Source organism: Heptranchias perlo, chromosome 8 (assembly GCF_035084215.1).
Source record: "Heptranchias perlo isolate sHepPer1 chromosome 8, sHepPer1.hap1, whole genome shotgun sequence".
Classification (NCBI taxonomy): domain Eukaryota; kingdom Metazoa; phylum Chordata; class Chondrichthyes; order Hexanchiformes; family Hexanchidae; genus Heptranchias; species Heptranchias perlo.
In genome coordinates this window covers 43,151,665-43,295,843 of record NC_090332.1, presented here as the reverse complement: position 1 = coordinate 43,295,843, position 144,179 = coordinate 43,151,665, and positions in this window count along the sequence as shown.

Genomic DNA, 144,179 nt, shown 5'->3' with positions numbered 1-144,179 from the left:
AAAAAGCATATACAGGATTACAGCCTACACATGAAGATGAACAGAAAAATTTAGCCTGCCAATTTAAGCATACGGGTCAAGTTATGGCCCATGGTTGTTGATGTCTTGAGGATCAGAGACCTATTTAACCACTGCAGTAACAGTAAAACAAGACGCAGAATCTTTAAAAGAATGTGTTCATTTCTTCCAGTGCATAATTGCAGGAAAAGTAATAACCTGCTGAGTTTTAAAGCTACAGTCTAAATTTGGTCAGCTCAGCATATGACATGGTCAGAATAGCTTCATTCATAAAACTTGTCTGCCAAGTAAGTAGCAACAAGCTTAATCAAAGGGCTGTGGATATTGTGGGGATGATTTTCAACTTGTCGTCTGGGTGTAAAACTGACGTTGTGGATCAGCCACCGATTACAGAAACTGCCCGATTTTATTTCCATTGAAATCAATGGAAAAGAGCATCAAGCAGTTTCTATAACTGCTGCTCGATCTGTAACAACAACTTTATGCTCAAGTGACAAGTTAAAAATGTATCCCCTCATCTTTCACTTTTTGTTTGAGAAGTTTATCCAATGAGTGGCTGAGCCATAAAAATGAAAAAAAGCCCCAGGCTTTCTGTGCTGAATTAGCTGAACCCTGCCGTGGTGATTGTACAAATGGTCTCAGTGCTCCTGAGAGACAGGAGGGGAAATCGGTCAGGTTCTTGCACTCGATCACTATCTATAAAATTCCTACTGGAAGTGTGCATGTGTGGGCATTAAGTGAGGACACGATCAGTCTAAGATGTGATGCCCACCAAGGCTGCATAGCTTGCTGATACTATCAAGACTCAGATAAGAGTAATGGCCATTTGAGTGAAATACTAGATGGTGACTAGTGCCTGTGAAACTGTACCCCAGCAAGTTAATCAATGCCTTCAGCTGGGGAGGAAAAATGGCTCACAAAAGAAAGGGAAAAAAGTCTTTTTCTTAAATAGTGCAGGTAAAAATGCTATTTCATGACAAAAAACCTGCAGAGATCAATGTTATGTTCATGGGTGGGAAAGCAACAATAGGATTCAGGCAAGTATTTGCTTGTTCTCCTTATTGTAACAACTTAATGCTCAGATAGAGAAATGGAACTCAAACATCAAAGTTACTCAGACGAAAATTGAAAGCCATAAAAAGAGAAGTGAAAGATTAATCAAAGCACAAAAGATTTTTAAAAAGATGTGTCCTGCACATAAGGGTTACCTTTAAAATAACTATGTTCCCAAAATACATAGTAGACTCTGCATGTTGATGCACTGTTACCATAGATAACAATAAACTAATAACTGCTGTTGGACGTACCTCACAATGATACATTTCTTGTCACATGTCCTCCAGATCAACTGTCACAAATCAGTTGTCCTAATTAGCATCTCAATAACTCAACCACATTCATTGCATCTACTTATCTCTGAATAGTTAGAAAATTAACACAAATTTTAAAAATTGGTGTTTTATGTTTATTTTAAATGAATGGTTGAGAACTGAGAGCCGTAATCCAATATTGGGGTTCACATGGTGCTTACAACTTGGTGGGATTTCACTCTTGCTCTTTATTGTATGGTTTAAACCCCTTGATTAAGTTAGACTTCTAACTCCCTCCTTATACATGTATTATAAGAAGCCAAATATAGTGTTGTACTAGTAATATACTGTAAAGTACTTTCTCTAAACCAAAAATTATGTTTGTAACAAAAATGAATGATAAATTGAAATGAAAAAGCAATGTAGATCTAGTTGAAAATGCTGAGTGCAGTCACCCAGATCTGTCTGAAAAAGACCAATAGTGGCATCTACTGGCTGTATTCCCTCTTCACAACATAAAATATCTTCTTGGAAAATACCCAACTCTGTAGGAATTCACAGATAATAATCAGTTTCTCTGGGCTTGCGAAACTGGCTCATTAAGCATCCTTTTTAACAGAAAATATTGGAAGTGATTAAGCCTGCTTTACTGAGCGGGCATGAAATGGCTAACCTCCGGCCACCCACAGCTCTTCTGTGGCTGGCACCGATTATGCCTGCGGGATACTACCGTCACTGAAAAGGTGTTTATCCATCACCTGCATATTTATTTCCTTGTATTTGGCAGCAATATCAATCAATGTTCAAACGCCACCTGAGGTTATTTGTCTTTTCCTAACATTCAGGACCTTTTCAGCACTGCCCACCCTAGAGCCACAAATGGGCTTGACAGATTTCATGCCTTGGCATTGAGCCAGACAACCTTTCTCCACACAAACGGCTTTCTTCTTACAGTCCGGCAGATAGTAGCATGTCAGATCTTTTTAGTGTTGAATTTCAAAGCAGACCTCAGCATTAATTCCTTCCTCTTGATCTTAGTTCTGGCTTTCAGCTCGTCAGGTAGGCTACATCTGAATAAATGCTTCTGTAAGTGTGCTGGTGCTTAATGAAGCTTCACATTTTATTTTGTAATAAAAAACAAAATCATTTCAATTTTAAAGATGTGTTTTTTTTCGCAAAGGATTAGAGTGCCTGTATTCAAAGTTTTTATGCTGAAGGATGTGTTTTTGGATGCCATTATCTTGCATAAGAGGATATTATCTGTTTCATGAAAAATTCAGGAGTTCAGCTTGCCTTGGTCAAGGGGAGAAGAGAGGAAAAAAAAACAAAGATCAGCCTCAGAATCCCTGAGGGGGTCACGTTGCATCATTTAGCAGGAGAATGAGCAGTGTGGAAAGAGCTGGGGTGGTGGAGGTTACAGCCTGCTTTCCTTATGGTGTTTTTGGCTCCCAGTCCAACCTAAGCTCTGCAGCTGTAGGTGGGCAGTACTCAGGGCAGCTAAAGCATCACACCATGACATTTTTATCAGTGTTCTAAGAGATGAAAATAAATTCAGCAGCAAAGTAAGCTGGCAGCCTAATACTATCTTGTCACATTCCAGGAATGCAAGAATCAGCTTGAGCCAGACAATGTTAGAACAGCCAAAGGTGAATTATAAACTGCATTAACCCATTCTTGAGGTCCAATTTCATCAGATAAATGCAAACTTTCTCATTAATCTAAAGGGGCCTGGTATTTGCTGACATGATAAGCCAATACTTTTAGAAATTAAAAAGAAACAGAAAATAGCTGCGTGAGCTTGTTCATAGAGACAAGGAAGGTGCATGGTTTGATCCCTGTACTGAGTCAATTGATCCTGTTAGATGCCTACAGTTGGCCTCAGTGCCCCTTGGGTAGAGAGGGGAAAATCAACAGGATACCCACTCCTTATTGCTATCTAGTGACCCCTGTTGGAAGTGTGTTGTGTGGACATTGAGTTGGAAAATGATTAGGCTCGGCAAAGATGCCCCGTAGTTGAATAGCATGCTGACAATCACTGTTAAGGTACACAGATGAACGGTGATTACCAGGGCAAGGTGTTGGAGGGTGACCCGTGCCTAAAGAATCATTCCCCAGCAAGGACTCAACGCCTTCAAAGGAGATGGGGAGATGAGAAAAGAAGACACTTTTTTACAGGTTAAAAATCCGAGCATGCTAGAAATGCACAGCTTCTGAGAAAGAAAGATAGATTAATGTTTCTGGTGGAACATTTCTAATGAAAGGTCACACCTGAAACAATTTGTTTCCTTTTTAGATACTGCCTTGACTTCTGTACATTTCTAACATTTTTGTTTTTATTTCAGATTTCCAGTAATCATAGTTTCTCTTTTTATTGCCACGCTCTGATAAACAATCTTATTTTGAATTTTCTTTTTCTTTGCCCACCACGTTTTTAAGCTGCCCCATTTCATCCGCAATTTCTCAGTTAAGTAGGTAGGCAGGAAACTCATTCCAAGGTCTTTGGTCAGTCTGTATGAGATGATAGGAGACATACGGAGCTGTGTGAGATGAATCCCCTTATAGTTTTCTCACTCTCTCCCCATATTTGATAGCTACTCCCCTCAGTTCATCACTTCCATCTGACAGCACAAACCTCATGTGATGGATGGTGAATATAAATCTGTGTCCTACCACTCCATGACAGAGCACTTTGGTAACCAACATGCTAATCCACTGTATGGTTTTATTATGCTTACAAATGACAATGGATTGTTGTAGTCACACATACCTGCGCTGGTCAAGCCATCTCTTCAGGGTCTCTATTATTATTCAAACAAATGTAACCATGTACTTGCACATTAATGCAAAGAAAGAAAAACATTAATGTTTTGTATTATAAGTAGTTTTCTTGTTGCTTGCAGCTAGAATTTCCTGTTCACAAACATTCAGGGATCAATCAGATAGCAATCAAATTTAAGTCCACAGGTTTGAGAGTTTCAAGAATGCAGTCTTCAGAGTAAGAAAATTGCAGTTATGAAACTTTAAAAAAACCTTATAAATTCATGGCGACCTTGCAATTCCCCTGTAAATTGAACCATTTATTTTGTTTCTTCTGAGCCACTACAATCATTGTACTGTCTCCTAACCTTTTCTAAAGGACAACAGAGTACACTGTAAGTTCACAGCAATATCCCAACTGGTTTTATTTTGGAATTGGTGCAGAAAATTTGCCCAAGGAAATTATGGGCAAAGTGATTCGCACCATTTACGTTAATGCAAACAGAAATGCAAAGCACAGGTCCAATAGTGTTGACCCTTGTCACCAAGGAGGCAAATTCATATTTATTCCCACTGTGGTTTTGTCCCAGTGAAATGAAATTGTGACTGAATGCTATTTATGGCCATTACCAGGTGAGACCAATTTATCCCATATTATGCGATACGAAGATTCCAACTGAAAGGCATTGTGCGATAGTGTGAATTGGGTGATAGCAAGTCGGCAGCCCGTTTTACATCTCTCTCATGATTTTTATTTCCATGTAAGCCGACAGAAATAAAAATCGAGAGCGATGTAAAACAGGCTGCCAGTTCACTATCACCTGTTTCATACCATCGCACAAAGTCAAGAGCTAACCTATTGCGTCAACAATACACTGCTTTCTCCACTGCAATGTGCTACAAAAAGTGCAACATCACTGATGGGAGAAGGAAGAATTAAAGTGTGAACTGCATATGTTCTGCAACATTTCAAGTTTTATTCCAAATAATTAAGGACTTTACAAACATTTCCTGTGCCATCTGCAAGCTAGCCACACAAGCATGCTGCAAACAATACCTGTACAAGCTTTATGCAAAGTTGCTTCATACATAATGCACCCTGTTCAAATCTGATTTAAGCATGATATTATCTTGTAAAAGAGTTGCTATGGTCTGTGCACGCCTGATTCAGGGACTTTTCAAACATTTAGTGCACCTTATGGAAGTTTGCTTCAAGGCAATGTTACCTCGCAGGAGCATTGCCAATCCATCAGTCCCTAAAACGTAAATCATTTGGTAGATCATCCTCAGTTTGTGGTCAGCTAACACTTAACTTTTGTTTTCTGGAAGGATAACTGCAAGGCTGAAGGTTGCAAAGATTCAGTTTTTATTTATATTAACATTTAGATGTACATGATTGTAAAATTTGCTACAGAGATCACAGCTCAATCACCTCTGTGGAATTGTTGGGGAAACCTTTCCAGCTCTCTTTGTAAACGTGAACGTTGACTGTATAGTTTGCACTGTGAAAATGTCATCACATGCTTTGTGCACATTTTGGCATTCAACAAAAATGATCCTCAGCTCTTCCAAGTTGAAGTGATTTGACGGCAATGATTCCTTTTAATTAGTCCCCATTTTCCCTGGCAGTGGTGCGGTTTCTGGTGCTAACCCTTTCCACTGTCACCAGAGTGGAATATTCTTTGCTTCCACTGCTAGTGATGCATCTATTTAAATAAAGAATCATTTGTAGTTTAAGTGTAACTTTAGTGCACTTCACCTGCCTTAAAGGACGAGTCCGGCCCATGCTTGCGGCTGCTGCGTCAACATGACATGGCTGAGAGGTATTCCTCATTCTATCTTATTTTTGTTTTGTTAATTTTGTTGATTTTCCATAAACAGACCATAATCCTGCCAGATTTGCTGTGCTATATTTGACTATAACCGTGGATGCCTTTCTCGTAATCCTAATATATGCTTCAGGCTGGAGTTAAATTTAGCTTCTATTTGAACGTATTTCAACTCTGTTTATTTGCAAGGAATCTTACAACACCAGGTTATAGTCCAACAGTTTTATTTGAAAATCACAAGCTTTCGGAGCTTACCTCCTTCGTCACCTGACGAAGGAGGTAAGCTCCGAAAGCTTGTGATTTTTAAATAAAACTGTTGGACTATAACCTGGTGTTGTAAGATTCCTTACATTTGTCCACCCCAGTCCATCACCAGCATCTCCACATCCTGTTTATTTGCATTAGCATAACAGAAAAAATGTATTTCCCAATCTAGCAATTTGCCCCAGACACATTCCCTCTTCTGAGCCCTGCTAGAAACGGGAAGAGGGAATTGATCTCCTAGTCTCGACAATCTCTTCATCCTGTTGCAGGGCCATGCTGGAGCGATTAGATTTATCAAGATATTACCGTGATAATGTAGCATCAAAAAAGCAATTTAATGAATTTAGCAATATGTGTGGGGAGATGGGAGCTATATTCCCCCTTTCATATTTTTAAACTTGCTGCCTCCCTGTGGTCCTCCTTGAGCTGGGAAACTGGGAAGATCTGAATATCTCCTCAGCTGTTGTCAGTGCTGCTCCAATAGAGGCCTTGGAAAGAATTCCTCTAATTTTTTTTCTCAGGATAACTGAGTTTACATGACAATTGAGGCTCAGGGGTGAACTTGAGCTCTATGATAGGGACTGCAGCGTTTTGTCACTCGAATTACCTGGCTACCTTCCTGCCCACTTCAGCAGCTCTTCCCCCAACCCCTCCCCCCCCCCCACCACCCGCCCCTGCCCAAATACACAGATTCACGCGATCGCACATTTTGTCCAAAATAAAGGTAAGGCGAATATATTGTTACAGGCTCTGGCAACTTTCAGGAGAGACTTTCCAGTGCCCAATTCTATTTAAAATAAACTGATAAAAATAAGAAAATACAAGGCATTGAACCTTTACATAGTGATATTGGATTCTGACATATTCTTTATAGCATCAGACATCATCTGGCACTATTACATGTTAATGTCAGTTTGACCATTTCAGAAAAATCAAACTAAATGGAGGCAAAGAGAGGGACTGAAAAGTTTGCCTGTAGATACTGATCTTTAGATAATGTTTTACTTGGTTGGTTTTATCGAGTGAATACACTGTCTTCATTCAGCCACTGCCCTTTTCTTGTTAACAGGTAAAAAAAAAATCAGCTGTTCGGATTCCATGTAGATCATTTCAGCTTTAATCTAGAAACTAAGGGAATGAACTGTCATCGCCAATGCATTATTCTGCAAAGCATAAAAAGGAAGGTTTTCTGGGTGACACCTCTTTCTTCTCCCCTTTGTCCTGTCGACTCAATCCTTGATATCTTCATACACTGACATGCCCAGATGTGCCGTGAATGCTGATGTGAGCAAGTCCCCCTCCCCCTTCACTGCTCGTGTCATTAAAACAGGAAGGTGGCTGTTCCCCTGGCATCGTTGGCAAGGCTCATTGTATACTGCGGAGTAAATTATTAATGAAGAGCACTTCTGTCGCAGAATGTTTTACCGGTAGTTAAATGATACAGTGAGGATAGAGCTGTCAATGCTTCCTCACTCCCTGCAACTTCTACATGACATTTATGATGTGGTTCAGACTGCACACAAGCAATTAATTTCCATTGGGGTCCACACTTTGAATAAGGATCCCTGACAATTACTGAGGAGTGTTTGTCAGTGAGCACAACAGAGTCATCGGAAACTTGTACAAAGCAGCAAGCACAGTTATTTGATTTAGGTACTAGGTGATGCATGTTTATAGATGTCGTTACCTATATCCCAGCCGATTACAGTACAGCACAAGGCAGTGTCTTGTGGAAGAGTACCTTGTGGTTCTTTATTTCAGAGACACTCTGGATGATACACTCTGCATCATCTGGGAAATGGGTAAGGAACAGTGTCCATAAACAGATTTGGAATCTGCAATTACTCTCCCTCTTCTCCCCCTGAGAAAAATGTGTTTTTCTTTTTTCTCACCAGTTTTATTCCCTCATCTTCTCTGAAGCCAGTTCATATCTCCTTGCTGGGGTAAAGTTCTACGGGCATTGGTTCACTCTGGTACCTCACCCAAGTAGCTATTATTCATGTGTCAAGCCTTGACAGCGAGTGCCAGCAGGCTATTTGACCACGGTGGACATCACAATTGAGCCTGATCCTGTTCTCACTCCACGTTCACACATACAAAGTCCTTGTAGGGGTTGATGGACAGGACCGAGACATTTGCCCAATTTTCCCATCTCTTACATGGAGTGCTGAGGCCAATCATAGTGGCTGTACTGCAACCCTGTCTGAGACCAATTAATTCAGCACAGGCCCATGGTCAAACCTGGCACCTTTTAGCCCATGTGGTTAAACTGTTCACTGGATAAACTCGTTGAGCTATTTAGATCTACTGAAGTAGAAAAGTAGAATTAATTTGCTGACCTTTCACTGGCTCAGTCAACAGCTGCACTGCCCAATGTGAAACTGAACCATACGAACCAAGAATACCCCAGGTTTAATTCCTCATTTGTGCTCAATGGACTTGAAGCCCTGGAATAGAGTAAGAAAAGATTAGCCAGGCTTCCTTGTCCTGACTGCCGTCCAGTGACTCCTGTTGGAAAATCCATCTGTGTGGACATGGGGCGATGAAAGGGTTGTAATGCCCCCATTCTAAAATAGCTTGCCAACACTATGTAGGTTCACACATGAAGAATGGCCACTTGGGTGACATCCTAGAGGGCAGCTGTTCAACCATATCTGATCGTGATTCAGCATTCTCGGGAGAGAAACAGAGAAATTGGAGGGGAGAAAATAATCATCTGTTGATTAATTAATAATAAGAATTTAAATTGTGCCCTTAGCATAATGTCAATGCAATTGATTGAAGTACAACAACAACTTGCATTTAGATAGCACCTTTAACGTAGTAAAACGACCAAAGGCCCTTCACAGGAGTGTTACCAGACAAAATTTGACACCGAGTCACATAAGGAGATTTTGTGACAGGCGACTAAAAGCTTCGTCAAAGAGGTAGATTTTAAATAGCATCTTAAAGGAGGACAGAGAGGTAGAGCGGTGGAGAGGTTTAGGGAGGGATTTCCAGAGCTTAGACTGCTAAAGGCACAGCTGTCAATGATGGGGTGAAGGAGAGGATGCACAAGAGGCCAGAATTGGAGGAACGTTGAGTTCTCAGAGGGTTGTAGGCCTGAAGGAGGTTACAGAGATAGGGAGGGGCAAGGCCACGGAGGGATTTGAAAACAAGGATGAGAATTTTAAATTTGAGGCGTTGTTGTTGTTGATTAATGTACCACTAGAGGGCATCATTTTAATAGTCAGTGGGCTAGAAATTCGGTCGTGTAGCACCCATTGTACAGGCTCTACGCGCCTCCTGAAGTTCCAAAATGGCATCTGGAATGCGCGTGCATGCTTGCACTGGTGCCATCTTGGTAAAGGGGTTCACGCAGATAAAGAACGCCGGTACCATGTAAAGTAAGGAGAATATGTGTCAGATCAGTGTGCAACGCTGATTTAAAGGGATAGACACCATTTTGTCACTTAATGCTGCAGCCAACACAATGTCTTAACCATGACAATCTGAACATGTCTTAGTCAGCCTGGAGGACCTCCCCACTAGCGCTATTTAAAGGGACCATGCAGGATTTACAGGTTAGTTGCTGGACTATTACTTCTGGCTGCTGATGCATTTGTACCTGTTTTTGGAGGTCTCTTATACTTGAACACTAGGACTAGGAGACATAGCCTAAAATTTAGAGCAAGGACATACAGGAGTGAAGTTAGGAAACACTTCTACATGCAAAGGGTGGGAGAAGTTTGGAACTCTCTTCCTCTAACGGCAATTGATGTGAGCTCAATTGTTAATTTTAAGTCTGAGATTGATAGATTTTCATTAACCAAGGGTATTAAGGGAAATGGGGCTAAGGCGGGTACATGAGGCTAGGTCACAGATCAGCCATGATCTCATTGAATGGCGGAACAGGCTCGAGGGGCTAAATGCCACTGCCATTTGCTGCCTCCTGTTATGCACCACCTTCTCCTGCTAGAAAGCAGGATGTGTGTCGGTGAGTGTCTTGCAGGATGTTTGGGTGATGTGCCTGTCATAGTTGAATAGCTGTCAGTGTGCGTGACCTGTGAGTTGTGGGTGTGCAGCTTCAAATAGTGGCAATGTGTGAGGGTGAGAGGAAGCATCTGATTGGAAGAGTTGAGTACTGATTGAAAGAGTTTGTTGGTATGTGGGTGATGGGGGGTGTAGTGCGTGGAGCAGTGGATGCGGCTAGTGGTGCAGTTGGTAGGAGACGCCACTTGACAGTTGACCTCACTCACCTTGACCACTCGTGTCAAAGCATTGAACTTCTTCCTGCACTGCATCCATGCTCGTGGTGCTATGCTCCTGGTATTGACTTCATCCTCTACTGCCTCCCACTGCCTCTTGAGCATATGTCTGGAAGGCCACTTGCCTCCCTGCGGATATAGGATGCCACTTCTTGTGTCTACCTCTTGCACTAAGGTCTCCAGTTCATCAGCAGAGAACCTTGGTGCACGCTCTCTCGCAGGCCTGGTACAAACTTAGATCGGCAGATTGGTGAGATCTGGCCTGCAGATTGGAGGATGTGAGATTTAGTAGTGCGCAACCTTTATTCAATGTTTTAACATAACTCATCAGTTTTAAACGTAGGGACGGGTCCTGCATCTGTGTTTTGCACGTGTGACGTCTGATCTCCGTTCAGACTCTATGCAGACCCATATCTTATATTTTGCACTTATATATGTGGTGCAGGCTGCCTTTAAGAGATGCAGTCTGCCTTTAGGAGGTGTGAGCAACTCACGCGAGATTTGGGCCCCCTACTGGTGAGAAGTGCCAAAGCTGGAGACAACGTCACAGCTGGGCCTCAATGCTGTGCTATAATCAGGCAAATGAGGAGGCAGCACAAATCTAATGTGCTGCCTGCATCGGAGCCACCAGGTGTGGGCTAATCACGCACCGCGATGCCCGCGCCCGGATTTGGGCCTTATCCAATTTAACCCCAGTGTTTCACTACCCTATGGAAATTAAAAGTTATTCCTAGTAAGGAACAGAGCATTCAAACTGGCTGACACTGAGATTTTTAAAATTGCATCTTGTAGCTGTGTGTATAAATGCTCTTTACCTTTTTCCCCATTCCACTGCTTACAAAAGGAAGTTCTCTGTACAGGGTGTCTTCAAAAGCTGCTTCCAGATTTAATTCTATTTATGCCACTGAAATGGTACAACACCATGGGCAAACCACAATGACTAGTACAATCTTATTATATGCTTCCTGAGTGAACACACTACCCAACTTTCCTCCTATACAGTATCAGGATAGCTATCAACATTCTTCAGTGCCATATCTCCCATGACAACAAATTTAAAATATTTAATTCTAATGTTGAACTTCTTAAGTGTTTACCAGTGTACCAAAGATAGTCTGATGGCACTTACAAGTCGAGGGTGGAATTTGTTTTGAAATCCTTTTTTATTGACTACGTTTTTGTCCAATGTTCTCCCATTTCTTTCCCTCTCATGAAGATGCTGAATATTGCTCAGGAACAATCCTACAAGCACCAATAGCTCTCAGGTATACTTGTCCAAGTGGTCATTCGTCACATGAGCTTAGGCTATTCAACCATGGAGGGCAACAGAGCTGAGCTCAATACTGTGCTTACCTGGCGTCCCCATAAGTGTGGTTTCCAGCAGCGATCAGGAGAAGGGAATTGTGGCTTATCTTGCTGTTCCCCAGCCCATGTGTGCTGGGTCCAATTGTTGTACCCTTACTGCCATGCTGGCTGAGATCAGTTAAATTAGCTAAATTTGATAGACTATATTTTTGCCTTTGGATAAAAAGAAACAGACATATTACCATACACTCTGGACTCTAAGGGCCCACCTTCCACGGGCACGGTGTCCTTCCTCTCCCCTTTTTACATGTGTTAATGAAGCTCCTGCCTGTTTCAGATGGTAGCCCCATGAGGTTTAACATTGTTGGGTCCGTTTTATGGGCCTTACCTCTGGGCTTCGGCACAGGCCAAAATTCTTAAAGCCCCGATAGGCGAGCTGCGTCGGGGTGCCTGATTGGCCCACTCCGTTCTGAGCTTTCACTAGCATGGAGAGAGCGGTCTTTGGCTGCTGCTGAAGGCACTCCATTGGGCTCAATGAGAGGAAAACCCAGCATTGCCTGGCCCCTAATGGCAGTTGAAATTTTAAAGGGCCAGGTCAAATGGAAATCCCACAGGAAACCCAGAAAAGTTTTATTTCTCCAGTGTTAGCTTTTGATGAATTGTGGTGAGTTTGTAATTCAATGTATGCATGCCAGAAATTGTACTTTATATGTCGATGGCCTTGATGTGTATTTAAAGGTCCCGTTCCCCGTGAATATGTTCATGCCGCTGTGTCATAGCTGGGATAGCATCAGAGCCCCGAGTAATAGTTTTGGCACATCTGCAATCTGCTTTGGAGGAAGCTGGAAAGAGGGTGGCATTGTTCTGCCAAGCAGTAGGTGGAGGAACAGGAAAAACTAGTGTGGGTATGAAGAATGCCACGTACAGGAATATGGGGAGGGTGTTGGTTTGACTGTGATGCTTCTTGTTTTATTCCAGGTGGCACGGAACAGGTATAAGGTCAGGGGTCAGAGGGATTCCTGCTCTGTGATAGGGAAACAGTTGTCAGTTGCTCAGAAGATGCCCAGGAGAATGATTTCAGCAGCTGACAAGGAACTTGTGATTATTGCCACGTAACGTGGTTCACTGCTCCTGGCATTGACTTCCTGGGCCACAGCCTCCCAATGCCTGCGGAGCGGGAGTCTGGAGTGTCTCCTGCCACCCTGCGGCTACATGTTGGCCCTCCTAACGTCCACTCTCTCCACCAGAGCCTCCAGTGCATCATCGGAGAAGTGTGGGGCCTGCACTCGCGCCGGTCCTGCCATCCTTCCGGCCATCTTTCCCTCTTTTAAGAGATGCAGGCTGCCGATGACGTGCGCTGAGCACGGCCCATTTCAGGCTTCCTCATTCTCCCGCGCTGCTGAGAGGCTGCACGCAGCTATCATGGTAAGTAGCAGGCAGCTTGAAATTCATACGGTGCCTGCGTAGGGGCCATCAGGTGTGGGTTAATAGCTGATCGTGGTACCCACGCCCGATAATAGGCCTTAGCAATTTTTTTCCCCCCGAAAGTGTTTCTATTAGTTCTAGAATTAAATTACTACTAACAAATAAATAAATAAATAAATAAATAACTAGAAATGGCAGTGCAGGCTATGTATTGGGATTGTGATATGTGGGAGTTTGTGGACAGTGAGACTGTCCCTGATTGCCACAGAGCCCTTGAGCTGGAGTACGAGTTGGAAACGCTGCAACACATAACGGAGGAATTTTTGGATAGTTTTCTCCAGAGTACAGTCACACCTCAAAGGAAAGCACAGGTACAGGAAGGGGAGCGTGTGACTGTTAGTTAGCAGGGTAAGGGGAACCAAGGGAAGGTAGAGAAGGAGGCCCCACAGACAGGAGGTCCTATCCAGCAGATATGATGTACTTGCTACCTGTGAGGATAAGGATGCAAGCTGCGGAGTGTGGATAGCCAGAATGCTAACCATGTCACCGTGCAGCAGGAGGCACCCAAGGCGGGGAGGAACACAATAGAAAGGTTGTAGTCATAGAGGATTTGATAATTAGGGCATAGATAGCGTCCTCTGTAGTTGTGACTGAGAGTCATAGGAGGGTGTGTTGCCTACCTGGTGCAAGGGTAAAGGATATCTCAGAGCAACTTGTGTGGAACTTGGAAAGGGAGGGGAAGATCCAGTTGTCGTAGTCCATGTTGGGGCCAATGACATAGGGAAGGAAAGGGAAGAGGTCCTGCTAAGAGATTATCAGAAGTTAGAAACTAAATTAAAAAACAGGACCTCACAGATGGTAATCTTGGGATTACTACCCGAGCCACATGCTAATTGGCACAGTGATAAACAAAACAGGAAGGTGAGTGCTTGGCTGAAAGACTGGTGTGGGAAGGAGGAGTTCCATTTCATGGGACACTGGCATCACTACTGGGACAGGAGGGAGCTGTAGCATTGGGACGGGCTCCACCTGAACCGGAATGGGACCAGTATCCCGACAGAAAGGATAAATAGGGCTCTGGATAGAACTTTAAACTAGGGATGGGCAGAGGGATCTGCTGAAAATAATATAAGTCTGAAGATAAAAGAAATAGGAGATGAGAGTAAAGGTCAGACCAAGGTAAACGATTAGGGAACAAATACAGTTACAGAACATAAGTACAAAATGGCTGTTAAAAATAAAGTGAGGGAACAGTTATTAAAAACAAATTAAATTGCCTGTACAGCAATGTGGACAGTATCTGAAAGAAAATGCAGGAACAATTTGTAGCAAGGAGCCAGATGTAGTAGGGATAACTGAAACATGGCTACATAAAGAACAGGACTGGCAGTTAAATATTGCAGGGTACAACGTATTTAGAAAGGATAGAGAAGGAAGGGGGGTGCAGTAGCTGTACTAATTAGAGACAACAAAGTGGCAGTAGAAAAAAGGGATGTAGGTAATATTAAGGTAGAAACAGAATCCTAGGTGGATTGAGACAAAGGATAAGAAGGGATCAATCATATTAATAGGTACATTCTACAGACCACTTGATAGTGGAAAGTAAGTGGATGGTGAAATATGTAGGCAAATCTATGAAATGAGTAAAAAACATTGAATAATAATCATGGGAGAGTTCAACTACCCCCAAATAAACTGGCAAGAAGAGGCAGGGAAAGGGGAAAGGTGAATAGAGTTTTTACAGTGTGTACACCTGTTCCTTTCTTACCTAGTATGTGAGAAGCCCAACAAGAGAGGAATCATGGCTAGATCTAATAATGAGAAATGAACCAGAGCAGATAAGATAAGAAAGCGTAGAGGAACATCTAGGTAATAGTGATCATAACATAATAAGGTTTAAAATAACGATTGAGAAAGACATAAGTAAGACAAATACCAAAGTAATAGATTTGGAGAAAACCTAATTTTGAGGGGATGAGAATGGAACTCAGGAAGGTAAACTGGAAAAAATTGTTGACAGACAAAGAAATAGAACAGCAGTGGGAAATATTTAAAACAGTGATCTATAGATTTGAGGAGAAATATATTCCTCTAAAAAACAAGAACAAACTAACCAATAGTGAAACACCATGAACGAATAAGGGTAAAATTGAAACTAAAGAAAAAGGCGTATTCTAAGTACATAGGCAATAAAGGAGAGGATGATAAAAGGGAATATAAAGAAGTTAGGAAAGAAGTCAAAAAACAATTAGGATGCAATGAGGAATTACGAAGTTAAATTATCAAGGAATATAAAAAGAAATAATAAAGTATTCTACAGACACATAAATAACAAAAGAAAAAGCAGAATAGGGATAGGGCTACCAACAACAACAACTTGCATTTATATAGCTCCTTTAACATATTAAAACGTCCCAAGGTGCGTCACAGGAGTATTATCAAACAAAATTTGACACCGAGCCACATAAGGAGATATTAGGACAGTTGGTCAAAAGCTTGGTCAAAGAGGTAAGTTTTAAGGAGCATCTTAGAGGAGAAGGGAGAGGTGGAGAGGTTTAGAGAGGGAATTCTAGCACTTAGGGTCTAGGCAGCTGAAGGCAGAACCGCCAATGGTGGAACAATTAAAATCAGGGATGTGCAAGAGGCAAGAATTGGAGGAGCGCCGAGATCTCAGAGGTTTGTAGGGCTGAAGAAGGTTACAGAGATAGGGATGAGCGAGGCCATGGAGGGATTTGAAAACAAGGATGAGAATTTTAAAATCAAGACATTCCCGGACTGGGAGCCAGTGTAGGTCAGCGAGCATGGGGGGGTTGGGTGAACAGGACTAGGTGTGAGTTAGGACATGGGCAACAGAGTTTTGGATGAGCTCAAGTTTATGGATGGTTGAAGATGGGAGGCCAGCCAGGAGAGCAGTGGAATAATCAAGTCTAGAGGTAACAAGATAAACTCACAGGTAATGACAGCAGAATGGCAGAAATACTGAATAGTTACTTTCCCTCAGTATTTACCAGGGAGACTAACCTGGTGGGCATGACATTAGAAGAAGAGATCAAAAAAGATATAAAGACATTTATTATAGAAAGGGGGAGATAATTGATAAACTAATCACACTTAGTGAGGATAAAACTCCTGGTCCGGCTGCATTGCATCTGCACATATTAAAAAACGTTAGGGAAGAGATTACATTATTACATATAATGTACTATTACATATATATAAAACTTCATTAAAAAAGGTAATAGTGCCAGAGGACTGGCAGACAGCTGATGTGATTCCTATATTTAAAAAGGGAGATGGAACAAGTCCAGGTGACTCTCGACCAATTAGCTTAACATCGGTGGTAGGAAAGATAATGGAATCTTTACTCAAAGATGTAATAGAAAAACGAAAATATAATTATGAGTGGTCAGCATGGATTCAGAAGGGAAAGTCATGCTTGACCAACCTCATTGAATTCTTTGAAGAAGTAACAGAAAAAGTAGACAAGGATAATGTAGTAGATGTAATATATTTGGATTTTCAAAAGGCCTTCGATAAGATATCGCATTATGGACTCATGACTAAGGTCAGAGCATGTGGAGTCAGGGGACAGGTAGCAGAATGGATAGCAAGTTGACTACAAAACAAACTGGCAAAAGATGGGAAGTGGCGTTCCACAGGGATCAGTGCTGGAACCACTGTTGTTCACAATTTACATTAACGATTTGGACTCGGGAGTCGGAAGTACAATTTCAAAATTTGCAGACAACACCAATTTGGGGGGTGTAATTGATACAAAGGAAGAATGCATCAAAATGCAAGAAGACGTTAATAAACTTGGAGAATGGGCGTGTAATTGGCAAATGGATTTCAGTATAAATAAGTGTGAGGTTGTGCATTTTGGTAGAAAATCTAAGGAAGCCACATACTGCTTGGATAATAAGAGTCTAAATGGGGTAGAGGAGCAAAGGGATCTGGAGGTACTGATACACAAATCATTAAAAGAAGGGACACAGGTTAATAAGGCCATAAAAAGGCAAATCAAGCACAGGGGTTTATTTCTGGAGGGATAGAATTGAAAAGCAGAGAAGTTATATTAAACTTGTACAGAACAAGCCATGCAGAACATTTGGAAAATAGAGAAATAATAGATCATATACAAAAATGTCCAGTCCACTTTTCTCTGTACTGTATATGTACATATGCTTATATATATATGTGTATTTATATACCTATATATTCTATACTGTCAACTATCTATTTAATGCTTTATAACATTTGAATGATTGCAGCTCACCCTTTAACTTAACAAGGCAATGTCATACATTCTCCAATATTTTTAAACATTATTCCCTCTGAAATAGTGCAAAAATGAAGTGTAACTGTTTGTTAGTTTTCTGAAAGAAATTTAGCAACACCTAAAAGAAACTGTTAATTAAAACATCTGTAAATATTGCTAAATTGATAATATTTCACAGTCTGTGCCATTTTGGTTTTATTTACGTACAGTTTTTTTGTGCTTACTGCTTTTGTTTATAGCACCCTCTAATTACATTAGTTAATGTAATCAAAATATTTCAGCACTAAATGGGTAACTAATAAGAAGCTCTGTTTTTTCATAAACTACAGAGGGGGAAGATTTCATTAATGCGTTATGTATAACAAAATCTTCCTCCCAAATAGTGAGCTTTACAATACAGAGAAATATTTTAACAGGACTTGAAACTTTCAAAGCAACCTAGGATACTTAATTACCATAGTTGATATTTCTTTAAAGGAGTGCTATCTTCACGGGAGTGCGCTTGATAAACCTCGTATGTATATTTTCAAATAGATGACATAAAGATGTAAAATTCATTGAATGGTACCGTCATTTCACAGGACTGAGGTACAGAACTGAGTCCTGATCCTGCTGCCTTTTCTCAACCACCCATCCAAGTTCCAGTCCTGGTCCTTTCCCTGCCTTCCTGCCCACCTGACCATGGATGAAGTTACCAGCCGGTACAGTGACCAACTGCCATCGACAGATGATCTGCTCACTGACACTTTAACCATGTTCTGTGTAAAGGTAGACTCTGAATCCTTCAAGTGCTTGTGATCATACGTTGATTGTAACACCAGCTGCTAACTTCAAAAAGGGTCGATGAGGCAGAGTGTTGGAACATGGCTGGGCGGGTGGGAGAGGCAGAGCATAGAATAGGTCCAGGGTAACACACCAATGACTCACCTTTGTACATCTCAGTTCCTATTTCAGATTTTATTGTGTGCCACTGAGTTTACCTGCTTGAATTTGGCAAGACTGGTGTTTTGGAAAGGTCTGTTCTCAGCTCTTCTCCCTCATTAGTCTTTATAAAACCTAAATCTGCTAATAAGGGAGTAATTCTGTGAGAGCAGTCCTTTCCAAACTCCCAGTCTCACCAAGTTCAAACAGGCAATCCCAGCAATCCTGCTGATTACATTTAAATCGAATGAGCTTCCTTACGGGCATATGATCTTCCCCTCTGGATTTTCCTCTTGGTACTGCACCCAAAAGATCCAATAGATGTACTCCCCTTCCCCTCCACCACCAATGTCCACATATCTATCCTGCATGAACTGCATGTAGCCTATGCTTCTCTGTAGCAGTTCTGCATTTGCACTGCATCTGTAGTCCAGTGGAGTTAATCAATCAATGTCTTTGTCTCCACAGCTCAGACATCTTCACCTAGAGGTAACCCTGCCAATCTTAACCAATAAACAATATCTTGGAAAATAGTGATGGGGCACAGGAAGATGTTCAATCCTTTGGCAAGAAGGAACAGATGTCTAAAAAACGTCAAACTGGCCAGATCTTTCAAAGACTTTCTCTGGGGTGTATTGTGCCATCTTGTGGGGTTGTAATGCAGTTGTGTGGATGTTAAAGAGCCAGCATCGGCCTTGTTAGAAAAGTTCATACCAATGTGTAGGCTGGTAACACCCGGTGCACACTGACACAGGTAGCATAATATAATGAAATTTGCTCATCATACTGGTAGAACATCAACAGTCCCCTTCCACTCTGCTCCAGGATGTCGCTATTCAGAGTCCCCTTGAGTCATTTGAAGGCCATACACAGAATTCCAGGACCAGCATCTAATTTCTCATGGCTTAGGGCAATCTGATCTAAAGTATTATCCTTTGGAAGGTCTTCCCAGGCCTTCCCAAGGATTGGCAGGGTGCATTTTGTAGATCTAGATGAACATAGTGGAAAAGAAGAAAGTAGCATCTTTTAATTTTTTCTAATTAAAAATGCTACATAATGCAGTGCATGTAATTATTTTGCTATGTGTATTAGTTTTAAAGTATAAATTAAAGCTTACATTACCTTATTGATTTCATGCTGGATGGACTTTATTTTTCTCCTTTCTGTCTTTTTTCTTTGTTCCCCTCCTGGCTAGTTTTTTAATCCAATTTCATACATTAAGTGGATGCCTTCAGCACATCACCTGTTTTAACTGCAACTATTTCTGGAATGTTCAGTCACAGATGGTGCAATTTGTCCTGTGGCTCCTGCTATCCTTGATATGTTCATGTAGATGGCAGCTTGACTTGCATGAATTGTAATAGAGAAATTATTATCTGTACGTAAATAATCTTAAAATTAGAGCGAGGCCATTCAGGAGTGAAATCAGGAAATACTTTTTCACACAAAGGGTAGTGGAAATCTGAAACTCTCACCCTCAAAAGGCTGTGGATGCTGGGTCAATTGAAATTTTCAAGACTGAGATTGATAGATTTTTGTTAGGGAAAGGCATCAAGGGATATGGATCAAAGATGGATAAATGGAGTTGAGGTACAGATCAGCCATGGTCTAATTGAATGGTAGAACAGGCTCAAGGGGCTGAATGACCTACTCCTGTTCCTGTGTTCCTAAATGTTGCACTTGCATCTATTTCCAACATGTATTCAGAATAATGGAAAGAGGCTCTGTTGCACATATTGCATCACACAATAATGTGGGAGAACATCTTCATCGTGCTAACTCTGCAGACCTCATGCACGCTTATTTTCTATTGTTCCATTCTGTCAGATGTTTAAAAAATTGTCTTGATTTGTATTGGTTTTAGTCTGTCAGTGCTGTTAAGGCCTGATTTCTGTGTGATTTATAGTGTTGGTTTAGTACATTTTATAACTAATCGGAATACGTAGCATGACTGAAGATAATTGGATCTGCTGCTCTCCACCCTATTCATTGGCTCAATTGGTCCAACAAGCATAAAACGATTACCACCATGCTAAATCTATATCTGAATTTGTGAACTGGTAATAATATCACCCAGACTAACTTTAACACCTGGACTGAAGCTTTTTGACTCACAGTAAGTGGGTGCAAAATTTATTGACCCTCCAAATATAGGCAATGTAGGCCCAGAATTTCCTCGTAATTTTCAGCATAACTACAGCGTGAGAGCAGTGTAGTGCCAATTTTTAGCGAGGAAATTCACGTGTCACTGATTTATGGCGAAACATTGTGCCACGCATGTTTCCTCGATTGTTGGCGGCGCTACTGTGATAATTCCACCGAAACCCTCTGCCGCTCATTAACATAGCTCCCTCCCCATGTAAAAGTGCAGCTCGTGCGGGTTTCCTGCATTGACATCAGTAATGCGCTGGTGTGAATTTACGCCCATATATTCAGGCGCATCACGGCCCGAAGTCACCTGATATCGACATTAACTGAGGTGTTTCAACCTTGGAAGAGTCCCCAAACTTATCAGCTTTATTTCTGGAGTTTGATAGTGATTTAAAAAATAATCTTAGTGACATCTGGACTATACCTAACCAAAGTACTGTCAGTCTCAGTGCACCCAAAATTTTTTGCACCTTCGGCCCCCCCGTCCCCATCATGTGTTCAGAAGGACTAAGCAGCTGGAATGGCCTTCCCAATAGGCACATCCCTATTTTGTATCATAACCAAAGAGAATGAGGAGCAACAGAGGCAAGAGGTTCTGAGAGTGCAGCGCCATGGCAGAAGCCAACAGCCCACCCACTATTGCCCGCACCTCCCCAGAGAACGTACAGGCAGTTTTACACCCGTTTTTTACGTTCTGTAGTGGATAAATGTGTTCGTCAGGTAATTTGGGTGTAAGTTCCTGCCAGCAAAATAGGCATAGAAACCAGTGTAAATTTTGGTGTAATTTTATTGTAAATGGGATCAAGGAAATTCCAGGCCATGGTTCCTATGTAAACCATTAAGTAATTAAACTTTTGCCATGGGGAGGGCAAGAGAGTTTTGTATCACAACTAAAAATCCTCACATATTACTTACCCACAATCCTGAGCAGGAAAAAGATACCATGACAATCATGATGGGCTTAATAAGTGAACAAGGAATGCAGGGACCAAAGATTTAACTAACAGATGAGAAATATTCACAGTAATTAAAGAGAGGATCTGGAATAATAGCATGGAAGGAATTACTTCATCTCAGGGATTTAGTTTCCCCCTTAAGAAATGATTGGTGATCCTTTACATTTCTGTGGTTTACTTTATTTTATTGAGTATTAGAAATTTACAGACATGGACTGTATAATGCAGAGGTGGGAGGTTTGAATGTAGTCCTTTCACCTCTGGGAATTGGGAATGGGATGAAAGTCTTTTCTCTTTGACAGCTGTTAAGGGTACTAAAGGAAATTAGTTTGGTCAGTCTGAATAGAATTCCCATTGGACAGAGATCCACTGAACAAAAACCCTACCCTCAGCAATTCATAATTGGCACAAGAACCACAATACACAAAAATTAAATAAATTTTATTTCCAGCTGCTATTTGACTGGAGAATGTGTAAACATCTTAAGAACTACAAATGACATTGGCACTAAAAGGGTTAAAGAAACACATGCATAGATTTTTAAGCAGCATATATACATTAAAATGAATTCAAACAGTGCAGCATGATGTCTGTTTGTGGTGGGAAATTATAATTTCAAAACAGCTGAGGGAATATTCTGACTCATATTGTCCAAATTAGTATATTTAAAGCAATTAAGCCTAAACTGTCCTAACAGACTGTAATCATTGTACCTCAGTAAAGCAGAGGATGAGACACGTGTAAAATATTACCTGAGTGGGAAGCTGTGTGCTGGAGTGGACCTGTACTGTCTCCAGAAGTGATATCACAAGGGAAAAGCAGGGGTCAAGTGGCAAATATGCAGAACTCATTTCACTGCACTGAAGTAATAGAAGATTTATTACTTGCAGAGTATTCAGGTATTCCACGATTCTTGGCAAAGCTCTGCACTCGGCTTTAGGTTAAATCTAAAAGGAGACACAGGAAAACGGCAATTATAAATGTGTATGATTTGTGCTTACTGACTGTAACAATGGCAACCTTTGTTATTCTGCAAAGCATTTGATATTGAGGAGAAACGCAACATTAAACCTTCAGCTACTTGGTCTAATCCCACAGCAATTAAACTACCAACATCCTGGGGTTATCCACCAGATCACCCTTCCCTGTTGTTCACCGCTATTGGTGAAACCATTGAATAATTTCAGTCCAAAAACTGGCAGGGAGGATTGTAGAAAGTCAGTAAATTTTAACAACAAAAACTTGCATTTATGTAGCGTCTTTAACGTAGTAAAACATCCCAAGACGTTTCACAGGAGGGTAATCAGACAAAAATTGACAAGGTAAATTCCTAACCTGAATTGCAGCAGTATTTTAGGCAGGTAAAAGGTTTTCTGCTTGAATTAGCTGATATTGGGCAATTATGCATTGCAGTACACTTATTGCATTATGATGACTTCTGTAAATGGAATACAGACTAAAGTTTGAGGGAAAATGTTGAAGAGCACACTTGCATCTCCCTCTTCCATCCTTCCTCCCCAATTTACTGCACTATGTCCCTGTTGATCTAATACCTCATGCATCGCTATTTCACCGATGAACTATCTTGCCATCCTATTGCATTTGTAGCCTTCCTCTCCTCTAACATGGGCATCCTCCACTATCCCAGCACAAGACATATCACTGGCTCTTTCTGAGAAGCCGTGTGAGCTGCTTCATTCCCATCTCTCAGAACTCAGCTCATCTGCTGTGCTCTTTGGGGACCAACTTTTCCAACCTTCACTCCGCTGACAGAGATCATTCCCTCGCTATGAAGCTTCCCCACCCAGCTACATATTCTACCACCTGGCCTAAACTGCCACGGCAGCAGTGTGGCATTCATTTCCAGGTCTCAGCTTGGCTATCCAAAATGCAGCTGGTGAGCAACTCACAGATTGGGCCTCGTTGACAGGTGACTTGTGACTAGTCAATGCCGAGTGGCAGGCAGCGGTTAAGTAACCTGGCCACCTCCAGAAAGTGCAAACAGCTTCAGACAGATGAGCCATTGTTTTGTTTGGTGGCAGAGTGCCAACTCCACCTTTTGCCCTTTTTTTTCTCCCTGCTAATTGTGCGTCATCTTCAACACTGATAGAATTTAAATGCAATTGATAATTTTTTACACTCTTTAGTATCCTTGATGACATAGGATAATCTTTGGCAATTGGAACTCAGGTATCTCCATAGCCTGATGAAGTTGGGAATTGATGAAGACCCTGTAATATTTTCCTAGTGGTTGTCATATACTTATTAACATGTTTATTTGATCCTGAGATGAGCTTCCAACCACATATCAACTCCATCACCAAGAGCTCACTGACCTACATTGGTTTCCGATCTGGTAACGCCTCGATTTTAAAATTCTTATCCTTGTTTTCCAATCCCTCCATGGCCTCGCTCCTCCCTATCTCTGTAATCTCCTCTAGCCCTACAACCCTCAGAGATCTCTGTGCTCCTCCAATTCCGGCCTCTTGCTCATTCCTGATTTTAATCGTTCCAGTATTGGCGGCTGTGCCTTCAGCTGTCTAGGCCCTAAGCTCTGGAATTCCTTCCCTAAACCTCTCCGCCTCTCTACCTCTTTCTCCTCCTTTATGATACTCATTAAAACCTACCTCACTTGTCCTAATATCTTCTTGGCTCGGCGTAAAATTTTCTTTGATAATGCTCCTGTGAAGTGCTTTGGGATGTTTACTACGTTAAAGGTGCTATATAAATGCAAGTTGTTGTTGTTTTTGTTCAGCATGCCAATTTTTCCCTTTTAATTGCCAGTAAAAAAATTCATGCTTGTTAACAATGGTCAATTGGTTGATTTCCAGTAAATAAGCATATCTTTATTTAATCTACTAAATTACCATGATGGTAAATTACTATGTGGAACTGCAGATAATTCCATGCTCAGATCAATGATAATTATCAGGTATTTTTGATTATTTATCACCAAAAGTACATTAATGTGCTCCCCATCTGCCAAAATAACTAACAGTTACTGAAATCAAGCAGAACCGTTAGTCATGAAAAAAAGGAATAAAGAATACTATTTAATTTATACCGTCACTAAAAACTGTTAGCAATACACATGGTAACACAATCTTTCTAAGAACATAGGAACAGAAGTAGGCCATTCAGCCCCTCAAGCCTGTTTTGGCATTCAATTAGATCATGGCTGATCTGCATCTTAACTCCATCTACATACCTTGGTTCCATAACTGTTAATATCCTTACCTAACAAAAATCTATCAATCTCAGTTTTGAAATTTTCAATTGACCTAGTCTCAACAGCTTTTTGGGGGACAGTTTTCCAGATTTCCACTCCCCTTTGTGTGAAGGAGTGCTTCCTGATATCACTCCTGAATGGCCTAGATCTAATTTTAAGGTTATGCTTCCTTGTTCTGGACTCCCCCACCAGAGGAAATAGTTTCTCTCTACCCTATCAAGTCCTTTAATCATCTTAACACCTCAATTAGATCACCCATTAATCTTCCATACTCAAGGGAATACAATCCTAGTCTATGCAATCTGGCCTCATAATTTAACCCTTATAGCCCCGGTATCATTCTGGTGAATCTGCGCTGCATCCCCTCCAAGGCCAATATATCCTTCCTGCCCAGAACTGAACACAATACTCCAAATGGGGTCTAAACAGAGCTTTATATAACTGTAACATAAGTTCCACCCCTTTGTATTCCAGCTTCCTGAAGATAAAGGCTAACATTACCCTTTTAAATTATTTTTTGTACCTGTGAAAGCACTAGCTTTTAGTGATTTCTGTACTTAGACCCTAAATCTCTACGCTCCTCTACAGTTCCTAGCTTCTCACCATTTTGAAAATACTCTGATCCATCTTTCTTAGGTCCAAAGTGGATGACCTCCCACTTCCCCATGTTGAATTCCATCTGCTACAGTTTTGCCCACTCACTTGATCTATCAATGTCCCTTTGCAACTTTCTGCTCCCATCTACATTATATACTGTGCCATCTAACAGTGTTGCAGCAAACTTGGATATACGGCTCTCTATTCCTTCATCTAATTCATTTATAAATATAGCGAAAAGCTGAGGCCCTAGTACAGATCCCCAGGGGACACCACTAAGCACACCCTACCAATTTGAGTACATACCCATTATCCCTACGCTCTGTCTCCTACCTCCTAACCAATTCCCTACCCATGCCAATAGGTTGCCTCCAATTCTATGTGCTTTCATTTTTGCTAACGATCTGTTATGTGGAACCTTATTGAATGCCTTCTGGAAGTCCACATAAATAACACCCGTAGACAATCCCTTATCTACCACGTTAGTTACCTCCTCAAAAAATTCAACTAGGTTCATTAGACATGATGGTCTAGAAATTGGGCCATGTAGCGCCTGTTGTTTCAGTGCTACACGGCCTCCTGAAGTTCCAAAATGGCGTCCGGAATGCACGCATACGCTTCTAGCGTGACATGCACCAGACACCATCTTGGTAAAGGGCTTCGCGCACGCACAGATCAGAAACGCCGGCAGCATGTAAAGTAGGGAGAATATGCGTTAGATCAGTGTGCAACGCTGATTTAAAGTGATAGACACCATTTTGGCACTTAATGCTCCACTTAATGCATTGTCTTAACCACAAACACCTGAACATGTCTTAGAGTGCCTGGAGGAATCCCCACCAGTGCTATTTAAAGGGATCATGCAGGTGTTGCAGGTTAGTTGCTGGATTATTGGTTCTGGCTGCTGGTAGACTAGGATGTATTTGTTGAATCTTCCTATACTTACAGAGAGTTGCTATAGTATATTTGAGAGTGGTTTGGCAGGTACTGCCTTATGGTTGGTGTAATTTACAACAGTGTTTGAACAAGAAACCTGTCAACCATGGCTGGTCTACTAGGGCTCCCGCTGGGCATAGAACATGACTGGGAGCGTGGAAAGAGGCCATGCAGAGCAGGTCAAGCTGCTAGGAGAGGGACGAGGACGAGGAGGAGGAAGAGGTGCAGGGAACTGAGCAGGAGGCCATATCCCATGAGGGCCTTCGGGGAACACCACTCTTACCTTCAGCTGAGCGAGGATCAGTGCATCCGATGGCTGAGGTTCACGAAAGAGGTCATGATGGAGATCTGTCACCTGCTGCAGCCACAACTGCAGCTTCAGAGCAGGGCAAGGACAGCATTGGCTCTGGCTCCATATGATTACACATTGCTTCCTCCCACAGCTCATCGCAGAAATAAAAAACACCACCGAATGCAAATTCAAATTCACATTTATGAATTAACAAATGAAATGATGCAAACAAAATGAGTCTATTCACCCTTGTGCATTGCCTTCATGCCTGTCGTTCGTGTGCCTTTATCTTTCCTAGTGCTCCTATGAGGTACATCCCTAGTGGCTGGAGCATAGGTGGTGGAAGGCTGCTGACCTTCAATGGAGGAGTGTGGAGATGGCCTTGGAGGACGACCTCGAGCAGCTCTGGGCCGGGAGGGCCCGGCTTCAGACTGCACCATCTCGGCATAGGCTGCAGCAGTCTGGCCTGGCTGGCTGATAAGCAACAGCAAGGGCACTGACGGAGTGGCAGGGGTGGGAGCTGGAATGCTGTCGTCCAGAGAGAGGACAGCAGGTTCGACTGCCATGGCGCCACTGCCATTCACATAAGGCGGCGCCTCAGCACTCCTGGTGATCAGCTGGAGAACGGATTGCTGGACTGCTGTGACACCCTGGGAGCCCTGTTCCACAGTGGTACCCAGAGCCACAATGGCAGCAATCTGCGCTTCCATTGCTGTAGTCTGAGCTGCCATTGCAGTTGTCTGGGATGCCAATCAGTCTGAGCTGCTATAGCAGCTGTCTGAGCTTCAACTGAAGCTTGCAGACCTTTGATAACATCGGTTCGTGCTGCAATGGAGGCCACGACATCGGCCATCAGACGTTGCATCATGGTGGATTCCTCAGGTGTGCTGATGGAGCTGACTACTCGTTCCATGTGGGTTCAAGTTCTGCGCAAAGCCCTGTGCCAAGTTCGAGGTGGACTCCTCCATGTCCCTTGATATTGTGTGCAGGCTTTCCGGCAGGCTTTCCAGTGCACCAAGCATTTGGTGGTGTACCTCCATCAGTCGTCTTCTGTAGCCTGGACCATCGACAACCTCATCTGACACCTCGGCAGCATGGGTGCAACCTTGCCCTCCGGCGAGCTGGCACCCACGGTATCCGTTTCCCTCCCGCCCCGGCTCCTGCACTCTTGTGCTCTGTGTCTCACCACATGCAGATCCCTCCTCTAACCCAGCCTCTAAAGGATGTGCAGTGTCAGTATCTGAGCTGGTGGATGCGAGTGTCAGATCAAGTGATGGTGCGGCTTCAGTGTCAGTGTCCTCCCCCTCCTCCACGTGGGATGGTGCCGGCTCCAGTTCTTGGGCATCTGCAATGACAAAGGGAAAAGTTGTGGAGGGGGGAAAGGAGCAAGTAAGACATGTGTGCTAACACCATCTGCAGCACATGAGTCAGAAAATATTATGGGATGAGGGAGGTGTGGGAAACGAGAAGGAGCGTTAGATATGCAGAGACCCCCTTCGTCAGGACCTCCAGTACCACGGCCACAGTGACGGCCCGGCCAATGATCCACAGCACCGTCTCCTCCGGGGGGTTGAGGACGTGTAAACGTGTTTGTCCTCCTTCAGATCTCCCCTGCTGCCGGCTGTTACGCGCCACCTTATCCTGCAAGACAGAGGGAAGTGTGTCACTGAGTATCCTGCAAGGTGTCTGGGTGATGTGCCTGTCATGGTTAAATAGCTGCCAGTGTGTGTGACCTGTGGGTGGTGGTTGTGTGACCTGCAAGTGTGATACTATGTGCGGGTGAGTTGCAGCATGCGAAGAGCAGCATTGCGTACGGATGGGCACCATTTGTTGGTGGGGTGGGTGACGGAGGGGGGGGGCATTGGTGCAATTGGTAGGATGTGCCACTTGCATTCACTCACCTTGACCACTTGTGTCAAATCATTAAACTTTTTTCAGTACTGCACCCACGTGTGCAGTGCAGTGCTCCTGGCATTCACCTCCTCGGCCACAGCCTCCCACTGCCTGCTCAACTTGTGTCTGGAGGGTCTCCTACCACCCTACGGGTACAGGATGGCCCTCCTTTTGTCCACTCCCTCCACCAGGGCCTCCAGTGTGTCATCAGAGAACCTTGAGGAGTCCAGCAAACCTTCCTGCCATCCTGCACTGCTCCCAATTGACAGTGCACCTCCCCTTTAAAAGGTTCAGGCTGCCTTTAACAAGTGCTGGCCACGCCCCATTTCGGGTCTCCTGCTTGTGCATGTAGCCTCTCACAGCACAGGAGACGCTGGCTGCACGTAGAAATCATGATAATGACCAGGCAGCACGAAGCTCATGCACTGCCTGCTTCGGAAGCACTGGGCGCGGGTTAATCGTGGACCGCAATGCCCGCCCTTGGTTTCGGGGGTTATCGAATTTAACCCCCGACCTACCCTTTACAAATCCATTCTGGCTCTCTCTGATCACTTTACATTTGTCCAAGTGCTTAGTCATTTTGTCCCTAATAACAGATTCTAACTCCCCCATAACAGACATTAGACTAATAGGCCTATAATTTCCTAGTTTATTTCTCCCACCCTTTTGCCAATGTCACTCCATTATTTAAACTTTCCAGACCAAGAGGACAATTCCTGAATCGAGAGTTTTGGAAGATCATGACTAAAGCACCTACAATTTCCTCACCTACTTCTTTTAGGTCCTGAAGATTTGTCTATCTTTAAGCTTGTTATTTTCTCCATTACCATTTTTACTTATATTAAATCTCCATTAATATTTCCCATTATTCTTTTTCAAGCAAAAAGTTACACTGATCACTATCACATCTAGCACTTTAAATTCTTCTCCACCTTCCTTTAATTTGGGTGATGTTATTGGTCGCTGGGTGGAACAGCAGCATTGACCATAATTAAGTCTAAACAGAAGTTGATAGAAAATCCCCTATTCGTTCAAGACCAACAATAATATTACAATCTCTGATGGGCCAAAAGCAAAATTCAGCCTGCACAGAAAAAGTGTGGTGAGGAATTTATCCCTTGATTTTCATTACAATCGTGCTGAAAAGTCAGGAAGCGGAATATAATATAAAATGCACTCATTTTGCCTGAAAGGAGTTTTCACACTTTAAAAATTTTAGTGAAATAAAAAATATTTTTTCCATTCCCTTTTTAGCATTGTCGAGGTATTGAAGTGAATCTCAACTGAAACTATTGGGTGGATTTTAACTTGGAGTGGGAAACTGCTCAGACAAGTTAATTTCCTGCCCTCCAGTATCAGCAGGAGGCCTTCAATGATTTTAGCCTCTGGGCTTCATTCAAATGCCGCTGGTCCACCTCTCTCCCGTTCAAGGAGGAAAGAGGGCGCAGAGCGGCTACTGAAGATTCAGCAGCCCTTGGCCGCCCGCCGACTTGCAGGTAAGTGGCGGGGAGGGGATTTCAGGAGGGTTTCACAGGTGAGAAGGGGAGAGGGGAAGTTTGGGGCAGGGAGCCCTTGTGTGGCCTGGAAGAGCGCTCCTGCACCTCCTGGCCCCACAATGAGAAAGATGTCCACTTATTTTTTGGGCCTCTTGTTCCTTCCCAGAAGCTTCAGGCCCGGTTTCACATGCGGTGAAGCTGCGTTGGATTCCCTGCTCAGGCCTGGGTTAAAATGCAGTCGGGGTCTCATTGAGGTCATTTGTAAGGCAACCACCTGAGTTTGATGGGCACCTCATTTGCTAGAATGTTAAAATCTGAAATTGGTGGGAATGGAGTGCGAAATGGAATCTTCCCATTTTAACTGCTTGCACGTTCCGTTCTCACTGACTGTGGAGGGTCAAGATTCCCCCCATATGTTTTCTCCATGCTTGTTGTCCAAATACATTTTTAAAAACAATTTGGGAACATTTTTACTAAAGTTTATTGGCTTTTTCTTGATGTCCACTTTACAGTAATAAATAATTCTGTTCAGATTAGGAATTGCACATCCAACGCCTGGGGGGTTAGATTGCTGTTCTACTTCAAAACCTTGGGAAAAATAAATGTAATGTGAATGGAACTTAAGAAAACCTAATCCATCACAGTTTTATAATGTGTTAACTTTGGTACTAAATGAAAATTAATGGTGACCACTTCTGCTTAAATGACAAAATATCTTGCAACTTAAACACCATTGTGTCAAAAAAAACCTTGCCACACAATTAGAATATGTACAATACAATGAATAACCCTGTGACTTAGCCAAAAATAGCCTCATTATATTCCTCTACCAGTCAAATGATCAATAACTTACGTTCATTGACATCAAAAGATGTCACTTAATTCATTTTTCTAAGCTATGCTCGTACCAGGCAAGAGAATTAGAAGGTTAAGACTGGCAGATTAATTGCAGGAGATTAGGGCATGGATGGACCTCTTCTCTGCTAGAGCTGCAGTTAATATCCAATGTTTTCAATGGGAATTCACAATCAATATTTTGCTGCATTGAAAGCGAATTGACTGAGGCACTAGGAAAGTGCATTGAATTGTATAGAGAAGATGGAAATTAATAAAAGAAAAGTTATTAGAAAATACCTAGCAACAATGAGAGAAAATAAGACACTTACCCTTGACAAAGTCAGTCTAGGGATTCTTAAAGAAATAAAGGATGTGTCGTGGTAAATTGTTGCCAACAATGGAAGTATTGGAACATTGGAAGGTGGCTAATGTGCTACAAGGGACAAGAATTCAGTTTTGGAGGTCTGGCTTTGGAAGCCAAATTTTGTATTTGTGAAGTTAAGTCCTAATAACCCAAGTACTTCCTGGATACTTGGAAAATATGAACACATTCACTAGCCCTCTCAAGTCTACTAGAATCAGATACTTATTTACCATTAGCTCACCTCCCTAATTGCCAAACCTAGCAGAGAACACAAACACACACCCACCACTAGGTTGCAAAGAATGAAAATAAAATATATCAACAACCATCTTTGATGCTGAGTCCATAGACAGCACATTACCTGTGTAAAACTTTTAGTAGCATATGGAAAATACTGTTGTAGATGATGAGATCAGCATGTTGTCCCTTTGTCCATGTGAGATGTCGTCTTTTAGAAAGGGCTCAAAGGCATATTCAAGTTTGAAATGGTCCAAAGTGGTTAGTTTCAACCAGACTTAAAATAAATTAAATTAAATCTTGTTCTCAATTGTGACAAACAACTTAGCTTGAGATCAACCCAACTGGTGATAAGACTCCAGCCCTTAATAGGGAAGTGGGAAAGTTTAAAATATATATATATATTATGGCCAAAGAGTGTTAAAAGTAGGTTTGTGTCATTTTAACATCACTACAATACCAATACTGGAAAATTGGGAAGAAGTAGCAATTAGTACTGACCAACCCTTAATTAATATGAAACACCAAAAGGAACCATTGTCACTCCAGTGGGTTCACACTGGAAAACTGGAGACTAGAGATGTCACTGAAGACTGATGTGAAAGATGAGGGGAGTTTTTAACGACGCAGATAACAGGCAGGCGGTGGATGGAGTGTGCTCATTTGTACCCCAATATTACAATTGTAGGTCATAGCACCCCAATTTGCATGTTAAAAGTGGCCACTCACCTGGTGCTCTGGCTGCCCATCTCAGGACCCTACTCATGATGGAGGCAGCTAAAGCACCAGCGTAAATCAGGCGGTAAGTGACCCAACGTCATTTTCAGGCTGCAACCGCCCTGTTTATTCCGTGGAACCAGGATCGGTGCATGGGAGGGGGGGGGGGGGGGGGGGAGGGTGGTGGGGAATCAGGTCCTGCGACACGTTCGCAGGATTTCGGGTGTCAAGATGCTGTCACCAGGGACCCATGGGAATGGCTGCCACTGCTCCCCCACTCAGGCCACAGATTAAAATAGCAGACTGGGACCCAATGACATCATCAGAGCCCGAGCTGCTTATTTAAAGAGGACCCCGCTGTCTTGGGGTGGGTGTCCTTGCTGCCTGAAATTTAAAATTCCAGTCGGCCAGATTGGGGTGGGAAAGGAGTTGGCAAGCTCCTTGCTCAATTTTAACTGTCCCTTCCCGGCAGAAACTAAGCCGGGGTGGGATGCAGTTAAAATCGAGGCCAAGTCAGGGAAGCTGGAAGAAAGAGAGCTGCTAAAGCCAAGTCCATTGTTGCTTGAAACTGCATTCACAATATTGCTTGGGGAAAGCTTATAGTATCCATTTCTTTATGGTGTTAAGTTGTGATTTGCTTTTTACAATTAAGGTAAGTAAAGGAATAAGCTTTATTTTTTCACTAAATGAATTGTTAAGGAAGACATTGGCATCTTTGTCTATTTTTGGCTTTTCAGTCAGTGTATGATGGTGTTGCTGGATGAGTCAGTTAAAGTAAGATAGAGTTACAGGAAGTGAGCATTATTTAAACCAGAGAAAGTGACGTACTGGAATTCCCTGGAGATCAGTCCTTGGACCGATAATTTTACCAATCTGCATACTTATTGGAGGCTGATACAATTCAAAGGAATCGAGAGAGGGTCAGCAGTTGTGCTAATGAGTGCGAAATCAGACGGGGACTGCAGCATGATGCAGACAAAATCTGAAAAGAAGACAGAACAACTAAAAAATAAGTAAGATTAAAAAGAACATTTCCACTGTGTGAGATGGTGATCAATAAAAGCAATTTTCTGAGTGCAGTCTTACTAATAAATTAGAGGGAATTAATGCCATATTCTTGTATATGTCCTCCATGGTTCTGACAATGAATATTAAGGTTTATTTCCAGAAATATGGAGCACATGTACAAGAAGATAGCATTAATCCCTTTTAATTTATTAGTGAGACTGCACTTTGAAAATTGCTTTTAATTTCGGTGATAATAAAGGGAATTTGAACTCCTGGGCGGGTCATGCAAACCACCAGCTGAGAGCTGCAGTGTGAGGCCCGGTCCATTTTAACATCCCGCCAGCCACCTGCCTGCCCAAAACGCGCGTCGAGAGGCAGCTTGCTGGCTTTGGGCCAGCGAAGATCGCGTGGATCGCAGGCCACCAGGCCGGCAGTCAGATAAGTCATGTGTGGGGGTGGGGGTGGGTAACGGCATTCGGGAGGGATTCGTAGCTGGGAAGGGGAGGGAGCTCAGGGTGGCAGCGGCCCAAACTTTCTTTGTGAGGCCCGAAGGAGCGCTTCTGCTTATCTGACTCACGTTCTGCCTGGTTTCTATCGGACGGAAAGGGACATTGATGCGTTCCCAGTTTTAGAGCACTCTGAAGAAGGTGGAGGAAACTAAAACTATTAAGGTAGATATTAACTTTTGGGCAGCTGACCGGTGGAGCCGCCAGCCGCCCACTCATGCCGGTAAGACCTGAATCTTGTTTAAATAGAACTGGCGAATGACCCACCACAAATGGGTACCCTGTGCAGCTCACCGGATTCAGGCTGGCGCATTATTGGGCACCTGGAGACCACCCAGCCGTTAGGCGAGACAACTCCTGGGAGAGGCCAACAGATCAGTGCCTGTTTAATTAGGGTGTTGAGCTCCAGTAGCACTGTTCAGGCACTGAGACCACTTTATGGGGTAAGGACCTCATTAATGCTTTACTTGAGGCCACAATGAGCTTAGTTCATGCCCTAGTGCCACAAGGGCTTCCCGTACACATTACACCATGCTATGTGCAACAGTAGACCTCTGGCCTCATTGCCAAATATATTGTCATCTACACCTGACTCCACATTGACTTCCAGAGGCATGGCTTCTCCTGCCCTGATTACCCTCTGGTTGTTTGTGGAGTCTGTGTTGCCCCACAGAGAGCACCTCTCCATGCTCTCTCACCATTAATTATTATCTGCAGCATCTTCTGCACCCTCCTTTCATGCTCATTAGCAATCCAGGCACCAAACATTGCATTATCGACCCATATTTATCAAGTGTCACCAGCAAAATTGAAGTTATTTTGATTCATGTTACTCTCAGTGGAGTGAAATTCCTCTTAAATGGGAATTTAATTTTGTGCTCTTTTTTAACACTCTTTCAAGAACACACAGATTTACTCTATTTGACACCAAGCTGAGCTTCTGACTCCACTACCTACTTTCACCTCCGCAACACCACTCGATTCTGCCCCTGCCTCAGCCAATCTTCTGCAGAAACACACATCCATGCCTTTGTCACCTCTATACTTGACTATTCTAATGCTCTGCAGGCTGGCCTCCCATTCTTCATCCCATCATCCAAAACTCTTCTGCCTGAATCCTAACCTGCACTATTTCCTGCGCATCCATCACTCCTGTACTCGCGGACCTACATATGCTATCCAAACCTCTACCTTCCCTGAACCCCACCCCACCCATCATCGTCTCCTTCCCCAAACCCCACCCCATCTATCACTGTCTCCTTCCGCAAACTTCACCTTACCCATCACTGTCTCCTTCCCTAAACCCCACCCCACCCATCATTGCCTCCTTCCCCAAACTCCACCCCACCCCACCGATCACTGCCTCCTTCCCCAACACCTCAAATTTTAAATTCTCGTCCTTGTGTTTAAATCCTTTCGTTGCCTCACCCCCACCCTACCTTTATAGCCTCCTCCCACCCTACAACCCCCCTGAACTCTCCGTTCCTCTGGCTCTGGTCTCTTGTTTTACCCCCTCCATTTGCCCCACCAGTGGCAGCCATGTCTTCAGCCACCGAGGACTGGAATTCCTCCCTAAACCCCTCCACCTCTCCATGTCCCTCTCTTCCTTTGAGACCCACCTTAGCTTTTGGTCACCCCTTCTAATATGTCCTTCTTTGGCCCGGTGTTCATTTCTTTTTGATTACATCTCTGTGAAATGCCTTGGGAAGTTTTTCTATGTTGAAGGTGCTATATAAATGTAAGTTGTTCTTAGTATATCGAATATTTTACAACTCTAAGAGCAGCAAAATGGGCCCGCTCAGCAGCAAATTTCAGCTTGGCATTCAGCATCATTATGACTTGAATGAGTCGCCAGCCCAGAGGCACATGATATATACTCCAGTGGGTTTTACTGATTTACAGGAGGAAGCCAATGCTGCTTTGTGGACTGGACCAGTTGAGTCACTCCTCACAATCTCTCCTGCTTTGCTCTATTCTGGACCTCTGCTGACTCTTTTCACTGCGTTAACACCACCTTTAGAGTAAGCATCATTGACACATGCATCATACTGGCAGGCAAGCATGAGCAAGTTTACATGTTTGAGCATAATTGGTGTTAAAAGCCTTTAAGTGAAAATAAGCTAGTGTTCGATTTGTGCGATAAACCAATTTATTCCACAGGAGAGTTTTAGGAGCATGGGCAAAATTTAGAAAATATTCTGTTAATACACAGAATCACTTAGACGAAGGGACTGAGTGTAATGTAACCAAGTTTGCTGACAATACAAAGCTAGTTGGGAAAGTTGCTGTGAGGAGGACACAAAGGGCTCAACTTTAAAATCAAATTGTGGGGACGTTGGGGGCATTGGGAGCTGCAAAAATGGCAAAAATCCCGAACAGGTTCAGAAGCCGGCTCCAACCCGCCGACTTCCGGGGTTGCCACATACGGACCTGCGCGCCCACACTTCATAAATCCGGAAGTCCTGCCGGCAATAAAAGCTGGGGGGACGATACTTAAACCACTTATTCACATCGTTAATCTTGTTGAAGCCATTAATTTTGTGGAGATTGAGGATGGGGTGCGATTTTAAGTCAACCTCAGCGTGTTTCCCGTGCTGTGGGAAACACTCCATGTTCAAGGAGATGGGTTTCAGGCAGCAGCCAGTTGGACATTTAAATGCTCGTTTGATACATGGGGATAAAAGGTAAGTTATTGCAGCAGGGCACTCAGGTGTCTCAGAAAAACATTTGGCTGGGAGATCTTTGTGTTTAGACTGAAAATTCTTGGTTTAAACTCAGAATTCTTCTGTTTACGCATATTTACCAACTTTTCGGACCCCCCCCTAACTGACACCATCAGGACGGGGGTGGGGGGGTGCGCCATGGCTGCATTCACCACTACATCCGAGGATGAGCAACATCACCATCCTCGCCAGACATGGCGTGCACTTCCACCACTTGTAGCTCCACAACACAATCCTGTGCCACAGGCACCTGCACAAGAGCACAGAGGGGAACAACAGAGGGACTGACGTCGCAGGAGGCACTACCCTCGTCAGAGGGCCTATAGACCGAGGCTCAGCTTCCTGGACCTCTCTGAGCACCAGTGCATATGGAGGCTCAGAGTCAGTCGTCAGGTAATCGCAGACATCTGCAGCCTCCTTCATGCCGAGCTGCTCCCGGCTGGGCCTGAAGGCATCTCCTTTCCTGTCGCTGTTAAAGTCACCACCGCCCTCAACTTCTTTGCCTCCGGATCATTCCAGGGTGCCACCAGGGACATTGCCGGGGTCTCTCAGTCATCTGCGCACAAGTGCATAAGGCAGGTCACCAACGGCTTGTTTCACAGGGCCTCGCACTACGTCAACTTCCCCATGGACTACCTCAGCCAGACAGAGAGGGCAGTGGGATTCCACTCTGTGGCTGGTTTCCCACAGGTGCAGGGTGCAATTGATTGCACCCATATAGTAATATGAGCACCTCCACACGAGCCAGGACTGTTCATCAACAGAAAGGGATATCGCTACATCAACACTCACCTCGTTTGTGACCACCGCAAAAGATTTCTTCACATATGCACCAGATTCCCTGGAAGCTGCCACAATTCCTTCATTCTGAGGGAATCTAACATCGTGGGCCTCTTCCATGCACCGAACACCCTTAAGGGCTGGCTCCTCGGGAACAAGGGATACCCCCTGTAAACGTGATTGATGACACCTCTGAGGAACCCGATCACTGACCAACAGCGGATTTTGACCCAATGACGATGAAGGAACGGCGATATATTTCCAAGTCGGGATGGTGTGTGACTTGGAGGGGAACGTGCAGGTGATGTTGTTCCCATGTGCCTGCTGCCCTTGTCCTTCTAGGTGGTAGAGGTCGCGGGTTTGGGAAGTGGTGTCGAAGAAGCCTTGGCGAGTTGCTGCAGTGCATCCTGTGGATGGTACACACAGCAGCCACAGTGCGCTGGTGGTGAAGGGAGTGAATGTTTAGGGTGGTGGATGGGGTGCCAATCAAGTGGGCTACTTTGCCCTGGATGGTGTCGAGCTTCTTGAGTGTTGTTGGAGCTGCACTTGTCCAGGCAAGTGGAGAGTATTCCATCACACTCCTGACTTGTGCCTTGTAGATGGTGGAAAGGCTTTGGGGAGTCAGGAGGTGAGTCACTCACCGCAGAATATCCAGCCTCTGACCTGCTCTTGCTGCCACAGTATTTATCTGGTTGGTACAGTTAAGTTTCTGGTCAATGGTGACCCCCAGGATGTTGATGGTGGGGGATTCGGCGATGATAATGCCGTTGAATGTCAAGGGGAGGAGGTTAGACTCTCTCTTGTTGGAGATGGTCATTGCCTGGCACTTGTCTGGCGCGAATGTTGGTTGCCACTTATGAGCCCAAGCCTGGATGTTGTCCTGGAGAGGATGCAGCATTGCAGGTACTGGTTGAGAGGGGGACAATGGGTGAGACATGGGAGTGCTTTGAGTGGCGTCCCCTTTTGCCATCATCCATCTCCTGGGCCAGGCCCACGTCACTCCTACCATCCTGCTGGTCAACAGTTTGGAGAACATTTATGATGCCTTGGAAGGCCGCTTCTAAAGTATCTGTCAGCCTGTTTAAGGCGGCAGAATGTTGTTCACCCTGAATCCAAGTGGCCGTTGTCAGGGCCTGAATGGGCCTGAATGGACTCATTTGTGAGCTGTGCTTGAAGCTTAATGAAGGCTAGCTTTCTTTCCATCGCAGACATTCCTGCACTTACCTGCGACACTATCTCAGACATTTCGGCAGTTACGTACGACACTATCTCAGACAGTTGCTCACGTCCCTGCGACATTATCTCATAGATTCCCTCCCGTACCTGTGCCACCATTCCACTCATGCAGGAGTTGGACTCCTCTGTCCTCGGCACCTTTTCCAGTACCTCGCAAATGTGCTGTTGTCCCTCGATCATTCTCCTTTTAAAGGATGGCCCCCGGGATTCAGCATCTGCGTCCAGCTTAGCAGAGCCTGGAGAGGAGTGCGCCCACCGACGCGGACTCTCCACAACTGCCCCTGCCACCAGTGTCTGCTCGTGCTCACTTGTGAGTAGTGATTCACCAGGTGCCAACCCAACTAACTGACTACTAGGACCCACCAAGGTGTGAGTATATACGCTGGTGGATGGCTCGCTAAGATGTGATGGTGCGGCCTCAGAGGCCTGGAGGTCCTCTGAGGAATCGCCCTCTGCCATCACTGCAGTAGTTGAATGGCCTTTAAGAGAACAGAAGGCAATATTAAGCATCATCACAGATGTGTCATGTTGCGATGAGCATACTGAGGTGTTCAACATGCCAAGCATTCTTAAGATCAATTCATGTTGTGTGTGATGAATGTTAAAGTTGTGCCTCAAGACGTTTGTGGGGTGCCAGTCTCGGTGTCCCTGATGGACAGGCACTCAAGGGTACGGCTGATCTGCAGGGCCTCCTGCTCCACATCTGTGAGGACCACAATTTGTGGAGGCCCCCCTCCAGTCCTCACTCTCTTGTATGCATTTTGCGCTCTCTTTTCCTAGAAGGGGGACAAAGAACAGACGTATGAGTGAGTAATGAAGTGATCAGCCGATGAATGCATTGGTTTGAGTGAGGCTGGCTGTGAAAGAGATGCATCAGAGGGTGAGTGTGAGACAGAGCCATCACATTGGATGAGGATTGGGGTGAGTGGTAGTGGTGGGGTGACTAATGGGGAGGTGAGGAAGTGCTGAGGACGTGAAGGTAAGTTGAGAATGAGCCTTAAGTGGGTGTGAGGAGTAATGTGATAGAGTAGCCTTGGCAGTGAAGAATGAGTTGTGGGGGGGGGGGAGCGTAATGTGGAACACTGATTGTAGGAGAATCAATAAGTGTACTCACTTTTGCCGACCTAGTTAGGTCATTGAAAAGCTTCCTCCACTGGGCCCAAATGCGGGATATGTTGCTGCTGCTGTGACCTCCTCTGCCACCTGGAGCCAGGCTTTCTTGGTGACAGAGGCAGGGCACTTCCTTCTGTCCCTGGGGTAAAACACTTCCCACCTCCTCCTCACCCCGGCCAGTAGCTGCTGCAGAGAGGCATCATTGAACCTTGGAGCAGCCTTGTCCCTCTGCTGCTCCATATTGTGTGTTCTTGGAGTTTGCTGCAGCAAAAGCCATTGGAGCAATGGCCCTTTATGACAGCCTGTCAGGCGGGTGTGCAGTCCGCCTGCTGCGCAGCTTTCGGACGGCAAACCTGGAAGCCACGTAAAAGGCCACCAATTAACTTGCGATTGTGTGGGAAACAGTAGAATTTTATTAGTCGGGTTACCCGCGTGTCCATTGACCCCCCCCCCCCCCCACCCACACACCTGCTGCCATCCCGCTGCCCTTTCAAAATCAAGCCCAAAGAAAAGGAATATAGACAGGTTAAGTGAGTGGGCAAGAAGGTGGCTGATGGAGTATAATGTGGGGAAATGTGAAATTATTCACTTTGGTAGGAAGAATAGAAAAACATAATATTTTTAAAATGGTGATAAACTATTAAATGTTGGTGCTCAGAGAGACTTGGGTGTACAAGAAACACGAAAAGTTAGTATGCAGATACAGTAAGCAATTAGGAAGGCAAATGGCATGTTGGCCTTTATTGCAAGGGGGTTAGAGTACAAGAGTAAGGAAGTCTTACCACAGTTGTACAGGTCATTGGTGAGACCTCACCTGGAGTACTGCGTACAGTTTCGGTCTCCTGATCTAAGGAAGGATATACTTGCCTTGGAGGCGGTGAAATGAAGGTTCTCTAGATTAATACCTGGGATGAGAGGGTTGTCCTATGAAGCGAGATTGAGTAGAAAGGGCCTATACTCTCTGGAATTTAGAAGAATGAGAGATGATTTCATTGCAACATATAAGATTATTAGGGGGCTTGACAGGGTAGATGCTGAGAGATTGTTTCCCCTGGCTAGAGAGTCTAGAACCAGGGGGCATAGCCGCAGGATACGGGGTCGGCTATTCAAAACTGAGATTAGGAGGAATTTTTTCACGCAGAGGGTTGTGAATCTTTAGAATTCTCTACCCCAGAGGGCTGTGGATGCTGAGTCATTGAATATATTCAAGATGTGGAGATGCCGGTGATGGACTGGGGTTGACAATTGTAAACAATTTTACAACACCAAGTTATAGTCCAGCAATTTTATTTTAAATTCACAAGCTTTCGGAGGCTTCCTCCTTCGTCAGGTAAATGTTCCTTACGAATATATTCAAGGCTGAGATGGGTAGATTTTTGGACTCTAGGGGAATCAAAGGATATGGGGATCGGGCGGGAAAGTGGATTTGAGGTCGAAGATCAGCCATGATCTGATTGAATGGCAGAGCAGGCTCGAGGGGCCGTATGGTGTACTCCTGCTCCTATTTCTTATGTTCTTATGTACACTTTAAAGCAAAGCTTCACACGAGCGTTATCAAACAAAATTTGACACTAAGCCACATAGGGAGATATTAGGACAGGTGGCAAAAAGCTTGGTCAAAGATGTAGGTTTTAAGGAGTGTCTTAAAGGAAGAGAGAGAGAGATAGAGAGGCTGACAGGTTTAGGGAGGGAATTCCAGAGCTTAGGGCCTAGGCAGCTGAAGGCACGGCCGCCAACAGTGGAGTGATTAAAATTGGGGATGCGCAAGAGACAAGAATTGGAGGAGTGCAGAGATCTCGGAGGGTTGTAGGGCTGGAGGAGGTTAGAAAGATAGGGAGGGGTGAGGCCATGTGGGGATTTGAAAACAAGGATGAGAATTTTAAAATCGAGGCGTTCCCAGACCGGGAGCCTATGTCGTCAGCAAGCACATGGGTAATGGGAGAACGGGATTTGTTAGGAGATAGGATACTGGCAGCAGAGCTTTGGATGTGCTTAAGTTTATGGAGAGTGGAAGATGGGAGGCCAGTCAGGAAAGCATTGGAATAGTCAAGTCTAGAGATAACAAAGGCGTGGATGAGGGTTTCAGCAGCAGATAAGCTGAGGCTGGGGTGAAGATGGGCGATGTTATGGAGGTGGAAGTGGGCGGTCTTGGTGATGGAGTGGAAATGCGGTCGGAAGCTCATCTCAGGATCAGGGTTGTGAACGGTCTGGTGCAGCCTCAGACAGTGACTAGGGAGAGTGATGGAGTTGGTGGCTGGGGAACGGAATTTGTGGCGTGGACCGAAGACAATGGCTTCGGTCTTCTCAATATTTAGTTCCCAATATCCAGTACTGGATGTAGGACAAGCGATGCGACAAATCAGAGACAGTGGACGGGTCGAGGGAGGTGGTGGTAAGATAGAGCCGGGTGTCGTCAGCGTACATGTGGAACCTAAAGTTATTATTCCAGATGATGTTACCGAGGGGCAGCATGTAGATGAGAAATAGGAGGGGACGAAGGATAGATCCTTGGGGGACTCCAGAGGTAACGGTGCAGGAGTGGGAAGAGAAGCCATGCAGGTGACTCTCTGGCTATGACTGGATAGATAAGAATGGAAGCAGGTGAGCGCAGTCCCACCCAGCTGGACGACGGAGGAGAGGCATTGGAGGAGGATGGTGTGGTCAATTGTGTCAAAGGCTGCAGACAGGTTGAGAAGGATGAAGAGGGATAGTTTACCACGGTCACAGTCATATAGGATATCATTTGCGACTTTGATAAGGGCTGTTTCAGTACTGTGGTGGGGCGGAAACTTGATTGGAGGGATTCAAACATGGAGCTGCAGGAAAGATGGGCACAGATTTGGGAGGTGACAACATGTGGTAAAGAAAGGGAGGTTGGAGATGGGGTGGTAGTTTGCAAGGACAGAGGGGTCAAGGTGGGTTTTTTGAGGAGGGGTGTGATGATGGCAGATTTGAAGGGGAGGTGGACAGTCCCTTAGGAGAGGGAACCGTTAACAATATCAGCTAACATGGGGGCCAAGAAGAGAAGTTGGGTGGTCAGCAATTTGGTGGGAATAAGGTTGAGAGAGCAGGAGGTGGATCTCATTGTCAAGATGAGCTCGGAGAGGGCATATGGGGAGATTGGTGAGAAACTAGAGTAAGCTGCAAGTTCAGGGCTAGGGCAGGGGGCAACCATTGGGGAAGTTTGGCTTGGTGGGCTAGCGGAAGGGAGGGAAGCGGCAGAAGCAGAGGCAGCTGAACGGTTGATCTCAACCTTAGTGACAAAGTAGTCCATGAGCACCTCACACTTGTTGTTGGAGATGAGGGTGGAGGAGTCAGGGGAGAGGGGTTTAATACATGTCAGCTCTAAAATAGAGAGGAATTTCACATCCAGGTTTTTTTGATCGGCCTTGGAGGTGATGTTCCCTGCTTCCAGTTTCTCCATCTTCATTACATCTGCTCTGATGATACCAACTTCCAGACCAGAGCTTCTGAGATATATTTCTTTTTCCTCAGCCGAGGATTCCCCTCCACTGTAGTAGACAGGACCCTTGACTGGCAGGAAGGGTTGGCAATGTGGGTTGGGTGTGTCGGCATTTCTAGGAATGGTGGGGGGGGGGGAAGGAACGGGTAGGTCCTTGGGTTGGGCCCCCACCCACAAGTCAGAATATTGCTGGTAAGGTGGTCTCCACCTTCAGTGTTGACTTGCTTGTCCTTCCACCAGGCCACTGGAGCCTGCTCCGCTTTGGGAGTTTTTATGCTTCTCCTTTAGTCTGCTTATCCCCACTCCTTTAACTACACATACACTTGCTGTGACTGGTAAATGTCTTCAATTTCTTTGATTTCTCTAAGTGTGCCACTTATTCCCTCATGCTTATATCACTTCTGCCATTTAACCATCTCCTGTTCTGCACTTAAGCACTTTACAGGCTATTCTATTTCTTTTTCTGTGTATGGTTGTGTTGTTTTCTTTCCCTTCCCCATCCCTTCCTTTTGTTCCTTTTTAAAAGCTGTTCATCTGTAATATCTTCTAGCTCTAATTAATAGTCGATACCCAAAAAATCTTATCTGTTCTCTTCACAGATGTTACCTGACCTGCTGAGTGTTTCCAGCATTTTCTGATTTTGTCTAAAATTCACTATTGCTGAAGTCAAATAATAATCAATAATACAGGTTAGTGCACAAGACAGCCTTGTCTACCAGAAACAGGGGCTCAATCCCGCTAGAATGCTGGGTATTCGAGCACATACCTACCGCTACCCCAGACCTTGGCTTGTTAAAAAGCACGGACACTCACCAACTGCTAAGTACATCAGATATCTAACAACTATTAGACTGCCAGGATCCTCGCCTACCCTGACCAGTATTGGTTATGTAGGATGTGAAATGCATCAGGATATTGCAACCATCATATAAAATTGAAAATTTAAACTAGGTTATAAAAATATAAAAATAATATTCAGACCTACACTGTAAATAAAAATTCCTTAAATTCATATACCATGAAAGAAAGCAAACTTATTAAGTATGTCTTCTTGGAGCTTCTTGCAAATCCTTTTCTTAACTACTGTTAATTTCCTTCTTCATACAGACTGATTTCATTTCAGTACAAATTTAAAATTTTTTAGGGCAATTTCCTGTTCTGCAGGATGATCAAGTAGACAGTCATGAAAGTGTTGCCATAGCTCTCAGAATACACAGGACAGAACACAGAACTTTGTAAGTAAAGTTGAAGTGAAATTGCTGGGAGACCTATATGCACCAGACTAAATGGGGTGTATTTTCTTTTTTATGGCCCATTTTCAAGCTGTGTTGGAGTGCTTAAAATCAGTAAAATGAGGCAGTAGGGCCAAATACTGCCAAAAAAAAGGTGCACCAAGATTCTCCTCCTGAAAACCCGCCAGACTGCAGTACCATATGCCCACATGTAAATGGCGATGGGTGGGTTTGGCCAATGTTCTCGCATCATTTCCACCAACTTCCACCCCAAACCTGACCTTTGAGAATGCTGCCACTATTTAAGTAATGATATGAGTAGCATGGCAGTATCCGTGAGACAGATACTGCACGGAGAAGGTACTTTCTAATTTCTTGACTGAAGTTTGTGAAAATATTGCATTTGAGAAAGTAAATTTCTGAAGTGGGGAAATGGATTTCCCAATGAGAAGACTTCTCTGCCCATCAGTGTCTCAGAAGACTGAACTTCTCTCCAAAGGCATTTAGGGATTTATGCCAGTTGCTGGCTGAAGATCTGCAGCCCATTTCCACCAGGAGAACAGCATGGTTTGTAGCCATGAAAATGACCGCTGCTTTGAATTTTTTGCCACTGAGTCCTTCCAGGCAGCATCAGGTGATCCTTGTCACATTAGTCAGGCACACCATTGTATAAAGAAAGTTACTGATGCTCTATTCAGGGGAACCTCATAGCTTATTACCTTCTCCACAGAATATGAAAAACAAAGAGAATGAACAGTCCAATTCTATAGACGAGCAGGATTCCCACAGGTGCAAAGAACAATGAACAGGACACATGACATTGAAAGTGTCATGTGACAGCCACCTCAATTTCATTAATAGGAAAGGCATTGATTCAATAATCATCCAGCTAATGTGTGATGCCAATCACCTTATCATGCACATTAATGCCCCCTACCCAGGATGTTGACATTATTCTTCTATCATGTGTCAATCTACCACACAAGCTTTGATGACTTAGAGTTGTGCATCAGGATGGTTGCTTGGTGATCAGGGCTATCCCCTGCAGTCATGCCTTATGACTCCAGTAAGGCATCCACAGACAGAGAGGGAGAATAAGTATAATGAGACTCATAGGACTACAACAATTTTAATAGAGCACACCAAAGGCATTTTCAAATCTTCTTTTAGGTGCCTGATAAATCTGATGGAAACTTGCAGTACATCCAACAAGAGGTCTAGAATCATTGTCTCTTGCTATGTTCTGTATAATATTACCATGCAGAAAGGATTAGCATTTCCTGACGCTGAAGGGGATGGTGATGATGAGGGAGAAGGTCATCCATAACTCTCATCAGGAGAAGAGTGCACAGGATGGAGAGCAGGTGGAGAAAAAAGCCATCAGCCTGCAGCCAGAGAAAGGAGGCAGCAACCTATAGCTGAGTGCTTTCACTAAATAAAAGTTGAGAAACTGAATAAAGTATCCCCCATCCCTGTCCTCCCTCCCTCATCCACAATTTCCTCATAAAGACCTGCATTCCCACATGCGTCTGTACCTTGTATCTATAATACAGAATTTACACTCTCACATGTGAGAGGGGAGAGATACAAAAGGGTCCAGAGGGGCAATTTTTTCACTCAAAGGGTGGTGAGTGTCTGGAACGAGCTGCCAGAGGCAGTAGTAGAGGCGGGTACAATTTTGTCTTTTAAAAAGCATTTGGACAGTTACATGGGTAAGATGGGTATAGAGGGATATGGGCTAAGTGCAGGCAATTGGGACTAGCTTAGTGGTATAAACTGGGCGACATGGACATGTTGGGCCGAAGGGCCTGTTTCCATGTTGTAACTTCTATGATTCTATGATTCTATGTCATCATTCAACTCCATTATATGGTCAAGCAATTTTTACTTAGCACAACAAAATTAACAAAAAGTTCCAATAATTTCCTACGCTCCAACTGCAACTATTTCGTACCACCACATCCGCCCCTTGCGTCTGCTCCCTCACTTGCTCTTGTTCCTAATCTACTATTTCTGTGAGTTGTTCCCTGAATGAGATGAGGTTGAGAGGTGGGTGGCAGGAAAGATACTTCTAGAACCTTCGAACTCTAAGGTGACTTTTGTTTCAATGAAGCTGCTGTTCCAGTTGTCACTCTTGCATTGTAAAGGACAGTCAGCCCAAGTCTGAAGTTTCTTCAGGTGCTGGTATTAGAGGGAGCCTTAAAGAATTAGGCATAGTGAAACATAGCAATATCTGTTACTGCATCCTTGCATATCACTACCCATCGGTGTCATTACAAACTGAACAGTCCAATCATGTCTTGAAAGCCATGTGAAAGTGTTATGTTCAGGCTGACCTTCAGAGCATCTACTGGAGCAGTGATCACTGTCATCTCCGGAAGCCACTGATGTCATTGGAAGCTCCTCCTGACGCCTTGTTGCTACATAAATCTCCTGCACTGTCACTCTCTCCAGGGTGTTCTGCAGGTCATGAGAAACTTCCTGCAACGTGTTGCAGATATGTGTATTGGACTCCACTCACTTATCCATCATCTTAAGCATGTATATTGAAACTGTCTCCTCTATCTGTACATGAGATCAGTGCATCTGAATCGTTGACTTTTTTTTAAAGTGGCCCCTGAGATCTGGGTCCCTGGGCTCCTCAGTTGAGGATGGTTGCTATTCCACTCTCTATGGAGGAATGGCATTCTCAGTTGCTTCCATTCTCAGATACTCAAACACTGACTTGTGCTCAGTACTTCACCCAGTGAAAACCCTTCGAACTCAATAACTACTTCCTCCTATTTGGGTGCATCTGGGCAGATGTTGAGGCAAGTAAGATGCCATGATGGAGTTGATGAGGATGAGCCAAGATTTGTGTACCTTGATGAGCCCTGTTGTTCATCTGAGTGACTGTCCTCTTCCTTCAATGTGCGTAAACAGGATTTCTGCTACACTTCCGGTGAAGTTACAACAGCGGAACGGGAGCAGCTCTGGGGAAATTCCCTGCCATTGTTATCAGACCTGCAGGGGCAGGCTCTATTGAAGAACCTCTCCTTCAAGACTAACAAAACTCTTTGGGGGTCATTTTGACTTTTGGCTATCGTGTAAAACAGGCGATATCGGATTAGACACCCGTTATATATCTCTCCCGGTTTTCATTTCCATTGAGTTAGATTTTAACTCAGGCTGCCCAGCATAAACAGGGTGGTAGAGGGCTGAAAATGGCTTATCGCCCTGTTCACACTGGCATTCCGGCAGCTGCCATCATCTAAGGGGCCTACCGTTGAGCAGCTGAAGCTCAGTTTTAATTTGGACTGTTCAAATTAAAAAGGAAATTAAGAAAGCACAGAGAGGGCATGAAAAGATATTGGCAAGTAAAATCAAGGAAAACCCAAAGATGTTTTATAAATACATAAAGAGCAAGAGGATAACTAAGGAAAGAGTAGGGCCAATTAGACACCAAAAAGGTAACCTGTGTGTGGAGGCGGAAGACGTGGGTATGGTTCTTAATGAATACTTTGGGGAAAAAATTGGATAAGAGTCCGTTTGGGGCGGGGGTAGCGCGATGCGCTAGCACTCCGCGCCTGATGGACCCTACGCAGGCAGGATGCAAGTTTGGACTCACTCGAGGACTTACCTGCAATCAGCCTTCCTTTCCAGGCCTTGCATGTGGTATCAATGCAATGCGCACTTTCCACTACCAGAGGGAGCTCAATCTCTTAAAGGGAGGATGTTTCTTTGAAATCTCTTAAAGGTAGCTGGGAACTGTTATTTGCTGAAAATAACAGTCTACTGTCTGCACCGAGTCTGAACAGAGATCAGGCATCGCACATGTAAAACACAAATGCAGGTCCCATCCCTATGTTTACGCACTGATTAGTTATGTTAAAACATTGAATAAAGTTTGCGCACTACTAAATCCCACAACCTCCAATCTGCATGCCAGACCTCACCAATCTGCCGATCTGAGTTGATACCAGGCCTGCGAGAGTGCGTGCACCAAGGTTCTCTGCTGATGTACTAGAGACCTTGGTGCAAGAGGTGGACAGAAGGAGGGACATCCTATATCTGTGGGGGGCGGAGGGCAAGATCCCTCCAGACATATACTCAAAAGGCAGTGGGAGGCAGGGGGGACGAAGTCAATGCCAGGCGCACAGCATCATGAACGTGGATGCAGTGCAGGAAGAAGTTCAATGCCTTGACATGAGTGGTCAAGGTGAGTGAGGTCAACTGTCAAGTGGCGTCTCCTACCGACTGCACCACGCCCTATACCCCCCATCACCCACATACCAATAAACTCTTTCCATCAGTACTCAACTCTTCCAATCAGATGCTTCCTCTCACCCTTACACATTACCACTGTTTCAAGCCGCCCACCCACAACTCACAGGCCACACACACACTGGCAGCTATTCAACCATGACAAGCACATCACCCAGACACACGTTGCGCTTTCTTGTAGGAGAAAGTGGCGCATATCAGGAGGCAGCAAGTGGCAGTGCCATGTAGCCCCTCGAGCCTGTTCCGCCATTCAATGAGATCATGGTGGATCTGTGACCTAACTCCATATACCCACCTTATCCCCATATCCTTTAATACCGTTAGTTCACAAAAAATTATCAATCTCAGATTTAGAATTCACAATTGAGCTAGCATCAACTGCCATCTGCAGAAGAGCGTTCCAAACGTCTCCCAACCTTTGTGTGTGGAATCATTTCACTCCTGCACGTCCTGGCTCTAAATGTTAGGCTATGTCCCCGTGTCCTTGTATTGAAGTCTTGGAAACCTCCAAAAACAGTTACAAATGTCTCGGCAGCCAGAAGCAATAATCCAGCCACTAACCTGTAAATCCTGCGTGGTCTCTTTAAATAGCACTGGTGGGGGTCCTCCAGGCACTCTAAGACACGTTCAGATGGTCGGGGTTAAGACTGTGCGTTGAGTTGAGCATTAAGTCCCAAAATGGTGTCTATCACTTTAAATCAATGTTGCACACTGATTGAAGCCATTTTCTCCCTACATTGCATGATTCCAGTGTTTATTATCTGCGCCTGTGCTAACTCCTATACCAAGATGGCGTGGGATGCACGTCGTGCAGGAAACATGCGTGCGCATCCAAGACGCCATCTTGGATGTTGGAGAGGCCGTGTAGCGCCGAAACAACGGGCGCTACACGGCCCAATTTAGCGCCCTTTGTGTCTGTCTTTACAAAAAAGGGGGACGATGCAGAAATTGTAGTTAAGGAGGAGGAGTGTGAATTATTGGATGGGATAATCATAGTGAGAGAGGAAATATTAGGGGAATTAGCATCTTTGAAAGTAGATAAATTGCCAAGCCCGGATGAAATTTATCCCAGGCTGTTAAGAGAAGCAAGGGAGGAAATAACGGAGGCTCTGACCATCTTTTTCCAATCCTCTCTGGCTATAGGTGTGGTGCCAGAGGACTGGAGGACTGCCAACGTTGTACCGTTGTTTAAAAAGGGAGAAAGGGATAGACCAAGAAATTACCAGCCAGTCAGCCTAACCTCGATGATGGGCAAATTATTGGAAAAAATTCTGAGGGACAGTATTAATCGTCATTTAGAAAGGCACGGATTAATCAAGGACAGTCAGCATGGATTTGTTAAGGGAAGGTCATGTTTGACTAACTTGATTGAATTTTTTGAGGCGGTAACAAGGAGGGTCAATGAGGGTAGTGCATTTGATGTAGTCTACATGGATTTTAGCAAGGCTTTTGACAAGGTCCCACGTGGCAGACTGGTCAGAAAAGTAAAAGCCCATGGGATCCAAGGGAAAGTGGCAAGTTGGATCCAAAATTGGGTCAGTGGCAGGAAGCAAAGGGTAATGGTCGACGAATGTTTTTGTGACTAGAAGGCTGTTTCCAGTGGGGTTCCGCAGGGCTCAGTGCCAGGTCCCTTGCTTTTTCTGGTATATATTAATGATTTAGACTTAAATGTAGGAGGCATGATTAAGAAGTTTGCAGATGATACAAAAATTGGCCGTGTGGTTGATAGTGAGGAAGAAAGCTATAGACTGCAGGAAGATATCAATGGATTGGTCAGGTGGGCAGGAAAGTAGCAAATGGAATTCAATCCGGAGAAGTGTAAGGTAATGCATTTGGGGAGGGCAAACAAGGCAAGGGAATACACAATAACTGGGAGGATACCGAAAAGTGTAGAGGAACAGATCTCTGAAGGTAGCAGGACAGGTAGAGAAGGTGGTTAAAAAGGCATATGGGATACTTTCTTTTATTAGCTGAGGCATAGAATATAAGAGCAGGGAGGTTATGCTAGAACTGTATAAAACTCTAGTCAGGCCACAGCTAGAGTATTGCATGCAGTTCTGATCACCACATTACAGGAAAGATGTGATTGCACTTGTAAGGGTACAGAGCAGATTTACGAGGATGTTGCTAGAACTGGAGAATTTTAGCTATGAGGAAAGATTGGATAGGCTGGAGTTGTTTTCTTTGGAACAGGGGAGGCTGAGGGAAGATTTAATTGAGGTGTACTAAACTATGAGGGGCCTAGATAGAGTGGATAGGAAGGACCTATATCCCTTAGCAGAGAGATCAATTACCAGGGGGCATAGATTTAAAGTAATTGGTAGAAGGATTAGAGGGGAGTTGAGGAGAAATTTTTTCACCCAAAGGGTGGTGGGGGTCTGGAACTCATTGCCTGAAAGGGTGGTAGAGGCAGAAACCCTCATCACATTTAAAAAGTACTTGGACATGCACTTGAAGTGCTGTAACCTACAAGGCTACGAACCAAGAGCTGGAAAGTGGGATTAAGCTGGATAGCTCTATTAGAACCGGCACAGACACGATGGGCTGAATGGCCTCCTTCTGTGCCGTAATTTTCTATGATTCTATGTTTCATGTGGTAGGCCCTTTTAATATGCAAATTGGGGTTTCTAAGACATACATAGGACAGAAGTGGGCTGAGCATCCACCGTGCACCGTCCACCCTGTTTCACCTGGCGGTCTAGCTTAAGAGGAGTCTAAAGTTAACATTTTATTTATTTTGGTGGCTCCTCCCATCTGCACAAAAATAACTTGGGGTGTAGACCAGACTTTCCACTGAAAATCTTCAGATGGCCTCTGACCCAGCGGCAGGCAGACAAAATCAAGTGCAGGTCTCATAGCAACAAAGCAAAAAGAAGGTAGAACAGACATTTTCAAACTGCAGAAATAACTAACCAAACTCTTCAAAGCTCACAATCTCCTGATCATGTGAGACAGGCAGCTGCTGTGCTTCTTGTACATCAGTCAGATTGATTACCATGATCAGTCAACAATTCCATTATTGTGTATCATGCGACTACCAGAATGGTAGAAGGCGAACCAGATGGACCTTGTACTTTTCTCGTCTAGCAATTCCTATGTTCCTATGTCTAACTTATCCTGAGTGCAATAGTGAGGTAAACAGAGGAAACTCTCATCGCCACTGGCTGACAGGCAGCAATATGCAAATGAGGCCAGCAGGGACTCAGTAGACGGATCGTGGGAAGGCTCAAAAAGCATGAGAACACCCGGGGGAATCGTTATAAAGGCGCACAAGCGGCCGAAATGATTTTCACACAAACTTCCTCGTTAAAAAAAGATACTGCACATTCCAGTGCCTCTGATGTGCCCAAAACATCAAGGAAATTCACCCTCTTATTTCTATTTCTTCAACTTTTGCTTTAACATGGTCGCTCTGTTTTGTTTTATTTGCTTTGCACCTTTTTTGATTGGAAAAGCATGCAGAATTATAGGGCATGATTTTAGCCTGAAGAAACAGGTGGGTTGGGGGTGATGGGGCAGTAACAATTGCAAAAATCTAAAACCCGCCCCCAACCCGCCTCCAACCCACCCATTTCTGGTTTTCACGAAGGTGGGACGAGTGGCGGGCAACCAAAAAGCTCCTCGGAGGCGTGTCGGGCATTAAAAGCTTTTATCTAGTCTGTGGGCCTCCATTTTCAAAGCTGTTTTGATTTTAACCCCTGGGAGTTGAGATTTCCAAGCCTTCTCCTTAATGCCATGTGAGAGGAGACGAGAAGGTTGAAACTGCAGGTAAGTGTCTTTATAGCACAGCTTCTGGGCCCGGAGAAACAGGAGTGCTTCCCCCAGGCTCAATAAGCCTACCTGCAGCGACCCCCCCTCCATGATTTCTGAACCCCCCCCACCCCACGATCTTCAACCCCGCGATGACCCCCCACCCCGACCCCCCCCGATGACTGACCCTCCCCCCGATGACTGATCCCCCCATTGACTGACAGCCCCCCCCCCCGATGACTGAATCCCCAGTGACTGACGCCCCCCCCCTATAATACCTGACGTCCTTATGTGAAAATCGTAAGGACGTCCAGGAAACCTGTACTTCCGGGTTTCCCGTCAGGAATTCCTTATTCCCACCCCCTTCCCGGCTCCGGGCTAAAATCATGCCCATACTGTCCTAATTTAAAAGCTTGATAGAGGGCCAAAGGATATGTGGATAAAGTTCACAGATGCTTAAAGCTGTTGATGGAACTTTCATCAACTGACAAACTATTTTAAACCTAAAGCATCCACGTTAAAATATTTGTCTCAGTCTTTAATTAACGTGAATTAAGCCCAACAGCATTCCGTAAAATGAACAGAATGGCCAATCTCTCCTAGAAATGATCTGAACTTGCCTGAGACATCAATGCACTATCTATATACTTCATCCAGTATCCCCCTTTCTCATTCTCCCTACACATTATTAGCTGGTACATTCAGTAAGAACCAGAAAGGCTGGAGTCTCAAAATCACGTGAGCCTCTTCACTGCCGGAATGGGCGGCCAACCGCAGGTCAGTCGGCCAAAGGTCAAAATAGCCTCTTGGTTGAATATTGATGAACCTCACTCAACTTGAGATAAGTGGGTTAAAATGCACGACCTGCAGATTTCTATAGTTACTGAACTACACGCTTGTGTAGATCTTTAAAACAAAATAAATATATTATCATGAAAAATATATTATCATGAATATATTGTGCAGTAGAGGAATTGTTGGCATGTTGTGTGCAGTAGAGGAATTGGAAAATAGGTGAAAGAATAAGACAGCTATTAGTAATATAACACCTGAAGGTGCATGTCATCGTAAAACTGACAGCATCATCGTACAAGATTTTTTTTTGGTTACCAGGAAATAAACTGTATTTTATTATTAAAACATTCACAATAATGTGGCAGGATAAAAAGAATTAAAGGTGGTATGATATATGTTTTGAGCATACTTCAACATATTAATATCAAACAGTAAAATATCATATTGCAGAATCTTAATATTAGCTGTCAGCATTGGGTCCATTAGAGAGATCAGATCCTTTTGGTGACCTAAATTTTCAAAGGAGCTTCATTGTGTAGTTACAAAAGACTGACTACACAAATACATTCATTTTATAACAAGTTAAAGAACAGAAAATACAATAATATGAATGCATACACCAAAATGTTCAAGCTTATGAACATCATTACATTCCTTCATTTCTATGAGTCTGGAATTTCCAATCCCTCTGCAGAAAAGGTTTGAAGTACACATACTGCTGCAGGAGCAAGTGAAATGTTTGATCATATCTATCCTTAGGTAGGAGTTGCCCTAATTTGTTACAATTAGTGAATTGTAGTTTCAAATCAATATAATTACACAGTTCACAATGTGTTTCATTTTTACTCACAAGGAATTTATTTTTCGAATTTTTAAAAATCCTTTTTTATTTTAAATTCCACAAGAAGAATAGAGATTGTTTACCTTGGCCTAGTAAAATGGTATGGCAGAAATGTAGGATTCAGCTAGATAAAGCTCTGTAAAAGTGGTCACATAACACTGTGTTATTATAATTCCATTAAGACTCAAGAAAAAATGATGTGTTACTGCCCTCTGCTGCACAGAGATTCCCGACAAATCACTGGCAACCAAAAAAGGCAAAAGAAAGCAATTTCTACACAATGGCCCTGATATTTAGGGGGAGGCTGAAAACGGCCGAAGAACCCGGCAAGGTCGAGGATGCGCAGGTCCTGCCGAACTTAACAGCAGGACCTCATTAACATATTTTTGTTCCATTTCCCGGCCAAATGAACAGTCTGGCCGGCGGCCGGGAGAGTAAACCAGAGGCAGGAGGAAGCAGCTGGGGACGTTTGGGGACAGTCCCCGGCAATCGGAAGTGGGGGGAGAGGCCGCAATCAGAATGGGGAAGAGATGCCTTGATCGGGAGGGTGGAGAGAGGCTGCGATCAGGAGGGGGGAGAGAGGCTGTGATCAGGAGGGGGGAGAGAGGCTGCGATCAGGAGTGGGGAGAGATGCCATGATCGGGAGAGGGGGGAGAGGCCACGATCAGGAGGGTGGAGAGAGGCCGCGATCGGAAGGGGGGGAAAGGCTGCGATCAGGAGGGGGGAGAGAGGCCGCGATCGGGAGAGGGGGGAGAGGCCACAATCAGGAGGGTGGAGAGAGGATGCGATCAGGAGGGGGGAGAGATGCCATGATTGGGACGGTGGAGAGAGGCCGCGATCAGGAGGGGGGAGAGAGGCCATGATCGGAAGGGGGGGAAAGGCTGCGATCAAGAGGGGGGAGAGAGGCCGCGATCGGGAGAGTGGGGAGAGATGCCATGATCGGAAGGGTGGAGAGAGACAACGATCAGGTGGGGGGAGGTCAGCTATGATCGGGAGGGGAGAGAAGAGAGATGCCATGATCAGGAGGGGGGAGAGAGGCCGTGATCGGGAGAGGGGGGAGAGGCCGCGATCAGGAGGGAGGAGAGGCCGTGATCAGGAGGGAGGAGAGAGGCCGCGATCGGGAGAGGGGAGAGAGGCCGCAAACAGGAGGGGGGAGAGAGGCCGCGATCGGGAGGGGGGGAGAAGTTGCGATCAGGAGGGGGGAGAGAGACAGTGATCAGGAGGGGGGAGGTCAGCTACGATCGGGAGGGGAGAGAGATGCCATGATCAGAAGGGGGGAGAGAGGCCTTGATCGGGAGAGGGGAGAGAGGCCGCGATCGGGAGAGGGGAGAGAGGCCGCAAACAGGAGGGGGGAGAGATGCTGCAATTGGGAGAGGGGGGAGAGGCCGCGATTGGGAGAGGGGGGAGAGGCCGCGATCGGGAGAGGGGGGAGAGGCCGCGATCGGGAGAGGGGGGAGAGGCCGCGATCAGGAGGGAGGAGAGAGGCTGCGATCAGGAGGGGGGAGAGAGGCCACGATCGGGAGAGGGGGGAGAGGCCGCGATCAGGAGGGGGAGAGAGGCCACGATCGGGAGAGGGGGGAGAGGCCGCGATCGGAAGAGGGGGGAGAGGCCGCGATCGGGAGAGGGGGGAGAGGCCGCGATCGGGAGAGGGGGGAGAGGCTGCGATCAGGAGGGGGGAGAGAGGCCGCGATTGGGAGAGGAGGGAGAGGCTGCGATCAGGAGGGTGGAGAGAGGCCACGATCGGGAGAGGGGGGAGAGGCCTTGATCGGGAGAGGGGAGAGAGGCCGCAATCAGGAGGGGGGAGAGAGGCCACGATCGGGAGAGGGGGGAGAGGCCGCGATCGGGAGAGGGGGGAGAGGCCGCGATCAGGAGAGGGGGGAGAGGCCGCGATCAGGAGGGGGGAGAGAGGCCACGATCGGGAGAGGGGGGAGAGGCCGCGATCGGAAGAGGGGGGAGAGGCCGCGATCGGGAGAGGGGGGAGAGAGGCCACGATCAGGAGGGGGGAGAGAGGCCACGATCGGGAGGGGGGAGAGAGGCCGCGATCAGGAGGGGGAGAGAGGCCACGATCGGGAGAGGGGGGAGAGGCCGCGATCAGGAGGGGGGAGAGAGGCCACGATCGGGAGGGGGGAGAGAGGCCGCGATTGGGAGAGGAGGGAGAGGCCGCGATCAGGAGGGGGGAGAGAGGCCACGATCGGGAGGGGGGAGAGAGGCCGCGATCAGGAGGGGGAGAGAGGCCACGATCGGGAGAGGGGGGAGAGGCCGCGATCAGGAGGGGGGAGAGAGGCCACGATCGGGAGGGGGGAGAGAGGCCGCGATTGGGAGAGGAGGGAGAGGCCGCGATCAGGAGGGGGGAGAGAGGCCACGATCGGGAGGGGGGAGAGAGGCCGCGATCAGGAGGGGGAGAGAGGCCACGATCGGGAGAGGGGGGAGAGGCCGCGATCAGGAGGGGGGAGAGAGGCCACGATCGGGAGGGGGGAGAGAGGCCGCGATTGGGAGAGGAGGGAGAGGCCGCGATCAGGAGGGGGGAGAGAGGCCACGATCGGGAGGGGGGAGAGAGGCCGCGATCAGGAGGGGGAGAGAGGCCACGATCGGGAGAGGGGGGAGAGGCCGCGATCAGGAGGGGGGAGAGAGGCCACGATCGGGAGGGGGGAGAGAGGCCGCGATTGGGAGAGGAGGGAGAGGCCGCGATCAGGAGGGGGGAGAGAGGCCACGATCGGGAGGGGGGAGAGAGGCCGCGATCAGGAGGGGGAGAGAGGCCACGATCGGGAGAGGGGGGAGAGGCCGCGATCAGGAGGGGGGAGAGAGGCCACGATCGGGAGGGGGGAGAGAGGCCGCGATTGGGAGAGGAGGGAGAGGCCGCGATCAGGAGGGGGGAGAGAGGCCACGATCGGGAGGGGGGAGAGAGGCCGCGATTGGGAGAGGAGGGAGAGGCCGCGATCAGGAAATTTGAAATAAAAATAATAAAATTAAGCACTGCATCATGCATTACTTTTACCCCAATCTCTTTTAATTTTTTTTTACTTTTTCTAAGTAATATAACCTACTCCAGCTTTTCATTTTTCTTTTAAGGTAGATTTAAAATACCTTACTTACTTAACTCTGTTTGCCCCTAGAGGTAGCACGGTCTGTTTTGTGGGTCAGACCAACTTTATAAACATTATCCTCTCACTCGCTTAAAACTGGTGTGACAGGAAACCCTACAAGCAGCAGATTTGTACAGCCTTGTATAAATTTATGGGAAATTGCCTCTGCATTATCTGTTCCTCTGAGCATTTTAAAAACTGTGTGAAATCCCCTTTCAGCTCTTTTCTTGTTGTTATTATTACTGTACTATTATTATGAAGTGTCACTTTCAACTTCTGCTACAAAGTTTGTACAATTTGGACTTTTGTGAAGTGAAGGCCAAAACCTGATCTTAGTTCCCCAGCTCATTACATACATGTCCCTTTCCATCACAAATACAATTTATCTGGCTTTGTTAAAGTTGAAAACATTCTGGGAAAAGTGTTTTTGGATTAACAAATTGGAGATGGCAATAGATTTAAGATTAAGCTTAAAGAGTAGAATTGAAGATCTACAGTACTGTAAAATACAGAGATAATTAAGGCTCAAAATTCTCCCATTTACAATATTTTCTAAATTGAATTCAAATCGGCTGGCTCATTAAATTGAAATTTCAATTAATGTATCCAGCAATCACAAAGGGAAGGAGATTGCTAAAGGAACTCATTTCCAGCTTAGTTATAAGGACTTATGGGGATGTGATTCCTCCTGTCAATGGTTCTAGCTAAAATTCGGCTGGAGTACTAACCTGATTTCCTATTGTATACTCATACTGACTTTTTTTAGTGAAATTATCAACAGCGAGAATTTCCTCTTCATGTATTCTTTATAACTTGTGAGTTTGCTTTTTTGCAGTAGTTTGGCTTATATATATATATATATATATATATAGTTGTCTTGTGTGTGTTTTATGTTCTGTGTTGGCTGCACTGGCAAAGACTTTATTCAATGATTGATCTGTAGTCACCTAGGAACACAAACAGATCACCTTCCTTCCCCTTCCTCATTCTAGCACTCGGGAGCCGAGTTATAAGCCTGTCTCTCCACTAGCAGAGATCAGATGCAAACACTATTCTGACATGGAATATCACAACATCTTCCCCACTAGACCACCAAGTAAAATAAAACAGCAGATGACGAAGGAAACAATCTCTTCCACTAGATCTCCAGGAAATAAGATGAACCCTTAACATTCACCTTCGCCACTGTGACTCCAGCCGTAGGCAACAATCATTTGATAGCGATTTTTCATTAAAACCACTACGGCAGGATGCACATAATGCTCATGCACATTTTGTAGTTGGAAAAAATATCCCTATGTGCAAGTGGTGGGGCATGAATGCCGAGGAAGGTCGTCAACAACAAGAACCATTTCAAATAAAATGCTCAAAGTTCTAACTCTGTGATAATACTTGTAGCTAGATGGTGAGCAATATTGTAATATTTATGAGTTTGTTCTTTTGCTTTAGTTTGCTCCACTTATGGGGCACAATTTTAATAAGGCGGCGGGATGCCAGTGGGGGGGGGGGGTCAATGGGCGCGTGGCAAATGCGAATAATAAAAACTTACCGTTCCCCACCCAATCGCAACTTAATTGGTGGTCATTGATCTTGTTTCCGGATTTGCCGTCTGAAAGCTGTGCAGCGGGTGGACTGCACACCCGCATGACAAGCTGTCAGCTGCAGCGTCTCGATTTAAAGGGCCATCACTCCAATGGATTTTGCTGCAGCAAGGAGCAAGAAGACACAATGCAGCAGCACAGGGACAAGGTTGTTCCAATATTCAGCGATGCTTCACTTGAGGTGCTGCTGGCCGGGAGAGGAGGAGGAGGGAACTATTTAACCCAGCCGACAGGAGGAAGTGCCCTGCCTCTGCCACCAAGAAGGTCTGACTTGAGGTGGTAGAGGAGGTCATGAGCAGGAGCAACATATCCCGCACTTGGGTCCAGTGGAGGAAGCGTTTCAATGACCTAACTAGGTCAGCAAAAGTGAGTACACTTACTGATTCTCCTGCATTCCGTGTTGCACAACCCCACCCCCCAACTCATTCTACACTTCCAACACTACTCCATCACATCACTCCTCACACCCACTTAAGGCTCATCCTCAACTTACCTGCACTTCCTCAGCACTTCCTCACCTCCCCATTTGTGACCCCACCACTACCACTCACCCCAATCCTGATCCAATGTGATGTCTCTGTCTGGTCGAGTCTGTCCCTGCACAGGTGCATGTGGAACAGTCATTGGCGGGACCTCACGGGCTCCAAAACCCAGAGGGCATAGGCCGAAAGCTTCTAAGCAGTCTGGGCATGGAGATGAGCAACCTGCCACGACCTCTGCTGCAGCCACAGGTGATTCACCATGTAGAAGTAGTAGGAAGAGAAAGGCTAAGGATTTATGATCACGAAAGGTGTGCACAAGGGTGTCTGACAGACTGTCATGTTTTTCATTTATATTTGTTTTTTATTAAAGTCACATTAAATGTTATCATTCTCACCACTACTACCACGTCTTGCCCATTCTTGACTGCCTTTTGTGATAGTGCCCTTTCATGTGCTTCATCATGAAAGGCGACACTTGATGCCACCCAGTGGGTGACTTTACAGTGGGTGTATGTATAGTTGCAGGACTGTTTTGCTGGGCGGGGGGTGGTGGATGGTGGGTGGTGTTGGCGCTGCTCTTTCCAGATGGTGTGAGGATTGGACTATTCTCACTTTGTGGCCTTATGAGAACCTTTCACATATGAATGACTCTCTGGCCTCATGAGCAACCAGGTGAGCCGCTGCTCTGCCCATGAGTTCCTCCTCCTCCTGCTGCTCCTCCTCCTCCTCAATGTTCATTGCAGATGTGGATGCTGGATGAGGGCATGAGGCCTCATCAACTGGTATCCCTTTCTGTTGCGCCATGTTATGCAGGACACAACACACTACTATAATATGACCCACTCTTGCTGGTGCTTATTGAAGCGCTCCCCCAGAACAATCGAGGCGCTGAAATCGCAAGTTCCGCAGTCCTATCGCATGTTCAATGACAGACCTGGTGGCGATGTGGCTGTCGTTATATCGACGCTGTTGCTCGCTGATGGGGTTCCTCAGAGGTGTCATCAGCCACGTGTGCAGGAGGTATCCTTTGTCCCCAAGCAGCCAGCTCTTAAGGGTGTTTGGTGCATGGAAGAGGATGTTGGATTCTCTCAGAATGAATGAATCATGGTAACTCCCAGGGAATCTCACACACATGTGAAGAAATCTTTTGCAGTGGTCACAAACGAGCTGAGTGTTGATGGAGTGATAACCCTTTCTGTTGATGAACAGTCCTGGCTCTGTGGAGGTGCTCGGATTGCTATATGACTGCAATCAATCGCACCCTGTACACGAGGGAAGCCAGGCAGAGTGGAATCCCACTGCCCTCTCCGTCTGGCTGAGGTCATCCATGGGGAAGTTGACGTATTGCGAGGCCCTGCGAAACAAATCGTCAGTGACCTGCCTTATGCACTTGTGTGCAGACAACTGAGCGTCCCCGGCGATGTCACCGGTGGCACCCTGGAATGACCCGGAGGTGAAGAAGTTGAGGGCAGTGGTCACTTTAACAGCGATAGATAATGAGATGCCGCCAGGACCAGCCGGGAGCAGCTCGGCATGAAGGAGGCTGCAAATGTCTGCGACCACCTGGCGACTGACTCTCATCCTCCATATGCACTGCTTCTCAGAGAGGTCCAGGAAGCTGAGCCTCGGTCTGTAGGCCCTCTGACGAGGGTAGTGCCTCCTGCGACGTCGGTCCCTCTGTTGTTCCCCTCTGTGCTCTTGTGCAGGTGCCTGTGGCGCAGGATTGTGTTGTGGAGCTACAAGTGGTGGAAGTGCACGCCATGTCTGGCGAGGATGGTGATGTTCCCCATCCTCGGATGTACTGGTGAATGGAGCCATCGCGCCCCCCATCCCGATGGTGTCAGTTGGGGGGAGGGTCCGAAAAGTTGGTAAATATTTGTAAACAGAACAATTCTGAGTGGAAACCAAGAATTTTCAGTCTAAACACAAAGATCTCCCAGCCAAAAATTTGTTTGAGAGAACTGAGTGCCCTGCTGCAATAATTCACCTTTTTTCCCTATCTGTCAAACAGGGATTTAAATGTCCAAATGGCTGCCGGCTGTAACCCAACTACTTTTCAATGCCGTGTTTCACACAGCACGGGAAATACGTTGAACCAGTGTTGAAATCGTTTGCCTTCATAGTGAATTGCATTTATGGATTTTTTAACTACTTTAAATCGTTGAATTGCTGCTTTAAATATCGTCGCACCGGTTTTGGGAATGGCGCGGGCACCTAGGTGTCTCTGGGTCATTGGCGTTCTTCGACGTGTTGGAGCCGGGATTTCTGCCCGCTCCTCAAAAACATGATTTTATTTGCTCCCCCATCCCGAACACACACGCAGATTTCTTTTAAAATCATGCCCATGTTGTTTTGCATGTATTAAGTCCTGTGTTCGTTGCCCTGGCAAAGATTTTAATTGATCTGTAGATACCAAGGAGTACAGACAGATCATCTTCCTTTCTCTTTTCCATTCTAACACTAAGGAGCTCAGATCAATCTTGTCTCTGTAACCAGCAAGAATCGGACACTGGCATCTTTCCCAAATGGAATAGCACAGCCAGCAAAAATGGAGGCGTCTGTCCCTATTAAACCACTAAGGAAAATAAACACATACTATATCAGCAGAGCACCAAGGCAAACAAATCCCTTCCACAAGGTTTGCCTGTTGATTTTTCATTTATCCTGAATGCATGAGTGTTGGGAGGATATTAGACCGCATCATAGTTCAGCCTGACACTACCCTCACCGACCTCCACATCCGTTGGAAAGTGACCAGGAACAAGAACCCTGACAGATTTTTCCCTCCCTAACTCATGGGCAGTGAGGTAAATTGTGGCATTTAGCTGGGATCAGATAATTCAGTGTAGACCAATGATCAAATTTGGCTTCTTTCTGGTTTGTATGCCTCAGCTACAAACTGTATAAACCAATTAAGTTTGAGGGAGATGATTCTGTGATATTTTAACATTTGAGTCTTTAATTTGACCTGAACTTAGACTGGACCAGCCACGATAAAGTTCTGCATGTTTATTAGCATAAGTGTATATGGGGTCGATTTTAACCCAGAGCAGGTTTCAGGCGGGTGAGGGTGCAGGGTGAGTGCTAAGTGCACTCGCTGGCCTAAATTTCAGGCCAAGGGTATTCTAACTCCAGGGCCTCACTTATCTGCCACCAGATCACCTCTTGCCTGGAACAGGTAGGAACAGGGTGTTAGCAGTGGAGGATTGAGTAGCCAAGGGCTAGCACTGGCTTGCAGGTAAGTCACAGGGAGGGGGGGGGGGCTGACCAAGGGTACATAGAAACATAGAAAATAGGAGCAAGAGTAGGCCATTTGGCCCTTCGGGCCTGCTCCGCCATTCAAAATGATCATGGCTGATCGTCGAACTCAGTACCCTATTCCCGCTTTTTCCCCATATCCCTTGATCCCTTTAGCATTAAGAAATATATCTATCTCCTTCTTGAATACATCTAATGACTTGACCTCCACTGCCTTCTATGGTAGAGAATGCCACAGGTTCACCACCCTCTGAGTGAAGAAATTTCTCCTCATCTTGGTTCTAAATGGCCATACCCCGTATCCTGAGACTGTGACCCCTGGTTCTGGACTCCTCAGCCATCAGGAACACCCCCCCTGCATCTAGTCTGTCTAGTCCTGTTAGAATTTTATATGTTTCAATGAGATCACCTCTCATTCTTCTAAACTCTAGTGAATATAGACCTAGTCGATCCAATCTCTCCTCTTACGTCAGTCCTGCCATCCCAGGAATCAGTCTGGTAAACCTTCATTGTACTCCCTCGATGGCAAGGACATCCTTCCTCAGATAAGGAGACCAAAACTGCACACAATACTCTAGGTGTGGTCTCACCAAGGCTCTGCATAACTGCAGTAAGACATCCCTGCTTCTGTACTTGCAATGAAGGCCAACATACCATTCGCCTTCCTAACTGCTTGCTGCACCTGAATGCTCGCTTTCAACGACTGGTGTACAAGGACACCCAGATCTCGTTGCACCTCCCCTTTTCCCAATCTATCACCACTGAGATAATAATCTGCCTTTCTGTTTTTACAACCAAAGTGGATAACCTCACAATTATCCACGTTATACTACATCTGCCATGTTCTTGCCCACTCACCCAACTTGTCTAAATCACATTGGAGCCTCTTTTTTTTTATTCGTTCATGGGATGTGGGCGTCGCTGGCGAGGCCAGCATTTAATGCCCATCCCTAATTGCCCTTGAGAAGGTGGTGGTGAGCCGCCTTCTTGAACTGCTGCAGTCCGTGTGGTGAAAGTTCTCCCACAGTGCTGTTAGGAAGGGAGTTCCAGGATTTTGACCCAGCGACAATGAAGGAATGGCGATAAATTTCCAAGTCGGGATAGTGTGTGACTTGGAGGGGAATGTGCAGGTGGTGTTGTTCCCATGTGCCTGCTGCTCTTGTCCTTTGCATCCTCCTCACAGCTCACATTCCACCCCAGCTTTGTGTCGTCTGCAAACTTGGAAATGTTACATTTAGTTCCCTCATCCAAATCATTGATATATATTATGAATAGCTGGGGCCCAAACACTGATCCCTGCGGTACCCCACTAGTCACTGCCTGCCACCTGGAAGAAGAACCATTTATTCCTACTCTCTGTCAACCAATTCTCAATCCATGCCAGTATATTCCCCCCAATCCCATGTGCTTTAATTTTGCACACTAACCTCTTGTGTGGGACCTTATCAAAAGCCTTCTGAAAATCCAAATATACCACATCCACTGGTTCTCCCCGATCTATTCTATTAGTTACATCCTCAAAAAACTCCAGTAAATTTGTTAAGCATGATTTCCATTTCATAAACCCATGCTAACTTTGACCAATCCCGTTAATGCCCTCCAAGTGTTCTGTTATCACATCTTTTATAATAGACTCTAGCATTTTCCCCAGTACTGATGTTAGGCTAACTGGTCTGTAATTCCCTGTTTTTTCTCTCCCTCCTTTTTTAAATAGTGGGGTTACATTTGCCACCCTCCAATCTGTAGGAACTGTTCCAGAGTCTATAGAATTTTGGAAGATGATCACCAATGCATCCACTATTTCCAGGGCCACTTCCTTTAGTACTCTGGGATGTAGATTATCAGGCCCTTGGGATTTGTCAGCCTTTAGCCCCATTAATTTCCCTAACACTATTTTTCTACTAATACTGGTTTCCTTCAGTTCCTCCCTCTCACTAGACCTTTGCTTTCCTAACATTTCTATTTGTGTTCTCCTTTGTGAAGACTTTGTATTTAATTGTTCTGCCAATGGGAACTCATGGGAAGGAAATGGGAAGGGGGAATCCATGGCAGGGGAGGCCGCAACTTTCCATGTGGGCCCAGAGGAGCAGTCCCGCTCTTCCTGGCCCCACAAAGGAAATGTTTTCACTTACCTGGAGGGCTTCTTCATCCTTCTCCCTGGCTGCAGCCCACTTCAGCTTGGTGAGGAAGCCACAGTAGCTACCCGGCTTAGGCCGTAGTTTAAGTCCCCACAGGGTCCTATTGACAGCATAGGCCGACTATTAGCATTTAAGCATGAGGCTCCTGCCTGAGTGTGGCGGGCACACTCATCTGCTGCCAAAACTAATGGCATTAAAATCAGAGACCGGCGAGAATGGACCGAGAAATGGAGCTGCACCAATTTTACTGCTTACCTGCTCCGTTCCAGCCCATCGGGGAAAGTCAAAGTTACCCCCATTCCTCCTTTTCATTCTATAATATCTTTTTGAAACTTCTTTCAGTGCTCTAGAAAGTTAAGACATTAGAATCATAGGATCATAGAATGGCTACAGCACAGAAGGAGACCATTCAGTCCATCGAATCCGTGCTGGCTCTTCATAAGGTCAATTCAGTTAGTCCTATTCCCCCGCTCTTTCCTCGTCGCCCTGCAAATATTTTCTCTTCAAATATTTATCCAATTCCTTTTTGAAAGCCACGATTGGATCTGCTTCCACCACCCTTTCAGGCAATGCATTCCAGATTATAACCATTCACTGCTTAAAGAAGTTTTTCCTCATGCCGCCTTTGGTTCTTTTGCTAATTACCTTAAATCTGTGTCCTCTGCTTCTCGACCCTTCTGCTAACGGGAACAGCTTCTCTCTATCTACTCTGTCTAGACCCCTCATGATTTTGAACACCTCTATCAAATCTCCTCTCAACCTTCTCTGCTCTGAGGAGAACAACCTCAGCTTCTCCAGTCTATCCATGTAACTGGAGTCTCTCAGCCCTGGAATCATTCTAGTAAATATTTTCTGCACCCTCTCTAAGGACTTCACATCCTTCCTAGGGTGCGGTGCCCAGAATTGGACACAATACACCAGTTGTGGTCGAAACGGTGCTTTATAAAGGTTTATCATAACTTCCTTACTTTTGTACTCTGTGCCTCTATTTATAAAGCCCAGGATCCTGTATGCTTTTTTAACCACTTTCTCAACCTGCCCTGCCACCTTCAGCGATTTTTATGCACATATATCCCCAGGTCTCTCTGTTCCTGCACCCCCTTTAGAATTGTACCCTTTAGTTTATATTGCCTTTCCTCGTTTTTGCTACCTAAATGTATCACTTCGCACTTCCCTGCATTAAATTTCATCTGCCACGTGTCTGCCCATTCCACCACCCTGTCTATGTCCTCTTGAAGTCTATCACTAACCTCCTCACTGTTCACTAAACTTCCAAGTTTTGTGTCATCTGCAAATTTTGAAATTGTGCCCTGTACACCCAAATCCAAGTCATTAATATATATCAAGAAAAGCAGTAGACCTAGTACCGACCCCTGGGGAACACCACTGTACACCTTCCTCCATCTGGCCTGTAGTTGCTGGGTTTATCCTTACATCCTTTTTTGAACTAACACCCTTTTTTGAACAAGGGTTCTGCTTGTATTTTTAAATTAAAAGGAATTGAGTTTTGTTCAGTATTTTTATCTGAAAAATTATCCACTTTCCATTCAAATTTGCTATTAAACATTGTTGCCTTTTCAGTGTAGGAGTTAAAGCATGTTTCATTTTCTCAAAATAAAGATCTTTACTAGGTTTGTTCTTGTTTATATGGTTCGCATATAATTTTATGTAAAGTATGTAAGCACTTTATGTGAAATAGTATCAATGCAAATAATACCTATATACAGTGACTTTCGGATTCCAGTTTTATTTAACTTTTCTGTTACTGTTTTGTTTGTATCATCGGTTTCATCTGTGAGGTGAATACTTGATTCTTGAAGAGTGCTCTGCAACTCCACAATAAAAGAATATAGGATCTGAGGTTCTATAAATAGCAGCATAGAGTACAAAACCAAAGAGGTTTTGCTAATGATTTGTATGCTAAACCTATACAAATCATTGGTTAGGCCACAAGTTTCCATGTGATTCGTGCCTGGAGAACACTTAATCCCCGCACACAAAGCACAGGAAGTGGAGCAGAGATGTCTGACGCTGTGTCTCCATCCCCGGAACATTGTCCTGATATTTCTGGTCTTTTGTCCAGGAGAAGTGAGAATGCCTGAGCCTTAGGTGCAAGGTAAAGGCAGTTATGTGAATGACGCAGAAGGGGGCATTCCTTGTCCTCCACTTCATTTTTCACATAGTTCGCTAGGTTGTTGGCTATCCATTTTGAGGGATATCCAGAAGAAGCGGACCATAGTTCTTATGCCCATGCCCTCTCCAGTCATAGAGAGGGTCAGGCAGGATCCATTTTCTTCTTTTCTGGGATGTTGGACTGGAGATTGGCATTGGAGGCCTTCTGTTTTTAGAGAGCAGCCGGAAGGCTCCGACCACAGCAGCAGGACCACCAGCTTTTCCTCCCCCTCTTCCAGGCAGAAGGTCTTGCCAGGGAATTGGCCTGTGCTGGGGACCATGCATATGTCCTGAACCCACAAAATCCAGGCAGGTTCAGGTGTGATCTAACGCAGTGCACTTCACATGCACTGCACCTGACTAGTGGCCAAGCATAGGACTTGCAGGGAAATTGGCCCCATTGGACACCCTACTTTGGGAAGATGGCAAAGCCATGGAGAGGGTACAGAAAAGATTTATTACATTGATACCACGGATGAGAGGCTTTAGTTATGAGGAGAGACTAGAAAATCTGGAGTTCTTTTCACTAGAACAGAAAAGGTTAAATGGAGATCTGATTATTAGGGATTTTCAGAAGGTAAATAGGGAAAAACTATTTACACTGATTGGTGGGTTTGTAGCTGAAAGACATACATTTAAGATCATCACCAAAAGAATGCAGGGAGAGGTTAGGAGACTATTTTTTCACATGGAAGGTTGCTGGGATGTGGAATGCCCTACCAGAAACACGAGTGGAAGCAGAATCATAATAGTTTTTAAAAGTGATGTGGATAAGTATATATGGAAAAAGTAAACGGGTATGGAAAAAGGGCAGTGGAATGAGACTGAATGGATAGGTCTGTCTGAGAATCAGTATTGACACATTGGGCCAAATGTTCTCCTTCAGTGCTATAAAATTCCATGGGGTAGATTTTCATCTTCACCACCTGGGCAGTTAGCTATGGAGTGGATCATCTGCCTGTTATAGAACCTGCCGTATTTTCATTCCGATCTGTTCAGTCAGATTACTGCTCAGGCAGTGAAGGTGAAAATCTACCGTTACGATTCTAAGTTGAGATTTAGGAAAAAGTTTATTGTGAAGTTACTATGCTGACAGCTCTCATATCAACCACTGAGAAAGAATTTGATAAATAGAAAATACAAGGTGAAGAATTAAATCCTAACTTTCATTTCTCTTAGGGAAGCTTATCGCTTTTACTTACAACAGTCTTGAGTTATACAACAATCTCTCTCAATATATTAGACCAAACTCTTTCTATACTATTTTTGGTTGTCGTTTAAAGTACATGTAAGAATGGGGGTCGATCATAGAAAGAATATTCATATTATTTTTTATTAATGAAGGAGTCATTGTAGTGAAAGGTAGTGTATTATTATTGTTTATTGCTTAAAATAATGTATTCTGATCCTGTTGTACTTCTTCATTTACTTCTGCAATGTGACAACATTCCTATTTCTAAAGTTTAACCACTTACTAAATATCAAATATCTTGCCAGGCACATGGGAACAACACCGCCTGCACGTTCCCCTCCAAGTCACACACTATCCCGACTTGGAAATATATCGCCGTTCCTTCATCGTCGCTGGGTCAAAATCCTGGAACTCCCTTCCTAACAGCACTGTGGGAGAACCTTCACCACACGGACTGCAGTGGTTCAAGAAGGCGGCTCACCACCACCTTCTCAAGAGTAATTAGGGATGGGCAATAAATGCTGACCTTGCCAGCAACGCCCACATCCCATGAACAAATTTTTAAAAATCACAGAGAACGAGGAACTAGTGGTGCAGAGCACAGGACAGTGCCAGGAAAAATGCTCATTGACAGAGTTCAATCTCAACTACATAAGCATTCAAGAAACGTAAAGTGTTTGCAAGACAAATGGTAGTGTGGTAGCACATTAAGCATTAAAAACAGGAAAGGTAGTTATGGAGCACCTGAAATAAGAGTTCATTCAACAAAGCAATGCTAGTTTTTGCAATTCCTTTCTGCTGCTTTCTGCTAGAAGACTAAACAGATGCTACATCTTCACTGGCATTGGAGATTCTTTCTCCATTTTGAGCTCCATGATATTAAGTGAAAGTGACTCTCCTTAAGGGCTTGAAGTACATTAATCTGTATCTGCCTGTCACATTCTGTTGTCTTTCGATGTAGGTATAAGAGTATCTGAGACATTGCATACGGTGTGAAATGTGATGAGGCTGAAGAGCCACTACAAAGCCCAAAGAAACAGTCAACTGACTCACTGTTTTGCTTAATTTTTTCTGGGCAACTGAAATGTTTTGGCATGCTTTGCAAGCAGTTTAACTTTTGTGTCAGAATCATTTTTTTGTGGTGTTCTTTTTTCCAAATGCACAGTTTATGGAGTAGGTCATACAAATTATCATCCCACGCTCAGTCATGCATAACACTGAGCATGCTGTTCTGTCTTTTCTATAGTTAGACTGACATATCTTGTAAATTCAGTCTACACTTGGCAATGAGGTGAAGAAGGGGGTTTAATTGCCCTGTGCTATTAATTGAATACCTGCCTTATGACACAATGCAAAAAACCAATGATAAATCAATATGCTGATCATACAGAATGTCAGCAAGCACAAATATTTACAAAAATGTGAACAGTTGTTATTTTTCTGAATCCTACTGAGCAGCCGCACAATTGGAAAAGTTGTGAATAATTTAAGAAATTGACCTCAGGCTCTACATCCTTCAGACTTGTTAACAATTCCAAGCCCATATTTCTGACAAAACACCTGATCTGTCAAGAAGTTTTCCACATGGATTTCCATGTCATTAGATCCCTACCTGAGGCACAGCACATAACATTTTAGGGAAGGAATTACAGTGAAACCTGTACAAAGGGACACCAGCAAAAAAGGGACACCCATTGACAGTCCCAAATAATTTACTGTACAAACAATGACCATTTTGATAACAGGGACACCTGCAAATAAAAGTCACCTGATGCAAGCCCCTTAGGTGTCCCTCATTTACAGGTTTCACTGAACTGATTTTAGTTCAGATTTTGAATTTGGTTTGGCCGAAACTCCCAACCTATCCAAAATCTAACCTAAATCTAATCTATTGTAACCATTGATTAACAGAAATCGAATCTTGACCCAAAATCTAAACTTGAGTATAGCCTAATGGAAATAACCACTGCAGATAGATCCAACATTTTGGCCCAGTACCAAGGAGACCTTATGATTATTAACATTCATGCATTAAGTTCCTCAATGATTTAGCGGGTTTATCCATTTAGTAGCAGAGCCATACAGACTAGACAGTTGTCTAATGGCCAGTTAGTGACAATCCCCTTTGTGAGGATGGGGGAAGTAAGTTGGAGTTGATATAGATCCAGGTGATCTGCTTAGCAATGCAAGCTCAGAACCAATTCACTACTCTGTTGTGATCTGATACTTGAATCAAGTGGTGGGCCTTTTTGCTGCAGTCCTTGTGCTGATAGTACTCCCACAATGGTGTTAGGTAGGGAATTGCAGGATTTTGACCCAGCAATGATGAACAAGTGGTGGTATATGTCCAAGTCAGAATGGAGGGGAGACTGGAAAAACTGGAGTGTGACTTGGGGGGGAACTTGGAGGGGATGGCATTCCCATGACATTGTTGCTCTTGTCCGTCTCGGTGATGGAGATTGCAGGAGAAGGAGGTGCTGAAGAAGTAACCACTGTGAGTTTCTGCAGGGAATCCTGTAGATCATACATACTGCAACCAAGTGCGCTGGTGAAGGACCGGGTGGATATTAAGTCCAATGGCTGGGATGTTGATCAAGCAAATTCTTCTTGTTGAGCTTCTTGAGTGTTGTTGCGGCTGCATCCATCCAGGTGATTATTTCATTACACTCTTCACTTGAACCTTGTAGTTGGTGAAGAGGATTTGAGGGATTAGGAGGTCAGCCACTCATTACAGGGTATCCAGCCTTTGCTCTGCTCTTGTCACCATGGTGTTGATATGGCTTCTGGTCAATGTTGACCCTCAGGATGTTGATGGTGGGGGACCCAATGATATTAGTGCCATTGAAGGTCAGGGCAAAATAGCTGGGCTTTCTCTTATTCAAGATGGTCATTACCTGGCACTTATGTGGTGTGAATGTTACCTGCCACTTGTCACCACAAGGTTGGATGTTATTCAGACCCTGCTGTTGGTTTGCATGTGCTGCATCATTATCAGAGGAGTTGTGAATTTTTTTTACTTTTATTTTTTTATTCGTTCACGGGATGTGGGCGTCGCTGGCGAGGCCAGCATTTATTGCCCATCCCTAATTGCCCTCGAGAAGGTGGTGGTGAGCCGCCTTCTTGAACCGCTGCAGTCCGTGTGGTGACGGTTCTCCCACAGTGCTGTTAGGAAGGGAGTTCCAGGATTTTGACCCAGCGACAATGAAGGAACGGCGATATATTTCCAAGTCGGGATGGTGTGTGACTTGGAGGGGAATGTGCAGGTGGTGTTGTTCCCATGTGCCTGCTGCTCTTGTCCTTCTAGGTGGTAGAGGTCGCGGGTTTGGGAGGTGCTGTCGGAGAAGCCTTGGCGAGTTGCTGCAGTGCATCCTGTGGATAGTGCACACTGCAGCCACGGTGCGCCGGTGGTGAAGGGAGTGAATGTTCAGGGTGGTGGATGGGGTGCCAATCAAGCGGGCTGCTTTATCTTGGATGGTGTCGAGCTTCTTGAGTGTTGTTGGAGCTGCACTCATCCAGGCAAGTGGAGAGTATTCCATCACACTCCTGACTTGTGCCTTGTAGATGGTGGAAAGGCTTTGGGGAGTCAGGAGGTGAGTCACTCGCCGCAGAATACCCAGCCTCTGACCTGCTCTAGTAGCCACAGTATTTATATGGCTGGTCCAGTTAAGTTTCTGGTCAATGGTGACCCCCAGGATGTTGATGGTGGGGGATTCGGCGATGGTAATGGCGTTGAATGTCAAGGGGAGGTGGTTAGACTCTCTCTTGTTGGAGATGGTCATTGCCTGGCACTTATCCAGTGCGAATGTTACTTGCCACTTATGAGCCCAAGCCTGGATGTTGTCCAGGTCTTGCTGCATGCGGGCTCGGACTGCTTCATTATTTGAGGGGTTGCGAATGGAACTGAACACTGTGCAGTCATCAGCGAACATCCCCATTTCTGACCTTATGATGGAGGGAAGGTCATTGATGAAGCAGCTGAAGATGGTTGGGCCTAGGACACTGCCCTGAGGAACTCCTGCAGCAATGTCCTGGGGCTGAGATGATTGGCCTCCAACAACCACTACCATCTTCCTTTGTGCTAGGTATGACTCCAGCCACTGAAGAGTTTTTCCCCTGATTCACATTGACTTCAATTTTACTAGGGCTCCTTGGTGCCACACTCGGTCAAATGCTGCCTTGATGTCAAGGGCAGTCACTCTCACCTCACCTCTGGAATTCAGCTCTTTTGTCCATGTTTGGACCAATGCTGTAATGAGGTCTGGAGCCGAGTGGTCCTGGCGGAACCCAAACTGAGCATCGGTGAGCAGGTTATTGGTGAGTAAGTGTCGCTTGATAGCACTGTCGACGACACCTTCCATCACTTTGCTGATGATTGAGAGTGGACTGATGGGGCGGTAGTTGGCCGGATTGGATTTGTCCTGCTTTTTGTGGACAGGACATACCTGGGCAATTTTCCACATTGTCGGGTGGATGCCAGTGTTGTAGCTGTACTGGAACAGCTTGGCTAGAGGCGCAGCTAGTTCTGGAGCACAAGTCTTCAGCACTACAGCTGGGATGTTGTCGGGGCCCATAGCCTTTGCTGTATCCAGTGCACTCAGCCATTTCTTGATATCACGTGGAGTGAATCGAATTGGCTGAAGACTGGCTTCTGTGATGGTGGGGATATCGGGAGGAGGCTGAGATGGATCATCCACTCGGCACTTCTGGCTGAAGATGGTTGCAAACGCTTCAGCCTTGTCTTTTGCACTCACATGCTGGACTCCGCCATCATTGAGGATGGGGATGTTTGCAGAGCCTCCTCCTCCCGTTAGTTGTTTAATTGTCCACCACCATTCACGACTGGATGTGGCAGAACTGCAGAGCTTTGATCTGATCCGTTGGTTGTGGAATCGCTTAGCTCTGTCTATAGCATGTTGCTTCCGCTGTTTAGCATGCATGTAGTCCTGAGTTGTCGCTTCATCAGGTTGGCACCTCATTTTTAGGTACGCCTGGTGCTGCTCCTGGCATGCTCTTCTACACTCCTCATTGAACCAGGGTTGATCCCCTGGCTTGTTGGTAATGGTAGAGTGAGGAATATGCCGGGCCATGAGGTTACAGATTGTGCTGGAATACAATTCTGCTGCTGCTGATGGCCCACAACGCCTCATGGATGCCCAGTTTTGGGCTGCTAGATCCGTTCTGAATCTATCCCATTTAGCACAGTGATAGTGCCACACAACACGTTGGATGGTGTCCTCAGTGCGAAGACGGGACTTCATCTCCACGAGGACTGTGCGGTGGTCACTCCTACCAATACTGTCATGGACAGATGCATTTGCGACAGGTAGATTGGTGAGGACGAGGTCAAGTAAGTTTTTCCCTCGTGTTGGTTCGCTCACCACCTGCCGCAGGCCCAGTCTAGCTTCTATGTCCTTCAGGACTCGGCCAGCTCGGTCAGTAGTGGTGCTGCCGAGCCACTCTTGGTGATGGACATTGAAGTCCCCCACCCAGAGTACATTTTGTGCCCTTGCTACCCTCAGTGCTTCCTCCAAGTGGTGCTCAACATGGAGGAGGACTGATTCATCAGCTGAGGGAGGACGGTAGGTGGTAATCAGCAGGAGGTTTCCTTGCCCATGTTTGACCTGATGCCATGAGATTTCATGGGGTCCAGAGTCAATGTTGAGGACTCCCAGGGCCACTCCCTCCTGACTGTATATCACTGTACCGCCACCTCTGGTGGGTCTGTCCTGCCGGTGGGACAGGACATACCCAGGGATGGTGATGGAAGAGTCTGGGACGTTGGCTGAAAGGTATGATTCTGTAAGTATGGCTATGTCAGGCTGTTGCTTGACTCATCTGTGGGACAGCTCTCCCAATTTTGGCACAAGTCCCCAGATGTTAGTAAGGAGGACCTTGCAGGGTCGACTGGGCTTGGTGTTTTGCCGTTGTCGTGTCCGGTGCCTAGTGGTCCGATGCCGGGTGGTCCGTCCGGTTTTATTCTTATTGTGACTTTTCGTAGCGAGATTTTACAACTGAGTGGCTTGCTAGGCCATTTCAGAGGGCAATTAAGAATCAACCACATTGCTGTGGGTCTGGAGTCACATATAGGCCAGACCAGGTAAGGACGGCAGGTTTCCTTCCCTAAAGGACATTAGTGAACCAGATGGGTTTTTACGACAATCCGGTAGTTTCATGGCCATCATTACTGATACTAGTATTTTAATTCCAGATTTTTTATTTTATTTAATTAATTGAATTTAATTAATTAATTGAATTTAAATTCGCCAGCTGCCGTGGCAGGATTTGAACTCATGACTCTGGATTTTAGTCCAGGCCTCTGGATTACTAGTCCAGTAACATAACCACTATGGAGCTGAACACTATGGAATCATCAGTGAACAACCAGCTCCTGACCATATGACGGAGGGAATGTCATTGATAAAGAAGCTGAAGATGGTTGAGCCAAGGATATTTCCCTGAGGAACTCCTGCAGCCAAGTCCTGAGGTTGCAATGACTGGTCTTGGCCTTCATGACCCATATTCCTTTGTGTTAGGTATGATTCCAGCTACTAGAGGGTTTCCCATTTTGACCTCAGTTTTGCTAAGGCTCTTTGGTGCCATACTTGGTGGAATGCTGCCTTCATGTCAAGGGCAGCTACTCTCACCTCTGCTATTGCCATCGCCGAATCCCCCACCATCAACATCCTGGGGGTCACCATTGACCAGAAACTTAACTGGACCAGCCATATAAATATTGTGGCTACGAGAGCAGGTCAGAGGCTGGGTATTCTGCGGCGAGTGACTCACCTCTTGACTCCCCAAAGCCTTTCCACCATCTACAAGGCACAAGTCAGGAGTGTGATGGAATACTCTCCACTTGCCTGGATGAGTGCAGCTCCAACAACACTCAAGAAGCTCGACACCATCCAAGATAAAGCAGCCCGCTTGATTGGCACCCCATCCACCACCCTAAACATTCACTCCCTTCACCACCGGCGCACTGTGGCTGCAGTGTGCACCATCCACAGGATGCACTGCAGCAACTCGCCAAGGCTTCTTCGACAGCACCCGCGACCTCTACCACCTAGAAGGACAAGGGCAGCAGGCGCATGGGAACAACACCACCTGCACGTTCCCCTCCAAGTCACACACCATCCCGACTTGGAAATATATCGCCGTTCCTTCATTGTCGCTGGGTCAAAATCCTGGAACTCCCTTCCTAACAGCACTGTGGGAGAACCGTCACCACACGGACTGCAGCGGTTCAAGAAGGCGGCTCACCACCACCTTCTCGAGGGCAATTAGGGATGGGCAATAAATGCCGGCCTTGCCAGCGACGCCCACATCCCGTGAATGAATAAAAAAAAAGCTCTTGCATCCATGTTTGAATCAAAGGTGTGATGAGGTCTGGATTTAAGTGATTCCAGTGGAACCCGAACTGAGCATCGGTGAGCAGGTTACTGGAGAGTAGGTGTTGCTTGATGGTGCTATAGTGACTTCTTCCATCACTTTGTTGATAAAGGAGGCTGATAGATTTATCCTGCTTTTGTGGATAAGACATACCTGAGTAATCTTCTATATAGTCAGGTAGATGCTAGCCTCATAGTTATACTGGAACAGCTTGGCTAGGGGAGCGGTTAGCTCTGGTGCACAGATCTTAAGCACTAGCACCAGGATGTTCGCAGGGCTTACAACATTTATCATAGAATCATTCGGCCCATCGTATCTGTGCTGGCCGAAAAAGAGCTATCCAGCTTAATCCCACTTTCCAGCACTTGGTCTGTAGCCCTGTTGGTTACGGCACTTCAAGTGCGCATCCAAGTACTTTTTAAATGAGTTGAGGGTTTTTACCTTTACCACCCTTTCAGGCAGTGAGTTCCAGACCGCCACCGCCCTCTGAGTGAAAAAAATTCTCCTCAGCTCCCCTCTAATCCTTCTACCAATTACTTTAAATCTATGGCGCCTGATCACTGACCTCTCTGCTAATGGAAATTTACTGTGTCCAGTGCACTCAGCCACTTCTTGATGTCATTTGGAGTGAACCAAATTGGCTAGACACCGACATCTATGATGGTGCGAACCTCAGGAGGAGGCCAAGTAGGATTGTCCTCTCGGCACTTTAGGCTGAAGGTGCTTGAAAACATTTCAGCCTTGTCTGATATGCTCATGCGCTGGGCTCTACCATGGTTAAGGATGAGCATATTCATGGATCTTCCCTCTTCTGTTAATTGCCTAGTTGTCCATCACCATTGATCAGTTATTCTGGCTCTCTAATGGAACCTAGAACGGTAGACCTGTCACTGAGGGTTAGAATTCTTTCTACTTGGCTCCAGGTAACATTGAAAGCCAATGCATAATGGGTTGGGTGGTCATAACTGGACAAGCAGAGAGAAGCAGTTATGATAAATTGGTTTAATTCCGGAAGTACCTCTGCACACACTTGGGAATTCCTAAGCCTTGACTCTGCCAACATATACCTATGTTCTTTTACTTAGGTAACTAGGGTGTGTGCCTACAGGGAGAGAGTGCGCACTATCTATTTGGAGAGCAGAAATTTTACAGATGTGGGGATTGTTCAGCAACTTGGTTTGGACACTCATTTGACCAAAACACTCAGTTGACCAAAAAATAGATACAGAAGATTGCCTACATGCCCCTCAGTTACAGAGAGGAAAATTCTTGATTGCTGACCAATGTGCCCTATTGGAAGTGCATGCATGTGGGGATGCTGGGTGAGGACAGGTTCAGCTTTGATGCCCACGCATGCTAATACTCAATGACTAGGCTCTCACATGGATAATGGTCACATGGGCAAGGTATCAGAAAGCAACCAGCCCTTATGGAACCCTAAACCAGGCTTCAGGAAAGGAAGATGGGCAACATTCTCACAGTTGACATTATGAAACTACGCAGACTCATTAAAATAATATTTTGTTTCTTGTCAGATTACAGCACTGTCTATGGGACATTAAATTACATGTTTAAGACACTGAACACTGAATTCAATGGATAGCTTCTGATGAACATACTTTTCTAAACTCAGTTTGCAGGAAGCAAGAAGGACAAAGGTCTTGAAGTTACATTGCGGGATACTAGCATACACATGCTTAATGTATCTGTCTGAAATTCCTCTCTCCACTATTTTAACAGAGGCATAGCAGATTAAAGCCTCAACTGAAATAGTGAAAAGAGGAATTTCAGACAAATGCATTAAACATTTGTATCCTATTATCTGACATTGTAATTTCAGGGCCAAAATGTTCATTTTTAGCCAGATATGACACTCTGTCCCTTCAAGGCATCAGTCTGCCATGCCTAAAAGATGCTATTATTGTGTATATGTATAGTATGGAACAACTTGAAGTACAGCATTTTTAAATACTTGAAATATTAACGGGAAACATTTCTTTCCACCAAAGGAGGAATGTGCGACCAAATATTATATTAGATGTAAGAGCCTCTACAAACATTTATAAATCATTAACTGCATTAAAAAGAAACAAAAAAAATCATAATATATGTTTTCATATAGGACGTTCTGTCTCAGCTGTAAGAAACTGCTTACCAACTAAATGGGAAGTGATGTCATTACACCACTCAACAAGTATCGAGTTTGAACAGTTGGCACTTTGTTTGATAAACTACAAAGCCACAATCCTGAAACATTATACCAAGTTTAGTTTAAAAAAGTGCAGTAATAGTATAGAATATCCAAACAATAAACCACTTGCTGCTCAGAGAATGATGTTTTGCATTCGGGTTTGGTGAAGAGGTAACCTGGCAAAGTCAAAGGGATAGATACTGAACTGTTTGCTGGGCTGTTATATTTGAGCTGGTATTTGTAATATTGCATTAGAATTGCATTACATTTGAGTAATGTAGAATGTTCTGATGTAGTTATTTCAATCAGTTTGCATAATTTGCCACAGTTTCTATATTAGAAAGCGAACCCTTTTCTATGTGAGTTATACCTGAGTTCAGGATGGGGATAAAGCTACTGAAGAACAAAAAACATTTTATTGAACCCTCCAATTTATTTATCGTTAAATGTTAGGTTTTCAGCTTCAGGGAATGTTATGTATTATGCCTGAGAACTTAATCCATGTTTGTTTATATAATAAGGCACAGCTTCTAACGCATTTTGTGGACTATCTCGAGTACTTATTCACATCAACTTTATCAGCAGAATTGAGTGCCTGTTGTTGTCAGTAAAATAAAAGATAAAAATAAAATAGAGTTCCTTGTCGATAGTAAGTTATTAAACTCTGATTTGAGTTTATGATAAAGCCTCTACAAAAGACATACTATGTTATTGAAGAGATAGGAGGACCAAAGGAGCATTCTTTTGCCTTCATAGTGTCAGCAGTTGAATTAAACATGGCTTTCAGCTAAACTGCCGGTTGCATTGTTTAAAAGTTGACAGCTTAGTGTATTTTTAGGCTTTGATTTATCTCACATACCTATGTGTGTTTTCAATTCTCTGTTAACCTATAAAACATGAGAAACATAACCAGAAACATTCCACTTCAGCGTCATAAATCTTAATTTCTTGATCATACAGCACAGATAGTTTATGTCATTGTAAATTATAAAAGAACACAGTGTAACAAAATGTTTATAACCACAGTCTGAAAAGAAAGTTAATTATTTATTCTTTCCTAAGATTAGAAATATGAAAGTGTAAAATTGAACAAAGTTAATGTCAATTTTTACCTTTTACATAATTTTTTAAGTCACATTTAATCTCGGTATATCACAACATAAGAACATAAGAAATATGACCCCTCAATGTCTGCTCCGCCATTCAATCAGATCATGGCTGATCATCAACCTCAACTCCACTTTCCTGCCCGATCCATATATCCCTTGATTCCCTTAGAGTCCAAAAATTTATCTATCTCAGCCTCGAATATACTCAACGACTCAACATCCACAGCACTCTTGGGTAGAGAATTCCAAAGATTCACAACCCTCGGAGTGAAGAAATTTCTCCTCATTTCAGTCTTAAATGGTCGATCCCTTATCCTGCGACTATTCCTTCTAGTTCTATATTCTCCAGCCAGGGAAAACAACTTCTTAGCCTCTACTCTGTCAAGCCCCCTCAGAATCTTATATGTTTCAATGAGATCACCTCTCATTCTTCTAAACTCCAGAGAGTATAGGCCCATTCTACTCAATCTCTCCTCATAGGACAAACATCTCATCCCAGAAATTAATCTAGTGAACCTTCGTTGCACCACCTCTAAGGCAAGTATATCCTTCCTTAGATAAGGAGACCAAAACTGTACGCAGTACTCAGGTGAGGTCTCACCAATGCCGTGTACAATTGTAGTAAGACTTTCTTACTCTTGTACTCCAACCCCTTTGCAATAAAGGCCGACATGCCATTTCCCTTCCTAATTGCCTGCTGTACCTGCATACTAACTTTTTGTGTTTCTTGTACCAGGACACCCAAGTCTCTCTGGACACCAATAATTAATAGTTTCTCACCATTTAAAAAATATTCTGTTTTTCTAGTCTTCCTACCAAAGTGAATAACCTCACATTTCCCCACATTATACTCCATCTGCCATCTTCTTGCCCACTCACTTAACCTGTCTATATCCCTTTACAGACTCTGTGTCCTCCTCACGGTTTACTTTCCCACCTAGCTTTGTATCGTCAGCAAATTTGGATACATTACACTTGGTCCCTTCATCCAAGTCATTAATATAGATTGTAAATAGCTGAGGCCCAAGCACCGATCCTTGTGGTACCCCACTAGTTACAGCCTGCCAACCTGAAAATGATCCGTTTATCCCTACTCTCTGTTTGCTGTCTGTTAACCAATCCTCTATCCATGCTAATATGTTACCCCCAACCCCATGAGCCCTTATCTTGCGTAACAACCTTTTATGTGGCACCTTATCAAATGCCTTTTGAAAATCCAAATATACTACATCCACTGGTTCCCCTTTATCGACTCTGCTAGTTACATACTTAAAAAACACTAATAAATTTGTAAAACACAATTTGCCTTTCATAAAACCATGTTGACTCTGTCTAATCATATTATGATGTTCTAAGTGCCCTGTTACCATTTCCTTAGTAATATTAAGGAAACTACAGTGTACCTTCCAGTTCTATTTTGTAGCATTCCTTTGTACAAACTGAAGGCAGGAAACTTGAATGGTCATCAAATTAATGAAAGGATGCAGCTGGGCAAAAGGGTGGACATATGACAAAATGGACTTTGAAGGTCAAAAATCATACTGCATGAGTTCTTTAAATGGGGCAAGTGGCTTAAGGCAGTTACTATGTATGACAGATTAATGTATTTCAGTTAATATACATGGTTGTAATGACAAGGTCACTCAGAAGTCCATCATTATTGATTATATTTACCAAAGTTAATTCAGCGCCTTCCTCCACTGCCAAATATAGCAACTGCTTTAAACTGTAAAAGAGCTGGCACATCACTGCATCCTCAGCACGGTTTGAAGCTCCGTGGAAACCCTGGAGAACGACGTAATCGGTGTTCACGTGGTTTCTCCGGGGTTTCCGTGGGCCTTATGACGAAGTTACGATGGATGATCAGAAGAATCCCCACAGAAATTAATAGTGATATACTCAATTTGTATTTTTAAAAATTCGTTCATGGGATGTGGGCGTCGCTGGCAAGGTCAGCATTTATTGCCCATTGCTAATTGCCCTTGAGAAGGTGGTGGTGAGCCAACTTCTTGAACCGCTGCAGTCCGTGTGGTGAAGGTCCTCCCACAGTGCTGTTAGGAAGGGAGTTCTAGGATTTTGACCCAGCGACGATGAAGGAACGGCGATATATTTCCAAGTCGGGATGGTGTGTGACTTGGAGGGGAATGTGCAGGTGGTGTTGTTCCCATGTGCCTGCTGCCCCTTGTCCTTCTAGGTGGTAGAGGTCATGGGTTTGGGAGGTTAATTGAGAGTTTAATGCTAATGGAGGAAATCTCTTGAAGTAAATGCAATGGTGCCATGCTGGTGGCAGCATGCATCAGAAAACTAGACAAAATTAAATTAAATTGAGAGCATAAGAATAAATCTAGTCTTAGTTCCAATTCCAGTATAATGGTTCAAAAGTATAATTGGGGTATGAGTGCCATGAAGACTGCAGCAACATTTGTGTTGAAGGGCTTGGACTGGACTGAGGCTTCAGCAGCTAAGTTTTTGGGGCCATTATGGAGGGAGAAGAGGCTACTACCAGGCCCTCTTCTCCCTGCATCAAGCAATGAACGAGGATTGCCACTGCTAGTTCAGGGACTCCTGCTGCCCTTCTACTGCTGGTCCTTGGGGTTAGCAGAGACAGCAGCAGTGCCAAGGGAAATTGGGCAAGAACTTGGGCCCCACCTTCCTGCTGACATTTTCATGAGGTGGATGGGGAAGGGGCGGCCAGGAAATTAAGGTTGAGGCAGGGAGTTGCTGATAGGCCTCATCGGCCCGTTTTCCTGCTGAAAATCCAGTTCTAAGTCTCACTAAGTCTCACTAAAATATTTAGGCATATCCTGACACAAACTGATTCAGTCCAATTTAGATTCACAGGTGCAGATGCTCTCTGCCTATGCTAGGTGGAAAGGGGACGGTAGCACCCAAAAAATTGTGGGGATGAACTTACCCCCTTGTTCCCACTCCTGATCTGGCAGATACTATCCTGAAAAGGGCCTATCGCTGGCAGCTGGAGCGCCCACATGCTTCAGGAGGTAGATCCCTTTAATATGCAAATCGGGACCATATGATGTACATAGGACCACTATTGCCACTTTGAGAAATAACTGAGCGGAGCGTGCGCTGTACATGCTCCACCCAGTTTTATCAGGCGGTACAGCTGAAGAGGCATCAAAAAGGTAGGTTTAGGATCATTTTTGTGGGGCCAAGAGCAGCAGGAGCACTCCTCCAGGGTCTGCAAGATGGCTGTTACCATCTTGGGCGTCGCTCACCCCCACCCCACCCAATATTGTGCCGGCAAGCTGTAGTGGGGCACCCGTTTGGCCCCCCGCGGTGACATGGTAATGAGGCCCAGCCTGAGGACTGGGCCTCACACTCAGTCGGCCACCCGGTAGTTAAAACCAACCCACCACCCCCCCCCCCCCCCCATATTTAACACAGGACTGGATCAATCTCCAAATCTGTGATTCTGTTTCAAACATAGTTGTGGTTTCACCAGTTTGGAAAGAAATGTCATCAGTAACATGATTAGTGACCATAACACATGCTGACATCAACGTTGTCACACTAGACTGTCTAACTCTGAGAGCACAGTTTGTAAATGTAAATATACGTGAGGTCACTGAAGATTTCAATTTCAAAATATTTGAACCTCTAAAGGATTCACTCATACCCATGATTGCACACATATTTGCAGAAATTTCTATCTCAATCCACAATATTGTATTCTATGTAATTTGAATGATGACAGCTGTGTCTTTAGTCCTAACAATTATGTTAGACAGGGCATTAAATATTGAACTATTTAACAAGCTATTTCTATTTGATATTTCAAGTTTATAAAATGGACTTTTGAAGAGTGCAACCAACATTTGTTGCCTCAAGCACTTTTAAATTCATCATTGGCACAGCACAACATTTCAGAAAACATATTATTTACCAGTGGTGGTCCAACTAACAGAGGATTTAAAATCAATTGTAAATAATTATGAAGAATTATTCAATTACTGTCAATATCTAGGAGGCGAATATAATGGCTCGATGTTAACCCCCATGCAAAAAACAGCCTTATTAAAATATATAATTTAAACAAAATGAAGAGAAAAAGCAGTCATTTTCTCTCCTCTTCCATGCCATTTTACTGTGTACAATTCCCTGGCCAAATGAATGCACAATCGACCTGGTCCTGAGCATTTGCCTTTTGCTATTATCAGCTGAACCACTCAGAGGTGAGTAAAAGTGGTCTGGGTTGAATTGCCCTCTAATTTCCCATCATTCCCTGCAGAGGAGAGCATCAGCTCCATTCAATACCTCCCTCTGACAGTCCAACTAAGATCACAACTCTGTATAGGAGGAATCATGGGTGTGAAACCATGCCATACCACTCAATGACACAGAGTGTTAGTAAACCAATCCTTTGCTTCACTGGGCTGTCCTGGAAAGCTATTTGATGAATGCATTAATTTCTGTTAATAGAATACTTTTAGCTATGACTTTCTGACAAGCATAAATCCTTCAGACTGCACATTTTCCTATATTTGCAGCAAGATTATATACAGATACTTCTTCATGATACAGTTTTTGTGAGAATGTATTTAAGAATTGCCACAGGTTTTAACCATAGAATACAATTATTTTAATGGATGTTCCTGTATAAATTCCTCATAAATTAATAAAAGTTTGTGTGAAGCAAGCTATTAGCTTGACAGAAGTCTGGTATATTTGTCAGATTTTCTTATGTGTGTGTGTGCGCAATATTCTGACAGTTTTCCATCATTTGTGCTGCGATTGTAGGTTATCCTTGACAGAACACCAGATGTGCATAATTATGTTTGCAAAGTAATCTTTCAGATTCCCAAAGTCTGTCTGCTGTAACTGATATAACCCCAGAAGATTATGTCATATGCATCAGTGACTATAATGCAAATTGGCAGAGAACAGAAAATGAAAGAACTAAGAAAGGGCATTCAAATACAGTAGGACTCTTTTAATATCAGTCTTTATCTGTCGGAGAAAGCGAGTGAGATTTTAACATAACTGGAGTTTTTGATATTATAGTTAGTTTTGTCAAAGGCCTAATTTCTGCCTCTTGACAGACTTACTACACTCAATTTATTGGTAGCAAAATCATAAGTATGTTCTTTATATTTTTGACTAGAAAGAATGGTTCAGATTTTCCTGTTCCCGCGTCTGAGTGCATTGAATCGCATGGGCACAGTGGGTAGAGGAAATTCGGGCAAGGAGGAGTGCACGTTTAAGGCGAAGATTTCCTCTGTTCCTTAATTGTAGCAAAATCACAGACAGATTTTCCCATTTCTGCGCCTAGTTGTATTGGAGCCCCTGGATGCAGTGTACAGAGAATAATCAGGCAAGAAGGAGTGCATGCCTGTGTGGGAGCCCACCTGATTTTCCATCCTTTTAAATTATTAGTCTTAACGAACTTCCTGAAAAAGGGCACAGGACCCTCATTCTAATATTGAAATAAGACCTGTGCTCATTTCAGACAGGCACCAGGGCCACCTAAAACAGGGCCCTGACGAATTTAGCCACAGCCCGAATGCTTGCGCAAAGTGAGCCTGGGCTATCACTCTGCTAAATTCGTCATTGCTGTGCCAATTTTACATCTGTAAAACAGGCAAAACGATGTTGAATTAAGTCTCAAATAACTTTGACCTCAAACATACGTCTAAGATTTTTGATGGGGGATGTTAATGGCTCGGTCTCAATTCTAACGTTTTGCAATGGAAATAGGTTTGTAATTGTAAAATATTTGTTGGATTTAACCTTAACAAAGTTGATCTTAAGAATTGCTTGGATCTGGTTTGCATCAACAACTGCCGTATATCATCCTAAAGTTCATATCAATCTGGTTCCTTATCCTACCAGAAACAATGAATTAGGTTCAATGCCTTAAAATGATGACATTGTATTGTTCATAGATCTTTGAAGTGGAGAGAGTTGGACTAGATGGGACACGCATGTCATCCAACCAACCGGATCATTTAAAATGGTTACCCTTTCTTTCCTTTTTAATTTCCATGGTGCCATTTCTGGTAGGACAACTCAAGCTATTTCATTTGTAATATGATTTTTTGAGAAGAATTACATTCAGTGCCTAACAAAAAATATATCTCAATTATTTATAATGGTGGACGTCCGTGGCAGTTGGTTCAGAATATTCATTCATGCTAGATAAAAGATTGGGCACACTGCATAAAATGCAAAAATAAGGTATATCATATATTTGACATTTCCTTGCATTGTGACTGTAGTGATATCAAAAAAGAATCACACACCTTCAGATTGTCCCTGCTTCCAAAGCATTGACCTATTTGAGTTGACCAGTTTAGAATCACCAGCAGAGTTCTACATTGGTTGATAATTTACCGCTAAATGATTACAACCTGCTAGTAGAAGTCATTATTTCCTCATACTGGCAAGCTAAGCAAAATGTGAAATGGCAGCCATAATCACTGAGTGACTCAAACACTGAGATAAATGGCATTTGGTAAGGCACATTTGGGTTTGGCTGCTTTGGAATTGCTGCTGACGTATGCAAACATTTCCTCTTGAAGGTGTATATTTATATCTCAGTGATGTTCTTTTAAGGTAGTTATCTCATCAGTGGTGTGGTTCAGATGAGAATAATTTAATAAGTTGACAATGCTGTATTACTGTGACAGCTTTGCAACAAATTGTCTTTCACTACCAGAAGCTGCTGGCATAATGTTCAAAATCAACACTTTGCATATACCTTGAAGATCACATTTTTAGAATATATATTGTAAACACATTTCTGTGTATAGATAATGACAGGAGTTGAATTCTCCCCCACACACACACAAAATAAACTCACAAAATCAGGTGATTGTGCACTTGGAGAAACTAGACCATTTTGAGGTGCTAATTATAAATGCACTAAATGTGGAGCTCTCACCAATATAGATCCTAACAAAATCCACAGAGGAATCTGTAGCTGTGCAGAAATGTGGCTGCTACTTGTCTCCTGTCCTCTGTATAAATAGTTTCAATGGGCTCCTCTTCACACCATAGTGAAATGGGAGGAAGTGATTTAAAAAATACCTTTCTACTATAATAAAAAAAAGGAATCAATTTGAAAGTAAGTACTGTTGTCAAACTGGAACCAAAGTATTCCATGGCAGAGCTGGTTAGTACACTGACCTATCCAGGGGACAGGATAGTCCCACCTTCCAAGTGTAGTGACTCCAGCGTGAGAGCAGGGGAGAGCAGCAGAGAGAAGGTAGGGTTGAGAGACTCACATCAAATTAAAAAGAGAAAGACCTGTCCTTTGGGCAAATCCGTCCAGGACTCCAGGTACCTGCCAATACTTATTACTGTCGAGGCCAGGTAATTCCCATAAGGAATTCCCATATATCACTATAAGTATATATACAGATCCCATTTGCTAATAATGGGGAAGATTTCCATTGTATGCTATGTGTAATGAAATTGAAACCCGTTCTTCATTATGAACAGTCCCCAGGTGATAATGTCATTGGATGCAAAAAATAAAAGGGGTCAATCTTAATTGTTCCCACTGGCCGGGAATTGGGCACCAGGTTGAGAGTAAAACAGGCGGCCAACCTGCTTCTACCCGTTTCCCGCCCAATGGGAACCGTTAAGATTGACCCAAAATGTTTTTCAGAATCCTAACATTATATATTGAGACAAGGCAGAGGACATTTTATTACTTTTGCCACTGAATGTGAGTATCAGATTCTCCCAGACAGGAGTACCATAGGTTAGACCAGCATTTGAAATAAAGACCTCAGTTCTCTGCCTCAATGCATTTTAATATCCAATCTCAGAAGAGCACACCCGACTGCATCAGTCAGTGCCCCTCTCCTCCAACATGACTCCTCTCGCCAGGCCCAGAGTTAAAACAGTGCATTACAGCATGCAACCAACTTACTTGTGCCAAAGGCAGTGATCTGTCCCTAAAATGATCCACATGCCACAATTTTAAAAGAATTAAGTTGCCAAGAATGAATTTGGGCAGCAGGCCAGGATAGCAGATAACAGGAACATAGCCACGATCTCGAGAACATGACATTTTGCTGCAACACTGGACTCTCCCACTCTTGGGCCCCTTCAAAGTCTTTGAAGGAGAAATCAAACTACAAAATCCTTGCCTTCGAAATCCATGCAAGCAGGAGCCCATGCAACTCACTTCCTCCCTCACACAGTCTTAATTTCTATTTTCTTTTGTCACCAGCCTTCCTTTGTAAAATTATCCCTTAAATTTACAACCTCCAGGAAGGCCTGTGACCCTGATTCCCACCTGTCTGCTGGAGCACAGCCAAAGCAAAACCTGCACTGGCCTAAGTGTTCATGACCTCCTGCTGCACAAGAACTGCACTGAGCAACTCCTCATCTTTGGTAACTTTAACCTTCCAACTGGACATACCCTGCCTCATTCTTCCAACTCCTATGCCCTCTACACCTCCTCACCCTCAACATCCATATAAACTACCTCACTTACACACATTGCTACCCCCTCAACCTCATTATTGGATGAGATCTGACCACCCTTAAGATCTTGGTCATCAACAAGCCATTTTCCCATAATTTCTTCCCTCTTATACATTCTCTCTGCTTAACTCTCCCACCCTCTCCTTATTCTGCTGGAAAATCTCCCCCAACTCCCCCACCTCTTTAATTTCCAATTCCTTCTTCCCTGGCATGATGCATTCGCTGATATCAGCACTTCCATCAGTTAGCTCCACAACTGCCTTGCCTCCTCCTTCGGTCATTCTTGGGGAACGTGGTGAAATTGTTTGCTTTAACAATCACGGCATCAGTCACCGCCTTAATGCAAGTGTGAACTGCAAACTGACTGATGTTGCAGATATCTCCTATTGCAGCCTGGACAGAGCTGGCGGGCTGTAGTAACTCTGACGTTAACAAGCAGTGCAGTGCCAGCTGTGGGCAGTGCGCTACAAGTCTTGTTGGATGAGGCATTACGGGTCTGCGACAGCCTCCCTGGTGAAGTGCATCCTCCTTATGCACTGCACCTCCGAGAAGTGTGGGTATGTGACTGTGGGCTTAATCACTCTGTTGGGAGGGTAAGGATTTCTGCACCCTCTCCTCCTGCTCTGTGAGCTGCGGCTCCTCTTCCTTCAGTCAGAATGGAGTGCCCAAAATCAATTCTATTATCAGAAAAAGAGCATTGCCAGAAGCTTCCAGCCCATACAAGCAAAAAAAAATCACAGTGATTCTGCACCTAAAAACAAGCAAGATGTCTGCCAAATATTTACAGCAATTTAAATTAGAGCAATTAGAAGGTGGGTCCTCCTTTAAATATTGCTGAAAGTGCCCATTCCAGCTCCTCTATCACCCATGATCTGTGTACGAGTTTCGAAAGCAGCAGTGGAAACGCTGACTCACACAAAAATGGTATCTGGGTCCTAATCACATCATAGGACTCTCATTTAAATATATTTATTAGGCTTTCACCTGTTTCTGTTGGGAACGCTGGCTGCCTAAATTGAGGCTGATTTGAAAATTGTAGTTGAAGGTCTCCGGTGGGAACTCAGCAATTTTTGTTCTCATGATTTTCAATGCACTACTACAACCATTCATGCTTAAAAACGGGGTGGTAGAGAGATGAAATTTGGCCCCCAGAAGTCAAAGAAGCAGTGCGCTAACTCAAAGCACCACCCAGTCCTTGTCAAGTGTCTTTCTACTTGCCAAGCTCCACTGGCGTCCAATGCTTACGCCAGTTAACTTCAGGATTCTCATCTTTGTCTTCAAGTTCCTTCATGGCCTTCCTCCATCCTCCCAATTCAAGAGGATATATACAGGCTGGTGGAATAGGCGGACACGTGGCAGATGAAATTTAACGCAGAAAAATGCGAAGTGATACATTTCGTTAGGAAGAACGAGGAGAGGCAATATAAACTAGAGGGCACAATTCTAAAAGGGGTACAGGAACAGAGAGATCTGGGGATACATGTGCACAAATCGTTGAAGGTGGCAGGGCAGGTTGAGAAAGCTATTAAAAAAGCATACGGGATCCTGGGCTTTATAAATAGAGGCATAGAGTACAAAAGTAAGGAAGTAATGATGAACCTTTATAAAACACTGGTTCGGCTACAACTGGAGTATTGTGTTGAGTTCTGGGCACCGCACTTCAGGAAAGATGTGAAGGCCTTAGAGAGAGTGCAGAAGAGAATTACTAGAATGATTCCAGGGATGAGGCACTTTAGTTACGTGGATAGACTGGAGAAGCTGGTGTTGTTCTCATTGGAACAGAGAAGGTTGCGAAGAGATTTGATAGAGGTATTCAAAATCATGAAGGGTCTAGACAGAGTAGATAGAGAGAAACTGTTCCCATTGGCGGAAGGGTCAAGAACCAGAGAACATAGATTTAAAGTGATTGGCAAAAGAATCAAAGGTGACATGAGGAAAAACTTTTTTACACAGCGAGTGGTTAGGATCTGGAATGCACTGCCCGAGGGGGTGGTGGAGGCAAATTCAATCATGGCCTTCAAAAGGCAACTGGATAAGTACATGAAAGTAAAAAATTTGCAGGGCTACGGGGATAGACTGGGCGAGTGGGACTAGCTGGATTGCTCTTGCATAGAGCCGGCGCGGACTCAATGGGCTGAATGGCCTCCTTCCATGCTGTAACCTTTCTATGATTCTATGATACAGTGGCATATCTTACTTCTTCATTTGTGTTCTAGTGGAGTACCACGTCTAAAAAGGATCAATTTCCTATGAACCCTTCTCCTTTATCCTGTTGAATAGGCAGATACTCTATATGGTTAACACAGCACAATGCTGTGACTAAAATTTCAAAGATTTATTTGTGTCTTAAGTGGCTTAACAATACAAAGACAACAGTAGCAGGGGTCGCATCTCATATATTTGAACCCAGTAGTGATAGGAGCACAGAAAAATGTAGAAGAATTGTATTGTAATACCAAGGGACAGTTTGCAGATTTTCCAGAATCTAATGCAGCTTCACAAACCCTTGTACAAGATTGGTGGTTAGCTCTGCATTTCAACTTGTGCATACAAGGAAGAAAGTTCCAGACAATGACATTATATGGCTGAGAATTCTGTGAGCAGGAGAAGCTTTATCAATGATATTGAGTGCGAATTTTTAGGACTGATAGAAAATATCGAGGTGAGCTGCAACAGCCCTTGTGTTCCTGGTATGAACATGGAGGAGTGCTTTAGTGCTATCTCCATTTGTGCTGCTGCTCCGGCCATAATGTTATATGGAACTGACAATTTGGCCAATTCTCTCCAATGCTGTAGAAAATGGATCCTGCCGTACATTTGGCCATTATCTTTAAGTTCACTGGCAAGAGATACTTTTTTTTTGTCTCAGGCCTGCCAAATGAGAAGACAATATTCGATCACTGGGTAAATGTGGGTTTTTGCAGGACATTAAAATGCCAACAATGACAAATAGGACAGAACTTTCTTCAGAATTCTTATTTTACTATCAGCTTTCCTACCCATCTTTGCCACTTATTTGCTCTGCTGTACATCAGGATTGATTATCAAGCCAAGGAGCAGAATATCTGTAACTAAAGAGAGCGTGTACAATCCTCATGGAATAGAAATGGTTGAGCAACATCACAATCTTTCTCAACAGATTTGCTGGGCCCTTACAGTGCAATCTTTGACATACAGTGAGTTGTTCCCATTGGTGTGTGACTGTATTTCCATGCATATTTATCTTTTAACCATTTCCTCAGGATCGTATTTTCAATACCTTGGGTTTTATCATTCAATGATACATTAATTCAATTATAAGCAGAATGTTCGTATTCCATGTAACAAATGATAGCACATTGCATGCTTTAAAATTCACTGCTGATTCTCTAAGCAGTCACTTAATTAAAATTAGCTTTAAAAGTAATTTGTCCATAAAATGTTGCTGCCAGATATGCATATATAATTTTACGGTGAAAGTTATTGTGTGTTAATCAATATTGTATATACTTTTCTGAAAATCAGCCATATAAATGTCAAGGCTGTTTCATACAATAATCTCAGAGCCCTATAAAATTTTATTGTTTTTTATTACCATATAAAAATGTATTGCAGAAAGCACTGTTGGAAATTAAGAGTGCTGGCACATATCGTGAAATAAATGAAGACCGTCAATGCATTCCAACTTTAATGTTTAATATGTAAGCTCTCAGCATGAAAAAGCAGTTTATTAAATCTTAAATAATTTCAACCTATTCGCTTCATGATGAAGATAAAATCTGTATGCACAATGATTTTGCTTTATCTCCTTTATGTTTTTAAAGTATAGCAACATAAATAGGTATTAATAGTTCTTTGATTTATGTTGTAGTACTTATTTCATAATGTACCAGCATCATAACATGCAGTGAGAAAAAAATGTGTAAAGGGTTTTACAGAAACCATGTTCACATAGAAAGTATCATGTAGAAAGTCCATAATAAAGATACTTAAATGTTTGTCTTTGTGTTCATTATCATGATTGCATTGAAGTTTTAAATATTAGTGCTTTTCACTTTGTTTTTTAAATCCGTTTTCTGCCCCTTTTTCCATTCCAATGCAGTGCAGTGAGGATACACGCATCCTCCTTCCAGTATCACTCTTAGTTTATGTGCTTTCTGCAGAGTAAGAGAAATGTCAGTTGATTCACTGAGGAAGATCCTGGGCGCTAAATTGGGCGCTGCACAGCCTCTCTGACATCCAAGATAGCGTCTTGGATGCGCACGCACATTTTCAGCGTGACGTGTGCCGGACTCCATCTTGGTATAGGAGTTAGCGCAGGCGCAGATAACAAATGCTGGAATCATGTAAAGTGGGGAGAAAATGGCTTCAATCAGTGTGCAACATTGATTTAAAGTGATAGACACCATTTTGGGACTTAACGCTCAACTCAACGCACAGTCTTAACCCCAACCATCTGAACATGTCTTCGAGTGCCTGGAGGACCCTCCACCAGGACTATTTAAAGGGACCATGCAGGATTTACAGGTTAGTGGCTGGATTATTGCTTCTGGCTGCCGAGACTGTTTTTGGAGGTCTCCTAGACTTGAATACTAGGATGCAGGGACATAGCCTAACATCTAGAGCCAGGACGTGCAGGCGTGAAGTTAGGAAATGCTTCTACACGCAAAGGTTGGGAGATGTTTGGAACACTCTTATGCAGACAGCAGTTGATGCTAACTCACTTGTGAATGTTAAATCTGAGATTGATAGATTTCTATGAACTAAGGGTATTAAAGGATACGGGGCTAAGGTGGGTATATGGAATGAGGTCACAGGTCCACCATTATCTCATTGAAAGTTGGAACAGGCTCGAGGGGCTAAATGCCACTGCCACTTGCTGCCTCCTGATATGCGGCACCTTCTCCTGCAAGAAAGTGGGACATGTATCTGGGTGATGTGCCTGTCATGGTTGAATAGCTGCCAGTGTGTGTGGTCTGTGAGTTGTGGGTGGGTGGCTTGCAACAGTGGTAATGTGTAAGGGTGAGAGGAAGCATCTGGTTGGAAGAGTTGAGTACTGATGGAAAGAGTTTGTTGGTATGTGGGTGATGAGGGGGTGTAGGGTGTGGTGCAGTTGGTAGGAGACGGTACTTGACAGTTGACCTCACTCACCTTGACCATTCATGTCAAGGCATTGAATCTCTTCCTGCACTGCATCCATGTTCATGATGCTGTACGCCTGACATTGACTTCTTCCCCGCTGCCTCCCACTGCCTTTTGGATATATGTCTGGAAGGCCTCTTGCCCTCCCCCCCCCCCACCCCCGCGCATATAGGATGTCCCTCCTTCTGTCCATCAGTCTAGTGCATCAGCAGAGAACCTTGGTGCATGCACTCTCGCAGGCCTGGTACCAACTCAGATCGGTAGATTGGTGAGGTCTGGCGTGCAAATTGGAGGATGTGGGATTTAGTAGTGGACAACCTTTATTCAATGTTTTAACATAACTCATCAATGTGTAAACACAGGGATGTGACCTGCATCGGTGTTTTATGTGTGCGATGTCTGATCTCCATTCAGACTACGTGCAGACAATAGACTGCTATTTTCAGCAAATAACAGGTACCAGCTATCTTTAAGAGATTTCAAAGAAACATCCTCCCTTTAAGAGATTGAGCTCCCCCTGGTGGTGGAAAGTGCAAATTGCATTGATTCCACATGCAAGGCCCGGAATGGAACACTGATTGCAGGTGAGTCCTCGGGCTGGCCAAAACTTGCGTCCTACCTGCGCAAGGGTCATTGGGTGCAGGGTAATAGCGCATCACGCTACCTACGCCCAAAAATGGCCCTTGTCCAATATCCACCCCCCCACCCCGTGTTTTGATAAGGTATCTCAGTTGCTAACTCTCATTGTCTTGTTTCCATTTAATTATTTCATTCCCCCTTACGTTTTCACACACCATGCACCATTCACAGATCGAGAAGGAATACAGACAACTTGGTCTCCTCAGCTGGCCAGAAAGCAGCCCAGGAGAAGTACCTTTTTGATTCTCCCTCCCTCTTTATGGGAACCTTCTACTCTATACTTTGCACTTGCTCTTGATCCCATGGCTGCAATCATGAACTCAAGCCATGAGGAATATATTGGTTTATTTGATAACTAACAACTCTGCCAATACACAGAAATCATTATGGAGCAGGAGAAAGACCTGTGGGCCAAATCTGATAAATCAATAAATGTCCACAAGCAGCATGTCGAGGTCATTTGGAAGGCAGAGTTTTACATTTTATTGCCAGAATAGTACAATAGAAGTGAAGAATACTTTACAAGGCCTTTGCACAGTCACACTTGGAGTATTGTGTCCAGTTTTGGTCCCCATACTTGGCAGGGGATATCGCGGCTGGTTTCAACCTATCACCACAGTACTGTGACAGAAATTAATTGTACCGTGGAGTTTTCTGCCTCAGAGCATGGGTATAGTGAGCATTGCTGGGTATCTTGCACTGCAGCAGCACCAAGAAAAGAAGTGGCCCAGGGCATGAAGAAGTCACATGACTTACCGCAGGGACTCTCACATCTGCATGTTGGCTCTTGATGTGATCTATTACTGGTTGAAGGCGTATCACTGATGGCTGGCGCATAACTACCTGGCCAACTACAGGAGATGCAGAAGTCGGCCATCTGTATCTGTTATTAGCTCTTAATCTGTTAATGCATCTTTTTCTGGAGTAGCTGTGGGCTCTTTGCTTTTGGAGGCATTGCCTCCTGTCATCTGTGCAGAGCTCTGTGACAGCACAGAACACTGCTGACATGAGTGGCGACTAGCTGCTCCTGTACTATTTCATATGTGACACTGCTGGAGGGCATTTCTGTATCAAGCCTACTGATCTGTATAAGTATAGAACAGCGAGCATTTGTGAAGTCTCAGAATCCCTCCCCCATTGTTACTGTAACCATTCTTCAAATGGGTTGAAGCCAGTCGTGACTACTTCTTGGAGTGTGGACCCATTGTAGCAGCGGGAACATTCATAAGAATGTTTGTGCTCCTACTGAACATTTAGGCTGAGTTATTGAGGTCACCACTGCAGATGCCACTTGTGTTGGGGAATACTGAGTGTCAGACTTCAGTACCATTGTTCATCCAACCCAATCGTACCCCCTTCCACTGCTATGTGTACAGGAGATGAGTGACTCTTTAACATAGACCACGTGTTCTAACATCCTCCACTGAAAAGCAGGCTCATTGAAGTATAAAATAGAAATTTGAATGTGAAGCTCAAAGCAAAAAGATCAGCATCTCCTCAATCTGGGCAGCTTGGGAACATGTATATTTATGACCACTGCATTGAGCTAACATCAGCTCTTGGTACTTAAACAAAAAACAGAAAATGCTGGAAACATGCAGCAGGTCAGGCAGCATCTATGAGAACCTGGTATTTAAACAACTGATCACTTGTGGTCTTTTATTATGTCAGGGTGGGGGGGAGGAGAAATGAAGTAACTCAGTGAAAGTGGGTGAAAATCAGTAATATGCCTTCACCGGGGACGCATATAATAGTAGAGCCCATCAAGAACCAACACACATTCTGTGGTGATTTATATTACTGCACCACAGAAGCTTTAATTCTACGCTGTTACAAATTCTACCTAATTAAAATGCTGTCTAACATAAACCCAGCTTTACTTCAAAGAAAGGTTTAGTGTCCCTGATGGCTCAGCATCTTCAGCCAGTGAGGAGCTGAGCCAGACAGACGTACCAGGTCCCAGGTTTGATATCTGGTCTGTGGGAAGGTAGCTGAGCTCCATTGGAGAAGTGGTAGGGGTGCTATAATTGGCTTCAGCACCTCCCGATTAGAGAGGGGAAAATTGACCAGGGTTCCTGCTCCTAGATGCCAATTTAAGGGAAGTTGGGAGAGGAATTTCTCAAATTGTAACTACAATGTACCCTGAACCTGAATTTATAGATCTCAAGTTTGATTTGAGCAGCACCAAGAACAAAATTTTTCAAGTTGCCAGTCCTGCCAAATTCAAATACCCATATCCAGTGGCATAAAAATATAACCACAAATAGAAAGAGAGTGGACTGCAGGAAGGTGAGATATGGGGCCTCGTGTGATACATAACCAAGATCCGCGGGCCTAAGTAGAAAATAAATTAATGTTATTCTGTAGTCCCTCCACCGCATTGTTTATTCAACTACAAGAACCAAGTCTTCATAATCCATTGGCTTCACATTTACCATAGTCACAGCACCAAAAAACTATATATTTTAATAATTTGTCACAGAGTTGGGTTCAATTTTTATCTCTGCAATTTACTGGGACTCTTTTTAATAAAATATATTAACATATGTTAACATTTCAGTCTGATCAATGAGAATGGACAACCATATCATTTTAGAATTGTAGTTCCACTTTCAGTGGTTTGGAGGAAAGCTGCTGAATCTGGAATAGATACAGGAAATATGAAACTGGTGATGCTGCCAGTATTTTAATATTTTGATACTAAATAAGGGGGAATACACATCTGTAAGTTAACTTACTCAAAATATAAGGGACAATTCACTAATCCCAGTCCCCAGCAGGGAACTCCACTCAAAGCGAGTGTGCAGTGGAAATAGGGCTATAATACTTTACAATACACCCATTGTCCAACCAGCACTCACTTCAAGAGCAGCTCCCCGCTAGAAGTGTGAATCAGTGAATTTAACCTATAATTTATTTTGTAAAATTAAAGGAATAGTTCTCTATATATGTAACCTTATACAGATGTACATTGAAATTAGATGCATAAAGCATGACTATTTCTGATGCTAACATGTCATGGAACCAGAAACGTAAACTAGATTTAAGGAACATACTTGATTTTTTTTTGTGGGCTGTTCTTGCCTATAATTTTAATATGAAGCCATGCATAGCCATTTCACGCTGAATAAACCTATACTTGTTATCTATTATGTTCCAGTATCACTTTGAGAAAGATCAAAGGGAGCGCACATGAAACAATAGGGACCATTCAGCGCTCCTAGGGATAGATTTTGATTTTGTGCAATAATGTAAAGCAGGTGATAGCAAATCGGCAGCCTGTTTTACATCTCTCCTGATTTTTATTTCCATCAAAGTCCACCACTGAAATCAGCTAACATTGCACAAAGCAGGAATAAATTTGGGGTCTTCCCAGTCCGTATGGCTTAGTTACTCGCTGGATAAACTTGCTGAGCCAATGGTGAAACTAGCATGTGAATTTTGTTATTTCTAGTTGTTGCACCAAACCATCACATGAAAGAAATGCATAGAATACTTTTTGTAATGGTACAATAATTGTGCATATATCTCAGCTGTCAAATCATGACATTTCAGGTCTTTGAGGCCAACATTATTGATTTTATAGTCGCTGGTATTATGGGGTTTGAAGAGTACACTGTTGCTATGTTAATGGTTTTCTGCCAACCTTGGTAATCTTAGGAAACTAAGATTTAGCATTGCTTTGAACTCTGAGTCACTTTGTGTAGTCTATGACTACATAGATGATTACCACTTATTCCTAATCATTGCAGTATAAAGTCAACTTTCAAAGCATCTGATGACTGGAATAATACATGCGGTATTAGTGATTCAGTGTGTTTCTAAGAAGAATCTTTGATAGTGTGTCAGAGCAAATTAGCTCCTCAATGTTGCCAATTTGGCAGACAAAGCTGATTATTCTCTGAAATCACACTGCATATGTGCACAGGATTATAATTAATAACCATAGATGTCAATCATGGTTTAATAATAATAATTTAGTATTTAGAGGCCAAAGTGGGTTATTGGCATCTGTGCCATCCGATGTAAAATATAGGGCAATTAATAACGATGAATTCATCTTCAGTTCAGAGCTACAACAATTCACGCATTGTAATTTCAAAAGTCAACTTTAGCAGCTGGACACACGACCCACGATGCAATTGAGTGTGGGATTGGCTACTGAAAAGCACCTGCAGTAAATATATGCAGAATGCGCTCGGCTCTTTTTCCCATTCAGGCAAATGAGAAAAGCAATCAGCCTGACATTCATCTGACATGGGTTAAGGTACTGAATTCATAAGTTATTTCTCTTTTGCATTTTGTACTCTGCGGAGAATAGGAAAATGATGTTATTTTCAGTAATGCAAAGCACAGATGGGAATACTGTAGTACAAGTACTGAAAACCAAGTGCCTGATGGATGGCTTCCAGTGGCAGGGTCCAGCTATCAAATCATGAAATAAACTTGAATTACACAGTTTGAATGAAAGGCTGCTGAAATGTAACAAAACGTATGCTTATGAGTCAGCCTTTGTCTTCTGTTGGAGTCTGTTGATAAGGAATATTAAGAACACGGCTCCTGTCACTTGCAGATTTGCTGCATACAGTATATTTTGTTGCTTTGGGGTTTCATTCAAATATATAGACTGTCAAATGGGCTCTTTTCTCGTTAGCTAAGGACTGTCATTTTCACAAAAGATTCTACAAACCTAGACGAGTTGTGGTGACATACAAAAGATGAGGAATAATTTCTTCTTTTAAATGGACCAATCTCAACAATAGAAAGGAATTTTAAATGGACCAATCTCAACAATAGAAAGGAAGCTTTTGACGAAGTTCCAGTATCTAAAAACATTGGTATTAAAATACTACATTTTCACTAAATCATTTAAAGCTTTGAGAGCTGAAGTTGCCTTTTATGAGTCAGTTGTGTAATTGGTTGCCCCTTTACAAAGCAAATGCTAATTCTGAAAGCAGAAAGCTGGTGTATCTCTCCCATGCATACCATCAAGCTACAGTTTCTGTTTCCTTTCAACACCTGCAGACAGCAAAATCAGTAGCTATGGGAAAGATGGCATCAAGTAAATGGGACATGAGACCAAGTTTCTGACATGATCACCAGAGATATTAAACAAGTCATGTTGAAACATTAGTTAAAATTGCTGTTCTACGTGAAAAATAGTTTTAATTGCAATTAAAATGGCAAACAACATATGTTGGCTCTCTGGAGATTTACTTTGCAGCAACATGCAATCATTCAAATTAAAGGTGATATTTGACAAATTAGAACTTGATTGTTACCATGAATCACTTGCTGGTGATAGAAGCAGAATATTACAACAGCACTGAATGTTATTGAACAGAGATATTGTGAGGGAATAAACAACCTATGGATTGATTGATAATTTAGAATACAATGTCTTACAGTCAGTTCCTGCATTTGCAAATTTGAGCTTTTTTGTTGAAAAGCTCAAATGAAAACATTGAATGAACGCATTGTAAATTAATGCACTATTTTTTTTTTATTTGACTCTCATAGGTAACTTTCCTATTGGTTCAGTTACCAGCTTTATTTAAAACAAAAGCATGTTAACAGCCTGTCCAGCCCAATTGAAAGTTAGGAAGGTTATTTTGCATGGTAGTGGGACACAAGGGAGCACTCGGCTTGAGTAAACAAGCGTGCAGCACTAATTATCAGTGCACCGGGCTCAGAAAGGAGTCCTAATGAAGAGAAGACTTCAATCTGCCCAGTTTGATGAATGTCCTGGTCCCTATTGGCAGAGTGAGAGAAGAGTACTTGTCTCAACTGATCTTCTCAGATGCAATTACTGCAGTGGAAGTGACTGCTGACCCACAGTAAATGATAGGGAGGTTACGCATGCTGAGTGCCATGAGTGCAATGGGCAACTTGTAAGACAGCCAATTACTTTGCACTCAGTCACATGTAGCCCACATAGATCAGATGAAAGTGATCCACAGAAAACAGCACATGAAATTATTTTGAATTATGACAATACTCTCGACAACAATAGCTTCTTTCAATCCAGGACATCTGCCTTAATGATAATTGCTGTATTTCAACCAACAGTAAACTGCAGGGGCGCTGGCAGTCCTATCATATAATATCCCAGTCTCATCTCTTTGGGGTTTGTGGAAACCATTTAAACGGTGAAATATGTTGCTTCCCAAAAGCAATTTGCTTGTACCTGTCTATGTAGATTTATCATTGTTTGCCCTTGTGTGTGCATGTTTATCATAGAACCTACCATTCTATTTTCAATAGACATTAGCAGATTACACTTTTTTGTTCTTACTTCTTCCTGGCAGCCTTTTCTTATAGTTTTTATTTTACAGATGATGTGTAATATTGCATTAGTTTCCTAGTTTATTATACAATAAATGGATTTCCGTGGAGACATTGCTTTCAGAGCAGTGTTCAGAATTCTGCTCTTCAAACACATATTGACGCTCCTGTCTCGCATCGATTCACTTAGTAATAAAAATTCATATTTCTTCCAGAAACTTGTGTATCATATGAGCAACATTGCCACCACATGTATCATATCTACAACAGAATTAGATTGACAAAAAGAGTAAGGATGGACAATTGTTGACAAATAACAATAGACGGTGAATAACCTACAAACAGGTAGAAAATTCACAAAAGTAAAAAGGATGGACCTGTTGTGAAATCAACTGAACTGGTACCTGCATTTACTGGCAGTGAGACAGTTTTTTAGTTCAAGGGGTAGATCTTGACTTTGTGGAAATCAAAATCGGGAGAGATGCAAAATGGGCTGATGACTTGCTATCACCCATTTTACACTATCGCACAAAGTCAATATCTACACAAGTTTTGAACCAGTTTGCCTACGGTCCAAATACACCCATATGTTATGAATATAGTTGGATCCAGCAATGTGAAGATCGGTGTAATGCAGTAGGATCTGAAGAAGTACGTTATTTTCATTAATGATTTTTTTCTATTATAAGAACATAAGAAATAGGAGCCATACGGCCCATCGAGCCTGCTCCGCCATTCAATAAGATCATGGCTGATCTTCGACCTCAGCTCCACTTTCCCACCCTGTCCCCTTATCCCTTGATTCCCTTAGTGACCAAAAATCTATCGATCTCGGCTTTGAATATTCTCAACGACAGAGCATCCACAGCCCTCAGGGGTAGAGAATTCCAAAGATTCGCAACCCTCTGAGTGAAGAAGTTTTTCCTCATCTCAGTCCTAAATGGCTGACCCCTTATCCTGAGACTGTGACCCCTAGTTCTAGACTCTCCCACCAGGGGAAACAGCCTCTCAGCATCCACCCTGTCAAACCCTCTAAGATTTTATACATTTCAATGAGATCACCTCTCATTCTTCGAAACTCCAGAGAATAATCTAGACCCATTCCACTCAATCTCTCCTCATAGGACAACCCTTTCATCCCAGGAATCAATCTAGTGAACCTTCATTGCACCCCCTCTAAGGCAAGTATATCCTTCCTTAGTTAAGGAGACCAAAGCTGTACATAGTACTCCAAGTGTGGTCTCACCAAAGTCCTTTATAATTGCAGCAAGACTTCCTTACTCTTATACTCCAACCCCCTTGCAATAAAGGCTAACATACCATTTGTTTTCTAATTGCTTGCTGTACCTGCATGTTAACTTTCTGTGGTTTGTGTGCAAGAACACCCAATTCCCTCTGAATACCAACATTTAGTAGCTTCTCACCTTTTAAAAAATATATTGCTTTTCTATTCTTCCTACCAAAGTGGATAATTTCACATTTCCCCACATCATACTCCATCTGCCACCTTCTTGTCTAATTACTTAACCTGTCTACATCCCTTTGTAGCCTCCTTGCATCCTCCTCACAACTTACTTTCCCACCTAGTTTTGTATCATCAGCAAACATTACACTTGGATACATTATACTTGGTCCCCTCATCTAAGTCATTGACATAGATTGTAAATAGCTGAGGCCCAAGCACTGATCCTTGCGGCATCCGACTAGTTACAACCTGAGAATGACCCATTTACCACTACTTTGTTTCTTGTCCGACAACCAATCCTCATCCATGCTAATATATTACCCCCAATCCCATGAGCCCTAATCTGTGTAACAACCTTTTGTGTGGCACTTTATGAGATGCCTTTCGAAAATCCAAATATACTACATCCACTGGTTCCCCCTTATCTACCCTGCTAGTTACACCCTCAACAACTCTAATAGAATTATCAAACATGATTTCCCTTTCATAAAACCATGTTGACTCCAATCTAAGTGCCCTGTTACCATGTCCTTAATACTAGATTCTAGCATTTTCCCTACTACTGATGTCAGGCTAACAGGCCTATAGTTCCCTATTTTCTCTCCCTCCTTTCTTGAATAGCAGTGTTACATTTGCTACCTTCCAATCCATGGGGACCGTTCTAGAATCTAGGGAATTCTGGAAGATCAAAACCAATGCATCCACTATTGCTGCAGCCACCTCTTTTAAAACCCTAGAATGTAGGCCATCAGGTCCAGGGGATTTGTTGGCTTTTAGTCCCATTAATTTCTCCAGTACTTTTTCTTTACTAATTTTAATTACTTTAAGTTCCTCACTCTCATTAGACCCTTGTTTTCCCATTATTTCTGGCATATTTTATGTGTCCTCTACTGTCCAGACAGATACAAAATATTTGTTTAACATTTCTGCTACTTCCTTATTCCCCATTATAATTTCTCCTGTCTCTGTCTCTAAGGGACCCACGTTTACTTTTGCTAATCTTTTCCTTTTTACATACAATTTGTTTTTATATTTCTTGCTAGTTTACTCTCATATTCAATTTTCACCCTCTTTATCAATTTCTTGGTCATCCTTTGCTGGTTTCTAAAACGCTCGTAATCCTCAGGCTTACTACTCTTTTTGGCAACGTTGTTAACCTCTTCTTTTAATCTAATATTATCCTTAACTTCTCTAGTCAGCCACAATTGGATCATTTTTCCTGTGGAGTTTTTATTCCTCAAGGAAATGTATATTCTTTAAATGTTTGCTATTGCTTATCTACCATTATATATTTTCATCTAATTTCCCAATCTACCTTAGCCAACTCACCCCTCATACTTACATAATTGGCTTTGTTTAAATTTAAGACTCTAGTTTCGGTCTTAACTACATCACTCTCAAATTCAATATGAAATTCTAACATATTCTGATCACTCTCCCCAGAGGATCCTTAACTATAGGATTACTAATTAACCCTGTCTCATTACACAATACTAGATCTAAAATAGCCTGTTCCTTGGTTGGTTCCTTGACATATTGTTCTAGGAAACTGTCTCAAATGCATTCCATGATCTCGTCCTCCAAACAACTTATGCCAATTTGGTTTGCCCAGTCTACATGAAGATTAAAGTCCCCCATGATTATTGCCTTACCCTTGTTACACGTTCCTCTAATTCACTGATTTATACTCTCCAACACTATAACTACTGTTAGGGGGCCTATAAACTACTCCCACCAATGTTTCCTGCCCCATGTTATTTCTTAGCTACATCTTGATTTTCTGAGCGAAGATATTTTTTCATCCTTTATTATCAGGGCTACCCCCCCCCCCCCCCACTCCCCTCCATTTCCATTTTGCCTATCTTTTCTAAAAGTCAATACTCTTGAATATTTAGTTCCCAAACTTGGTCACCCTGCAACCACATATCAGTAATGGCTACTAGATCAAACATTTTGGGCCTGATTTTAGCAGGCCTGCGGGTTTCCGGCGGGTGGGGTTTCGGGTGTGTGGCCTCCGCGCCCGGTGAAATTAGTGGGTTGCCCGCGCGATCGTAGCAGGCAATCCACTAATTGGAATCACTTACCTGCTCCTCTGGGCTCCGCGCTGCTGGGCATGCGCAGTACGATCTGTCAGCTGGAGGCTCTCTACTTAAAGGGGCAGTCCTCCACTGACAGATGCTGCAACCAATGGAACAAATTACAGCATGGAGCAGCCCAGGGGGAAGGCTGCTCCCAGTTTAATGATGCCTCACCCCAGGTATCATCAGATGGGGTGAGGAGGAGGGGGAGGACAGAGATCTTCCACCCGGCGGGCGGGAGGAAGCGGCCTGCCTCTGCCACCAAGAAGGCCTGGCTCGAGGTGGCAGAGGGGGTCACCTGCACCACCAACATATCGCCCACCTGCATACAGTGCAGGAGGCGCACCAATGACCTCAGTAGGTCAGCCACAATGAGAACACGTAGTCTTTCCCCTCCACTCTGCCTGCCACAACACTGCCCCCACCCCACATCTCCTTCGGCACCGCCAACACTACTCTGTCACATCACCCCTCATACCCACTCAAACCCCATCCTCATCTTACCTGCACCTACTCACCTCGCCAGTACTCACCCGCCACTAACACGCAACCCAATCCTCATACAATCTCATGTCTCTATCCCATACTCACCCTCTCGTGCATCTCTCTCACGGCCAGCCTCACTCAACCTGCCACCACCTGTGCTGCAGCCACAGGGCATGCATCGCATATGTGCAGTAGGCAGCGTACGGCAAACGTGTCGTGAGCATGAAGGGGATGCACAAGGGTGTCTGAGGGTTTGCCATGGGTGTTACCTATATTGAATTTCAGAGCAACAAACATCACACATTATATTGGCACCACCACTGCCATGTCTCCGCGAATCCTGTCTGTTGTGTCCAATAATGCCCGCTCCTGGGTATCACTATGAGGACCCACCACTGATGCCACCCATTGTGTTACTGCAGAGTAGGTGCAGGTGTATTTGCAGGGCTCTTCCGCGCAGACGACTGAGAGACATCGGCGGTGTACCCGGCTGCACCCTGGAAGGATGCGGAGGAGAAGTTATGGAGGGCAGTGGTGACGTTGGCAGCGACAGGTAAGCAGATGGTGCTGGGGCCAGCCAGGAGCAGCTCGGCATGAAAGAGCCTGCAGATCTCCACGACTACATGTCGAGTGAATCTGCGCCTCCGTGTGCACTGCTGCTCAGAGAGGTCCGGGGAGCTGCGCCTCGGTCTGTGGACCCTGTGGCGAGGGTAGTGCCCTCTGCGATGCGTCTCTCTCTGCGGTAGCACTCCCTCCTGCTGTACAGGTGGATGTGTCACAGCACTCTGTTGTGGAGCTCCACTTGTCAGAGGTGGACGGCGTGGACTGCGAGGCTGCTGGGGCTGGTCATGCTGTTCGTCCTCCGAGGATGTCAACGCACCACCCATCTGGCAGGTGTTGGTCTGAGGGGTTGTGCAGGGTAGGTAGTTGGTTCCTCGCACTGGGGATGCGGTTTCACGTCGGTCTGTCCTCTGGCTTGGCGGGGGGTGGTGGAGGGCAGGGGTTGCCCTACGTGACGCGGTGGCCTCCTGCGTGGGTGAGGGCTCTCCCACCCGCTGTGGAGTGCACCTTGGCAGCTGCCACAGGCTGCTGGCTGGAACACGACCGGTTGAAGGGAGACTGTTTCCCCAAGTGTGTGAAACTCACTGCCTTGAAGCTAAAATCCCACACTTCCTGTTTTGACAGCTGCTTCAGCTCATTTAATGACCTCAACAAGCAAGGTAAGTACATTCAAGTGGAACCCCGCTGGCTTTAATTCCCTTCGGGATTCCCACCAGCGGGGCCTGCGCACGCAGCCCCGCACGTCAGCGCGGTACCCGGAAGTGGCCGGGATCTCGGCGCGATCCGGTCACGTGACTGGATATCGGGATTTTTGGGGCCCCCCCCGCTGGAAACCCGCAGGAAACCCGACACTAAAATCGAGCCCTTTATCTCTATTTGTGCCATTAATTCATCTATCTTGTTAAGCATGCTTCTTGCATTCAGATATAGCACCTTTAATTTTAACTTTTTACTATTTTTCCCTGATGTGACCTTAGTCATGAATGCCCTATTATCTTTGTTAAACTCTCTGTTCCCTCCTGACACACTCTGCAGTTTTTACCCAAGTTGCTTCTGTGCTTTACCACTGTAACTTTTCTCTTTGGGCTTATAAATTTACCCTCACCTGAACCCTCCCCCCTTTATTCATTTAAAGCCCTATCTACCACCCTAGTTATTTGATTTGCCAGGACACATTCGCTGATAATTAGCATACCAAAAAGCATTAAGGACATGCTGGTACCTGCTGAAATATCAATTCACACAACACAAATCTGTGGAAAGGGTGAATCTCCCCCCACCTCCTCCTTCCGAGTGGAGCATGCTGGCTGGCTATTCAGGTGGGAGGCCCAGTCCATTTTGTGGCTGGAGATCGAGTGCCCCGGAGTAGTCCACTGGCTCTGGGTTGGAAGAAGGTAGGCCAAGCGGGGAGAGGGACTCCAGTGTCTGGAGGGTGGGAGGGGAGCCGGAGCAGCAGTGGCCCAGGCTGGTTTTGAGCACTCCTGCTTCTCCTGGTCCCACAAAAATAAAGAGAAACTTACCTTTGGGATGCTCTTTGGCCCGTCTGCCAGCCGATATTGGTTGGGCCGTGCACGGTGTATGCTCTGACCAGTTCAGTCCTATGTACATCATAGGACCCTAATTTGAATTTTAAATGAGCCTATTACCTACTCAGGGGGCCCTTCTGGCCATCCAATAGTGGGCTCAGGAGAACATTTTTGCAGCCATAGAAATGGCGGCAACAGTTCAGTAGGTCATTGCCCAACATTTTTGGGGCACTACTGTACTGTTTCCACTGGGCAGAAGGCCTGAAAATTCACCCCAACTTGTCCATTTGTCCATAGCACAATAGGAAGGAGTTTGAAATAAATTCAATCTGTGGACTGGAAAACAAAAGAAAGCATGATTTACTCCAAACATCCAATAACCAGTGACGACACTTCAAAAGTACTTAATTGGCTGTAAAGCGCTTTGGGATGTCCTGAGGTCGTGAAAGGCGCTATATAAATGCAAATTCTTTCCATTTTTCTAAACATCAAAAATAGTACTTAGCTCAAAACATCAGGAACCAAACCAAAACCAATTTTCATATCAGAGTACAGATAGTGCTGAAAAGGCATGGAATAGAAAAATATTTGCAATCAGAGTTCACTATCTCTGATATTTGAAAATATCGCTGATATTTGAAAATTGCAGTCCTTGAAGAATTGAAGCAATGTTTAGGAAATTACAAGACTGGGCTCACCATCTACAAACAGTATCACTAACTGGATGCAACTTTGATAACCCAGTAAAAAGCATCACTCTTTAAGTTTCATATCTTCAGTTTTTTCAATGCTTGATAAGGTAATTCTGTCATGTTTACAATTTATTAGATGCCTTGATGGCTCAATGGTTCAATGCACCACATGTTGTTCTAAGGGATACAGATAGGAAAAGTTCTAGGTTCCATCTGTAGTATCCAGCAGAGATACGTTAAAAGGGGGGGAACAAGTGATAGTTGGGGGCGGGGGTGGGGGCCATGGAGCAACTAGTAGTGGGCTGGACAATTTTTGTGGGGCCAGGAGCTCCTTTTGGCCCCACAAAAATCATTGCAGCAACTTAACCTGCAGCATTTTCGGAGCAGCCTCCAGCGGTTATTTTTAAGGAATGTTGGTTAGTTCGTTCTACATTCTGCACCGGGCAGGACTTGCACCAGTGGAATCCCAAAATTGCATTGGGACCCTACGTATGTCATTGAGTAGGCTCCCGTCTGTTTTGGGCAGGATTGCTATTTGCCTATTACCCAGCCCACTCCAAAATCATGGTAGGCCAGGCGTTGGTGGGAATGGGGTGGTGAGTGCTGACCACAATTTTCATCATGCTACCACCCCATTCCTGCTCAGTGGAGAGGATGAAAATTGGCCCCATGTCTCTAATCAGATTCATTATTGTATTTGTCACTGATTTTTAATTGGATATACGTATGGAGTATTGTTGAATTCCATCAGAACCTGTTCTTATGAAAGGCGATTGACCCAATCGAGACTTCCTCATAGCATATGTATTTATATATATTGTACTTTCACTGCTTGCAGATCATTGTGCTTCATATTATTTGTTAATAAAGATATTAGTTGCTTTACTTTGTAAATGCCTGCTATGTGTGGTAATATTCATCATTCTGAGGAGAATTTAGTAACACGATGGAAGATTGTAATAAATCTAGTAAGCTAATTATTGCCAGTGGAGTTATTGTAAGCCCACTGGTTACAAAATTTTGTCCGGGCAGTGTGTAGAAATGGGTACAGTTTTTAAATCATAAGGACAGAAGTCCACCTACAAGAACAGCACATACCGTTGAAAAAGATGATGGCACTAAAAATCTGAATCCCTTAAAGAGCATAAAATTCTGGTGTACTCACCATTCATCTCATAGCAGCCTCCATTATTTAGCTTTGTCTTGCTATCTGCATTTATCTGTCAATCAGGCTATTCTGCAGCAATACAAATTCCATTCTTCCTGCAGCTTGGTCAACAGTGAAACAATAGGATACAGGTAATATTTCTCCTAAACGTGCCACGGGCTAGCAAAAGTCTTTTCAAATTGTAACCTTTTAATTTTGAAAGTACGTGTTTATGAAGTTTGTGATAGGTAAAAATACACATACAATGGTCTTGCAAATTTCATCGAAATTTCTTGCAGATTTTGTCAAAATATCTTGCAAATTTCTAATGGTACCATTGCTTTTTTTTAGAACAGTTGAATTTAGACAGTTGGTCTCTCAGGTACCACTGGTAATATCTCAAGCTTTCTGAACATCTATTGTTTCCTCTACCTTGCAACAATCTCTGGTGCTGTTATGATTTACTTGCATGAGAATGTACTAACCATTGTTCTCTCTTTCCTGTCCCTAGATAGGATTCACATTTTTTCCACAAGAAAACTACATGCTCAATTACCATTTGACATTTATATATATGACAAACCACTATCCTTTGTTCCCTCATTCCTGTGCCTGTTCAACCCTCGTTCTTTACTCTCATTTGCCATACTCTTAGATTTGATGAAAATTTCACATGAAGAAAACTTAAAGCTACTTTTGTATTTGAACAAATAGGGTCCAGAATCAGCACTGCGCAGACAGCACAGCGCCTAATCACATGGGTTCAATTTGGAAATAAAATTGGTGAGGAGTCCTCATTATCATTAACAGCAAATAGGTGGGCTACCAACGCTCATCACACTGTTGATTGGTAGCTCACTGAATCTGGTGCAGGAATATCCGGCGTCCCTAACACTATTTAATGGCAGCCTGGACCTCTTATAGAGGAGGTGCATTTTGGCTGCAGGCAACCAGAAGGCAATTCTGAAGATAGCAGGCCAAGGAGAAGCTTCAAGCCCCCCCCCCCCCACCTTCTCGGATGCAGTACTGATGGAGGGGGTCAGCAGGAGGAGGGACATCCTCATTCCACCAAATGACAGGAAGGTATCTGCCAAACTGCTTGGCAGCAGTGGGCACAGATTGCTTCATGGTCCTGGCTACAAGTCAGGAAAAAGTTTAATGATCTGACCAGGGTTACTAAGTTAAGACTCCTAATTCCTATCTCGCATCACTCTCTGCAGAACCCTAACTATTAGAAGTCCCAGTACTCACACCATTCCCTCTGCTGATTCCCAACACTCTCCTCCATTCACTGCAGCACACTTCACTCCACCTCCTTCTGCTCCTAATGCTACACTTTACCCCTCCTACTGTTATTGCCTTCACCTCTTCACACCTCTGTCAGCCATCACAAGCCAGCACCACTATTCAACCTAGCATCTCACTAGGCCACCACTGATGATCTCCTTCCTTTCTTGCAGGGCAAACTCGTAAGCAAAAGCAGAAGGAGGCAAGGACAAGGGGAGAGATAGCATCCATTCAGGTCCTCTCCCAAGTTGAGTAGGATGTTATGTAGATCATGGGGATGTGTTGGGTCAGGGGCATGGCGAGTGGAGAGGCTGGAGGATGCATTATGCAGGGTTCTTGGCCATCTTACACTCTGCCCCTTCTCACTGAAATCTCACCCTCACACACTATGCCTGACAAAACAGTTGCTTTCAGCAGCTACTCATCTGTCTCTGCTTATCCTTGACACTAAAAACTAATCCTTGTCCCTCTCTTCCCTTTTAGGTAAAGAAAATGTAGATCACTGTGAGCATGAATAGTTGGAAGAGGGCATCACTCATGATGATACAACGTCATTCGACCCTACCTAAAAGATGGAGCACAGGGGAAAGGCTGCTCCAAGATTCAGCAATGCCTCACTCCAGGTGCTAATGGATGGGGTGAGGAGGAGGAGGGATGTGTTCTACCCGGCGGACGGGAGGAAGTGGCCTGCCACTGCCACCAAGAAGGCCTGGCTCGAGGTGGATGGGAGGTCACCAACAGCACAAACATATCCCGCACCTGGATCCAGTGCAGAAAGAGCATCAATGACCTAACTCGGTCAGCCAAAGTGAATACACTTACTGATTCTCCTACATTCCATCTTCCACATCACCGCCCCCACCCCCCAACTCATTCTACACTCCCCACACCCACTTAAGGCTCATCTTCAACTTACCTGCATTTTATTAGCACCAGGGGAAGGATGATGGCGAAAGGGGACATGGAAGTGGGGACGCCATTCAAAGCACTCCCACGTCTCACCCATTGCCCCCCTCTCAACCAGTACCGGCAATGCTGCCTCCTCTCCAGGTGGCCGGGTCTGCCCCTGCACAGGTGCAGGAGGAGCAGTCTTTGAAGGGGCCTTCACGGGTACCAAAACCCAGAGGGCGTTGGCCCAAAGCCTCTAATCGGTCAGGGCATGACCAAGAGCAACCTGCCACTACCTCTGCTGTAGCCATAGGGGTTGCACCATGTAGAAGTAGTCGGAAGCGAAAGGCGAAGGTTTTGTAAGCACGATGGGTATGCACAAGGGTGTTTGATGGCTGGTCATGTTTTTTATTTATATTTGCTTTTTGTTAAACCACATTAAATATTATTATTGTCACCACTACTGCCGCATCTTGGCCATTCTTGACTGGCTTTTGTAATAGGGCTCTTTCATGAGGTTCACCATGAATGCCGACACTTGATGCCACCCATTGGATCACACTACAATGGGTGTATGTGTAGTTGTAGGCCTGTTTTGTGCAGGGAGGGGAGGGGAGAGGGCTGGTGTGGGCGCTGCTCTATTCACGTGGTATGAGGACAGGACTCTTCACACTGTCTGATGTTGGGAGAACCTTTCACATAGCAGTGACTCCCTGCCTCACGAGCAGCGAGATGAGCCGCTGCTCTGCCCATGGGTTGCTTCTTCTCCTCCTCCTCCTCATCCTCCTCCTTCTCTTCAATGTGAGTGGCAGATGTGGATGGGGCCTCCTCAAGTGGCACCCCTCTCTGTTGTGCTGTGTTGTGCAGGGCACAACACACGATTATAATGCGTCCCACTCTGTCTGGTGCGTATTGAAGTGCTCCCTCAGAACGATCAAGGCGCATAAAGCGCATCTTGAGCAGCCCTATAGCATGCTCAATTGTAGACTTGGTGACGATGTGGCTGTTGTTATATCGATGCTGTTTCTCGGTGGTGGGGTTCCTCAGAGGTGTCATGAGCCACGTGTGCAGGGGTATCCCTTGTCCCCGAGGAGCCAGCCCTTAAGGGTATTCAGTACGTGGAAGAGGGGCGGGATGTTGGATTCCCGGAGGATGAAGGAATCGTGGCAGCTGCCAGGGAATCTGGCACACATGTGAAGGAATCTTTTGCGGTGGTCACAAATGAGTGTTGATGGAATGATACCTCTTTCTGTTGATGAACAGTCCTGGCTCATGTGGAGGTGCTCGTATTGCTGTATGGGTGCAATCGATTACACCCTGCATCCATGGGAAGCCAGCTACAGAGTGGAATCCCATTGCCCTCTCCGCCTGGCTGAGGTTGTCCATGGGGAAGTTGACATAGTGTGAGGCCCTGCGAAACAAGCCGTCGGTGACCTGCCTTATGCACCTGTGTGCAGACGGCTGAGAGACTCCGGTAATGTCCCCGGTGGCACCCTGGAATGATCCGGAGGTGAAGAAGTTGAGGGCAGTGGTGACTTTGACAGCGACAGGTAAGGAGATGCTGCTCAGCCCAGGCGGGAGCAGCTCAGCGTGAAGGAGGTTGCAGATGTCTGCGACTACCTGGTGACTGACTCTGAGCCTCCGTATGCACTGCTCCTCAGAGAGGTCCAGGAAGCTGAATCTCGATCTGTAGAACCTGTGTCGAGGGTAGTGCCTCCTGTGATGTCGCTCTCCCTGTTGTTGCCCTCTGTGCTCTTGTGTAGGTGCCTGTGGTGCAGCACTGTGTTGTGGAGCTCCACGTGGCGGAGGTGGATGCTGTGCCGGGCGAGGCTGGTGATGTTTTTCGTCCTTGGATGTAGTGGTGAAAGCAGCCATAGCACCCCCCATCCTGATGGTGTGAATTTGAGGGGGTCTGCAAAGTAGGTAAATATGTTTGCACAGCAGAGTTTTGGGTGGAAAGTAAGAATTTTGAGTGAAAACACAAAGATCTTGCAGCCAAAACTTTGTCTGAAATGACAGAATGCCCTGCTGCAATAAATGACGTTTTCCCCCCATCTGTCAAATGATCATTTGCATCTCCCACTGGCTGCAGGCTTAAATACGTCTGTTGCAACAGGGAGTGTTTCCCACAGCACGGGAAACACGCTGAGGATCCTTCAAAATTGCACCCCTGCCAAAATGTGGAGACAATTAAGTACTTCAAGTCCTTCAACGATCTCAACAACTATGCAAAGTATCATGCCGACGGCATGTCAGCTCCCGGCCACTAAAATAGCCTGACATAGTCATACTCACAGAATCATTCCTATTAGCCAAAGTCCCAGACTCCTCTATCACCATCGTTGGGTAGGTCCTGTCCCACTGGCAGGATGGACCCACCAGAGATGGGGACACAGTTGTATACAGTTGGGTGGGAGTGGCCCTGGCAGTCAGCAACATTGACTCCAGACCTCATTAAGTCTCATGGCTTCAGGTCAAACATGAGTAAGGAAACCTCCAGCTGATGAATCAGTACACCTCCAAGTTGAACACCACTTGGAGGAAGCGCTAAGGGTAGCAAGAGTAGAGAATGTCCTCTGGGTGGGGACTTCAATGTCCATTGCCAAGACTGGCTCGGTAGTACCAACACTGATCGATCTGGCCGAGTCCTGAATGACATAATTGCCAGCCTGATCATCTGACAGGTGGTGAGAGAACTAACAGGGGGGAATTACCTACCTGACTTCGTCCTTACTATCTACCCGTCGCAGATGCATCTGTCCATGACGGTATTGGTAGGAGTGACCATCACACAATGGCGGTGGACAATTAAGCAACTAACGGGAGGAGGAGGCTCCATGAACATCCTCAATGATTGCAAAGCCCAGCATGTGAGTGCAAAAGACCAGTCTGAAGGGTTTCAATTACATATCTGTTGGGATGAAAGTTTTTTTTCTCACCATTGTTTTTGGAACGTTTGAGAACTATAGTATACTATAATTAAAATCATTAAAACTTTAAGGTCCAGAAACTATGTGAGCAATCGCCAGCTATCTATTCAACTATAGTACAGTCAATCACCTGTGGTGTTCAACATGGGGAGTCGGAGAATATGTTTACTCTTTTACCTGTCTCTGCTGTCTTCGCGTTGCTGTTCCTCCTCTTCTGCTCATGTCTCTCTCTTTCTCTTCTTTCCAGCTTCTCTTTCCTCAACTCTTTTTGCTTCTTTCTCTGTCCTCTTCTGCTTCTCTCTCTTCTTCTTTCCTTTCAGTTGGGAGGTGGTGAATGGTATGGTCGCAAAAGGAGCCATCAATGGCTTTAGGCTGCATTTGGGATGGGCTGTGAGGAAAACGTGGTTCTCACTATCTCCTTTCTCATTCCCTTCCCCAATTACTTGTGTATCCCCCCACCCCCTCACTTGCATAACATCTTTCTCTCTCAACTCCCCTCTCCCTCAACCTCCTCTATCTCTTCTTCACTTTCTTTCTAACCCTATCTCTCAACCTCTCTCAATCAAATTCCCTCTTATCTCTCTCTGTCAACCCCTTTCCCTCTTTCTCTCCATCCCCCCCCCCATCATTCTCTCCCTAATTGTCTCACACAGGCACACATTGACATGGGTTCTTTTAGAAAAAAACTTGCAGTATAAATTTTACCTCAATTAAGTTTTGAAATTACTTGTCCTCTTATTTTTTTAAATTATTTGAAGAAAACTACTGAGCAAAACATTGAAGCTGAAGAAAAATGCATCAACTGAACAATACTGGTGCATTCTGGGAAATTAGGTACTCTGCACATGCTCAGACTGCACAATCAAAATTCAGCTGAGTCACAGGTCTGGATAAAATATCAACTCCAAGCCCATCTTTGGGAGAATCTGACACCTTGGAGTGAAAACTTCAACAAAAGCAGTAAAAATACAAAACACAGTTCAATTGATAAATTTAATCACGTTATTGTGAAATACATAATTTTTGTATTTTTAATTTTTTTTAGATCATTATTCCAGACATTACAAATTAGAAAGACCCTGAGGAAAAAATGGTAAATGAAATAAAAATCAGAAAACATTATGAGAGAATTGTGAGAATCCAGGAGCTAGATTACAGAACTTGATAGCCAAATTGCACAAACAGAGCGAAAGGATTACATATGCGTGAACATAATAAATGTGAACATAAGAATGTATTAAGTTGTGTAAGATTCTCAAAATTCACAGATCCCCCAAAACTCAGAGAAAAACCCTAAAGAAATTCACCTTTTCCCTGAGTATGGAAAACTTTGGCCATTGACTGAAATCCTAAGATGGAAGGATAGGTGAAAGGTCACCAGACGAATCCACAATCCACACGTGGAAGGTGGGAGAATTTACTGCTTCAGACATGTCTCTGTTTTAATACAAAACCGACAGCAGGGGGTCGACACTCAAGGCCATTGAAAGAGGTAACTGCTCCAGACATGGTGGGGCCATGCCTTTGTTTTAAAGCAAAACCTATCAACACCTAGGATGTTGGATACAAAAGGAAGCCTTGTGTGACAAGCTCTAAAAAATCGGAATTAACAATGACCCATCGGGAGAAGCAATTGCAACATGATGAGGGACCATCAAAAAGCCATCAAAGATTCTTAAGGACTTTGTAAGAACTGTTTAAACAGACATGAAGTGTTTTTTTTAAAGGTGTCGAAGCCTATTGTAAGAGAGGGTTATTAGAAGTGGAAACTGGAAACCCCACTCTCACTCTCTCTCTCTGGTTCTTGCTGGCTGCTTGTCTTGGTTCTGCCTGTGTCTGGGAGGAAGGGCAGCTTCCAGCGAACAACAAGGAGAGCAGTTCAACAGGGAAGGTCAGCAGCTCTAGAAGCAGGCCGACACACAAGAAGAAACCAGAGCAACGGCCCCAGTAACCATCAGACACTTCGCGGCAACAAGGGCCTTACGAAACAACCAACCGAATATTGCCACCAACCAACTGGGTATTATTGAGCCACCGCGACCAAAGAAAACCAACTTGGGAGAAAACCGAAGATCCGCAAAGTTTCCACTCTACAATCTATTTCTGACTTACCTCTGGGTGAATTACTGTCAAAGATTTGTTTGGTGAGCATTATCTCTGGCCTTTTAGAGTCCAACCTAGCTAGTACAGTGGGATTGGGAGGGGTGAGGTATCCTTGTACTGTAATTTCCCTCGTGTGTACCGAAGTGTTCCCCATTTTATTAGAGTGTTAAGATTGTTGTGTTGTATTTTCTCTCTTGAATAAATGTCAAAGTTTCTTGCACCAAAATCAGTTGTCTGCTGCTCTTTGTCACAACCCCCAAATAAGTCCAAGGTCTAGAACCCAGGGAGTGGGAGCGATTCGGACCGCTCAGAAGTCAGAGGCGAAGCTGACACACACCACCACCCCCTACAGTTGATGCAAAAAGTGTGATAAAAATATGATAACAGGAATTCAAGTGGCACAGATGCAATGTTTTTAATATATTATAGATTATAAAAACAATACATCTGTGCACATTCCCCATTGTCTGTCACACTTCCTGTGCCACACTCAGTGACATGCTGGGACTCATGGAAATTTCTATGTTATGTTTTCACCTGATTAGCTCATAATTCATATTCCTGAAACAGCAACAAATGGAAATTCTGTAATTATGATTAGTGAGCAATTTTAACCAATAAAATTGAGTAAAATCTGAGCCCAACATACCACTCAAAAAAATTCAAACTCCTCTTGGCCACAACAGATCAGAACTGTGTAACTAGTGCAAAGTAACAAATTTTTATCAATCAAAAAAAAAATAAACTGAACCAATCTAATTGCTTAAAAGAGTTTTTCACAAATCTTTTATCCACCATTTTTTCCTACATACTCAGGGGTCAAAGTTAGGTTTCTAACATAATAAAAATGTTTAAAATTCACATATATCATGATAACCTATAAAATTGTCTTTTGTATCTTTGCATATCATCATTTATATTTTACCTTAACTGCTTCAGCTTCTCTGTGCATTCCATTGAAATGAATAATACGTCGCATGTTACATGGTTTAATGCTTCTACCTTTATACAACAGTGACTTACCATGAGCAACACCACAGTAGATCCTGTAGGCTGTGTTAAAAAATACAGTGGCTCTTAAAAAAGCATTCAATTTTGTGGAGCTCTATAATGGACTTTGCCAGGATTATTTCAGAACTAAGTCTGCAAGTGACCAGTTTATTCTTGTATGGCTGTTCAGTGAACTATATATTTAATAAAATATTAGATTGATAATGCTGCTTAGGCAATGGATCTCACAGCTGGAAAGTCTTCTTCAATTAAAAATTCTTATGCTGTATTAATGGCAACATTTAATAAGGTTAGAGGATTTCATTTCGCAGTAACAACTACTTTGCTCTAAAATAATTCATGAGAATGTATCATTATCTACAATACTTCATTTTAAAATTATGCATGTCATTTCAATATAAGTTGCAAACATTGAGTATTTTCAATAGAACTGACTCACCATTCTTACAATAGACAGCACCGGTGCTTCATATTGAACTAATATGTGAATATTAATACAGTGGAGTCATTCAAAATTTAGCAATAACCAAATGTACATAAAAGGCTGCTTCATTTGTTGCAATCAATTGCAGGAATCCTATTCAGTATGAAGATATTCCTACTTCACAGCAAGTTCCAAAGCACATTCTGTAAATGGAAAAAATTACTACATGTTCTTAAAATAGTTGTTTGAAAATGAAGCTCGGGATAATGTTATTAAATAATGATTGATTCAATGCAATTTCATTTTACGTTCTCGGAATACCTGTGAATGAGTTTGGAGAACATTTTTCTCATGATTTTATTAACTTTTTCAGCCATAAATGGACCATTTCAACTTGTGTGTAAAATATATTTGCTTTTTTTTTCTCTTCCTCCCCTTTCCTATTTTGTTTTCTCCCACCTCATCGTGTGTTTTCTGACCCATGCAATATTCTCTGACCGCGGAGGTAAGCATGAAATCTGTACCCAGACCTCTGTAAATGTTGCTCTTGAACTAGCAACTAAAAAGAGAGTACCTGCTAGGCACTTCCCCTAGATGACCCCAGATAAGCCACAAGGGGCACTGAAAAGCAGAACTCTGCCATCTTACAGAGTTAGTGCGATGATGTAATACACTACATGGTCACCTCCACTTGCACTGTACATTTCAAACACATTAACCATGTCAACAGCCCAAATGTGTAGTTAAACTTGAACAAAATACACACAGAATGGTATTTACTTGTATTTTTTGTTGCATAGTACTCTTTGATTTTTGTGCAATTAACAAAATGTCATGAGCATGCGGCATTTTATGAATTAGATTAAACTGATGCAATTTGGTTAGATTCAACAAAATGAATAAATGACTATTGTTAATTTAAGCAACGCCAACATTGATGGATGGCTGCAAAGCAACCAGAACTTGGTTCTAATCAGAAAGCCTCTGTCTAATGTGACCAGATATTGAAAAGCTTCATCTTTATAAAGGAAGACTTGTGATGCAACCTGGTAGCACTAATGGCAGAGTGATTACCTACCAATAAAGAGTTACAGATTTGAATTTCAGGGTTGCTTGTCACTTCAATCTGCCTATCTCAATTGTCACTGAGGTTTGTATATGGACCATCGCATGAAAATAAAGTGTCCCATCCCAGCAAGAGAAACAAACTGGCATTGCCTGTATTGACCTCTCAAATTGTGCTTTGTGCCTGCCAATCACAGAGTAGCATTAATCATGGAACAGTCTGTGGCCCAGAAAATCTCATCTTCTGTACTGCAGGACAATCCATGAAGAGAGACCTTGGGAATGAAAGGGAAAAATTGATTTTTTTTATATAAATTGAAACTTGAAATTGAAAATTAACACAAATAATTGTTTTTAATATTACAATGTCATCTTCTTTGGGTGGTAAATGTCTAGATTTTTTAATGTGCTGTCCAATGAGGCAAAAAGGCGCTGTAAATTTTATACTAAAAAAAAATTGCTGGAAAAAATATATTTACATTGATAACTGTCATAAAGGCTCACAAGTCTTATTTGTTTCAATCTGATATTTCCCAAGTTTTAATGAGCAGTACAATTTGAAAACATCTATGGGAAGAATCAATGAAACAAAAGGAAAACTGTGTTGAGATATTGAACCAGAATTTTGATTTATGCTGCAGTACAGATTGTTAATCATTTTCGCAGCAGCAGCTGTAGAATTACTTTGAGAAGATCACCTGTAAAAAGACCATTCTTCATTGAATCTTGCATAAACTGAGGTCTAAAAATATTTTGAGGATAAAAAATACTGAAAATAGTTACTTGATTGCCTGAGCAAGCTTTTATTTGATTCACTGTAGCTGCTGACTCAGACCCCCAGTCAATTTGCAAATCATTCACCAATGTGCAGTGAACACTTATCAGAATCCAATCATTAGTTTTTGAACTTTAAAATACTTAGTTTACACACCAATATATCCCATCAAGGCAGAATATCAACTCCTATAGAATAGGTCACTGATGCAGTTTTTGTTTAAAACAAATTCTGTTGATAGGTTTGGAGACCCGCAAATAATTTGTCTCATATTAGTGATAAGTACCTCTATAATCATGCAGATTTATCATTTCTCATAGCTTTTCCTTCTCCCATCACTTTTAAGTTTTGTCACACCTTCTTAGCCATGTTCCATTTCTTGACAAGTGGGTAGGTAGACAAATCTCTATCTAAGCTGCTCTTGACCATTCACTGGGAGGTGTGTAAGTCCAACCTGCTTCAGATTCACCCTACTTCCTTGCTACAAACATTTTAGATTGGAAAGCAAAGAAGTAGCTGAATCCATGGTCTGTTGGGCAGGGGGCAGTAATTGACTATCAATATGGCCTTGCAAGTGGAATCCTTGGGCTCGATGTTAGCAGGGCTGCGGATTTGCGGCGGGGTGGCTATTGGGCGCGTGGGTAACGCGCCCGGTGAAATTAGTCTGCCCCCCGCGCGATCGCAGCCTAATTGGATCCACTTACCTTGTCTTCCGGGTTCCCCACTGCTGATCTGCGCGTTGGGCGGGCTGCGCATGTGCAGTAAGGTCTGTCAGCTGGAGGAGCTCTATTTAAAGGGGCAGTCCTCCACTGACAAATGCTGCAACAAATAGGAAAAAATACAGCATGGAGCAGCCCAGGGGGAAGGCTGCTCCCAGTTTAATGATGCCTCACTCCAGGTATCATTAGATGGGGTGAGGAGGAGGGGCAGGACAGAGATCCTACCCCCGGTGGGCGGGAGGAAGCGGCCTGCCTCTGCCGCCAGGAAGGCCTGGCTCGAGGTGGCAGAGGAGGTCACCTGCACCACCAACATATCGCCCACCTGCATACAGTGCAGGAAGCGCTCCAATGACCTCAGTAGGTCAGCCAAAGTGAGTACACTTACTCATTCCCCTACACTCCATCTGCCACATCACCGCCCTCACCCCACATCTCCTTCTGCACTGCCAACACTACTCTGTCACATCACCCCTCACCTCATCCTCATCTTACCTGCACTTACTCACCTCGCCAGTACTCATCCCGCCACTACCACTCAACCCAATCCTCATACAATCTCATGGCTCTATCTCATACTCACCCTCTCATGCATCTCTTTCATGGTCAGCCTCACTCAACCTGCCACTACCTGTGCTGCAGCCACAGGGCATGCATCACATATGTGCAGTAGGCAGCATAAGGCAAACGTGTCGTGAGCATGAAGGGGATGCACAAGGGTGTTTGAGGGTTTGTCATGGTTTTTGCTTATATTGAATTTCTGACCAACTCACATTACATATTATATTGGCACCACTACTGCCACATCTTTGCGAATCTTGTCTGGTTTGTGCAATAATGCCCTTTCCTGAGGATCACTATGAAGACCCACAACTGATGCCACCCATTGTGTCACTGCAGAGTGGGTTTAGGTGTATTTGCAGGGCTCTTTTGTGCAGACGACTGAGACACGTCGGCGATGTCCCCGGTGGCACCCTGGAAGGATGCGGAGGAGAAGTTGTTGAGGGCAGTGGTGACTTTGACTTCAACAGGTAAGAAGTTGGTGCTCGGGACAACCGGGAGCAGCTCGGCATGAAGGAGGCTGCAGATGTCCACGACTACATGTCGAGTGACTCTGAGCCTCCGTGTGCACTGCTGCTCAGAGAGGTCCAGGAAGCTGAGCCTCGATCTGTGGACCCTGTGGCGAGGGTAGTGCCCTCTGCGACGCATCTCTCTCTGCGGTTGCCCTCCCTCCTGCTGTGCAGGTGGATGTGTCACAGCACTCTATTGTGGAGCTCCACGTGTCAGAGGTGGACGGCATGGCTGGTGAGGCTGGTGACGCTGTTCGCCCTCCGAGGAGGTCATGACTGCAGCTATGGTGGCCCCCATCCGGAAGATGTACATCTGAGGGGGTCCGCAAGGTAGGTACATGTCTCTGGACCCCGGGGTAAGTGTGCAAGTTGGTGAATTTGATTGTCAGGAGGAGGGTGGTGGAGGCCAAACTTTGTCCCAAGTGATAGAGTGGCCTCCTGCAATGAGTGAGGGTCTCCCCCCACCACCTGTCAAATGGACCTTTGCAGCTGCCACAGGCTGACAGCTGCAACACGTCCATTTCAACTGGAAGTGTTTCCCACAGTTTGGGAAACAGTCCCAGTTGTCAATAAAATCCCACCCCTCCTGACATATTCACTTAATCAGGTCTGTTAATGACCTGAAATACCAAGGTAAATACTGTTAAGTGGAACCCCGCCGGCTTTAATTGCCTGCGGGAGTCCCACATGTGGGGGCTGCGCGTGCACGTCAGCGCGTCTGTGGGGAACCCGGAAGTGGGCCGATTGGAGCCGGGCTCCGAACCCGCTCCGGGATTCCCCGATTTTCGGAGCCCCCCCCCGCCAGGAACACACCCGATAGCGGGTGCTAAAATGATGCCCCTTGTTACACCAAAGGAAAAGAGGAAACAAGGTGTATCTCCTCCTGATATTGAAATACTCATTGTTTGAGGTTAGGATGGTGTCAATCATGAAGTCATCTTATTAGCAAACTTTGGGTGTCAGATACTGAGAGGTGACCTTGGTATTGTTTAGAAATGCAAAATTGATGCCGCTGCAGTGCCAGAAGAGGTGATGAGGCACCTTAAAGGGGCAAAAGAGTACAGAAGATGGCATTAAGGCTCCCACTGATAGCATCAGCCGAGCCTAAGGCGTTCAGCAGATGTCTTGGACCTGAATTGGAGGGAGAGGAAGCCGCCACAAGGCCCTCTCCCTCCATTTGGGGACTTCAAGACTTTACTGAGGCTTCCCAGGGCCTACCACCATCTTCCATTTGGCGACCCCAGGAAGTGGTGGTAAGTGGAATAATTAGGAGGGAAATCAACCAGCGACCTAGGCCACGCCCATCACCATCATTTACATATGGCAAATGAGTGGCCAGTGGCAGTCCCAGTGGGGATGGAAGGAGGGAAATTCCGGTCAAGGCAGTGAGACAATGGTAGGTGTCTAACTTGACAAAAGCCTTCTATTATATGATCATCTGTCCTTAGCGGCAGTTTAGTTTGAGCTGTAGGTTCTGAGTCCAGCTGATATGAGAGATTGTTCATAAAATCTCCATAAAGTCAAAACTAAATCTGGGTTTTCAAAGAGGCTTATGAACCAGAGCTATCAGCACTGGAGAAATGCTATGATCAACACGAGTGAGACAGAAGAAAAGGCCAATTAAACATAAGTTTATTATTTTTCAGAGTGGCATGCATCAAAATAGGCCACATTTTAAACCCGAATGAGCAATTGCCACTTTTAGTTGGGGGTGCCATCCACCAAGTTTTGGACTGGGCAGTCTGGTTTTTGATCAGGATGTCTAGAAATTTCTTGGAGGTAAACCAGACACCACAGCCCCGATTTTAACATAGCCAGCCTTTAAGTTTGTTTTGTTTTAAAAAGGAGAACCAACCTTCCTGTCGACTCTTTTCTAACAATGGAAATGTCATCAGCCAGTGAAAATGAAGCCCAGGCTCAGGCCCAGGCTTGGGCACATTGGAGTCACTTTCCAGGAGAATGGCAGTAAGTATTGGACAAATATTAGCATTGCACTGCTGCTGCTTTTTACGAGTGTTGCATGTGCGTTAAAGTTCGCATTCACTGAGCTCTGCTTTCCCTGAGTAATGATGTGGAGATGCCGGTGATGGACTGGGGTGGACAAATGTAAGGAATCTTACAACACCAGGTTATAGTCCAACAATTTTATTTTAAAATCACAAGCTTTCGGAGATTATCATCTGACGAAGGAGATAATCTCCGAAAGCTTGTGATTTTAAAATAAAATTGTTGGACTATAACCTGGTGTTGTAAGATTCCTTACATTTTTCCCTGAGTAAAGAGAGGTGTGAGCAGAGGAGTGTAACTATCCCTTTAAAAACAGCAGCAGAACTGATATAAAGAAAGACTTGCATTTATAAAACACCTTTCACAACCTCAGTACATCCCAACATGCTTTACAGCCAATGAAGTACTTTTGAAGAGTAGTAAATATTGTAATATAGGAAACGTGGCAGCCAATTTGTGCACAGCAAGCTCCCACAAACAGTAATGCAATAAATGATCAATCAATCTGTTTCAGATGTTGGTTGAGGGATAAATGTTGGCCAGAACACCGTGAGAACGCCCCTGCTCTTCCTCGAATAGTGACATGGGATCTTTTATTTCCAGCTGACGGGGCCTAGGTTTAACTTCTCATCCTGAAGACGGCACCTCTGATAGTGCACCGCTCCCTTAGTACTACACAGAAGGACCAGCCTAGATCTTGTGCTCAAGTCTGTGGAGTGAGCCTTGAACCCACAACCTTTTGACTCTGGTGAGAGTGTTACCACTGAGCCAAGGCTGACACCTTGTATGTGATGATGTGGAGATGCCGGTGATGGACTGGGGTTGACAATTGTAAACAATTTTACAACACCAAGTTATAGTCCAGCAATTTTATTTTAAATTCACAAGCTTTCGGAGATTTTCTCCTTCCTCAGGCAAATGTTTCAAGATCTCCTTGAAGCCTACGCATTTATACATATTGAACAATAATACATGGTGTTTACAGACTGCCCCTGCAACTGCCCGTTGCCAAGGCAATCACCGTGTTCAGACAGAGAGGTGTTACCTGCAGAACCTCCGAATACACATTCAACAAAAAAACAAACAGGGAAAAAAAACAGAGAAAAAAAAACACAGAGAGAGGCAGAAACATCCGGAAGGCAGAGAGAGCCAGCAAATGACCCATTATATTAAAAACAGATAACATTTGTTCGCTGGTGGGGTAACGTGTAGCGTGACATGAACCCAAGATCCCGGTTGAGGCCGTCCTCATGGGTGCGGAACTTGGCTATCAATTTCTGCTCGACGATTTTGCGTTGTCGTGTGTCTCGAAGGCCGCCTTGGAGTACGCTTACCCGAAGGTCGGTGGATGAATGTCCATGACTGCTGAAGTGTTCCCCGACTGGGAGGGAACCCTCCTGTTTGGCGATTGTTGCGCGGTGTCCGTTCATCCGTTGTCGCAGCGTCTGCATGGTCTCGCCAATGTACCATGCTCTGGGGCATCCTTTCCTGCAACGTATGAGGTAGACAACGTTGGCTGAGTCACAGGAGTATGAACCATGCACCTGGTGGGTGGTGTCATCTCGTGTGATGGTGGTATCTGTGTCGATGATCTGGCATGTCTTGCAGAGGTTACCGTGGCAGGGTTGTGTGGCGTCGTGGACGCTGTTCTCTTGAAAGCTAGGTAGTTTGCTGCGAACGATGGTCTGTTTGAGGTTGGGTGGCTGTTTAAAGGCGAGTAGTGGAGGTGTGGGGATGGCCATAGCGAGGTGTTTGTCCTCATTGATGACATGTTGGAGGCTGCGGAGAACATGGCGTAGTTTCTCCGCTCCGGGGAAGTACTGGACGACAAAGGGTACTCTGTTGGTTGCGTCCCGTGTTAGTCTCCTGAGGAGGTCTATGCGATTTTTTGCTGTGGCCCGTCGGAACTGTCGATCGATGAGTCGAGCGTCATATCCCGTTCTTACTAGGGCGTCTTTCAGCGTCTGTAGGTGTCCATCGCGTTCCTCCTCGTCTGAGCAGACCCTGTGTATTCGCAGGGCCTGTCCATAGGGGATGGCCTCTTTGACGTGGTTAGGGTGGAAGCTGGAAAAGTGGAGCATCGTGAGGTTGTCCGTGGGCTTGCGGTAGAGTGAGGTGCTGAGGTGCCCGTCTTTGATGGAGATTCGTGTGTCCAAGAAAGAAACTGATTCTGAGGAGTAGTCCATGGTGAGCTTGATGGTGGGATGGAACTTGTTGATGTTATCGTGTAGTCTCTTTAGTGATTCCTTGCCGTGGGTCCATAGAAAGAAAATGTCGTCGATGTATCTGGTGTATAGTGTTGGTTGGAGGTCTTGTGCAGTGAAGAAGTCCTGCTCGAACTTGTGCATGAAAATGTTGGCGTATTGGGGTGCGAATTTGGTCCCCATGGCTGTTCCGTGTGTTTGGGTAAAGAACTGGTTATCGAAGGTGAAGACATTGTGATCCAGGATGAAGCGGATGAGTTGTAGGATGGCTTCCGGAGATTGGCTGTTGTTGGTGTTGAGTATTGATGCTGTCGCAGCGATGCCGTCATCGTGGGGGATACTGGTGTATAGTGCCGAGACGTCCATCGTGGTGAGAAGTGTTCCTGGTTCAACTGGTCCGTGGGTACTGAGTTTTTGTAGGAAGTCTGTAGTGTCACGACAGAAGCTGGGGGTTCCCTGTACGATGGGTTTCAGGATGCCCTCGATGTATCCAGAGAGGTTCTCACACAGGGTTCCGTTGCCTGATACGATGGGACGTCCGGGTGTGTTGGCTTTGTGTATCTTTGGGAGGCAGTAGAAGTCTCCCACGCGGGGATTACGTGGGATGAGAATGCGTAGGATGCTTTGAAGGTCTGGATCGAAGGTCTTGATCAGTTTGTTGAGCTGGTGGGTGTGTTCTTTGGTCGGATCTGCGGGTAACCGTCTGTAGTGTTCCTGGTTGTCCAGTTGTCGGTATGCTTCTTTGCAATAGTCTGTTCTGTTCTGTATGACTATGGCTCCTCCTTTGTCCGCTGGTTTGATGACGATGTTTGCAGGTGTTTTTTTTAAACATTTAACAGTTGTAGTAATAGCTTTAGCGATTTTAATAGTCTTTTTACATCACTTAAAAGAAAATGTACAGGAGAAATGGCTTTAATGGTTCCAACAGTCCTTTTGTTATACAACAGTATCCATGCTTTTTAAAAATTGATATATGTGAGTAGAGACATACCAAGGGAGTGAGATTGTTTGGTATGTGCTGTCATATATTGTATTAGCTTGATTTCCAGTAAAGCATCTCAGCAATTAACAAATGGAATGTTTATAGCTTGATTTTTATATTTGCATCTCAAAGTAAAATTTCCATTAACATTGTGATGTGGCTTTAGTAATATTTGACACTGGTGTGCTTGCAATTAAATGTCCCCTAAATGTTGGGTGGGGATTGTATTGACATATTGTGACATTATCTGTGGTAAGTGTCAAATAAATTATGTGATGTGGGCTCTTTTTTCAGACACTCAGGCCAGTAAAACAATATTTTAAATTGCTGCACTGTTCCACCTTTTCTTGAAGAATCAAAGGGGGCTTGAGCATAAATCACACTCCCCGTTCTTTAATGAATGCTACCTACAGTTGCAGGTGTTTTTTTTAAACATTTAACAGTTGTAGTAATAGCTTTAGCGATTTTAATAGTCTTTTTACATCACTTAAAAGAAAATGTACAGGAGAAATGGCTTTAATGGTTCCAACAGTCCTTTTGTTATACAACAGTATCCATGCTTTTTAAAAATTGATATAGCAATATCTTTAATCATTTTTTACTGCAATGGCATTCATAATATAAAAATTTGATAGATGGCTTTAACAGGCTTTATTCCTCCAGAACTAACATTCAAATGTTTAAAAAATTGATGCAATAATAGGCTTAATTTTGTGTGAAATTCTATAAGAAATAAAAGGGCTGTGTTAACTTGAAAAAGATCTCTTATCAGACAAATGGACTCCCCTAATAACTCCGTGTTGTACTCTGTGATGTTATACTGAGCCATACATATCAGAAAAGTACAACATTTGATCCCTGGTCTATGTTGGGTTAGTTGATCTCAGCTGGGGAAATAGTAGAGTTTTTAAAAGGCCTCACTCACTGTCTCAAGTGCGATGAGGGAAAAAAAAGTCAAGTTCCCCATTCATCATGCTACTACACCAACAACAACAATTTATACAGCGCCCTTAACGTAGTAAAACGTCCCAAGGTGCTTCATAGAAGCGTAATCAGACAAAAATTGACAGTCAACCAAAGGAGACATTAGGACATGCCCAAACTCTTATCAAAGAACTAGGTTTTAAGCAGTCTTAAAGGAGGAGAGAGAGGTGGAGAGGGAATTCCAGAGCTTAGGGCCTAGACAGATGAAGGTACGGCCGCCAATGGTGGGATGAAGAAAGTGGGGGATGCGCAAAAGGCCAGAGTTGGAGGAACACAGAGATCTCGGAGGGTTGGAGGGCTGGAGGAGGTTACAGAGATAGGGAGGGGCAAGGCCATGGAGGGATTTGAATACAAAGATAAGAATTTTAAAATCGAGGTGTTGGTGGACCGGGAGCCAACGTAGGTCAGCGAGTACAGGGGCGAACAAGACAACTGAAAAAGAAGTACGTGTTTGAGAGTATTTATACATTGGGTAAGGACAGGACCTGGTTATGATACCCCGCAGTTGAATATACTCATAATATTCACTATATTGGTTGACATATAAAGAATGTGTCTCTTGGGTGGGGTACCTGAGGACAGCTGGTGCCCAAGGAACCATCGTCAGGAGGAGTCACCACCTGTGGGAGAGAACAGCGACAATGGGAAGAAAAAGTAAGTTTTTTACAAACAGAAACTCTACCAGCAAGGAGATGGGAATGTGGAACTGCAACTCCTTGCCCTGTCTGAGCTCTTGAGTGGTGGGGCTGTCTTGGAGAGGAAGAGTGCTTTATTTTTACGTAGAGGTTGGAAATGATCAGCAGTGAGGGAGAAAAGCCAGCTGAGCTAAACATCTTGTGTGCCACAAAGGTATCAGGAGTGATGTAACTGTATCTTTATAACACAGTTGGGGGCGGATTTCCTCATAATTTCCAGCTTTCTAGCTGCGACGGAACAACAGTATCGACTACTTTGATGAAGAAAGTCGGATGGAAGCCGTTTCTGTCCGACTTACGCATTAGAAAGGCTCGTGATCCTGGAGTTGTGCAGCGATCTGCCCACTGAGTGAACGCCAGTGGCGAAGGACCCCTGAGTTTCTAGACTTTACACAGATATTGCGCCCAGGGCAAGTTACACTCAGTTCAATGAGACGTAGCAGCTGCCAGGATCAGCTGTTGAAGAGAAGAGTTCCTGATGACGAAGAGGCTCAAGGGTTTTAAAAACAGATCTCTGCAGCTAGGAATAAATTTTTTAAGCAGATTTTTTGCCATTCTGCCTAAAGACACGCACTTTTACTTCTGACTGCTTCTCAAAGAATCGGAGCACCAGAAGACATTGGACCTCCTGAGTATCCCTGCCCCACCTGACAGCCAGGATTGCGGGAAGCGGTTGGCTCCTCATGCTGCACAGAAGGATTATGGGACTGGCATGGAGCCAATGCATGCTGCATTTCTGGAGGGTGCTCCTGGGCAGCCTAGTCATGCCTCCCACTTTCCACCGGCATGGTGCCCTGAGGGGGGCAGCTGGAGGCCTGGCGTGTATCATGCAGCTGTGGCTCCTGTGTTACTTGGTCCTCATCATCCTCTTCATCATCATCTTTCTCCTCTTGTGCCGCCCATTGCTGTAGTGGATCTACAGCAAGGAAGGGTAGAAGATTAGACTGGGTGAGCATCACCACCTTGGGATTAAGGGGACAGAGAAGTGATGGAAGGTACTGTTCGTGGACTGCTTCACAGGTATGCCAGGGTGACAGTGCAGGTGCTCAGTCAGTAATCTGGCTGCCAGCAAGATAGCGCCAACCTCAGCATCTGCCGTGGCAAAAGCTGAGTGACTTCCCACGAGCTATACAGCCTTGTCCTCGAAAGAGATGAGGGGTTTGAAGGTGGAAAAGCCTGATTAGGTAGCCTGCCTTTGGCTGACATTGTGCACCAATTTCTCCTGTAAAGAGATAAGTAAACAAGGGTAATGCCAGAGTTAAGGAGTGTGTGGCAAGTGGCATGGGAAAGATTTTGGGGTGGTGAAAGGCAGTTGTGTGTTAGGGGAGCTGTGTGACCATAGTACAGGATACGCGTTGGTGGACTGCTTAACCCAAGACTATTGTGAAGGGTTAGTTGTGGAAGTGTTGCTTTTATAAGACAAAGAGTTGCTGGTGCCCAGGGTGGGCAAGGAAGAACGGGGATAACGTACGTGTTGTCTTGCCTGCCCTGCTGAAGATGTGGAATTCCTTGCAGCACTGTTTTGTAATCCTAGTGGTGAGAGAGTTGGCAGTCAGTGCCAATACTGCCTCACTGCAGGTGGCACGAGTGATAATTCTGGGTGACTTGACGACAGGAGTCTATTCATCCTATCTTCAATGCCCTCAGGAGAGTTTGGATATCTGAACAAGTGAAATTGTGCTTTCTTCTCCTCTGGCTTAGTGCCATGCTCTACTGCCCTCTGGGCACAGATGGCACAGAATATTCACATTTCTGTCAAAGCGTAATAAAAATATTGGTAAGACATGCAGTGAAGTAATTTGAAAGAGAAATGAAAGAACAAAGCACTATTCCTGCCTTATCTTCTTGTTCCCCAGTGAGCTGCTGAATAGCAGAGGCTGTACAGAGCATTTAATAAAAGGCTGCACAGAAGCTTCCAGAGTTTTCTTTTTCAATATTTTCTCCTTTTGTCCCTTCTTCTAGAAGCAGTGTATCTTATTGGGTTGCAGTTCCACAAGAGCTTGCAGTTCTCTGGTACCTTGCCCATGCTTCTTGCAGACAATGAGCATGAGGATGCTATTTAACCATGGAGGGCATCACAGCCAGTCCTGATTCTCTATTCACATGCACACTTTCCAGCAAAATGCACTCGTTGGCCTAATTTTGAGGCCTAGGCGGGAGAGAAAGTGCCGGCAGCTAGAGACCACCAGCTGGCACTAAGGGAAGGCTCGCTGGCAAGCAAGTAAGTTGTGGGGAGAGGGTTATGGGGTGGAAGGGGGAGTCCGGGACAAGGGAGGCTGTGACTTTCCTTGTGGGGCCCAGAGGAACACTCCTGCTCCTCCTGGCTCACAAAGGAAAGTTTTAGATTTACCTTGGCGAGCCTCTTCCGTCTCCAGATCAGATGCAGGCCTGATTCAGCCTGGTGGGAAAGTCACGACAACTTCCCCGCTCAGGATCCAGTTAAATGCAATTGGGGTCCAATTGATGTAATACGACCCTGATTTGCATAAATTCTCGAGGGCCCTGCCTGCTCCAAGTTGGCACTTCATCTGTCTGCAGAACACTGCAGGTTAAAATCTGAAATAGCGTAAAAGAGATCTGAGTGGGTAAGCATCCTGCTCGTTTTTAACTGTCCACCTGCTCGTGTTCCATCAAGCGGGTAGAGTTAACTTTGATCCCTATGAATAGTCCAAAATGCGTACGACATCGGCACCAAAACTGTCATACACACAGTTGCCAGATTACTAAACCTATATGTTTGAATTATCCAGTCATTTTATAAGCCTGTACTACAGTAATTGTAGTTTTCTCTCATCACCCTGGAATATGGCTTGGCTGCAATGATTGGAATATTATACAAACAGATGTGAAAATGGGACTGCTGATACTATTAGAGGAGAAGGTTTATATAAATAAATAAGATTACAATTGAAAATCTGACAACAGGACAAGAATCACTTTGCATCTGTTATTTATTGCTTATAAATTGGTAGATATCGTTACTTTACAAACATGTGCTCTTTTTTTTTGAAAATCACAAACTGCTCTCCAAGTATCTATATGTACAACTTTGCCCACAAGGCGGCAGTATTGAATATATACCAACTGAGGACCGAATACAGGCTGTGCAATGTTTAACACATCAGGCCAGATTTTTCTGTGAAAATGACGGTGAGGCTAACAGCGCTCACCATTATTTCTGTGCAAATCAGACAGTAACTTCCAGTGACCGCACATGCGCAGTTAAACGCGGAAAACCGGAAGTTGATGAACGAGATACATTGCTTCTCCGTAACTCCATGAAAATGACATTCAAATCAATGGAGCAGCGTGAAGTCCCTGCACTGACGTCATAGATATGGACATATCTCGCCTGAAAAAGTTAGGACTTGTCCATTCGGATGTAAGTACCTTTTAATGGTGTGGTAAGTCTTAATGACTGCCAAGCAACCTCTCTGGTACTGAAAATTAACTTTTACAAAATCGCATTCCTTCAGATTTTAATTGTTGTTGGACATTTAAAAAAATAAATAATTTTTAAAAAATTTTTCTTTGTGTCTCTTTTATCTCTTTCTCTTAATTCATTCTTTCTTAACCTCTCTTTATATCGCTTTCTGTACCTGATTTGACATTGAACTCATTATTCTAACTTACACCTTCTGGTTCATTTCTGAGCTACAGTGACCCTTTCACCAACCAGTGGCTGGGCACATGGTTCAATCTGATTGGTTAAGGGGATAGACAGTTGCTTACCCTGTTCACACAGGTCCCAGATGCCCTGTAGAGGGCGCCGCACTGTTTGGCTCTCTAATTTACAGGAAGTTGCTGTGCAAAAGCTTGTAGAAAGTCTAAGGGCAAGTGCACATTCGTTCACCACTCAGCAAAATTTGGCCCATTAATAAGCAAGAATTAGACTTAAAGCATCATAGCTCGCAATTACCCGACAACCCTGGCAGACGACCTCGGTGGGTGGTTTATAGGCTGTGCAATTTTCCATTGCTTCCCATTGACTTCCTGCTAGCTGGCGGGAATTAAACAACACCCAGAGTTAAAATTCCCAACGCCTCATTTCTGGAGCAGCGATGGGGATGGTGCTTTACAGGTAAGAAACTTACCTTTTTTTATAGGTGACCTTTAGGGTTGGTTTCCATGAGGCAGCCAGTGCTGGTGCTGGCTGCCTCAGGGCAAATCAATGTTGCAGTGGGGACCTGAAGCAGGCGTTAGGCTCCTTATTTGTATATGCAAAGGGCCTCATGCCTGCTTCAGGTGTCCTTATTACCCAATATGACAGGTGGCACACTTCCTACCTGCCATTTTAGGCACTTAGGAGGTCTCGTAGCGCCTGAAAAATGGGCGCTATGCTACCCAATTTCTAGGCCAATATATTTTAATGTGACTTAGGACATTTACTAAAATCTTTTTTCATGAAGAAAATGAATGCTTTTGGGTAGATTTCTTGTGTATTTACTTAATGATCATTAGATTTCTCTCTTTTTGTGTTCACCTTATTTCTAAATAAGAAGCCTTTCATAAGCTCCATCATGGTTGAATACTTGGGTTACCATGACAACGTAGTATTCTAGCCTCTGGCATAACAATTGCTGTTGTTCCATTATAGTGACTTTTCTGTTATCCTGGTACAAGCAAAGTATATTCCATAATTATGTACTTGTAACTGATAAAGCTTTTAACAAAGTGTGCAGTGATGGCAGTTCTGCAGGATACTTCTGGAGGGTAATGGAGTGTGTTAAGCGTTGTTTTCTCTGGAAGCTGAGGTTAGGTGATGTAACAGTATTATTATAATTAGATGAGTAGTTATAGGCTGGAGAGGAAAGTAGATATGGCTTGTTGTGTTAACCTTGTAGCCTGAAAATCTACATACTGCACAAGTCTGTTTGTAGCAGGCTAAGGCTTAAATTGTGTAATAGTTCTGAGGGGCTGTAGCCCTGTGTTACTCTAGATGGATGCATAATATTTCTAATAATATGCTGCAATAATTATATTCATTAGGCGGATAAATGTATGCACTTGGACGACAGATAAAAGAAAAGCTAGATGCTGGGAATCTGAAAGAAAAACAGAAAATGCCAGAAATGCGTAGCAAGTCATTCAGTACCTGAAAGAGAAAGGTCAGTTAATCCTTCCGGTGGGATTTTGAACCTATCTTTCTCTGCCAAATGTTAAATGTCGTGTGGATTTCTGGAACTTTCTGTATATATTTGGATGGTTTGGTATACAAGGCTGAATTGCATTCTTATATGTGTTGAAAATGACAGCAGATGTAAAGCACAGTTATGTGCTGAACAAAATAAAACATGAACTCCACTCAGCAACAGCACCAAGTGCTAAAAGCAAATGAATATTGATTCACTAAACCCCGCAGTGGCATGGTAGAATTCTGTCGGTGCACAGGGAGAAGATGGTCTCCAACAGAGCAAAAAGGCAATTTTTTGCCTCTCCTTCCCTTTTAACCCCAAAAAAGGAAAATTTTGAACTAAGATTTTCATTGCCAGTGTGATACGCCTCCAAGCCTGTGGACAGAGCTCTGCAAAGACACATGTGTCTCATATAGTGAAATATCATTAAAATATTATTACATTGGTGGCAGCTCAGGAATACATTATTACTCTTGTTTCCTCCATGCTGGCAGCATCATATGTTGCCATTAATGTGGGGGTGGGTATAACTCATTGTTTGAATGCAACAAAAATTAGCATTCTCCCTGAGGAAAATATATCAACATGCAACTGCAACCATGGCTCATGGTCCCTCCTCATCCTCATTGATCTTTCTGCTAACCTGTGACACTGTTGACTACTCCATACTCTTCCAGTGCCCTGCCTATGTGGTCCATTTTTAAGGTAACTGCTCGTTCCTGGTTCCATTGCTATCTGTCCCAATGCAGCCACTACATCTTCCCAAATGCTTTCTCCTCCCCTTGCCTGGACATCTACATGTAAACACAGGGTCAGCTTTCATGTGCCCACCATCACCATTGATTCCAAGGCTGTTGCTTTACTATCCTCTGGCTTATATAGGTGGAAATTTCCTTCAGCACAATGGTAACAAAACCAAAGCCATCCTTTTCGATTCCTGCCACCACCTATGTATGTCAGCCTCTAGCTCCATATACTTCTCTGGCTGCCCACTGAGGCTAACTTCAATGATGCACAACCTTGATGTTCAGCTTGATGCTGAGCTGAACTTCACACCCGACATTTAACCAGTTACCAGGACTGCAATTTTCCACCTCCAGAACACTGTCCACTTCCACCCCTACCATTCCCCCTCCATTGTTCACTTCCACCCCTACCATTCTCCTTCCATTGTCCACTTCCACCCATACCATTCCCCCTCCATTGTTCACTTCCACCCCTACCATTCTCCCTCCATTGTCCACTTCCACCCCTACCATTCTCCCTCCATTGTCCACTTCCACCCCTACCATTCTCCCTCCATTGTCCACTTCCACCCCTACCATTCTCCCTCCATTGTCCACTTCCACCCCTACCATTCTCCCTTCATTGTCCACTTCCACTCATACCATTCTCCCTTCAATGTCCACTTCCACTCATACCATTCTCCTTCCATTGTCCACTTCCATCCCTTCCATTCTCCCTCCATTGTCCACTTCCACTCATTCCATTCTCCCTCCATTGTCCACTTACACCCCTACCATTCTCCCTCCATTGTCCACTTCCATCCCTACCATTCTCCCTCCATTGTCCACTTCCACCTCTACCATTCTCCCTCTATTGTCCACTTCCACTCATACCATTCTTCTTCCATTGTCCACTTCCATCCCTACCATTCTCCCTTCATTGTCCACTTCCACCCCTAACATTCTCGTTCCATTGTCCACTTCCATCCCTACCATTCTCCCTTCAATGTCCACTTCCACTCATACCATTCTCCTTCCATTGTCCACTTCCATCCCTACCATTCTCCCTCTATTGTCCACTTCCACTCATACCATTCTCCCTCCATTGTCCACTTCCACCCCTACCATTCTCCCTCCATTGTCCACTTCCACCCCTACCATTCTCCCTCCATTGTCCACTTCCACCCCTACCATTCTCCCTCCATTGTCCACTTCCACTCATTCGATTCTCCCTCCATTGTCCACTTCCACCCCTACCATTCTCCCTCCATTGTCCACTTCCACCCCTACCATTCTCCCTCCATTGTCCACTTCCACTCATTCGATTCTCCCTCCATTGTCCACTTCCACCCCTACCATTCTCCCTCCATTGTCCACTTCCACTCATTCCATTCTCCCTTCATTGTCCACTTCCACCGCTAACATTCTCATTCCATTGTCCACTTCCATCCCTTCCATTCTTCCTCCATTGTCCACTTCCACCCCTACCATTCTCCCTCCATTGTCCACTTCCACTCATTCCATTCTCCCTCCATTGTCCACTTACACCCCTACCATTCTCCCTCCATTGTCCACTTACATCCCTACCATTCTCCCTCCATTGTCCACTTCCACCCCTACCATTCTCCCTCCATTGTCCACTTACATCCCTACCATTCTCCTTCCATTGTCCACTTCCACCTCTACCATTCTCCCTCTATTGTCCACTTCCACTCATACCATTCTTCTTCCATTGTCCACTTCCATCCCTACCATTCCCCCTCCATTGTCCACTTCCACCCCTACCATTCTCCCTCCATTGTCCACTTCCACCCCTACCATTCTCCCTCCATTGTCCACTTCCACTCATTCCATTCTCCCTCCATTGTCCACTTACATCCCTACCATTCTCCCTCTATTGTCCAATTCCACTTATTCCATTCTTCTTCCATTGTCCACTTCCACCTCTACCATTCCCCCTCCATTGTCCACTTCCACCCCTATCATTCTCCCTCCATTGTCCACTTCCACCCCTACCATTCTCCCTCCATTGTCCACTTCCACTCATTCCATTCTCCCTCCATTGTCCACTTCCACCCCTACCATTCTCCCTCCATTGTCCACTTCCACTCATTCCATTCTCCCTCCATTGTCCACTTACATCCCTACCATTCTCCCTCTATTGTCCAATTCCACTTATTCCATTCTTCTTCCATTGTCCACTTCCATCCCTACCATTCTTCTTCCATTGTCCACTTCCACCTCTACCATTCTCCCTCCATTGTCCACTTCCACTCATTCCATTCTCCCGCCATTGTCCACTTACATCCCTACCATTCTCCCTCTATTGTCCAATTCCACTCATTCCATTCTTCTTCCATTGTCCACTTCCACCCCTACCATTAACCCTCCATTGTCCACTTCCACCCCTACCATTAACCCTCCATTGTCCACTTCCACCCCTACCATTCTCCCTCTATTGTCCATTTCCACTCGTACCATTCTTCTTCCATTGTCCACTTCCACCTCTACCATTCTCCCTCTATTGTCCACTTCCACTCATACCATTCTTCTTCCATTGTCCACTTCCATCCCTACCATTGACCCTCCATTGTCCACCTCCACCCCTACCATTCTCCCTTCATTGTTCACTTCCATCCCTACCATTCTCCCTTCATTGTCCACTTCCACCCCTACTATCCTCCGTTCATTTTCCACATCACCCCTACCATTCTCCCTCCATTGTTCACTTCCACCCCTAACATTCTCCTTCCATTGTCCACTTCCATCCCTACCATTCTCCCTTCATTGTCCACTTCCACTCATACTATTCTCCCTCCATTGTCCACTTCTACCCCTACCATTGACCCTCCATTGTCCACCTCCACCCCTACCATTCTCCCTCCATTGTCCACTTCCATCCCTACCATTCTCCCTTCATTGTCCACTTCCACTCATACTATTCTCCCTCCATTGTCCACTTACACCCCTACCATTGACCCTCCATTGTCCACCTCCACCCCTACTATTCTCCCTCCATTGTCCACTTCCATCCCTACCATTCTCCCTCCATTGTCCACTTCCAATCATACTATTCTCCCTCCATTGTCCACTTCCACTCATACCATTCTCCCTCCATTGTCCACTTCCACCCCTACCATTGACCCTCCATTGTCCACCTCCACCCCTACCATTCTCCCTCCATTGTCCACTTCCATCCCTACCATTCTCCATCCATTGTCCACTTCCACCCCTACCATTCTCCCTCCATTGTCCACTTCCACCCCTACCATTCTCCCTTCATTGTCCACATCACCCCGACCATTCTCCCTTCATTGTCCACTTCCACCGCTAACATTCTCGTTCCATTGTCCACTTCCATCCCTACTATCCTCCCTTCATTGTCCACATCACCCCTACCATTCTCCCTTCATTGTCCACTTCCACTCATACCATTCTCACTTCAATGTCCACTTCCACTCATACCATTCTCCTTCCATTGTCCACTTCCATCCCTACCATTCTCCCTCCATTGTCCACTTCCACCCCTACCATTCTCCCTCCATTGTCCACTTCCACTCATTCCATTCTCCCTCCATTGTCCACTTCCACCCCTACCATTCTCCCTCCATTGTCCACTTCCACTCCTTCCATTCTCCCTCCATTGTCCACTTACACCTCTACCATTCTCCCTCCATTGTCCACTTCCACCCCTACCATTCTCCCTCCATTGTCCACTTACACCCCTACCATTCTCCCTCCATTGTCCACTTCCATCCCTACCATTCTCCTTCCATTGTCCACTTCCACCTCTACCATTCTCCCTCTATTGTCCACTTCCACTCATTCGATTCTCCCTCCATTGTCCACTTCCACCCCTACCATTCTCCCTCCATTGTCCACTTCCACCTCTACCATTCTCCCTCTATTGTCCACTTCCACTCATACCATTCTTCTTCCATTGTCCACTTCCACCCCTACCATTCTCCCTCCATTGTCCACTTCCACCTCTACCATTCTCCCTCTATTGTCCACTTCCACTCATACCATTCTTCTTCCATTGTCCACTTCCACCCCTACCATTCTCCCTCCATTGTCCACTTCCACCTCTACCATTCTCCCTCCATTGTCCACTTACACCCCTACCATTCTCCCTCCATTGTCCACTTACACCCCTACCATTCTCCCTCCATTGTCCACTTCCATCCCTACCATTCTCCTTCCATTGTCCACTTCCACCTCTACCATTCTCCCTCTATTGTCCACTTCCACTCATACCATTCTTCTTCCATTGTCCACTTCCATCCCTACCATTTTCCCTCCATTGTCCACCTCCACCCCTACCATTCTCCCTCCATTGTCCACTTCCACTCATTCCATTCTCCCGCCATTGTCCACATCACCCCGACCATTCTCCCTTCATTGTCCACTTCCACCGCTAACATTCTCGTTCCATTGTCCACTTCCATCCCTACTATCCTCCCTTCATTGTCCACATCACCCCTACCATTCTCCCTTCATTGTCCACTTCCACTCATACCATTCTCCCTTCAATGTCCACTTCCACTCATACCATTCTTCTTCCATTGTCCACTTCCATCCCTACCATTGTCCCTCCATTGTCCACCTCCACCCCTACCATTCTCCCTCCATTGTCCACTTCCACTCATACTATTCTCCCTCCATTGTCCACTTCCACTCATACCATTCTCCCTCCATTGTCCACTTCCATCCCTACCATTCTCCCTCCATTGTTCACTTCCACCCCTACTATCCTCCCTTCATTTTCCACATCACCCCTACCATTCTCCCTCCATTGTCCACTTCCACTCATACTATTCTCCCTCCATTGTCCACTTCCACTCATACTATTCTCCCTCCATTGTCCACTTCCATCCCTACCATTGTCCCTCCATTGTCCACCTCCATCCCTACCATTCTCCCTCCATTGTCCACTTCCACTCATACTATTCTCCCTCCATTGTCCACTTCCACTCATTCCATTCTCCCTCCATTGTCCACTTCCACCTCTACCATTCTCCCTCCATTGTCCACTTCCACTCATACCATTCTCCCTCCATTGTCCACTTCCATCCCTACCATTCTCCCTCCATTGTTCACTTCCACCCCTAACATTCTCCTTCCATTGTCCACTTCCATCCCTACCATTCTCCCTCCATTGTCCACTTCCACTCATACTATTCTCCCTCCATTGTCCACTTCCACTCATACCATTCTCCCTCCATTGTCCACTTCCATCCCTACCATTCTCCCTCCATTGTCCACTTCCACCTCTACCATTTTCCCTCTATTGTCCACTTCCACTCATACCATTCTTCTTCCATTGTCCACTTCCACCCCTACTATCCTCCCTTCATTTTCCACATCACCCCTACCATTCTCCCTCCATTGTCCACTTCCACTCATACTATTCTCCCTCCATTGTCCACTTCCACTCATTCCATTCTCCCTCCATTGTCCACTTCCACCTCTACCATTCTCCCTCCATTGTCCACTTCCACTCATACCATTCTCCCTCCATTGTCCACTTCCATCCCTACCATTCTCCCTCCATTGTTCACTTCCACCCCTAACATTCTCCTTCCATTGTCCACTTCCATCCCTACCATTCTCCCTCCATTGTTCACTTCCACCCCTAACATTCTCCTTCCATTGTCCACTTCCATCCCTACCATTCTCCCTCCATTGTCCACTTCCACTCATACTATTCTCCCTCCATTGTCCACTTCCACTCATACCATTCTCCCTCCATTGTCCACTTCCATCCCTACCATTCTCCTTCCATTGTCCACTTCCATCCCTACCATTCTCCCTCCATTGTCCACTTCCACCCCTACCATTCTCCCTCCATTGTCCACTTCCACCCCTACCATTGACCCTCCATTGTCCACCTCCACCCCTACCATTCTCCCTCCATTGTCCACTTCCACCCCTACCATTCTCCCTCCATTGTCCACTTCCACCCCTACCATTGACCCTCCATTGTCCACCTCCACCCCTCCCATTCTCCCTTCATTGTCCACTTCCACTCATACTATTCTCCCTCCATTGTCCACTTACACCCCTACCATTGACCCTCCATTGTCCACCTCCACCCCTACCATTCTCCCTCCATTGTCCACTTCCATCCCTACCATTCTCCTTCCATTGTCCACTTCCACCTCTACCATTCTCCCTCTATTGTCCACTTCCACTCATACCATTCTTCTTCCATTGTCCACTTCCATCCCTACCATTTTCCCTCCATTGTCCACCTCCACCCCTACCATTCTCCCTCCATTGTCCACTTCCACTCATTCCATTCTCCCGCCATTGTCCACATCACCCCGACCATTCTCCCTTCATTGTCCACTTCCACCGCTAACATTCTCGTTCCATTGTCCACTTCCATCCCTACTATCCTCCCTTCATTGTCCACATCACCCCTACCATTCTCCCTTCATTGTCCACTTCCACTCATACCATTCTCCCTTCAATGTCCACTTCCACTCATACCATTCTTCTTCCATTGTCCACTTCCATCCCTACCATTGTCCCTCCATTGTCCACCTCCACCCCTACCATTCTCCCTCCATTGTCCACTTCCACTCATACTATTCTCCCTCCATTGTCCACTTCCACTCATACCATTCTCCCTCCATTGTCCACTTCCATCCCTACCATTCTCCCTCCATTGTTCACTTCCACCCCTACTATCCTCCCTTCATTTTCCACATCACCCCTACCATTCTCCCTCCATTGTCCACTTCCACTCATACTATTCTCCCTCCATTGTCCACTTCCACTCATACTATTCTCCCTCCATTGTCCACTTCCATCCCTACCATTGTCCCTCCATTGTCCACCTCCATCCCTACCATTCTCCCTCCATTGTCCACTTCCACTCATACTATTCTCCCTCCATTGTCCACTTCCACTCATTCCATTCTCCCTCCATTGTCCACTTCCACCTCTACCATTCTCCCTCCATTGTCCACTTCCACTCATACCATTCTCCCTCCATTGTCCACTTCCATCCCTACCATTCTCCCTCCATTGTTCACTTCCACCCCTAACATTCTCCTTCCATTGTCCACTTCCATCCCTACCATTCTCCCTCCATTGTCCACTTCCACTCATACTATTCTCCCTCCATTGTCCACTTCCACTCATACCATTCTCCCTCCATTGTCCACTTCCATCCCTACCATTCTCCCTCCATTGTCCACTTCCACCTCTACCATTTTCCCTCTATTGTCCACTTCCACTCATACCATTCTTCTTCCATTGTCCACTTCCACCCCTACTATCCTCCCTTCATTTTCCACATCACCCCTACCATTCTCCCTCCATTGTCCACTTCCACTCATACTATTCTCCCTCCATTGTCCACTTCCACTCATTCCATTCTCCCTCCATTGTCCACTTCCACCTCTACCATTCTCCCTCCATTGTCCACTTCCACTCATACCATTCTCCCTCCATTGTCCACTTCCATCCCTACCATTCTCCCTCCATTGTTCACTTCCACCCCTAACATTCTCCTTCCATTGTCCACTTCCATCCCTACCATTCTCCCTCCATTGTTCACTTCCACCCCTAACATTCTCCTTCCATTGTCCACTTCCATCCCTACCATTCTCCCTCCATTGTCCACTTCCACTCATACTATTCTCCCTCCATTGTCCACTTCCACTCATACCATTCTCCCTCCATTGTCCACTTCCATCCCTACCATTCTCCTTCCATTGTCCACTTCCATCCCTACCATTCTCCCTCCATTGTCCACTTCCACCCCTACCATTCTCCCTCCATTGTCCACTTCCACCCCTACCATTGACCCTCCATTGTCCACCTCCACCCCTACCATTCTCCCTCCATTGTCCACTTCCACCCCTACCATTCTCCCTCCATTGTCCACTTCCACCCCTACCATTGACCCTCCATTGTCCACCTCCACCCCTCCCATTCTCCCTTCATTGTCCACTTCCACTCATACTATTCTCCCTCCATTGTCCACTTACACCCCTACCATTGACCCTCCATTGTCCACCTCCACCCCTACCATTCTCCCTCTATTGTCCACTTCCATCCCTACCATTCTCCCTCCATTGTCCACTTCCACTCATACTATTCTCCCTCCATTGTCCACTTCCACTCATACCATTCCCCCTCCATTGTCCACTTCCACCCCTACCATTCTCCCTCCATTGTCCACTTCCATCCCTACCATTCTCCCTCCATTGTCCACTTCCATCCCTACCATTCTCCCTCCATTGTCCACTTCCACCCCTACCATTCTCCCTCCATTGTCCACTTCCACCCCTACCATTCTCCCTCCATTGTCCACTTTCACCCCTACCATTCTCCCTCCATTGTCCACGTCCACCCCTAACATTCTCCCCCCAGCTTGAAAGCTGTCCCGTATGTCCTCCTTTTCTCCACAATTTCCAATTAATCCAGAACTTCACAGCTTTTCCTTTATTGCCCACGGTTTAATATGCCCATGTTGTTCCAGTCAAGCTCCAATAGCTTCCTTTCCATCAGCACATCACCTTCATGATCCTTGTCCAAATTCTAAAATTTCCCTATTGTCGTACTCCACCTGATCTGAGTAATCTTCTCCAGCTATATGTTCCTACATTGGCCCTCCGCTCCACTTCTCCCAATTGTAAAGCACCTTGAGATATTCTTTTGCGCGAAAAATGCTATAAAAATGCAAGTTATTTGTTGTTGTTAAATTCTCTGCTCCTCTTCATCAATTTAGCCCCTTGGATGCATAGCTCATGTTATAAACATGTCCAAAGACCCTACCAAGACTGGAATCTTGTGTTATGAAGTACTGTAGATGTGCCCTGCCCCAGTGGTCTACCTAATTCACAACAACAATTTGCATTTATAGTGCGCCTTTAATGTAGTAAAACGTCCCAAGGCGTTTCACAAGAGCCTTATGAAACAAAATTTGACACCGAGCCACATAGGGAGATCTTAAGACAGGTGACCAAAAGCTTGGTCAAAGAGGTAGGTTTTAAGGAGCATCTTAAAGGAGGAGAGAGAGATAGAGAGGCGGAGAAGTTTAGGGATGGAATTCCAGAGCTTAGGGCCTAGGCAGCTGAACACACGGCCACCAATGGCGGAGTGATGAAAATCGGAGATGTGCAAGAGGCAAGAATTGGAGGAGCATAGAGATCTCGGAGGGTTGTAGGGCTGGAGGAGGTTACAGAGATAGGGAGGGGCAAGGCCATGGAGGGAATTGAAAACAAGGATGAGAAATTTAAAATCGAGCTTCTACTTGGAGATCTAACCCTAAAACTTCTTTAAAAGTAGTTCTTGTATAGATCACAGTAGGCTCACAGTCTACCATCATGTTGGGTACTACAAGGTGGATCCTTTATTTAAATTATGAGTTTGTGGTTTAGAGAACAGACAATAATTCCTAATGCCAAATACTCTTTCAAAGATTTGGTTCGCACTTTCGCAGGAGCAGACTGGCTCACCTGAAAGGGTGCAGGATTCTTCGGGATTCTCATAGAGAAAGGGGGGCACTGATATTACACCACTATGGAACCATTTATAGAAGCACTCGGGAAGTCTCCCGATTTCCCATATAGCCAGTCCGCCCCTATATATTGTGATTACTGGTTTGACTTTCATTCAAACATATTCGGAAAATATTTGGTCAATTCTCAGCTTTCAAACTCTGAATAGATTAATTCCTCATATCACTACTCTTCAGCAAGGGTTACCAGTTGTCTGCAGAGCGAAGGTAAGACACATTACATAAGCTGCACTGATATCCTGTTCATTTACCCTCCCTGTTGAATGAGGACTATTGAGCTTTAATGGGGGAAAGAATAGAATGGGGGAAAACCACTACAGAATGAAACCAGAAATGAGAAGATTCTGAGGTATTTCCAATTTAAGTCAATTCCACACAACTGTTATCAGTACAGAAATTCTTTATTGCCCATTCCCCATATTCTCCTTGAAGTCTGCCCAAATACTATGTCACTTTCTAACTGGGCAAATAGTTATTATTTAGAAAATAAATGTGGTTGTTTTATTGAGTGGTTGTGTTAGGCTGAAACCACTGATAATATCACATTAATTTTATGTTTCTCACCTATTTTTAAATGGAACTAATAACCCATTATAAACAATAGCTTAATACTACCTACACGATTAAATTAAAGTACTTGGAAAACTCTTATCACTGGTGTATGAACACTAGGTTTGGTATCCCAACAAATATATGCCAAGGAACCAGACAAATCCATAACTCCCTGTAAGAATATGGTTTGAAACAAGCATGGTCAAATATCCCATCTCACATAGCTCGCATAAAGCTCCCAAGCATCTTAGTAAGAGGACGGGTGTTAATAGGAGGTGGGGGGGAACGAAACCGTGTTTCAGTGTGAGTGAACAAAGGCAGTTTGTAAAAGAGAGAGAGTGCTGAAACTTCAGAACCAAACAGCCAAAGGTCGAGTTGGCCCATTTCTAGATACTATAATGTTAGAAGGTAGTTTACAACAAAACAAGAGATGTGGTTGCTGAAGAAATCACATACTAAGACCTGATAACAGTGAAAGGCTATGTAAACAATAAACATTGCAGGAGCCATGTTCAAGGCTGACGTGGAACAAACTGTTTATGCAGCAGATCGTATAAACAATCCTTCGTGGTGTCTGAGAGTCAGCACAATGGGATGGTTTAGATCTCTCAAGAGGGGATGGTTGAAAGTCCATTGCCACAGGCAGTCCACAAAGGTTAGGTCTGATCAATTTAGGTTGGTGGACAGATCAGGTTGTATTGTTTGCTTGTCATTTAATGTAATTTGTGGACTGTTGTATTATAACTATAATACTGTTGAATGTGATGTTGAAAACAGCTGTTGTGCATCTCTGTTGTAAGTCAATCTATTAAATTTGCTATTTTATGACCACTCGGGCTAGAATCAAGCGGAAGTTATTGTTGAAGGATTAACAACCCATAGTTGCAATAGTAACGGGAAAATCCACTAACACCCCCTCACTTCACTCTTCACTGAGGAACTGTCTGGGGTTTACTGCCCAGCTTAGGCCCAGGAGTGAATGTGGCTCATCGAACCATCTTATATCACTTAGTTCAGATTGAATTTGTGTTCACTTTACCAACCCCCAAATAGGATACCCACAAGCTACTAAGTGAATTAATTAACCCTTTCTTGCCAAATCATCAAAGAAGTCAGACCACAAGTCATGCACCAACAACTATTTATTGACTATAAAATCATAATTATCACTACCTAAATTTAAAGATTATGTATACAAACAATTAATAGATATAAATGGTTATAGACAGGGTTACCTGGCAGTTTGAATAACAAATAATTAATACAGTTACTTAACAAGTTGAATAACGAAGGTTATAAAGGCAGTTCAGTGTATCACTGTAATTCAGCATTAACTGGATTGCTCATTATCAAATTATATTTGAGATCTGTGTCTGACACTGATATAAATTGGTGACATTAACCTTGGATTAAACTCCTTAGGTAGTTGCCAAGATGGACGGCAGTGTTAGCTTCTGGAGCGTTGAGTTGATGAATCCCTTCGGTGGGGTTATCTCTTAAACTCGGATCCTCTATTCCAGCTGAATCCACCTTACACACGAGTGACTCTATCTGAGCTAGCTGGCTTAACTTTCACCTTCCTTGATCTCAGACAACTTGCACAGTTAGCTGTACAATCTGGCTTATATAATTTCTGTTACTTGTACTTGTGAAAGTACCCTTCTACATCTGCTAGGTAAAAGTTACTACAGTGGAAGAGAAGATAAAGAGAACATTCTTCTAACTAACAAAGAGAAACTACATCTAACAAAGACTGTGAATCTGCTGAGAGTTCTGCCAAGCACCCTCTTATAATCCCTAAATTCAGAGAAGAACTCTATTCCATGCAATTGGCCAATTTGGGTGATACATGTGTCTGAAGGATTCATCTCTTTTGGTGTCAATCATGTCTAATAGTCACTTAAAGATTCTGGAAGTTGTCAAAGTTAATGAGGCATGGATACCTAGGCACCAAATTCTACTTTTTACTCCCCTGACTTCTCAACCTTCCTTTTAACATGGGTCCTACTCAGGACCAGAAAAGGCACAGAATACTTATATCCCACAATCGAGCTATTCCTGAACTTAGTCATAGAATCATACAGCACAGAAGAAGGCCATTCGGCCCATCATGTCTGTGTCGGCTCTTTGAAAGAACTATCCAATTTGTCCCACTCCCCTGCTCTTTCCCCATAGCCCTGCAAATTTCTCCTTTTCAAGTATATGTCCAATTATCTTTTGAAAGTTACTATTGAATCTGCTTCCAC